The sequence below is a fragment of the Tursiops truncatus genome, chromosome 21 (assembly GCF_011762595.2).
Source record: "Tursiops truncatus isolate mTurTru1 chromosome 21, mTurTru1.mat.Y, whole genome shotgun sequence".
In the NCBI taxonomy this organism is placed as follows: Eukaryota; Metazoa; Chordata; class Mammalia; order Artiodactyla; family Delphinidae; genus Tursiops; species Tursiops truncatus.
In genome coordinates, this window is record NC_047054.1 from 7,743,475 (window position 1) to 7,887,653 (window position 144,179).

General features: G+C 38.6%; 1 long non-coding RNA gene and 1 pseudogene across 1 annotated transcript; both read left to right on the forward strand.

Moving 5' to 3' along the window:
* The first annotated feature begins 2,223 nt into the window (after positions 1 to 2,223).
* Positions 2,224 to 118,751, forward strand: LOC141277474 (uncharacterized). The gene is made up of 4 exons (XR_012328913.1): positions 2,224 to 2,350; positions 113,072 to 113,120; positions 117,442 to 117,540; positions 118,679 to 118,751. It is a non-coding gene; the product is annotated as an uncharacterized lncRNA (long non-coding RNA).
* On the forward strand, positions 53,730 to 53,851 carry LOC117310067 (U2 spliceosomal RNA; annotated as a pseudogene).
* Positions 118,752 to 144,179: the final 25,428 nt, after the last annotated feature.

The following is a 144,179-nucleotide window of genomic DNA, read 5'->3' on the forward strand; positions in this document are numbered from 1 at the left end:
TATCCAGCAATGCACCAGTCTGTAGAATATATAAATATCTCTCAAAACTCAATAGTTAAAAAAAAAATTAATCCAATTAGAAACTGGGCAAAATACATAGAGACATTTCAGTGAAGAGGATATAAAAATTGTAGATAAGCCCAGAGAATGATATTCAACAACATTAGCCATTTGGGCAATGCAAAGCACAACTTCAGTGAGATATCACCAGACACTTATCAGAATGGCTAAAATAAAAAATAGCAATAACATTTAAATGCTGACCAAGAGGCAGAGAAACCAAAGCACACATGCATTCCTGGTGGGAATGTAACATCATGCAGCCGCTCTGGGAGCTAGTTTGACAGATTCTTAAAAAGCTGAATATGCAGTTACCACATTATCCAGCCATTGCATTCATGGGCGTGTCTCCCAGAGAAATGAAAACTTATGTTCATACGCAAAAGAAACAAGAAAATTCGTGAATGTTTACAGCAGCTTTCTGAATAGACCTAACTGGAAACAACCCAGATGTCCTTCTACAGGTGAATGATTAAACAGGCTGTGGTCCAACCATCCCATGAAACGTTACTTGGCAACAGCTTGTATGAATCTCCAGAAATTATGTTGAGTGAAAAAGTCAGTATCAGGTTGTTACATGATGGATAAACCCACTTACATAGGTCTAGAAATGAAGGAATTGCAGAAATGGAGAGCAGATTAATGGTTCCTGGGGGTGAGGGGGAAGTGGGAGGGAATTGAGTGTGGCTTTAAAAGGGCAACATGGAGGACCCTTGTGGTGATGGAAATGTCTGCACCCTGAGGGCATCAATGTCAATATCCTAATTATGATATTGTGCTATAGTTGTACAAGATATTACCATTGGATACAGAGTAAATGGAATCTCTTTTTATTATTTTTAACAACTGCATGTGAGTCTACAATTAGCTCATATAAAAAGTTTAATTTAATAAAAAAAGCTTACTTTGCTTTGCTAGACAAACTTTTAACATGTTTTAACATGAGGACTTTTTTAAAGTGCTCATATTTTAGCATAACTCACGGTTAAGTCAATACTTGATTAAGATTATTTGCCAAACATTTAGATTTTTCCACTGTGTTTATTATCTTTTTAGTTTTAAACTAAACAGGGATTAAGTTTCCAACTTTACAGTTATGTTTCTGAAGCACTGTTGTATGTGCTTTTCACCTGAATGTTATACACAATTTAAAATTTCTGCTAAAATCACATGTTTCTTAAATAAAACCTAAGAAATGTCTTCTTTAATTTCACACTTTAATATTTGAGTAATATTGAAAACAAATGGACATATATGTACTTATTCTTTAAATCCCAATGGAAAATATATTTTTGAAATGCATTCAAAAATAATAAAATGGGGGGGGCAATCATGTCACGTTGATCTCCCTTTTCCAAGTAAGTAGCTTCTCTACTAAGAGAAAAATATTGATATGAAAAGATTAGTTTCTTATTCTCCTAATATTATAATGGAATGTTTGCTCCATTAATTGTATAATTTCATAAAATGGAATCCTGAAAGCTCAGACCCTATTGGAGTGAGGTTACATTATCTGCATTCACAGGACAATAGATTTATAATTTTATACCCATTTTCACACAAAAATGTTATATTCCGTCCTGGGCAGTTCTGCAAATAAACACATTTTTTGTCACTTCAACATGGTCACAGTTGTTTGTCGTTATCAGTTAAAATTCAAATAATGTGAGAGCAAATTACTTTTCAAATCATAAAAGTTTATGCTCTTGAACATATTTAGTTATACTTTCTCTGAAATCAACAACTTATGAATCTTGTGATTGAAGTTGGATTGATGTTTGGTTTTATTGTTCACAGAGTTAATTGGCCTGCATTTAGCTTCTTTGTTTTCTTTTACGAAAATTGCATCTGGTTTATCTCTCTTACCTATATCAGTTTTTCTCTGAAATAAGGGCAGGGAAGGAAATTTCTGTCCATTTGAGGGAAACCACCCACATACAGTGGTATTTACATTCTGAGGCATCTCCATAAAAAACCAAAATGGAAGAAGTGAGTCTTTGGTTGAAGAAAAAAGATCTTTAGTAAAGATTGATGGTCATCAAATACATGAGATTTGTCTTAAGAGAGTTTTATTGCTAAAGACATCAAAATCTTAGTCTCAAGACATGTTTGTGACTCTTCAGTCTGCAAAGCAAAACTGAGTCTTCCCATGTTCCATTGGCAGGAAGCAGCCTGGACCACCTGCTTGGACCCCAGGAGAGCTTCTTCTCTGTCATCTACTGCAGATGTGGCCAAGGATGAACATGGAAAAGTAAGGCGTCTCCCGAGGGCAGACCCTGGTCCCCTGAAGGTAAGCATCTGGTGTAACCAGAGAACATTCTCCACCCCAGCAGTGTCTCCCTGTGGTATTTTAGAACTGCCAGGGACTGGTGATGTTTGTGAGTCTTACATCTCTCCCCGTTCCAAAAGGGAGATGTTTATTGTGGTGATCTCGTTACTGTTCTGTTACTATGGGTTGTATGAGCGCAAGGGAGGTTTCTTTTCATTTTGGCTCGGCGTCTCTCTACCAAGAGCGGCACCCGTAGAATATCATATGAGAACAGAGCACTGGTTCAGATCCCAGACTGTGACCTTGACACACTGGCCTGATGGGAGTGATGATGACCCTTGGGGACATGATGAGTGTATCTTCCATAAAGGAACTGTTCACACACTGCTTTTTACTACTATTGCTCACAAAAAACCATTCCTCTTTCTTCTGGGTAGATGATAGAATTGCACCTCTCAACCTTCTGGGAAATTAAGTGAAATAATGTCATATTTTGGCCAGTGAAGTATGAACAAAAGTACCTGAGTGTTTTCTGGGCAGATACCTTAAAAGGCAGTGCACAATTAACCTTAATAAGCGGATGCACTGAATGAGATGGGTCCCCTGTCACCATGAGCCCTGATGACAGGGAAGAAGAGAAGGTTCCCGTCACCCTACATTAGCAGTGCAGGCTGAGTGAAGGTCAGGAAGACCTCACCTGTCATGATGAATAAACTCGGCTTACATATAAATTGCATGCAGAGAAGATGTGATGCAGTCGTTATCATCATAGATGGAAATACAGTTATAGCAAATCCGAGAGACAGAGGTTTCTATTTTGAGGAGTTGGTTCCTGTGATCGGAGGGACTCGGCCGTCCACATTCTGCAGCGCCAGCCAGCGGGCTGGGGGCAGAGGGAGAGGTGGATGTCAAAGCCCAAGTCTGGAGACAGAATTTCTTCTTCCTCTGGAGGAGCTCAGTCTGTTTCTTTGAAGGTCTTCTGCTCTTAAGGCTCACCCACAGTTTAAAGGGTAATGTGTACTCTCAAGGTCGACCGATTTAAATGTTAATCACGCCTAACAAAATACCTTCACAGCAGCATCTCCACCGGTGTCTGACCAAGTATCTGGGCACCACAGTCTAACCAAGTTGACACATACATCGATCGTCACAGGAGCAGAACAAATATGTAAACAAACAAAAAACACCTTGTTGTTTGTAAATGCATTTTCTCTCCTGGTCTAAAAAGATACGATCTTTTCCTTGCTGACCTTTTTGTTTAATGAAGGGTGATTTTCACTGGAATCTACTATAAATATGAGATTCCCTTGGTATATCATTGTGGAAAATAGTCAGAAACCATCTGAAATGTTACCAGGTAGGATTTGGGTTATGATTTTCTTAGTTTGAATCCAGGAAGTATTTGGGCTTTTCATTTTCTTAGTATGATATCCTGAATTTTTTTATTTTAAAAATAATTTTCAGAAAAGCTTATCCTACTGGTGAAAGTAAATAAATATCCTTATAACTATAATCAAGTTAATCATCACTAAATCGATATAACATTTGAAATCCAAGTGATAGATGCATGTGATGACATATATCTGTATACATGTATCTGTATACATGACATATATCTGTATACATATCTGTATACATATATCTGTATACATGTATATGTATACATATATACATATAATTCTATTCTGGATTGTGGCTATTTCTTAGCCTAGGTGTATCGATTTTGAGATAATAACGCAAGCTGTACACCTGTAATTTTTATTCTATACTTCAGTACTAAAAAGTCTAGTTTATAGGACTGATTATTGTGGAAACAACAGTCTCTCACCAAGTCACTTTTCACCCAGTTCCAACTTCGTTTATTGTCTCATTTCCTTGTTGTAGGTAGACTGTCTTGAACGCTTGTGAGCATCCTTACTAGATGTCTTTTCTCTTGTCTCTTTAACTCTCTCAGTCTGTAAGGGTTGAGTCGTCCCACTCACCTTGTCCCTTTCTGCCTTTGCTCTCTGTAACGTTACATTTTCTCATGAGACTGCACATCTCTGGTTGTTGTGCTACGCATCGTCAAGGTGGAAGGATGCTGTGGGTTTCCAGGCACAGACATAGGTTCACATCGTCTCTATGGACTGTGCAGGCATGTATATACCTTAAGTACTTATGTTGGGACGTCCACTGCAAGAATATAGTAACAAGTGATAGGCGTCCGCAAAAGAGGAGGTGGCATAAGACAGTAGGAGAGTGGGAATACTTCTTGAGATCTTGGAGTGAGGGAGCCTGGCTAGAGTGCAGAATCTGCTGTTTACTTGGGTTGGAAACTAGGCTGTGCTTAACCTCTCAGTGGCCCTGTTTCTAAACCAGGCTAAGATAATACAGGCCAACTCTCTTGGGCTGCTGTCACTAAGTTCCAGAGACTGGATGGCTTATAAACAACAGCAATCATTGCTCACAGTTCTGGGGACTGGGGCATCCAGGATCAAGGTGCTGGCACATCTGTATCTGATGAGAACCCACTTCCTTTTCATAAAGACTGTCTTCTCTCTGTGTCCTCACCTGGCAGAAGAGACACGGAAGTTCTGTGGCGTGCCTTTTGTAAGGGCACTAATCCCATTCACCATAGCCCTACCCCTCATGATCTATTCACCTCCCAAAGGCCTCACCTCCTAATAGCAGTGTGTTAAGGATTAGGTTTCAACGTATAAATTTTGGGGAAACACAAATATTCAGTCTGTGGCACTAACATTTTTGTCCTCTGTCAAGTTTTGTACTAACTTTTTTCATTAGTCCTTATTTATTTATTATTGTAAGAATATTAGGTAAGTTCTATTATTACATAGATTGGGGAACTTGTAATTAGAGAGATTAAAAAAATTTCTTCCGAGGACACGAAGAAGAGGGGTGAGAATTTCAGTTTCGATCTATGTGGCCCAAGAGTCTGTTGTTAACCACTAAGCTACACTGCCTCCGTTCATGAGGCTCTGTTATAATGGCATCAGTTCTTGTGTCTCCAGTACTCAAGAATCCAGTTCTGCTGAGGAACTAAAACTTGCCCTGACTTCAGTCCTTGAGCATTTCTCCCAAACTTTCTAATTACCCACCCCTATGACCATTCATAATCTTGGTACTTTTATATCAAAAACAAGGTCCCATTTTTCCTGAGTATTGTGAATACATGGGTATATCACAGGTAGATGCCACTTGGGACCTGGCCCCGTCTTCAAAATACTGATTCTTTAATTTACTCCATGAAAATTCCTCACCTGGTCTATGAGGGTTTTCTTAGTGTGATGTGGATATAAGGAATTTTGTATGAGAGTGAAATTGGTGTGACATATTAAATCCTGTACCTTTCATAGTCATCAGTTTTTGGATAAGTAAAATAAAACCTGACACATACAGAGATTTGAAAAGGAATGTTATGGATAACAGATTTTCTTAATGTCTCTGAAAATTTTGCAATGAAAGAATCCTGGAAGACCATTAGGTATATGTTTCTATAGATAGAGGAACTTTTCAATATGGAGTAATAAATGGTAATATACCAAGTTAGCCAATATGACATGGATGATTAAGTATTCAATTGGGTAAAAATGTACCCAAAACACATTTGGGGTTGTATTAAACGGTAATGGACAATTTTGAATTATCTTTCCCTGAGGATCAGTGGTAAAAGAGGTCCATTATATTGTGTGTGTGAGTGCAGAGGTGGAGAGATTGTTCAAAGAGCATGGTATGGACAGATAATCTGTGAAATTAGAAAAACATTAAAGGGCCTTTTAAATTAAGTAACAATCTTCAATAATATATTTTGAAAGAAATAGAAAGGAGCTAAAAGCTCAGGTATTAGCACAGCAGAAAATCGTAACAAAAGACCTAGAAGTCCCATTGAATGATTGATTAGTCATTCATCTCTTGTTCTTTGTATTGCATATATTTTATTTTCATGCTGTATTCTTTGTTCCACCTTACTGTTGTTGTACAAGGTATCAGGAACAGGTAAACAGTAGCCGATGGTGGTGGTCATATGTCTGATAGCTCCTCCTCTTCTCTTATGCAAATTCTTAATCAAGTACTTGTTTAGTGCACATGGCCAATAGTATCTAAATCACATCTGGTGTTCGTGATGGAAGGAATTCTGGTCAGTAGTAGTCACAGCATTTTAGAGTTGACACTCTAGAAAATGAATGGATTTGTGCTCAGAAAACTTAGTCACAATAGCCACATATCCTCCAAAAATATCACCTGCTGACCCCGTCTTCATTACCAGTTATCTTCTGGTGGAAGGAGACTTGATGGTGGGCCAGTTGGGGAAGGGTGGTCCTGCACATATTCTTAAAGCAGCAAAGTACCTTTGAGCAGAGCAGCCACCTCTAAGATTATGCAGGTTAATAACAGGAGCACTTCCAGAATATGTATTTCCATAAGATTAAATACTTTTTTGACAAAGAATACAAAGTTATGAGCAGAAAAGTGAATATTTACAATAAAACATATTAAAATGATAATATTAAGAGAGTAATAAGGGAGTATCACAGACAGCTTCAAGATGATAGATACAGCAACATAGATGGAGTGGAAAAGTTTCCTTAAGGACACAAACTATCAAGGCTCACACAAGACAGATAAGCTGAGCCACTCTACAACTATTAGAGAAAGGGAATTTATTGCTGAAAATCTTCCCCTGAAATACCTGTATATCCAGATGTCTTCACTGGTTAATTCTATAAAATATTTAATGAAGAAATAATATCAATGCTATATGAAAATCTTCCAGAAAACTGAAAAAGAAGGGAAAATTCACAGTTCATTCTATGATGCCAGAATTACTCTGATATAAAAACCAAAGATATTACAAGAAAAATACAGAACAATATGTCTCATAAAATAGATGCAAAAAGTTTTAACACACTTCCAACAAATCTAATACAACATTATATATGTATAATATTATATATATATTATAATATAGTTTATATTATAATACAATATATATATGGTGCTAGCATTAAGATAAACATATACATCATTGAACAAAATAGTGATTCCAGGTTAACACCTATGTGTGTACGGTCAATTGACTTTTAATAAAAGTGCAATAGCAATTCAGTGGAAAAGAAGATAGTTTTTTTAAGAATCAGAGGCAAAAACAAGCAAGCCAACAAACTTTACTCTGTATCTCGTCCCGTATACAAATATTAATTCAAAATATGGCGTAACTAATCTATGAAACCTCTAGAAGAAAAATATAGGAAAAACAACCTTTATGACTATAGGTTAGGCAAAGATCTTATAGGTACAATACCAAAAGAATTATCTATAAAAGAATAAATTGATAAATTGGAGTTTATCAAAATGAAAACATCTCTTCTTAATAAGACTCTGCTTGGAAATGAAAAGACAAGTCAAGGACTTGGAGAAAATATTTGCAAATCAGACAGCTGATAAAGGACTTTGTATCCAGAATATGCAAATAATGATCTAAACTCAGTAATAAGAAAATAGCCCTATATATAAATGGGAAAAAATTGGAACAGACACTTCACCAAAGAGGATATCCAGATAGCAATTTAGTACTTGAAAGATACTCAACTTATTAGTCATTTTAGGTAAATGCAAATGGAGCCACAATGAGAAATCACTAACCAACTGTTGGAATAACTAAAGAAGAAAGAAAAGAAAAAGACTGTCCAGACCAAGTCTTGGCAAGGATGTGTAGGAACTAGAACTCTCTCATAATGATGGTGGGAATATAAAATGATGACAATGATTTTTGGAAAACGGATCAGCAAATTCTTAAAAAGCTAAATGCACACGTACCAAATATTCATTCATTCCACTCCTTGGCGTTTGCCCAAGGGACATGAATGCATATGTCCATATAAAGACTTAGACGTGAATGTGCATATCACCTTTGTTTGTGTTACCCAAATGCTGGAAATAATCTACATGTTCATCAGAGGGTGAATGTTTAAACAAACTATGGCCAATTCACACAGTGGGGTATTTACCAAAAAATAAAGGAAAAAAGGAATAAGCCATTGCTACAACAACGTGGATAAGAGAAGCCACACAAAAATGAGCAGATAGGTCATTGAATTTACGTAAAATTCTAGAAAATGCAGACTAATCAGTAGTGATAGAAAGCAGAGCAGTGGTTGCTTCGTGAAGGGGCCGTGGGTAGGCAGGGGTGGGGGTCAGGTTCAACAAGGGTGGGAGAGTTTTTGAGATGATGGACCTATCCGTGTTCTGATTACGGTGTTGGTTTCATGGGTGTATATACGTATCAAAACATACCAAATTCTATACTTCAGACATGTGCCATTTATTTGACGGCTATCACACCTCAATAAAGCAGTTAAAGAAGAAATCTGAAAAAATAATAAATTTAAAGAATTAACATGTCCATAAATACCACACACACACAAATATATATATAAAATTTCTGATATACAGTAATAACCTTTTTTATGTATTTTACAATTTCTTTGAAGTGTTTGTATAGTACTGATTTTGCTGTATTTTCTATAGAGAAAATAGAGATTAAATTTAGTCTCTACTATCGCTGGTCAAAATTTATTGGGGATGCTTGGATTCCTAAAACGTGCAACTTGACACTTAGTACGCTTTACTTCAATTACACTGTTCTCAAACGTTTCAGTGCTGATAAATTTATGTCATTCAATCTCCAACAAAAAAGGGAGTATCACATTGAATCATTTATCTACTTCCATAACACTGCATGACCAAACTAGTGGCTTAGGTAAGAATTATTCATTCTCATGGATCTATGGGTTGCCTGGTGCTTGGCTGGCCCAGGTGCCTCAGCTAGGTGGCTGGGACAGCCTTGCTTCTCACTGAAGTTCTGTGGGTCAGCCAGGTGGCTCTACTCTTTTTCTTCTAGAACTGGGAGCTAAACAGGGCATATTTTGCTCATGGCAGTTGCAGAGGTAAGGCAGGCAAGCAGAACGATGTTTTGTCTCTGAAAGCCCAGGCCAGAATGGACACATTGATATTTCCACCTCATTCCTTTGGGCAAAGTATGTCACTTGGAAGAGTGAAGAGATGGCTGAGCAGGTGCGATTTCCCTGTAACGAGAGCATAGCGAAATGTGGATGGATGGAGACATGAAGGAATAGGGCTAGTTGTTCAATCCACCACCTGCATTTATATTGATTTATATACTGGATTACTAAGTATACTCCTTCTAGGAGGTATCTTCAGGTCTTCTGTCTATGTTTTTTACACATCTGATGATTAGAAGACTTTTGCAAGTCTAGCTGTTGGAGGCACACATTTCAAACTTTGTTTTTTCTCTACTACCCGTGTATTTACAATGCCAGACTATGTCCAAACAGTGACTCATCTCCTTTCCCTGAAAATTTGTCACAGCGCTGGTAGTTTGGCACCATGGGCTAAAGAAGTGTAACTGGAAACCATTTATATACGGGAAGAGTTGTTCACAGAAGTAGCTGCAAACCATGTAATCGGATTAAATGTGTCCTCCGCTCAACTTCCCCTTTATTGGATACTGAAAGTACCTGCATCCACTGCCATTTACCCAATAAAAGCAAAAGTGAGGCAAAGGACAAATTGCAGAGGAAGTAGAAAGGCTTTTTAATCAACTGTGATTTTACAAATTTACAAAAATGTATGATAGTGTGAAAGATGTAGTACATTCATCCAGGTCTTCAGAAATGCCTAAGCAAGCGAGGCTCTCTTAAACTCAAAACTCAAGCCTGGTTAGTTTCACAAAAACAGTCTTTGTGTTAATTCCTGTCTCGCCTGTTTAAGCTATTTGCATATTGAGCTCACTCATTAGTTCAATGAAAAGTCCGTGCAAACTGTTCCCCAATCGTTCTTCAGCTAGATATACTGAATCTAGCTGAATCTAGTCTAGGTATACTAGACTATACTATCAGTGTAGTCTCAGTATATCAAACTTAGCAGAGTCAATATGATTCCAACATTTACTAATAACTACTATATGCAAAAGCTGGGTAAATATGCAGTGGTGCATAAGTTGGGGGTTTTGTCCACGAAGAGTTCACAGTCTTGGACAGTAAAGAAGAATGGCCCACCACAATTAGAAGACTCATCAAATTGTGTGCATTAAAGAGGTCCAGGTCTTTGTATGTAAAATAAAAGAAGACAAATTTAAAAGCATGTTGTTAGGGCATAACAAAGTGTTGGTAAAAAGTAGAAAAAATAGGAAAGGGGATTTTTACTGACTGTCTAATATATGCTTTGTAGTGTCCTAGGTACTCAACATACCTTATTTTATTTATATCTTCACAGCAGTCTTATGAGCTCAAAACTTACCTTCTATCAACCTTAGAATTATCTCACCCCTTGGGAAAGATCTTACCTTATTTTATGTGATTGCAATAAGTTAGAAACCTTAGGATGGTAAGAGTCAATTACAAATAGAAGGGTGTAACTTACAAGATTCCTTATTGAATGAAATGTCCAGTATTGCTGGCCCTGTCATCAGTCTGAGGGTGGGGTTTGTCACCATAGGATAATTTGCTTTAGAGCTGGCGTGGCATGACCCCTGTGCTCGGAGAAAGACAGAAGAGGTCATTTCCCACTTACTTCATGTTTTGTCACTTTTGCAGTCATTTCTTAACTTGGTACACTAGAAGACATGCTTTTATCTAATGTTTATAGAAATACTAAAGCAAAAGTCATAGCTAAGAAAAGTATTTGAGCAGAAGATGTGGAGATGACACTTGCTTTCCTTCCTTGTCGTGTCTGTCTGTGAGGACGGGCACAGAGGTCTAAGTGTGACTCACTTAAGGACACTATGTAGTCATAGCGTGCTGGCCTCATCTGCTTTCAGCGACAAGTGGGAATCGTAACATGCTGAGGCCAGAGATCTTCAGGTATCTTGTTCGGAGTTTCCTGAGAGGCTCACTGATTTTTACATAAAGACCCAAGAATCCTGGAGATGATATAACTCATCCAAAGGCACACACAATGCGTGTGACAGACCCAGAATCCAACTTAGGCCAAACTCTCCCAAATCATTAAAAACAAGAAAAATACTGCCACTTGGGAAAATTCAGGAGGTGATTATTAGAAGATGTATTTAAGTGGGGCCTTGAAGAAAAAAATATATGATTTTAAGAGGTGGAGGTGATAGGAAGGGATGCTTTCTGAACTGGGAAGGAAGGAAATGTAGGGCCTATTTCAAGAGAGAAAAGGAGTCCAGGGTTCAAGAATAAGATTGTTTTGGGAGGATGGGATTATGCAGGAAAGAAAATAAAGGTACGTCAAAGCACAATCATGGATGGTCTCACGCACCAGCATAAAGTGTATAGATTTTATACTCCATGCGCTGAGGAGACACTGCAGACATTCTTATCAGAAATTTGACTTGAATTTACCTGGGTGAAAGGAGAGAGTCTCTGATAAAATGTGACAAGGTTATAGAGAGATTTGAAAATGTCAGAGGCAGATGCAGCAGTTAGCTGACCTTCACAAAAATTAGGCAAGAGGAAGGGGGGCAAGTGGCGGGGGGAGATGATGGTGGTGGGATGAACTGGGAGACTGGGATTGACATATATACACTCATATGTATAAAATAGATAACTACTAAGAACCTGCTGTATAAAAAATAAATAAAATAAAATTCAAAAACAAAACAAAATAAATAGTGTCAGAGCTGACGAGGGTTCTTCAGGATGAGCCAGGCCAGGCCAGGCTGACCCAAACCCTTTAAAGATCAGAAACTCAGAGTACCCATTAAAACTGCACCAAAAATACTTCATTGTTTATAAATAAAATAATTTTAAAAATTAAGCAAGAGGCAGGGAACTAGGGCAGACTGATACAGTTGAGACAGATGTAAAAGGTAAAAAAAAATCACAAACAAAATTCAACAGAAAGAAAAACTACAAACTGATCTCACCAGAGACAGACAGACAACTTTTCCAGAATGGAACAACCCATTACGTTAAACCATACTTTGTAAATTACTTGACAAGCTCTGTAATCATTCTCCCAGTTTATTCATTGAAGGCTTTGGGTTGAGAATCTGTCACCCGGAAAGGGTGGGCTCAGGTGACCAAAATGTTCACCAACACAACAGCCCTGAGGAATTCAGGACTTTTGTCAAATAGCAAAGTCCCCTTTGAGCCCAGTTCCAGAGACGAACCAGAAGGCCAGCCCGAGTCCTCCATAGCAGCTGGCCGGTCCCTTGCCTGCTCTGGTGTCCAAACTTTACAGGCTGAAACTTGGTGGCTTTTGTCTGAAATGGGATGAGTATGGCTTCCTAGACAGTGGGCTTCGCTCTGCCATTTTAGTTGGATGTTAGGCGCTGTTCTTGTCCAAACGGAAAAGTCGCACCAGTCACTCCTGGAAAAAATGTTCCTGTGAGTCATTATGTTTATGAGCAGAAACCGTGTCTGGAGAACTAATACTACTTTCTGAACCATGCACTTTAACCCTTTGCGTGACATCTTACCATTTACAGAAACTGGGGGAAAATATTTGGAGACCTGAAGGTTAGCCTGCCCCTAAGTTGACACTAATTACGGAACATGCTTCCCTTGATAAACTAGGAAAGTGAGGAAGAGGAGAAAATTACAAACACAGCCACACAACCACACATTGAGTGTAGTATCCACTTTCCCTTACTCAAGAGAGCTGTTTTGCAACATAAGGTCTCACCTTTACATTTTCCCCTTGTATCTTCATTTTTTAATATTTTTAGTAGATTGTAAAGATACTTCATTGGTCTTAATTCAGGGCTCTTTTTCAAAGGCCTCTGTTTGCCCTTAGTACTAGGACGCTAACAGAAAGTGGTAAAGACTTTCAGTTTTCGTGGAGATAAGGTAGGTGTGACACCTATGCGTGATGTTCCTTTAATTCTCCTACCTCTGCTCCTGGGCTTTTGTTACACGTCAGAGGGAACTGATGGATAAAAGGCGAATGAGCATCAGAGAGAAGATGGTACCCAGAGTTAGATGGGCTGACATTTTCCCAATGGGATAACAGAAGTGCTGAGCTCATAATATCTTTGAGAGGATTGAATGTGTTCGTGCTCATAAAGGGCTTAGGTCAGTTTGGGGTTCATGGTAAGTGTCCGGTAGGTACGTGGCCTTAACTACCAACTACTAACACCAGCACCACCACCTGGCCTCCATCTCAGCACCATCTTCATCCAGTCATGGGAGTGATTCCCACGACGGCTTTCCACAGCAGCCAACGGAGACAGAACCCGAGGGCCAGTGGTCCCATCCTGACGTTTACCGTCTCCATTGCTACAAACTGTATTGTCACTCCTGTGATGCACTTTTACACATGCAGAAAGCACAGCCCATTTTTTAGAAATATTCTGAGGTCGATCCATCCATTTTCACACAGGGAGAGATTCCCTTACAGCATAACAGATTCTCCAGGGAACAAGGCAAGCAGGTGCACTGGTGATCCCAGCAATGGGCCACCATAGGGTTCAGGAGATGCACGTATTGTGAAGATGTTTCCAGAAGAACCCTTGTAAGTTCTTTCCCAGGAATGCCTGCCAAGCACAGGGCTTGTGCCTGTCCCCTTACCGGGAGTCTGTGATTAGGCTTTAGGCCAGCTGTGATGAGTGTCTGAAACTCATCACAGAAAGTGCCATGTCACTTAAATCCCCCAGCTGACCTGCATACAAGAAAGGTGTGAAAATTGCTCCAACTTCCATCATTTTGAAAATTGAGACAACAGAGAATTTGATTTACTCTCCCCCTTTTACACTGCCAGGCTTTTTCTTAAACTGCAGGTGGATACTAAAAGCCAAAGGGGCAACACCTGAAACGCTCAAGCTGTTGTTCACACTCGATGCTCTCGCACCTACAGACAAGCCAGCAGGGCTTTGTTGGTGGTGACACAGCGACCCCGACTCAGAGCTCTGTTTTCCTCTCTTGCCCTCCTCCACACTGCTGCAAGACACATTTGCCTCTTATTCTGCAGGAACAAAATTAAAATTGTGGTAGGCTCCCATAAAAAAACAAAAACCTGAAATCTGGGGCTGCAGGGAAATGAAATTTGCATTTATTCATAGGTTATGATGAAATAAAAGTGTTTTCACAAGGCATTCATTTGAAATCCATGTATGATATATTAAAAAGATAATTTTTCAGATTCTATTATTAAAAATTCCCCACTGTTTTGAAGCCATCTTTATCATAGGCAAGCTTCCTTTGTATTTATGACTGAATGGGAACTCCTTATTTTGTATATAATCAGTTACGTTTTCTTCTTTCCGCGCTAATTTGTCACTGTTTTTAATACTATTCCTATGAATGATATCTTCTATTCAGGATGTTTTTCTAATTCATTGTTGGAGATCATCTTGTAGCTGACGAATTTGCTGAACTCTAACTTGTTTAGCATGTTTATCTGATGATTGTATTGTGTTTTCTTTAACAATGAGCGTGCTGTATACACATGATGCCGATTGTTGATTCCCTTCTCTTCTAGCCTGGGATTCCCAGGAAGCAGCAGCTAATGCAGTGGCTTATGTGCTAATAACATATTAGAGAGGACAGTTCCAGAAATAGGACTGAGGGCCAGGGAAGAGGGAAGCAGAGGACGGAGAACTCAGTCAAGCAGCTGCCCCCAATGCAACCCAAGGGTAATCCTTGGCTTTGTTTACCAAGAAGTCATTTGAATTGCATTTCAGGGCAGTGCATCCAGAGGAAGAAGGGAGAAAACTGAGCCCACTGGCTCACGCCTCTGCTTGGCTAAAGATTGACACCAATGTGCATTAACTTCCTTGAGCTTATAAATTTCACTTCCTTGGGCACCAAACAAGCTTCATGCACCATCATAACCAGTAAAGGAAGAGAGAGGACTGCAGTTTGGGCAAGCAACAAAGCCCTCCCCAGTTATGTTTGAGTGGAAATTGGTTAAATCACAGGTGAGTCCATCTCTAGCAATGGCTAGAACTGGCCGTAGGTAAGGAAGGCCAAGAAAATTTGATGTGACTCGTGGGATGTGTCTGACAGACCCCCTCCTGGGCACCACTTGTTCCTTTCATATTGTTGCAATATGGGATCTCCAGAGGGGTGAGAACAGGTGCTGTCCCTCATTTTCTGAGAAGAGATTGAAAAGTCCAGTTGGTCCCAGGGCCTCCTCCAAGATGGCAGCCAGATGTAGATGCTACAAAGATGTCAGGCAAAATGGAGAGTGCAGCAAGCTGCAGGCTGTGACTGACGCTCGTCCTCTAACCCTTCGGCATCCATGGCGGTTTTCTCTCACCACCGGCCAGTACTTTGGCGGACCTTCGTTGCTTAAATGGTGGAGTAATCCAGCCTTCATCCGCAAGAGAATTGAGTTGTTCGTTATCTTGTTTGTTTTTTTTTTTGTCCAGGTGATAGTTTTGCACATATATTCCTATTATACACTGGAAAAACAGAAGAATAACCCCAGGGTAGATCTTCAGATCCATTGGGCCTACTATGAGACAGACCTTAGCCACATAACCTCCAGATGCCCCCACTCCATCCAGAGGATCACGGTGGTAATGACTGTCTCCTGGTATCAGTGTCAGCTCAGGCCCCATTTCTGCTAACCCTCAGAATATCTGGGTATCCTTATCTCCATCTCCAGGGCACAGCTACCCAGAAAATCGTCATAGATCTCTTTGAGAAAAATTGAAGAAGTACTTGGGCATATACTTGTGGTGACACTGCAGAGAGCTTTTGGTCTGTGGACTGATTTTGACCTGGAAACTTGGTGAAGAACCATGATTTTCCATTTGTCAGCTGGTAATAGCCTTCAGTCCACCAGGCTGTGTAGGACATATCAGCACAGAAAAGTTCTATCTATCAGTCAATCGATGGATAGATAGATTGACTGAAGGATAGATCTATCCATCAGTTTATCGTCCATCTCACCCTAACTGGCTGTCCATCTCTCTTAACCATGAAAACACTATGGTCAAATATCCATTGCCGGCCCATTAGCCTTGCTCGCCGTTGCAGTAATTATGTCGCCTTGCCTCAGGATGTGTGGCATGTCGCCATGCCATTTGGAATCCTATCACCCTCAATGCTATTAGGGAACTCAGTCTATGGCAGCTCATCTTACAGCCACCTTGGCCTACCAAAAATAGCCTCCATTTCCTCAGATAGTATATGACTTCTCTCGAAAGTATATTCCTTATTTCCTTCGTAAAGGGCGTGTCCTTGGACCATCTCGAGGAACATAGTTGGCTGTAGTTTCTCAGTTCTTACATAGTAAGTCTGTTCTAACATTCTCAGTTCCCTGAGACGACTGATATGTCCCTCAATACTGTGCCAAGAAATTTCTGGCATATTTACCTTATTGACTGGACAAGGCTTTGAGTGTCAGAGCTGGTTCAAGGAGCAGCTCAGTGAACTGTTAGGATCGTACTGTGGTGTGTTTGCCAGAACGCCGAACCCTTGACCATGTGCCCCGTGACCTGCGTACCCCATTCAATAAATGCGCCCTATTTATACACCTCTAACCTTCAGTTCAATACCCTTAACATCCAGCCTCGTGATCCATATGTGCTCTCCTATTCCCATGGGTGTCGATGAGCCAGTTGCTTCCATTTCTTTGGCCATATAGCTGTTTCCTCTCAGAGCGGAAACTATAATTCCCCTGTCTCTCTGCTGTGTGTCCTGCCCCGCGGTTTCTTGCTGATGCCAAAGCTGGGACGTGATGGGACCCTACCTGGCAGGACAGTTGTGAAACTCAGAACTGTGGGTTATTTCATGTCCCATGGGCCACCCCTTGACTACTGAGATGTAGGAGCCACAAGGTAAATTCTCCTTTTTCTCCTCTAGACAGTCTCTCCAGAGACGCAGTTTATTCCACTTCTTGGAGGATGTTGCAATTAGCAGTAGCTAATTCATTGCTTCTCCATATTTCTCCTCGACATTATCCCTGTCAATTACTCCTTCTCTTTGAGATTACATTCCCTAGTGAAGGAGCAGCACGGGAGCCTTTGCCTGAGATTCTTTCCGAGAAACTAAAGCTAAGACAGAAGTTAATGTTTGGCCCTAGAACACAGTCACGTGGGGATTTTGCAGCTGTGTTATTTAACAGTCTCAACATTACACACAAACCAAATCCTGGTGCAAATGTGACAGTGATAACTGCTGGATTAAGCAGCGTTGCAATTATGAAGGCTTTTATCTGTGGTTAGTTGTGGTGAGAAACAGGTAGGAAGTGAAACATCAGTGTACAGCGGCACCTGAATAGCATGGAGAGCAAAGAAAAGAATGAGGGCTGTAGAGTGAGTTGGTTTAGCTCAACTACGTTTGGAATCTTGGACAAAAGAAAATAATAGGTTTAGGGCAGTGAACTTCCATCACAAGGTGCACCATGAAATCCATCCGAGGGACTTTTCATGACTGACTCAAAGAGCTTTTCTTGTGTGTAGGAGCAGAGCAGACTATGCTAAACTTCATGGGCAGAATTGCCTTGTAACTGTCGTGGTGAGGCTTCAAGGGAGACTCATGCATAACGCCCACGTGCACCAAAATGAGAATCAAAGCCCTGAGATGAAGACGGGGCCCCGAATGCTAAGGTAGGGGCATCTGGGTGGATGAACCCGGGTGTCTTGAATCTTGAGATACTCTTGAAACGTCTGATTGGCAGAAGCCTTCTACTGACTTTTGGCAAAGAAAAGTAGCCTCATTTTACCCAGAGACGATGCAGTGAGTTCCAGACGTAGGGGTGTGCCCCAGAGATGCAGACTTTCCTCAGGATTTGCTACCCGGCTTCTCACCGCTTCCTGGCCAAAACCAGAGGCAGGTCACAACTCATTCAGAGAGGGGACTAGCGGTCTGTGCTCGGGGAGAAGATAGCTGTATGGCCAAAGAAACTGAGGAAACTGATTAAAGGAGACCCACGGGCAAGGGGGAGGTTTCCTCAGAGAGAATTCGGTTGGAGTTCACACAAAATTCGTCACTGGGACAGTGACTGGAACACGAGCCAGAAAAGGCTGGGGAGATAGGAAGGGTGTATACTGGGTGCCGGATACACCTACTGTTTTAAACTTCACTTGTCTCTTCCTCTTGTTTTTTTCCTTCTTGCTTTTCTATTCTAGACTTATTATATTGGATGATAATGGTAACAGTATGTGCTTTGTTCTGAGTAATAAAGGAAGCACAAACAAATTGTTTCTATTGTTCGTGAGGTTTGCCGTAAGATTTTTCTCATGAATTCTTTTTCTTTTTTTTTTTTAATTGAGGTACAGTTGAATTACAATGTTGTATTAGTTTCAGGTATACAGCAAAGTGATTCAGTTATGCATATATATTTTTTTCAGATTCTTTTCCCTTATAGGTTATTACAAAATATTGAGTAGATTCCCTGTGCTGTACAGTAGGTCCTTGTCGATTATCTATTTTATATACAGTAGGGTGTATAAATTAATCCCCAACTCCTAACTTATCCTTCCCTTTCCCCTTTGGTAACCATAAGTTGTTTTCTACATCTGTGGGTCTATTGCTATTTTGTATATAAGTTCATTCGTATCTTTTTTTTTTTTTTTTAGATTCCACATATAAGCAATATCTCTCTGTCTGGCTTACTTCACCTTAGTATGAGACTCTCTAGGTCCATCCATGTCTCTGCAAATGGCATTATTTCATTCCTTTTTATGGCTGAGTAATATTCCACTGTATATATATACCGCATCTTCTGTATCCATTCATCTGTCGATAGACATTGAGGTTGCTTCCGTGTCTTGGCTACTGTAAACAGTGCTGCAGTGAACCCTAGGGTGCGTGTGTCTTTTTGAATGATGGTTTTCTCTGGGTATACGTCTAGGGGTGGGATTGCAGTAACATTTCTGTACGTGCTTTTTTTTCCATGTGAGGCCGTTTCTATTTTTTTCAAGTTATATATATCTTGTATATTAATTTCAGTTTTAAAATTTACCAACAATTGTATGCATCTATTCAGATAATTATGTGATTTTTATAGAGTTGATCGAAGTGATGGATTCAGTTGTTGGATTTTTCAGAAGTTTTATTAAAGTCTTGCATTTCTGGAATAGACTCATGTTGATTGTGAAGGTTTGTTATTTTTTAATGCACTGCTGGATTTGGTTAGATAATATTATACTTTGGATTATTCAGAGCTATGCTATGAATCTTTGCTCTTTATCTGGCTTTGTAGTCAAGGTTGTATTAAACTTACAAAATCAATTGGGTGACTTTCGTTTCAGTCTATTGTGGGGAAATAAACCTTTTATGAGTCAGAGGGTTTTCCCTTAACGGAGGTGTTTTTTGAGCATTCTCATGGAAAGCCACATAGGAGTGGAACTTTCGATGGAGTAGGGTTGTGCTTTGATCCTGCCTTCACATTTTTATCTGCAGTTGGTCCTTTGGAGGTTTTTACTTTCATTCACCAATTTTGACCTTTTTTTTCTTCTTTCAAAACCTATTTTGCTTAGTTATGACCACCTGGCCCCCAGGGTGTATGGTGGGGCTCAGCAAACATCCTCACCTGTTAGCTGTGTCCTCGCCACCCATTCTCCAATGACCCCTTGACCTCTGTTGGCCGCTCCTCTTTCCAAGGAACCCTTTCAGCGTCAATAAGAAAACAATAAACTGAATGTGTATTAAATTAAAAAAAATAATGATTTTGTTATTGAAGAAGATTCCTGACAAGCATGTAACTTGCAGAAAAGATTTGTCCACATTTACCATCTGCTCTGGTGCGCCTACTGACTGACACCATTTGTTCACCTAAAATCCAGAAGATGCAAGTCAGAAGCAGCAGATGTACTTCAACAGTGTGCAGTCATTTTTAAAAGTCTGTTGCCCAAAGAGATGGTTTAACGTGTTGAGCAGAAGAACAGATATGGAAGGACCTCTCTGTGCATCATCAGTTTTCATTTAGATCAAATGACTCTTCTTGTCAATTAATTCATCTCATTTCCATTTCAAAGTGTGTGTGTGGGCAGCGGTGCATACGTGAAAGGTCAAGAAAGAGACGTTAACGGATTGGCATCATTAGCAGTGGCAGAACTTCACAGACATTTGCAAAGGTGCCACTTGAATAGCAGTGTTTATCCAAAAAAAATTAGATTAATTGCAATAGCAGTTTATTTTTTAACACACATTTGTGGAAGAAAAGCAAAGCTCTTGAAAATTTATTCAGTAAAAAGTGAAAGAACAGAGATTATTGTGAAGGCTACCATGAATTCTGCAGTTCAAGAAGAACAGTAGTTGTTTTTGAAACATGAAAAATATACAAAGACTTTTGGGGGTGGGGAAACGTAGTACAGTCGTCTTACTAAATTAAGAAGGTTATATAACATGAATATCTTTGAGATGAATTGTGGTTAAAATAGTTCATAATGTCATCCAAAAAGCATCTAAAAGCAACTGCAAGAAACCATAGTTTTCAAACTTCATAAATAATGCTCATGTATTTTTTTCAGAATAACTAAATTAAAAAAGTATGTTTTATGATTCTGTTTTGAATAGAAAATCAGCTTATTTATGTGCATTTTTCCTCTTTGCTATTCATGATCAATTATATTTTAGAAATAACTGAGACTTTAAAACCTATGTTATAAATCAGTTCTGTATCCTGGAACAATATTAAATATTTCTATAATAAGTTCTTCTAAATTTTGGTTGCAGTTCATTAAAAATCAGTTGAAAATATGTAAACAGGAGAAACATCGAACTTCAGCTTCTGAAAGTTTTAGGAAATTCCATTTATTTAAAACAAAGCTAGCAAACAGCATGGAGGCCCAAACTACCTAGAATATTTAATTTTCAGGACCTATAATTACCCTATGGGATATCTTGGTTTGTTTGAAAATGGTTCTAATTTTAGTTATATCCATTTATATCCTGGACTGTAATAAAATGAAAATGCAAAGGTCTGTGATTCTGTAGTATCTAAATTTCGTGCAACATTTGAAAGAATTATAAACAGAGAAAACCTATTAGACATGCTTTATCTTGTAAAAAATATTTGTTCAGTGGGAGGTGTCATGACTACATATAAAAGACGAAAAAGTGATAAACTAATGTTTGTTTTTTTAAAAAATTAATTAATTTATTTATTTAAGGCTGTGTCGGGTCTTCGTTTCTGTGCGAGGGCTTTCTCTAGTTGTGGCAAGCGGAGGCCACTCTTCATTGCGGTGTGCAATCCTCTCACTATCGCGGCCTCTCTTGTTGCGGAGCACAGGCGCCAGGCGCACAGGCTCAGTAATTATGGCTCACGGGCCCAGTTGCTCCGCGGCATGTGGGATCTTCCCAGACCAGGGCTCGAACCCGTGTCCACTGCATTAGCAGGCAGATTCTCAACCACTGCTCCACCAGGGAAGCCCTGAACTAATGTTTCTTAAATATTTACAAATTACTCTATTAACCGTATGAGAACTAAGAAAATACTCCACCTAGAATAATTTGCGAAACTTAATGTGTACCTACTGCATTGTAAAGACAGTTTCTCATTTAAAAATACAAAGGTATCAATTGAAGGTGTCAATAATTTCAAGTTTGTTAACTATAAAATGCAACTTTAAAGAAGATTGAGGACAATTTTATTTAAAACTCACATATTTTAAAAAATCCTTGGGACTTCCCTCGTGGTCCAGTGGTAAAAAATCTTCCTTCTAATGCTGGGTATATGGGTTTGATCCCTGGTTGGGGAACTAAGATCCCAAATGCCATTGGGAAACTAAGCCCACACGCCACAGCTACTGAGCTCGCGCGTCTCAACCAGGGAGCCCACGTACCTGCAAACTACAGAGCCCACGTGCCCTGGAGCCCTGCACGCCACAGCTAGAGAGGAAACCCGCACTCCACAACTAGAGAGGAACCCGAGCAGACAGCCCAATATAACGAAAAGATCCCTCATGGCTCAACAAATATCCTGGCTGCCGCAACTAAGACCCAAAGCAGCCAAAAAAAAAAAAAAAAAAGAGAAGTAAATAAATAAATATTAAAAAAATAATAATCATAAAAAAAGAAATTAGAAATCCTCAAATTTAAAAAAAGTAAAATAAATAAAAAATCCTCAGAAAATACCAGTGTCAGATAGGACTGAGAAACTTACGAAATACTTAAATATGTATTACCAAGATAAATGATTCTGACTACACCCTTATAATGGTGAATAACCAGTATGAATAAATTCTTTTTATAATTTTGTTTAAATATGTGTACATATGTCCCTTTGATTCTAGTAAAGAATCTGTCTGTAATATGTTTGGTGAGCTGTTTTTTAGGTTTGCCGATGCGATTTAACAAAAAGACTATAATTTTGATTACTGTTTAGTACCTCCTTCTTTTACCTTCACAAGTTTACTAGTTAGGATAATAGAATGTATGTTTAAATAGAGATGCTGGATGTAGTGACAGCTTGGCTATGTTATCATCTGGTCAAAAACATGAGCATCAAGTGCCCAGCATTATTATTCCTTATTTTTGAATACATTTTCCGAATTTAAAAATAGTTTTAGAGTCACAGAAAAGTTGAGAATGAATTTTAGACTCTCCATATATCCCACACCCTACTCCTGCTGTTAACATCTTAATTTGGCATGGTGAACACATTGTAAATCAATTATACTTCAATAAAAAAAAATTTAAGTAAATCATAAAAAAATCCTTAACATGGTATATTTAATACAGTGAGCACATACTGACCCATTATTATTAATGGAAGTCCATAGTTGATTCAGATTTCCTTAGATTTTACCTAAAGTCATTTTTCTGTTCCAGGATCCCACCCAGGATACCAAATTATATTTAGTTGTCCCATCTCCTTGGGCTTCTTTTGGCCTTAAGTTTCTCAGACTTTCTTTGCTTTTGACGAACTTGACAGCTTTGAAAAGAGCTGGTCAGGTATTTTATAGGATGTGCCTAAATTAGGACTGTTTGATTCTTTCCTCATTGCCACCCTGGGATTGGGAGTTCAAGGCAGGAAAACTACAGAGATTCAGCACCATTTCCATCATATCACATCAAGGGTATGTAAAGTCATTTTTATGTACCTTTGTGATTATTGATGTTTACTTTGATCACCTGACCAAGTTAGTGTTTCTCAGAATTGTTCCCTGTAAAGGTCCTCGTCTGTTTCCTCTTTCCATACTGTATTCTTTGGAAGAATTCACTATGCAGAGCCCACACTTAAGGGGTAACGGGCTGTGCTCCAACAAACTGCGGGCAGATGACAGAGCATTTGGAAATTTTTTTTTAATTCATTTACATAGATTTATTTGTTTTCCACCATTTATTTATTCATTCATTTAGTTAGGACATTATGGACTCATGGATTTTTATTTTGTACTTTGTATTATAATCTGGTACTACTTTTTGTGGGGGGGAGGTCAAATGGTGCAGCTTTGGCCATTGACATCCTTTTCACTTGGCCCCTTAGTTCCTTTGATATATATGAATCCCACCCATTATGGATTTTTTTATATTACTTTTTTTTTTTTTTTTTTTTTTTTGCGATACGCGGGCCTCTCACTGTTGTGGCCTCTCCCGTTGCGGAGCACAGGCTCCGGACGCGCAGGCTCAGCGGCCATGGCTCACGGGCCCAGCCGCTCCGCGGCATGTGGGATCTTCCCGGACTGGGATACGAACCCGTGTCCCCTGCATTGGCAGGTGGACTCCCAACCACTGCGCCACCAGGGAAGCCCCCCATTGTTTTTGATGGGAAGTCAACAACCATTCATATGGTATTTTCCTGTATGAGATTTATTGGTTTTATTCTGGGAAAATTTATATGCAGTGAAATAACCAGCTGTTAAACATGGATGAACTTCTACAAACTTACACAGCCAGGTAACCACCACCTTATCAGGACCTAGAATATTTTACTCAATTGAGAAAGTTTATTTACGCTCTTCTTAACAAAGTACTCACTGCCATAAGCCACTATACTGATCTGTCACCTCTTGTTTTGATTGTTATTCTGTTGTTTTTATGCTTTATAATTCATAAGTTGTTTCTATTTCCATCATCCTGCTCACCCTGTGTTTAATTTGCTGTTTTTGTTGTTGTTGTTATTTTACATTGAAGGTTAAGTTATTGATTAAAAATCATATCCAGTAGAATGACTATCATCAAAAAAAAAAGAAATAACAAATGCTTGCAAAAATGTGGAGAAAAGGGGACCTTGGTTCACTGTTGGTGGGAATGTAAATTGGTTCATCCACTATGGAATACTGTGGAGGTTCCTCAATTGAAAATTGAACTACCATGTGATTCAGCAATTTCATGTCTGGTTATATGTCCGAAGAAGATAAAAGCATTATGTCAAAGTGATATCTGCATGTCCATGTTCATTGCAGCATTATTTACAATAGCCTATATATATATATATATATATATTATATATATATATATATATATATAATATATATAATATTAATCAGCCTTAAGAAAGAAGGAGATCCTGCCACTTATCACAACATGGATGGACTTTGAATGTATTATGCTAAGTTAGACAGAGAAATACATATACTGTATGATAGCTAGTCTGATATGTGGAATTTTAAAACACTGAACTCATATAAATAGAGGGGAGAATGGTGGTTGCCAGGGACTGAAGTGGGGGCGAAATGTGGTGAGGTTGGTCAGAGTGCAAACTTGAAGTTATAAGACGAATAAGTTCCAGGGATCCAACATACAGCATGGTGACTATAGTTAACAATACTGCACATTTGAAAGTTGCTGTGAAAGAGATTTGATGCTCTTCCTGTAATAGCAAGGACAACATAACGGTAATTACTCTTCCTGTAATAGCAAGGACAACATAACGGTAATTACGTGACATAAATAATGTATGTATTAACCGTACTGTGGTAAACATTTTGCGGTATATGTGTGTGTAGCCCACCCTGTTCTCAGTAAGTGTCTACCAACTGACACAGAAGACCATGAGGTCACTTCTGACAGGTGGCAGGTCTGGAATTCCTCAGTAACTAGATTCCTTGAAGCTGAAGAGCAATTTCTTTTTGTTGAGGAGAACCAATTAGCCTAGTTATGTGGTGGCCACATCTTGTGATCCAATGCCAAAATCTGTGTTTCTCGAACCTACAAAAGTAGGCTGTCTGGAACACAGTTCCTGGTTTCCAAGAAGGAGTACTTCTGCCCTGGGATGCAATTTGATTTTTATTGAACTCAAAGCTAAGAAATTCTGCCTGGCCATTTCGTGCACCTCTTCCAGTGGACCAGCAAGCAAATAAAGGAGTTACTCTTTTTACAGAGTTCCTGCCTTCTGGTGATTGATTCATAAGAGATTTTTACATAAGATACAAGTCCTTTGTTAGACACATCTTGGAAAGACAATCAACTACAATGTGGAGACTTGAGTTCTCCCTAGTAGTATGTCTGCAAGCAAATAAAGGGATCATGACATAGATGAGGTACTTCGGTTACATCTTTGTCTATCCTTTTAACCTATTTGTGTCTTCGTATGGAAAGTTAGTTTCTTGAAAACAGCAAATAGTTAAGATATGCTTTTTCTTGCAATCCGACAATCTCTGAATTTTGTTGAGTTGCATAGACTATTTATATTTAATGTACTTATGCATATCTTGCTATCTGTTTTCTATTTTTTCAAGTGTTTTTTTCTTTTTCTCTGCTTTTTTGGTAGATTGAGCATATTTTCAGTTTTTTTCTTTACAATTGTCTTATTAGCTATAATTGTTTCCTTGTTTCATCTTGTTGTATTTTAATAGTGGCTGCTGTAGGATTTATAATATACCCCTTTAACCAATCACAATTCATCTTCAGATAACATTATACCATTTCACATATATTGTAAGAACATTATAGAAGCATATTTATATTTCCCCGCTCCCAACCTTTATGCTATTGTTGTCAAACATTTTACTATTTTTACACATGTTTAAACCCCATAATACATTGATCTTATTTTTTCATTAAATTGTCAGTTATCTTTTAGAGATTTCAAAACTGGGGAGGAATGTATTTTATAATATTTAGCCACATTCAAAATATTTATGATGTTTTGATTAGTTACAACTTTTCATCCCTTAAGCTTTTTCTTTTGGCTTGAAGAATACCCTTTATGATATTCTTGTAGTACATGTGATGGTGATGACTTATCTCAGCTTTCCTGTGTCTAAAAATGCCCCTTTTTGACTAGTTTTTTAAATGTATTTTTACTAGATACAGACTTTTGTCTTTTAGTACTCTAAAAATTGTTGCTCCATTGTTTTGTAGCCTGTACAGTTTCTCATGAGAAGTCTGTGATAATTCTTATTTTTTTATTCTAAAAGTAAGTTATCCCCTCCACCTTTATACTGTCTGCTTTTTAGACCTTCATTTTTGTTACTGTTCTTCAGCAATTTTATTATGATACATCTTTGTGGAATTTTCTTATGTTTTTGTGGTTGGAGGTTGTTGAATTCTTGGATCTGTAGGATTATACTATTCATCAAATAAGTTTCTATCCACTATTTCTTTAAACATAGACATATTTTTTGTTTTAGCTCCTTCTCTCCTCCTAGGGCTCACATTGTCTGTATTTTTGACTGCTTTATATTTTACCATGGGTCAGTGATACTCTGTTCATTTTAATTCAGTCTTTTATTTCTGTGTGTTTAATTTTTGAGAGTTTCTATTGCTATTTCTTCAAATTCACTAATGTTTTATTCTGTGTTTTTAATCCTCTGTTCATCATACCCAGTGTACTTTTTATTTTAGATGTTAAATTTTCATCTCTAGAAGTTCAGCTTAGATTTTTACAAGTATGTTTTCCAGTGTTTTTCCTCAACATGCTCACGTTTTCTTCTACATTCTTGAGCATGTGGATTATATTTATACTGGCTTTGCTCACTACCACATCTATTAATTTTATCATCTCTGTCATTTCTCTAATTTTATTACTGATTTATCTCCTGGTTATGGATCATATATTTCTGTCTCTTCGTATGCCTGGTAATATTTTATTGGATGACAGACATTATGATTTTACACTGCTGGGTACTGAGTTTTGTTCTGTTCCTTTCATGGTGTTGAGCTTTGTTCAGAAATTCCGATAACTTAGAGTCAGTTTTACCCATGCAGAGCTTATTTTAAGCTTCCTCAGGGCCGAGTCAGAGGACGCTTCAGCCTGGAGCTAATGTTGGCTGCTACTGTCTTTGGGAGAATTCCACTAAATGCTGTGTGTATTTCAGGGTCTCTACGTTCTGTCTGGTTGGATACAGAATTTTTCCAGCTCTTTGTGGCTCTGGGGGTTTTTCTCTAGCATCATTGAATTTCAGCTCATATGTGCTGGATTAAATAGTCAGACAAAAATTCAGGAATTCTTTTGCATATCTCTAAAGTTCTCTTTCCGTCCACCTGTCTCCCCTCTGATGTTCTCATCCCCCAAAATCTAACAAGCTCTGCCTCAGTGAATTCTGATCTCTGTCTCCTAGACTCAGAGAACTTTGGGCTCTATTAGTTAGCTTTTCTGTTTTTTGGTTTTGGTCTTGTTTTTCCCCTTGTACTCTGGCTTTAAAGCTTTCTCCTAGCCTTAAGGGGCTGGCATAAGATTTATTTCATTGGTTTATTTTCTCTCGAGAATGACAACCCTGTATTTGTCTTTTGCCCAAATAATGAAAAAAATCAATTTAATATATCCTGTGTAGCTTACTAGTTGTTTACTACAAGAGAGCATTTTCTACCAAGATGATTGTTCATGAAAGCAGAAGTCCATGATTATGTATTTTGGTTTGACATATGTTGTAGACGCTAATTAGATAGTTTGTTTTTGTAATTCAATATGCATTTAGAGTTTAGAGGGGATTTTTAAAGAATTTATTTTTTAAAGTAATTGACAAAATTGAGAAACTTATGTATTTTAATGGACTTTATTTTTTAGAGTAGTTTTAGGGTCACAGCAAAAATGAGCAGAAGGTGTAAGATTTCCCATACACCCCCTGTCCCCCATTATCAACAACCCCACCAGCTGATACGTATTATTATTATTATTATTTTTTTTTTTTTGCGGTACACGGGCCTCTCACTGTTGTGGCCTCTCCCGTTGTGGAGCACAGGCTCCGGACGCGCAGGCTCAGCGGCCATGGCTCACGGGCCCAGCCGCTCCGCGGCACGTGGGATCTTCCCGGACCGGGGCACGAACCCGTATCCCCTGCATCGGCAGGTGGACTCTCAACCACTGCGCCACCAGGGAAGCCCATGATACATATTATTTTATAACCCATGAACCTATTGTGACACTTCATTATCACCCAAAGTTCATAGTTTACATCAGTTCACAGCATCTTGGTGGTGTACATTCTATGGGTTTGGTCGAGTGTATAATGACATGTATCCACCATTACAGTATCTTACATAATAGTTTCACTGCCCTGAAAAACCTTTTTTGCCCAGCCTATTCATCCTTCCTTCCCCCTCCCCCCACAAATCCTGGTAACCACTATCGTTCTTTTACTGTGTCCATAATTTTGCTTTTTATAGAATGTCACATAGTTGGAATAATACCGCATACAGCCTTTCAGTTTGGCTTCATTCACTTTGTCACGTGAACTTAAGCTTTCTCCATATTTTTTCATGGTTTGACAGGTCATTTCTTTTTATTGCTGAATAATATTCCATTGTCTGGATGTTTCATAGTTTATCCGTCACCTACTGAAGGACATCTCAGTTGCCTCCCGGTTTTGGCAGTTAGGAATGTATCTGCTATAAACATTTGTGTGCATGTTTTTGTGTGGACATAAGTTTTCAACACCTTTGAGGAGATACCAAGGAGTATGACTGATATATGATAAGAGTATGTTTCGTTTTGTAAGAAGCTGCCGAACTGTCTTCCAAAGTGGCTGCTCGGTGTTGCCTTCCCACCAGCAGAGACGAGAGTTCCCGTTGCTCCACATCTTCCCCAACTCTTTGTGTTGTCAGTGCTCTGGATTTTGACCATTGTAATAGGTGCGTAGTCGTGTCTCGTTGTTGTTTTAATTTGCACTTCCCTAATGATACGGGATGTAGAGCATCTTTTCCTGTGCTTATTTGCCATTGTCTTTGGTGAGGTGTCTGTTAAGGTTGTTAGCCCATTTTTAGTCAGTTTGTTTTCTTATTGATGAGTTGTAAGAGTTCTTTGTATATTTTGGATAACAGTCCTTTATCAGATGTGTCTTTTGCAAATATTTTCTCCCAGTCTGACTAGACTTTTCAAGAGAAACTTATTTTTTATGGAAATAAAGATACGATTGGATATTTCATGTGCTATTATGTATAATAAATGTCCTAAAACTTCATCCACGGGCAGTAGTTTATCTTCATTTTTATATATTTTGCAGATTGGTGCCCACTGAATTAGAAGGAAACATGACAGTGTCACACCTTGATAGTTTCTTAATTCTTCTTGATTGTACATGCTTAAGATGATTTAGATTTGGGCATCCTATTACAAGTAGCATTTTTACACAGAGAACATAAACTCAGAGAAGATTAATCTACAAAGGTTTTCTCAGAAAACAGTGGCATGATTGTAACTTGTGAGGCTGAATAGACATCACAAATCAGAATATAGCAGAGAGGACCACATATGGAAAATTCCCTTCCTGCTGCAGAGACCTCTGAAAAGAAAACGCACATTATACGTGAAGCCTAGGCAACTTTCCTGTACCTGTTTCTCACCCTCTCCACCATGAACCCCTCAGCACAGAAAAATATTCTCATAAATTCCATGTTTACGCTTCCCCAGAGCAAAATACTTAGAACAAACCTGGGCACGTAATGGTCAGCCAATGTTCTGGATATTTCACTATATATGTCTTCAAAATATGACTTGATATTGTATGAGAAGTATGAAAGTTTCAGTTTTCTCTGCAACTTACATATCCTTAATCCATTTTATGCATTTGAATTACCAAAACTGACAGTCATTTATAGTTTCCAGCTTGTAACTGGTGCTCATTTTTACTTTATATGTAATACCCACTTGTTTTTGCATTTTCCTGTTGAAAGACCTTGGATTGTTCCTTATTCTTGATATTAGAAACAATATTGCCAGGACCTTTCCTATGCATTTCTCGCTGGGCAGGTTTCTGAGAGTTACTCTTAATATAAAAATAATAAGTGGAATTTCCTGAGTGTGGGAGATAATCACCTTCAGCTTGACTCAGTATTCCCAAACCGATCTCCAAAATGCCGGGCCTAATTCAAGTTTGCACGAGTTGAGTATGAAAGTGCCTCTTGCTCTATGTCATTGCCAAGACATTTTCAGGTTTGTGGAAGGATACCTGGGGCACAGGAATGGAGTGATTATCTCTACAGGTGGGTGTTTCCAAGGAGACTTTGAATGCAGCCAGGAGTAACTAAGGCAGAACCTCTGGGTCTGGAGAGGAGGACTTGAGACATTAGTAAGGTTGTTACTAAATCACAAGTTGATGCTAAAAACTGAAAGAAGAAGGTAGTCACTTTAAAAGGGTGAAGATATGAGGGCAGGGGGGTGGTCGTCATCATGTGAGTAAGGCGTGTAGGTGAGTGTGTGGTCACCAGTCCTCCACACTGGGAAGGAGGTTCTGGGGCACGTGCGTCCTGTGCTCAGAGAGGAATTTGTTTGTAGAATAAATGAATATTATGCATGAAAATCTTGAGACCAAGCATGAGTCAGTGTTCTCGGTGCCGTGAGTTTCTCTTCATCCTTCACGATATAGCCTGAGTGTCCCAGGCACATCCATGCTTCTAGAGTTCATCCGTAAACTTAGATCTTTCCTCAGTTTGGCCAGGGAGACTATTTCAGAATATTCTCTGGAAACGGAAAGAAGATCATATTATGATTATTGAGATGCCATCCAATCTATACATAGCACTTGAAACTTTAAACCCACCCTTCAAGAGCTTCCTCTGTGAGGGATGTGATTCACTAGGGAAACAGAAGAGTGATCTTGCTACACTAATTGTGTGAGATCGCACTCTAATTACCATCAAATTATAAGTTACAGTAATGTCCTGTCTTCCACCTGGGAAAATGAAGTTACTTTGAATTATAATGGCAAATTAGATGGTATCATAAAAACAGGAGATGGTGTAAGTAACTTGGGTCACTGTCATGTGTGTTATGTCCCCAAATGCATCCTTTTCATTTTCTGATTAAATAAATACCATCTATTCATGCTTGTATTTAGCCTTCCTCCCACCCAACGTATGATGATGAGACTCAGGGCATCACAGAAATAGTAAAGAAGAGTTCTACCCGTTGGAAAAGGACAACTCTCATAAATGAAAAAGAGTGAGCAAGGGAGTTGAGTTTGCTCAGCCTGCAGTGTACGTGCAACTTTCATCTAACGTGTAAGCTTCAGATGCAGCTGGGGTGCATGACAAATAGCCCTGTTTCCATCCGTAGCAGCTGACATAATTCTTAAAGTCTGGTCCAGCAGTAGCATCACCGTCCGCCCCATGAAGTCTATGGAGCTGAGATCTGAGGCCTAATAGAAAGACAATAGGGCTTTTATTCGGAGAAACCTAAATTTGAATCCTGGGTATACCTGACTCCCTTGAGTTTTAAATTCTTTATTGATTAACATGGGTATATTATTCCCATTCACAAAGCTACTGGGGTAACTACGTTACAACACACCAAGTGCCGAGCAGCAAGCTTATTCTTGCATGGTGTTTTTAATAAGCATTATCACTTCTCATGGTCCCCCCAGATCTCCATCCAAAAGGGGCAGGATTGCATAGTATTTTCTCCTTAACAAAATCCCAGGCAGAATTGGGCTGATCACCACACAGTCTTTTATAAAACACTTTCTCATTAACCACTCCTACTAATGTTACGAGGAGCACGTAAAATGGTTGTGGAAACTGTCATGTGCTTTTATACCAAGAGTTATTATCAGACGTTACGTCCATCCCCCGGCCCCGTGTTAACCTCCACGTGAAGGAATTCTTTACTCAGGTGCAAACAGAGGTTCAAAATTGAATGATATGTCCACGGTGACACAACTCTTAGACTAGATTTTGAACCCTGATCTCCTAAAACCTTTGTTGTATACTACCCTTCTCGTCGACGGCTCTAGAGGAGTGCAGAATAGTTTCACCTGTGGATAGAAGGACACAGTTTTTTATTTATCACCATGAAATAGGGTTTTGGAAACTTGGGGATGATTAGCTTACCTGATCAAATGTGATGAAACATTAACACAGATAAGATAAGATCAGATGTCCAAAAAAGTAGATGCCCCCCTTTCAGAGAATAGCATTATTGCCAGAAAAGATTTGGGACTTTATGTGTCAGGCCCCTTGTATCTAGTTGTAGTTACGTGACAGACTGTCAGCAAAGGAAGGTGAGAGTGACGGTGACTTGTTTCTCTTCTGGGTCAGGGCTTGTAAGAAAGTCTTTCTCTTCTCTTCTGCTCTTTTCTTTCTCCTCCTCTTCCAGAGTCAGCAGACAGATGGCAGTGAGGACCTTGGAGATGGGGGTGGGCATCAAAATGGAAAGACCCAGGACACTAGGATGAAAGCCGCCACCCATGTTGCACTGTTGCTTCACTAAAAATAAGTTTCAAAGCTATTTCCAAGTTATAAGAGAAAACAAATTTCCAGTTATTAGACAAATAAATCCCAGGATGTAATATACAACATGATGACTGTAATTAACACTGCTGTGTGGTGAATTGGAAAGTTGCTAAGAGACTAGATCCTAAGAGTTTTCATCACTAGAAGAAAAAGTCATAGTTTTCTCTTTCTTTTTCTTTTTGTATCTATATGAGATGATGGATGTTAACTAATCTTATCGTGGTAATCATTTCACAGTATATGAAAGTCAAGTCAGTATGCTGTATACCTTAAACTTACACAGTGCTTTATGTCAATTACATCTCAGTAAAACTGGATAAACTAATGAAAAAAATGTCCATTATCTTATAAAGTTAATTTGAAGCTTTTTGGTTTTGTTTTTAAATTAGCTAGCATTTCCCTTCTATAGCGGAGTTCCATTTGGACAAAAAATCCTAAGCGGATCAATATATGTAATATGGGATGATGTCTCATTGTTTATAAATTACTGGTACTTGATGACTTATGATTTTAAAAAGATGATACGTTGTACAGGATTATTTTAGTCATAGTAAGATGGCATCTGAAGCTTAGTAACATTTTAATGTACTTTATTTTTTTAGTCGGTGGTTTGTAACAGACCTTCAGTTGTGTTCCATTTTCTTGGGAAAGGAAACATATAAAGAGCCACGTAAGAGGAACAAAAAGACCTGAGTTCATCCCTGGCTTTGAACTTTCCAACCACAGAGTCTTAAACTGTTAATTCAATTTCAACCTCATTTTCTTCATTAGTGAGAAACTATAGGAGTATATGTGTCCTTATCATGTACCAGTAGTGAGATATGTAGAAATTAGTGCCTATGCTCTAACTCACATAAACTATTCATATACTGTTAAAATATTATGACTAGGGGAACATTCTGTTTTATAGTCGTGTGACTGTTATGTAAATAGACTTTTAAAATATACACACGTTTGTGATGTTATAAAAAATACAAAATCTGCGAACTCAAATTCTAAGAACTTTGTGAAACATGTCATATCATTATATTGTGCTAATATTTTGGTTCCACATTAGTTGCTTGGTATTATTAAGGCTTGTGAAGAGTCTTCTGTTCTACCTCCTTTCTCTTCATCATTCTTCCTGAATTTGTTTATAAACAAGGGGAATTTTTCGTTTATATATTTTTTTCTTTCTTTGGAGTCATCATTAGGTTATCCTTATGCAAGTGATTATAAAATAACTGTGTAGAGTTCAAGAAAAAAAAGACCCAGTTTGTTCATAAATCAGATTGAGATCCACTCTCAAATGTTAAAATGCATGGTCACAAGTGCTAGATTACTCTCCGTGCTGAACAGCTATTCTCTGGATCCTATAATCATGGGCCAGTTATTGATAAGAGTAATACCCTCTCCTTGATGACCTCCGAATGGTTTTGCAAGGTGTTTAGTCCACGGCATAGCCATGTGCTGTCAGTTAGAATCGGGCAAAGGTAATTAACAGGACACACTTGGTCATTGCTGTGGGTTGATGCTTAAAAGATCTGAGGATCAAAATCATGCCTCCAGAGAGTTTGTCTTTAAAAACTATGAATCTGTTAACAATAAAGGCCTCAAGAATGTCACCTCATTGCCTAAGACCTTGCAGCTGTAGTGAATTAGCAATATATATTATAAATTATATATAACTATATATTTCTGCGTGAAGTTTATATATACATGTGTATCTAGACATGTCATGTACATAACCCTAGGGCCTTAAATTGACTACCACCCTGCTATACTATACATTTTCTTTCACCTGTAATGTATAATCTAGTGACCATGAAAGCTGATGAAAACCTGCCATCCTAAAGATAATGTATATATTCTGGATTACTGTAGAATATCTTAGGGGGCAGAGAAATCTGTGTTAAGAGGGTAAAGGCAATCCTGGAATTATGACTTCAGTATCTGTTTCTGTTCATTATTATTATTTTTTTTTAGGATATAGCAAACAAGGTGACTTTATTATCAGAAGTTAAATTCCTTGAGCTATTGTGGTTTTTTTAACATCTTCATTGGAGTATAACTGCTTTACAATGGTGTGTTAGTTTCTGCTTTATAACAAAGTGAATCAGCTATACATATACATATATCCCCATATCTCCTCCCTCTTGCGTCTCCCTCCCACCCTCCCTATCCCTTCCCTCTAGGTGGTCACAAAGCACCGAGCTGATCTCCCTGTGCCATTCGGCTGCTTCCCACTAGCTAGCTATTTTACATTTGGTAGTGTATATATGTCCATGTCACTCTCTCACTTAGTTCCAGCTTACCCTTTCCCATCCCCGTGTCCCCAGGTGCATTCTCTATGTCTGTGTCTTTATTCCTGTCCTGCCCCTAGTTTCATCAGGACCATTTTTTTTTTTTTTTTTAGATTCCATATATATGTGTCAGGATATGGTATTTGTTTTTCTCTTCCTGACTTACTTCACTCTGTATGACAGACTCTAGGTCCGTGCACCTCACTGCAAATAACTCAATTTTGTTTCTTTTTATGGCTGAGTAATATTCCATTGTATATATGTGCCACATCTTCTTTATCTAGTCATCTGTCAATGGACACAGGTTGCTTCCATGTCCTGGCTATTGTAAACAGAGCTGTAATGAACATTTTGGTACATGACTCTTTTTGAATTATGGTTTTCTCTGGGTATATGCCCAGCAGTGGGATTGCTGGGTCGTATGGTAGTTCTATTTTTAGTTTTTTAAGGAACCTCCATACTGTTCTCCATAATGGGTGTATCAATTTATATTCCCACCAACAGTGCAAGAGGGTTCCCTTTTTTCCACACCCTGTCCAGCATTTATTGTTTGTAGATTTTTTGATGATGGCCATTCTGACCGGTGTGAGGTGATACCTCACTGTGGTTTTGATTTGCATCTCTCTAATTATTAGTGGTGTTGAGCATCCTTTCATGTGTTTGTTGGCAATCTGTATATCTTCCTGGAGAAATGTCTATTTAGGTCTTCTACCCATTTTTGGATTGGGTTGTTTGTTTTTTTATATTGAGCTGCTTGTAAATTTTGGAGATTAATCCTTTGTCAGTTGCTTCATTTGCAAATATTTTCTCTCATTCTGAGGGTTGTCTTTTCTTCTTGTTTATGGTTTCCTGTGCAAAAGCTTTTAAGTTTCATTAGCTCCTATTTGTTTATTTTTGTTTTTATTTCCATTTCTCTAGGAGGTGGGTCAAAAAGGATCTTTCTATGATTTATGTCACAGAGTGTTCTGCCTATGTTTTCCTCTAAGAGTTTTATAGTGTCTGGCCTTACAGTTAGGTCTTTAATCCATTTTGAGTTTATTTCTGTGTATGGTGTTACGAAGTGTTCTAATTTCATTCTCTTACATGTAGCTGTCCAGTTTTCCCAGCACCACTTATTGAAGAGGCTGTCTTTTCTCCACTGTATATTCTTGCTTCCTTTATCAAAAATAAGGTGACCATATGTGCATGGGTTTATCTCTGGGCTTTCCATCCTGTTCCATTGATATATATTTCTGAGTTTGTGCCAGTACCATACTGTCTTGATTACTATAATTTTGTAGTATAGTCTGAAGTCCAGGAAACTGATTCCTCCAGCTTTGTTTTTCTTTCTCAAGATTGCTTTGGCTATTCGGGGTCTTTTGTGTTTCCATACAAATTGTGAAGTTTTTTTTTCTAGTTTTATGAAAAATACCGTAGGTAGTTTGATAGGGATTGCATTGAATCTGTAGATTGCTTTGGGTAGTATTGTCATTTTCACAATGTTGATTCTTCCAATCCAAGAACATGGTATATCCCTCCATCTGTTTGTATCATCTTTAATTTTTTTCAACAGTGTCTTCTAGTTTTCTGCATAGAGGTCTTTTGCCTCCTTAAGTAAGCTTATTCCTAGGTATTTTATTCTTTTTGTTACAGAGGAAATGGGAGTGTTTCCTTAATTTCTCTTTCAGATTTTTCATCATTAATGTATAGGAATGCAAGAGATTTCTGTGCCTTAATTTTGTATCCTGCTACTTTACCAAATTCATTGATTAGCTCTAGTAGTCTTCTGGTAGCATCTTTAGGATTCCCTATGTATAGTATCATGTCATCGGCAAACAGTGACAGCTTTATTTCTTTTCTGATTTGGATTCCTTTTATTTATTTTTCTTCTCTGATTGCTGTGGCTAAAACTTCCAAAACTATGTTGACTAATAGTGGTGAGAGTGGGCAACTTGTCTTGTTCCTGATCTTAGTGGAAATTGTTTCAGTTTTTCTCCATTGAGGATGATGTTGGCTGTGGGTTTGTCCTATATGGCCTTTATTATGTTGAGATATTTTCCCTCTATGCCTACTTTCTAGAGGTTTTTTATGATAAATGGGTGTTGAATTTTGTCGAAAGCTTCTTCTGCATCTGTTGAGACGATCGTATGGTTTTTCTCCTTCAATTTGTTAATATGCTTTATCACGTTGATTGATTTGCATATATTGAAGAATCCTTGCATTCCTGGAATAAACTGCACTTGAACATGGTGTATGATCCTTTTAATGTGCTGTTGGATTCTGTTTGCTAGTATTTTGTTGAGGATTTTTGAATCTATGTTCTTCAGTGATATTGGCCTGTAGTTTTCTTTTTTTGTGACATCTTTGTCTGGTTTTGGTAACAGGGTGATGGTGGCCTCATAGAATGAGTTTGGGAGTGTTCCTCCCTCTGCTATATTTTGGAAGAGTTTGAGAAGGATAGGTGTTAGCTCTTCTAACACCTATTTTGAATTTGATAGAATTCGCCTGTGAAGCCATCTGCTCCTGGGCTTTTGTTTGTTGGAAGATGTTTAATCATAGTCTCAATTTCAGTGCTTGTGATTGGTCTGTTTATATTTTCTGTTTCTTCGGGTTCAGTCTCGGAAGGTTGTGCTTTTCTAAGAATTTATCTATTTCTTCCAGGTTGTTCATTTTTTTGTCATATAGTTGCTTATAGTAATCTCTCATGATCCTTTGCATTTCTGCAGTGTCAGTTGTTACATCTCCCTTTTCATTTCTAATTCTATTGATTTGAGTCTTCTCCCTTTTTTTCTTGATGAGTCTGGCTACTGGTTTATCAATTTTGTCTATCTTCTCAAAGAACCAGCTTTTAGTTTTACTGATCTTTGCTATCGTTTCCTTCATTTCTTTTTCATTTATTTATGATCTTATCTTTATGATTTCTTTCCTTCTGCTAACTTTCAGGTTTTTTTGTTCTTCTTTCTCTAATTGCTGTAGGTATAAGTTTTGGTTGTTTATTTGAGATGTTTGTTGTTTCTTAAGGTAGGATTTTATTGCTATAAAATTCCCTCTTAGAACTGCTTTTGCTGCATCCCGTAGGTTTTGGGTCGTCGTGTTTTCATTGTCGTTTGTTTCTAGGTATTTTTTGATTTCCTCTTTGCTTTCTTCAGTGATCTCTTGGTTATTAAGTAGTATATTGTTTAGCCTCCATGCGTTTGTAGTTTTTACAGATTTTTTCATGTAATTGATATCTAGTCTCATAGCATTGTGGTTGGAAAAGATACTTGATATGATTTCAGCTTTCTTAAATTTACCAAGGCTTGATTTGTGCCTCAAGATATGATCTGTCCTGGAGAATGTTCCATGAGCATTTTAGAAGAAAGTGTATTCCGTTGTTTTTGGATTGTATGTCCTATAAATATCAATTCAGTCCATCTTGTTTAATGTGCTATTTAAAGCTTATGTTTCCTTATTTATTTGCATTGTGGATGATCCCTCCATTGGTGAAAGTGGGGTGTTAAAGTCCCCTACTATTACTGTGTTACTGTCCATTTCCCCTTTTGTGGCTGTTAGCATTTGCCTTATGTATTGAGGTGCTCCTATGTTGGGTGCATAAATATTTACAATTTTTATATCTTCTTGGATTGATCCCTTGATCATTATGTAGTGTCCTTCTTTGTCTCTTCTAATAGTCTTTATTTTAAAGTCTATTTTGTCTGATACGAGAATTGCTACTCCAGCTTTCTTTTGGTTTCCATTTGCATGGGATATCTTTTTCCATCCCCTCACTCTTAGTCTGTGTGTGTCCCTAGGTCTGAAGTGGGTCTCTTGTAGACAGCATATATATGGGTCTTTTTTTTTTGTATCCATTCAGCCAGTCATGTCTCTTGGTGGGAGCATTTAATCCATTTATGTTTAAGGTAATTATCGATATGCATGTTCCGATTACCATTTCCTTAATTGTTTTGGGTTTGTTATTGTAGGTCTTTTCCTTCTCTTGTGTTTCCTGCCTAGAGAAGTTCCTTTAGCATTTGCTGTAAAGCTGGTTTGGTGGTGCTGAATTCTCTTAGCTTTTGCTTGTCTGTAAAGCTTTTAATTTCTCTGTTGAATCTGAATGAGATCCTTGCTGGCTACAGTAATCTTGGTTGTAGTGTTTTCCCTTTCATCACTTAAAATATGTCCTGCCACTCCCTTCTGGCTTGCAGAATTTCTGCTGAAAGATCAACTGTTAACCTTATGGGGATACCCTTGTATGTTATTGGTATTATTTCCCATGCTGCTTTTAATATTTTTACTTTCTATTTAATTTTTGATAGTTTGATTAATGTGTCTTGGCGTGTTTCTCCTTGGATTTATCCTGTGTGGGACTCTCTGTGCTTCCTGGACTTGGCTGACTATTTCCTTTCCAACATTAAGGAAGTTTTCAACTATAATCTCTTCAAATATTTTCTCAGACCCTTTCTTTTTCTCTTGTTCCTCTGGGAATGTTCGTGCATTTAATGTTATCCCAGAGGTCTCTAAGACTGTCCTCAATTCTTATCATTATTTTTTCTTTATGCTGCTCTGCAGTAGTTATTTCCACTATTTTATCTTCCAGGTCACTTATGTGTTCTTCTGCCTCAGTTATTCTGCTATTGAGTCCTTCTAAAGAATTTTTAACTTCATTTATTGTGTTGTTCATCATTGTTTGTTTGCTCTTTAGTTCTTCTAGGTCCTTGTTAAACGTTTCTTGTATTTTCTCCATTCTATTTCCAAGATTTAGATCATCTTTACTATCGTTACTCTGAATTCTTTTTCAGGTAGGCTACCTGTTTCCTCTTCATTTGTTTGGTATGGTGGGTTTTTACCTTGCTCCTTCATCTGTTGTGTGTTTCTCTGTCTTCTCATTTTGCTTAACTTACTGTGTTGGGTCTCCTTTTCACAGGCTGCAGGTTCGTATTTCCCATCGTTTTTGGTGTCTGCCCCCAGTGGGTAAGATTGCTTTAGTGGGTTGTGTAGGCTTCCTGGTGGAGGGGACTGGTGCCTGTGTTCTGGTGGGTAAGGCTGGATCTTGTCTTTCTGGTGAGGAGGACCATGTCCGGTGGTGTGTTTTGGGGTGTCTGTGACCTTGTTATGATTTTAGGCAGCCTCTGTGCTAATGTGTGGGGTTGTGTTCCTGTCTTTCTAGTTGTTTGGCATGGGGTGTCCAACACTGTAGCTTGCTGGTTGTTGAGTGGAGCTAGGTCTTAGCTTTGAGATGGAGATCTCTGCGAGAGCTTTCACTGTATGATATTACGTGGAGCTGGGAGGTCTCTGGTGGACCAATGTCCTGAACTCAGCTCTCCCACCTCAGAGGCACAGGCCTGACACCCGGCTGGAGCACCAAGACCCTGTCAGCCATCCGGCCAGGTATGTGGGTTTCTTGCCTTTTGGAAGGTCTGAGGTCTTCTGCCAGTGTCAGTAGGTGTTCTGTAGGAGTTCTTCCACATGTAGATGTATTTTTGATATATTTGTGGGGAGGAAGGTGATCTCCACATCTTACTCCTCTGCCATCTTGAAGGTTCTGTTCATTTTTTTTTTTTTTACCCATTAAAGACAGTTAGTTAGAATCAGCCTGAAGTCCAAAGTGTACAGTAGAATATAGGATTCGAAGTCATTTCCCCCATAAAATTTCTCCCGGCTCAAATACTCTGTGTTATCAAAAGGGCTCATCAAATTTATTCAGGTACATAATTACTTAAAATTACATGGATGCATCCACATATCTACTCCTGTAGAACTGAAGATTTTGACAGTTAGTTTTTAGAACTCAAATTTTCTCTTTTACATTGAACAGATCAAAGATAAACACTGGGGTGAGTTTTCTAAGACAAACAGGATCAGATCCACCTCAGGTTTCTCATCTGTAAAATTAGGACTACAACTTTCTTGAAAGAGTGTGGATTAAGTTAGATTTTAAAAGTGAAAACATTTTTAAGAAAAACAAGGGAAGAAGTTTATATATCTATATGTGTGCAAATATAATTATAAATAATATATAATGAAATGATATGTATATTTAATTGAAAATATCTGTGATTTTAATAGCTAAGCTAAAGATTTTCATTTACAATAATAGGAAGAAAAACTTTTCTTCCCCAAAAGTAACAGGGGTTCTGCAGGTAGCATTGCAAAGTTCCAATACACATTCGAAAGTTTTTAAACTGTAGGTTATATCTTGCATTTTGAAATGACAGCTCTTCCCGTGTGGCCAAGCTCTCTCTGTGGCAATGACTTTCTTGAAGACTCATCTCAGCAAATGCTATAATTTTCTCCCAATTTGCCATTTCCCATCCCCTTTGTGTGCACTTTTCTTTGATGGAAAAGTTCCCCTCTGTGGCACAGCCTTAGAGATTGAGCAGTTCAGCTCCGGAACAATTGTTTCTCCAAAAATATTCAAAAATTCATTTTAAGATGATGGAATGTCTTTCTTCCATCTCCAGGTACTAGACAATGAGACAGACGGCCGAGGGGTTACCAAGGGTTCAGCTGCTTTCATCATCAGAGTAGCTGCTGTTGGCAGTGAATTTGGGGCTGGCCCCGTGCAGAACTGCTGCTCTGTCTGCGTGGTTACCAGATGATGTAGTTAATGAGCACCTTTAAAGTGCCTGCCTTGGGACAGAGCAAACCTGTTTGCATTTTAATTGCTCTCCTTGGTGGCTTAGATTTCCTCCTGTTGCCTTTCTTCTAACAAGATTTCAAACTTTCCCAGCCCTGCATATAAGATCCCTGTAGAAAACCATATTGAGATATAGCTCTTTCTCCGAGGTAGCCTGATGGGTAGAAAGGAGACAGTAAAGGAATAAGAAGATCTATGCTCTCCCTCTGATTCAGCCGCGTGGAAGGGGCTTATCATTGTATTAATACAAATTACTTTGCATCTGAACCTCTGTTTCCTATCAGTGACATGAAGATTTTGAATTGGGTGGTTCTGAGATCACTTTTAGCTATAAAATCCAAGTTGCTTTTTTTTTACTGCAAAGCCATTAGAAGACTAGAATCTATGCATTCTCAACCCCACCTATAAAACTTTCCCTCCTATGTAAAATTTTAAATTATAGTCTGTGACACTTCTGCAGAATTAGATAGCTCTAGGACCAAATCTGTAATATACTAAGTTTCAGGAAGTTAAAAATCTCCCTAGAATCAAACTACTGTAGTTTAAGTCCTCTTTTCTATATCAGTAGTTTTAACAAGACAGGCATCTTTTAAATGGTTGCAACAAGAAAATACAGATACTTAAAAAAAATGTGTGAAAGGAAAGACTGGCTGATCGATTCATCTAAAAGGATAAAAAGTCTAGTATCGAGTTTGAGGAACTGTGAGATTGTGCTGTTTGGGGCGCGCGGTCGCCCGCCCTGGTCGCGGTCAAAGGGGGCGGGGCTGTAGAGGAACATGCCAGACCGCGAGGATGGCTCTGAGAGACTCCTCTGCGAACCCGTTTTCAGCTACCAAGTGGCATCTACGCTCAAACAGGTGAAACATGATTTGCAAGTTGCTCGGACGGGAAAACTAGCTGGTTTGGTGGAAGCGTTGGAGGCAGATGGGGGGGCGATTGAAACGCATCGAGCGGTGCTGGGGTTCACACCCTCTTCAGGTTGCCCTTGCCTGGACGGTCACCTCTGGGGCACAGCCAGCGCGGGTCCAGTGAGGAACTTTTCTTACAGCGCACATAGCCATGCAGAGCGTTCCAGCTCCATCACGGAATCGTTAACTCACATCCGTGCTTGGTTTCTCTGTATCTATCCGCAAGCAGTAAATACTTAAATGTGTGATCTTACAAGGAAGTTTTTTTGTTTAAAAGAGTATTGAGAATCAGATTTAGGCATTTGGCATCGCAGAACCAGGAGGCTTGGGTTTAAGAGAGATTTATAAAACTTCACAAGCCAGGACACGTGCCAGAATTGGCCAATGGAATGGCATCTCTCCTTGTCAATTCATGCATTTCCTAGAATCCTCACCAGGCAGGTCCGAGGTTGGGATCTGGAGTTATAAAATACGGCATTTCTGACCTAAAACTGTTCTTTTTCCAGATGAATGTGATTTCAACTAAGGACCTGTCCAAAGTAGGAATTTTTTTTTTAACATCTTTATTGCTTTACAATGGTGTGTTAGTTTCTGCTTTATAACAAAGTGAATCAGCCATACATATACATATATCTCCATATCTCCTCCCTCTTTCATCTCCCTCCCACCCTCCCTGTCCCACCTCTAGGTGGTCACAAAGCACCGAGCTGATCTCCCTGTGCCATGCGGCTGCTTCCCACTAGCTATCTGCTTTACATTTGGTAGTGTATGTATGTCCATGCCCCTCTCTCACCTCATCCCAGCTTTCTCTTCCCCCTCCCCATGTCCTCAAGTCAAATTAGGAATTTTTTGATGTTTGGAATTTTTTTTTCCTATTTTTAGACATCTGATTCTATAGGTTCCATCTTTTTTAACCTCTTTTCGGCATGCCAAATGCTGGCAAAAAGAATTGCTTTTTGAATGTTGAATTTCTGGTAAAAATAAAGCAGTGAGCAAAATCCTTTTAAACACAGAAATCCTGAGTTCATCTTGTTGGGGCTCAGGCAATTCTGTAGCAAATAAATCCTTTGAAAGAGCTCCAAAAAAAAATTGTGCTATTTGAAGCTAAGTGAACTGTAAACTCATCGTAGCTAAAACCTGTTATTGTCACACAAAAATGATATGACTAGAACAGAAAAGACAGGCCAACAATAGACTTAGGGTAGATGAGAATTTTGTAAATGCTAAAAGCGTAATGACAAATAAGTAGGGAAAGAGTTACTCTATAATGATGCTAAGAAGAATCATAATTAATTATTTAGAGAAACAGGAAATTGGAATCTTTCCTCAGACTATCCACCGTGCTTAATTGCAAATATGTTTGCAAATGTACAAAATGAAGTCATAGAACTAGAAGTAATTAAGGGAATATTTATCAAGAGGGGTGAGAAAGGACTTCTAAGGATAAGATTGATAGATTTGTAAATTTGGAATACACTCTGTCAAAAATTACCATGAAAAAAATGAAAGGAACTACAATCCCTTGCTCTCCATCCATGTTATGATGTCATGGGTGTCAGCAGTTTACGGTTTTCTCTGCCAATTAGTATTACGTTGGATGAATATAATCAGGGTGTTCATTCCCTTATTAAGGAAGATCTGGTTTGTTTCCAGTGTTTGCCCTTATGGGTAAAGTCACTGTAAACATTTTGGAACACACTGTGTGTTCCAAACACATTGTGTGTGTGTGTCTGTGTTTCTGTATTTCCTTTCTCTTTTGTAAATACCGAGGACTTGACTTTGTGGGCCGTATGTCAGGTGTGTGATTTGTAAGAGGCTGCCAGGCCTTTCTTCTAAGTGGTGTATGTATCATTATAAACTCCCACCAATGAAGTTTGCATGTTCCATTTGCCCTGCATTCTCGCTAACACTTTGTGTTATAATAAGTTCTTTTTTAGGTATTCTAATGATGTACATTTCATAGCAGTTTTAATGTGTATTTCTCTGATTTCTGCTGATGGGCCGCAATTTTTCACATGTTTATTGGGCATTTGAATATTTTCTTTTTGCAAAGTGTCAGTTCAAATATTTTACATTTTTATTCTATTTGTGTGAGCTTCTTAAATAGTGTCATAAAAGTTCTTTTGTAAATCTGAGGTACCATTCCTTTGTCAACTGCATGTTTTATAATCATGTAATTATTTTCTCTAAGTCTGTGACTTATTTATTTTCTTAAGAGTGCCTTCTGATGGATGGAAGTTTTGCCTTTTTTATATGTGTAAAGTCTAACTTATATTGATTGCTGTGATTTGTCTAAGAAAACTTGGCCTACACCCAAGTCATGAGGTCTTTCTTCTATATTTTTCTCTAATGCTTTATGATTTTATATTTTACATTAGTTCTTTGATCTACCTTGACTTAATTTGTGTGTAAGGTGTGACTTGGGGGATAAGCTTCTTTTCTTTTTTAATGGATATTCAGGTATTACAGCATTATTCGTTAAAAAGACTTTTCTTTCTCTATTGGACTATCTTGGCACCTTTATCAAAAATTACATGTGTGGGTCTGTCTCTGAACTCTCTGTCAGCTCCACTCTGTCATAGCTACTATAGTTCTAGAGTAAATCTTGAAAGCAGATAGTGTAAGCTTTGTAAGTATGTTCTTTCTTTGGTCAAGCTTGCTTTGGTTTCTCTAAGTCTGTGTGTGTGTGTGTGTGTGTGTGTGTGTGTGTGATCTTTTAATTTCTACAATAATATCCTCCTGGATCATTAATGCATATTGATATTGCCTTTTTCAGTTTCTCCTGCCCCTCACTCCCTTGCTTTTACATCTTGCAATCACCTCAGAAAACAATTACATGCATCCAGTTCCTTGTCTCAGGCTCTGACTTGGGAGTGTGGGCAAATGATGTTCTTTGTGTCCATTTACCTTCACTGATCTTATGTCATACTTAATGTGTGCTTTCTCTATCTTAGGATTTTTAATATATTATAAACATACTTTTTAGAAATGTATTTAAATCTCTACCAAGATTACACATTAGATGAGAAGTCAGAAAGTCTTGGATGTAAAGCATTGCTACTTATGATCTGTATTTCCATGAAAAACTTATCTAATTATGATATGTTCCTACGTTTTTAAAATGAACATAATTACATATATTCTGCCCAGTCACAAATGTTTTATACAAATTGTGTTTTGAAATAAGATCATGTATATAAGATGACTTAAAAATTGCATTTTATAGAGGAAGATTGACTTAATTAACCTTTGATAATAACTCATTTTCTACATATTACCTATAAATAACAAGTTAATATTTCAATGTGAAGTTAGATTTACTAACACATGCTTGTTCATCACATGAAAAATGAGTATCCTGGAATATTGCAAGGTTTCTTTCCATTTCAGAAATATTTCCCATTTCCTTCTCCTACCAAGTATCTTCATGTGTCATGTAGATCATAGTAAGACATGTCCATGAAAGTGGGAGACATACATACTTTTTTTTTTTCTTAATTGCAACTTCAAACACTTTTGTGAAAATTCTGCGGAAGTGTAAAGTGTTGAGTGATTTGCAGTAACTCATTCTGAATCCAGGGTCTGAGATTTCCTTTCCTATACAGAACCATATTGCTGTCTGTATAGACATATAAGATGTTAGGCTGGTCAAATTTCTTGTGATCTAGCTTAAATTTCTACCTCATATCCCCTCGCTTACCCCTACCTTGCTGCATACCTGGACCAAACATCTCTGCCTTCTCCTTCTCCTTCAAAGCCTAGAGAGGATTAGAGATGAACATTATTTCACCTTTTCCTTTTTCCCAAAAACCCTATCACTTTGCTGTTTGCTTCCTTGAATGGCGGACTTCCCAAGCCAAAGGGATGCCAAGAGAAGTCTTTCTATCCTGGTCTAAGAGGGTGGAACACAGTAACATCTCAACTCTATCTTTGACCTTTAACTTATTCTTTGTAAATCTGAGTTCCTGCAAAGTGGTGGGTTGATACTATTCTCTGGTGATCCTAGGTCTAATATGATCCTGGTTTCCTGTCCAGGTAGTTCTCTGAAGAGGTCAAGCATGTGCAGTTATTGACTATCATATTTTTTACAGATGTTTTTGGGAGTTTGGACAAGCCAGGTGAAGGGGGTAATCTGTTAATAAGTAAATTGAGATGTGTGTGCTAGGGAACATTTACATAAGAAGCAAGGTTAATCATTACTCTTACTGGGGGGATAAAGGAGGGAAGAGGATCTTTCTATATAACATTCATCATCCTTTGCTGCTAAAAGCACAGCCACCTCGTTATCCAGAGGAATTACTCTCCTAGTGTCTGCTCCCCACTCTGCCACCATCAAGCAGGATGTGGATCTAAATGGCACTTAGATTTGCGAGAAGGTGAGGGTACGGTGATGATGCAGAGAGAGATTAAAGAAGCGTCTTGACTGGAGCACGGCTGAAATGCAGCTGTTCTAATGAAATTCTGCTGCTTCTGATAAGGTCATTGGCTTATGTTTAACTTATTTTTGACATGAATAGGTAGGGATATTTTATTGTTAATCTAGCAGTTAAAACAAATACAGAAAAAATAGCGTTTGATTGTTAGCCATCTTATAAGCACTGGAGGTGAAGTCATAAAGACTCCATTTCCCTGTATTCCTTTATTGTCAAAAACAGTTCAGGACACAACAGAGTTCCTTCCACTTTCCTACTACTTTTCAGGCCTGAAGAAAACCTTCTATTTAAATTATGCCGTTTAATCTCATCATAATTTTGAAGTGTTCATGGCCAAGTTCCCAAAGAAATGAGCTCCAAATCTTCGTATTTGATCAATTCTTTCTCCTCCAGAGATTGTGTTCACTTATTCTTTGTGTGGGTTAAAAATATTTTTTTTAATTTCAATTATCTATAAAATTAAAAACAGAACATATTTTAAAGGTTAACCCAAACGGCATGAATATTAATCACATCTTAAGTTGGTTTCAACATCCCACCTTTTTCTTACTTGTTTATACACCATCATTGGTGACTGCGGTAGACACCTTTCAGAACACAGCCACAAATCAAGAATTCAGAGGCTGCTGTCCGCCCTGAGTAGGTGAAGTGACGGAAGACAGATTCTTCTATCGTCTCACCAAAGCATTGCTTATTTTATTCCAAGTTATAGCGTCTGCAGGACCAGAATGCTGTCGCTCATAATGGAGCTGGTCATTATTTATCTATCAGTCCAGGCAGGAGTTGTAATCCACAGTACACTGGACAGCTGCCGTTTCTCCCTCCCAGTCAGTCATTCCCTGCTTTTCTGTTAAGTCGGCTTTCTTTTGAAACCCACCTTTTCCCACTCTCAGTCTACGTAGTTGGCTTGTGTTTGACCCCTTTCCCTTCAGTCCTAGAAGGGAACATCTGACCCAGACTTCGGACACAAGGATTGACCATACTAAGTTTACAAGGTAATTCTGAACCAGTGAGAGAGACCTATAATTTTGAGTTAATAAGAAAGAAGATCTTCCTTTCCAGGCAAGTTGCTGGCTGATAAGAGGCAGGCATGGGGATGCTGAGGGCGGTGTAGAGAGAGCCTGCCAGGAGTAAATCCACACCAAGGGAAGAAGCCAAAGATGGAGAGGAAGGGATGCCTCAAATTAGGTCTACAGATTCTATTTTATTTCATTGTTTTCCATAAACCAGGGAGAATAGGGTTTCTTGCAATGGAAAGAATTCTGATGAATAAGCAGGCAATCCTCTTGCTGATGAGACAGGAGGGGATACTAGCGACAGCAAGTAAGTGATCCAGAGAGCTGAACCTGTCAGGGATCAATTGGCTGATGCCATGGACAGCATGCATTCTTGGCATATCAGACAGACATAAATTCAGATGATCACATTTAGAGCAAACGCTGAACCATCCCCCCAGTGTCTCCTAAAATAGAGATGGGCAGTTTATTTAAAAAGCAAGGTAGGTGTGTGTTTGGCGCATTGTTTGTCAGACTGTGATGACTACTAGATAGTATTTTTCTTGCTATAAAAAGAAGAAAACCTGGGTACAGACAAGTTGCTGTGTACTCCCCAGATTATACACAAAGAATAGGGAATAGTGTCAGGATGTAAAGCCATGTCTGCCTGACCTGAAGGACATGTTCATCTCCTATCAGCTTACTAATAGCATGAGTGATCCTAGTTATTTCCTTTCTCCAGTAGCTCACTTGGGAGAGGGGGTGGGTACCAGACACGCTTGATTAAAATAGCCTCACCCACCAACCAGCCATAGTACATGAAATCTTCATATCCGGAGGTGCCTCTGAATTCAGATTCTCTTAATTGCAGTCCTCCTAGGCAGAGTACTTAAAATATGTCTAAACATATTATGCTGAACACTTTTACAAAATAAAAGGCCGGTCAATCTTGGTCAGTATTGATTTCTTTAATCTCATTGATTAAAGAGTTTGTGTTTTAGATTCTTATCGAGTCAATCTATGTTTGAGTCCTATTGACTAAATCTCTATGTTTGATGTAGAACTCTTTAGTTTACAGATGTTTTTGGATACACAGTCTAATGTGAATTTCACAAGCACACCATTTACATATAAGGTAATCGAGACTTGGAAGATCAAGGTAGCTTAACACATTATTGATTGGAGACATATTACTACATCTTTTGTTACTGACCAGAGATGTATCAGTACGTTTTTAGAGAGTGATACAATTAACATCACCATGCCAAGTTGTTAGAGCTTGAAATTGATGAAGTATTCATTATACAACTTATGATTGTCGTTATAATTAACATTTTGCTCTGTTAGGTTTTTGTTGCAACCTTGTGTATATTATAAACGTAAAATTTTCAAAAATGACGCATTGTGAAATTTTTAGTGAAGAAGAATTTTTTGGTGAATTTTATGCAGATACTTTCTCTGATCGTACAAGCGACATATATACGAGTGTCTCAGAAGATGACAGTTCTTCACAATATAGTTCTGATTCAGACGACATGGATATTAGACCAAACAAAAAGACAAAAAACCTTAGTGATTGATTCTGATCCGGAAAGTGAAAATGAAACACGGTGCTGGAGAACGCTCTTTTACTTCTACACAAGAGTGTAGAGCTTAACCCAGTTAATTTACATGATAGGGAGTTAGAAATATGCAAATCAGATTGCTTAAATTATTGTCAGTGACCTCCGAGGAAACGTGATTATTGAGTTTGTGAAAACCCAGATGAAGTAACACCACTATGCTTCATTCAATATGGATTCTCTTAGACTAAGCCATGTCACACTAATTCATTTCTTTTTAAAGAGGACCTGTGAAAGGTATCCATAAAATGGGTTGTTAAAGTTAAGCATGCATCAGAATCACCTGGTGGGTTTGATGAACAGACTGCTGGACTCCAATTCGAGAGCGTCAGGAAGTCTGGGTCGGGACTTGAGATTTTGTATGTTTCACAAATTTCCAGGTGATGCTGGTGCTGGAATCACATTTAGAACAACTGGGCCTCCCTGGTGGCGCAGTGGTTGAGAGTCCGCCTGCCGATGCAGGGGACACGGGTTCGTGCCCCGGTCTGGGAAGATCTCACGTGCCGCGGAGCGTCTGAGCCCGTGAGCCATGGCCGCTGAGCCTGCGCGTCCGGAGCCTGTGCTCCGCAACGGGAGAGGCCACAACAGTGAGAGGCCTGCGTACCACACAAAAAAAAATAGAACCACTGGAAGAGTCATGGTACACTGTGCTTGATCCCCCTCTTGGGGTAACGAGCTTTGACACCATCTGGAGAGATAAGTCCAGATGTGACGTAAGTGCCTTTTCAAGCTGCATTTTTCTTAGTCTGCAGCCCAGAATGATGTAACGTCTTTCACTAGAATTTCTGTTAACTGTGCTCTTGGTGACCATTAGAAGTCTTGGTATACACAAGCTTTATTCAAGTTGCCAGGTTGAGTCATGCGTGCACCATTTTTTCTAACTTCAAAAAAAAAAAAAAAGAATGCATTCAAAGTTGTTTAAGTAGAAAATGCATTTTTAAGAGGTTCTTACATGAATCGTAGAATTGTTGGGATGGCCAAAGAAATATACTTAAGGATAAAATTGCAGGGATGGTGCTCGAAACCATACCATTAAACCGTAGGCCTCCTGCTACCTCCTAACGTGCAAACCATTGTCAATCCCGTAACCTTACTGCTTTATTAGTCCACCTGTGAAATCTTCAGCATGTCCACAGCTGCCATCCCTTCCAGCAGAGTCAATTCTTCCCATGGAGACTTTTTCCTACAGTTGCCCACCTGTACACTGAGGCCTGTAGGCATCTCTGAATCTACATCTCAAGTCTGTATTCTAACCACAAGCAAACTAAGAAAGGTATGTTTTTGGACTCTATCTTGGAAAGGCACTACTTAGAATATGGGCACCTTATTCAAATTTAGGGAGATGTTCCAAAAATGTCAGCTGTCCCCTCAGCGGTTATTCTGGTGTGTCATAGAAAATCATGCCAAACATAATGTAAGACAGTTCACCATCTCCCGTGGTACCGTGGGTACACTGTCCTGAGCTAGGTGGTTCTTGCTTCAGGTCCCTGTAGTTGTAGTCAAGGAGTTGGGACTACTTCATCTGAAGGCTGGACAAGACTGGGTGTCCCAGTGGCTCACTCACATGGATGTCAGTCAGTGCAGAGAGTTCACTGGGGCTTCCAACCCAAGCGTCTACACTGTCTTATCTCTGAAGACATGGACCTCTTATAGCATGATGGTTGAATTTAGGAGAAAACAAGTGAAGGGTAAGTGTGAGACAGGAATAGGAAGAAACTTCCAGTTCTGTAGAGCAGGGGTCCCCAACCCCCATGCTACAGACCGATATTGGTCCGTGGTCTGTTAGGACCCAGGCTGCAGAGAAGGAGGTGAATGGCGAGCAAGTGAAGCGTCATCTGTATTTACAAACACTCCCCATTGCTTGCATTACCGCCTGAACGCCGCCTCCTGTCAATATTATGGTGAGATGTATAATTATTTCATTATATGTTACAATGTAATAATAATAGAAATAAAGTGCACAATAAATGTAATGTGCTTGAATCGTCCTAAAACCATCCCCCTCCCCAGTCCCTGGAAAAATTCTCTTCCACTAACCCGGTCCCTGGTGCCAAAATGGTTGGGGGCCACTGCTGTAGAGGACTATTCCTGTGTTGCAGGAAAATTGAGGTGTGAAAGGATGGTCACTTCCCAGGTCTTGGGAGAGTCCTTGGGACGGACATCCCTTAGTTGCAGCTCGCCAGCTCCTTAGTTATGACATGTGAACTCTTAGCTGTGGCATGCATGTGGGATCTAGTTCCCTGGCCAGAGATTGAACCCGGGCCCCCTGCATCGGGAGCATAGAGTCTGAACCACTGCGCCACCAGGGAAGTCCCATGGGCTGGTTAACTTCATAGGCTAACAAGTGGGACGATTATTCTAACTATCTTGGAGAAGGGGCAGGGGTTTCCAGGAAGTGCACCACTGCCCACTTGTATGTCATGATGCCTGTGGGTGTGTCATTTAGATGCTAGTGTATTATCATGAGTGTATACCGAGACTCAAGGTCTACTGGAAGTCAACCCTTCTGCCATCTTGGGCCTGGCTGGATCTGACTCGTTTATGCCACACCCTCAAAGGCTGGGCCCTGCCCCCTGCCCTCCTGTCTGCCCTGCATCTGGCACACGGCCACTTTGTTCATAGTCTGTGGGTCACAGGATTTGCCCAGGTCTAGAAGGCACAGGAATGGCAGTAAGACACTGTAAAGACCTTGTAGGTCAGGGGTTGTGGTGGTGAGCATCTCTGGAGTACACCGTCTGCCAGAATGTGGCTTGGAAGTAGAGACATGGATCATTTCTGCAGCTAACTCAAGAAACAGACACGTGTCTCATACCACAGACACACACACACACACATACACATCTTGGCATTCAATCAAATGTGTTCCACCGTTGGCTTCAAATACTAAGCCAATAATCTTTACTACCTACTTATCTACACATACCCAGCCAGATTTGAGGTCATTTGCTGTGCTAGAAATAGGAAGGAAACAAGTGGAGGAGTAGATGTGGGACTTCCCTCTTACTAATCACAGGTGAAGAATAAGGTTCATCAGTACAAGTTTCCATAGTGATGCTGTCTAATGACGTACAGCATTTATTCCTTTCTCTTTTGTCCTAAGATAATCTTCTGAAAAAATAGTTACACTACAAACTTGGAGTTGGACTGGACCATCTGGTTGATGCTCTACTCTTTTGAACTCAAATCACCCAAATTGGATATCTTCATGAATTAGGAGGTTCCCATAATTAGTAAGTTATATATTAGAATTGATCATTAAAAACTAAAGGATCCATTCATTTTGTATCTTTCTCAAATGTTAGGCTGTTTTCTCCCCAGAAAGACAATTGTGTACAAGGTCACCACCACATGTTCCTTCTTGACCGTCAATGAGATCAGAGACGAATGATCCTCATGACTCCACCTGCATCTGAAAAACACGGGGGAAGTGGGTACTGTCCCTGCTGTCTCTGTTGAGAAGCTTTATAAGCACAGCTTTGTTGTGGAATTGCTGTAAAGATAAAAGAATTCTAGACAACACTCACGATCTCTTCATGCTTGATCGCACGAGGCATTCCAGGGACACCCACCAAGGTTATTTACAAGTACTGAGATCACTCAGAACTCATTCCAAACCCAAGAGCTTCTCTGAGGCTTTGGAAACCGCTTCCAAATTCCAACAGTTGCAAAAACGTCATTTCACCTGAGTGCCTGTGAAATCATTTAGTGCAGATGAGTACAGTTCAATATATTGAGTTATGCCAAATGAAACCTGTCTTACATCTTGAATTAAAGAATATAAATGTCCAGACTTCCACTCTGCTTCCTGCCCCTTCACAATTTGCCATCACTTCAATGTAAATAAAAGGCACCCCTCATCTAAAACTAACAATTTGAGGCTTACATTCTAGAATTCAATTAGAGGAAGAAGGTGGCCGTCTCAAGATTCCATGTATAAACACTTACTTAATTTTGCTACTTTCAAAATGAAGGTACTAGCCTCAGTTAGGCCTGAAGTATTAAAGTCCAGGGATCCTAAGATCTGCCGTGTCCAGAAAATGATTTTCTGGTCTTCGACTGAGGTAGAGGACAGAAACTTCTTGGCCTTTTGGCTAAGCTTAAGTGTAGTATCTGTTCTTATCAGTTTAATTACAGGATTCTGCGGTATCACATTCTAAATATATCTCAACTGCGTCCTTTGTTCTTTATCTCTACTTTTAGTGCCCATGTTCAGCTTCTCATCCTCGTTATTTTATTCTACTGGAATATACTGACGGAAATGGTCAGACTCTGTGCCTCCAGGCTTGTGCTGTGTATAACCATTAGAAAGTCTACCTTAAGTATGCAACTATCTCATGGTCAAAATTAAATAAAGATAAAACAAAATGATTTTTTTTAAAAAGTATCTAAAAGCCACGTTCCTTAGCATGACGTAGCAGGAGCTGGGTGACCTGGCATCTCTTCCCCTCACCATTAACCAGTGATTTGTAGTTTTCTCCCAAGATTGAGAAGGACCCTACAACAGGGGCCACTCTTACTGGAATGCTAACCCACCTGTTTTTGGTCTGCCCATCACCTGTGTATTCTCTTTTTAAGGATTTAGCCTTGGATCATTTCTAGAAATTTTCTCCTTTTTTCTCCATTCCTCAGTCTGAATTGGGTTCTCTCTTTTTCTCTACTCCCCTTAAACCCTGAGCATCTCTCTGACAATATCCTTAGCATATTTTATCATCATCTGTTTGGTCCATCACAAAGTTTGAGGCCCTCTGCAGGCAAGGACCATATGTTACTTTTATTTTTGCACCCATAGCCCCTAGCATAAGTAAATGATAAATACTTGAAGAAACAGATGGTTTTGTTCTCTACCTGATCATTTGGAAGAAACTTCACATTCTTTAAAAGATGTTTGGTATCCTTTGTAAATGTTCCAGGAAATAATTCACAGAGAAATGTTATACCGTAGAAGTTAAAGTAACTTTGAGTTTATTTCCATCACTTTTTTTTTTTTTTCCCTTCGGTACGCAGACCTCTCACTGTTGTGGCCTCTCCCGTTGCGGAGCACAGGCTCTGGACGCGCAGGCCCAGCGGCCATGGCTCACGGGCCTAGCCGCTCCGCGGCATGTGGGATCTTCCCAGACCGGGGCACGAACCCGTGTCCCCTGCATCGGCAGGCGGACTCTCAACCACTGCGCCGCCAAGGAAGCCCGATCAATTTTTTAAATGTCAAGGTTTTGTACCCACATGCAACATGCAGAAGTAAATTACAAAGAGGCGTTGTCACATTAAAAAAAAAATTCGCAATACTTGTTAAAACAGTAGACAGACTATCTTCACAGGTGTAGGGACCAGTGCAATGGGGTTTTGTAGTAGGGAAAGGAGATTAGGTTCAATTCCAAATACAACAAGGAAAAGTGGGGATTTATAGCTAAAAAGCAGTGTGGAGTCAGTGGCTAGAAAATTACTAAAAGGAAATATTGGGGATAGGGTGGATTCTGCATAAACTGACTTAGCAAGAATCTTGCTGAACTTGGTCTCTTGAGGATGTGCCTGAGGACGCCAGCTCATCCAAAAGGGCTCAGAGGAGTCCAGGGCTAGTTTGGTTGAGGAGCGTCTCCATGGCTGTCAGTGCCAACCTGCCATTAGCACCGCTTCATTTATTACATCAGTGCCCAAAATGTCTTTGAAGCAAGAGTAGTTTATTTCCCCAAGGAAGTTGTGGTTCAGAATACGTATAAAGTTCGAATTGGTTCATCTTTCTTCAACACCATAAAAATGATTTCTACCAATAACCCTATAATAGAGACATACTATCCCAGAAGGATATTGAAAATGAAAATCACATGTGATGATCATTTGGCCAAGTCTGTGATTTCCAGTCGCCTGGGTTCTCTGCAGCCCTTGTACCCACCTCTGAGATGAATAGAATGTATTCAGGAAAACATTTTTGGTTGCTAAAGAGTTAGCAGAGCTAATTATACAAACATCAAACCTAAATTCATAAGTGAAAATAGCATGATTTGAGTACACATACCATAGACTTTTTCCCTTGTAGACGGGAATCACTGCACAATTTGTGAACAAGCCGTAAACAAACAACCATTAGCCGATCTATGAATGGAAAAGCCAACTCATAAGCAATTATTCAAACAAAATGCCCCTGTAAATTACTGGTTAAAAATAACATCTGTGAGTTTAACAGAGAACTGTCTCTCCAAGTTCTTATTAAATCGACTCATCGATTTTTCTTTTCACAATTTGTTTAAAGGTCATGTGAGTAAAGGGAGGGTTGAGGGGTCTGTTCTTTCTGGCATCAGGTGATGTGTCTTCTGTCCATCACTGACTCTCAACAGAAACCAAACAATGGAAGGGAAAGAGTTTGGTGAGATGAGCAATAACCCAACTTTAATTTTGTCCCCCTGCTTCTAAGTGCTCAGCTGGGACTCTTAGCTAGTTATGAATTCATGGAGACGTTTCACAACTGTGCGAGCACACCAAATACGATTGATGTAGACAACACAATAGCTTGAGAATGGACGGGAAGTGCTCCAAATTCAAAAAATGACAGCACACACAAAATTGAAACTCACTATTTTTGTGAGAACTAAATTTCATTCCATTTTAGCCATAAAAGTGAGCCATAAAAGGACTGTTTCCAATGGCAATTTCAGGAAAAGACTGGGATAGCATGACTCAGAAATACACATTCAGCATGTACATTCACAGTCATCTGTGACACCAATTTTATACATGCGACTTGAAAACAACTATGCCCTTATTTTAAGAATAAGAAATCCCTTTGTATCTGAAGAATTAAGGTTGTCTAATCATGTGATTATAGAGGAAAAACAACAGCTTTTCCACGTTTTATATCTCTAGGACAGCAAACTGTCTTTAGGGACTGTTTTAATAGGTGCCTTTCCGAACATTAGTGCAAATGGGCAACTTTTCTAGAGACAACGTTAAGAAAAGGTTTCCTAAGTAACAGTGATGTCTTGACTCATAAAACATAATCATCCAATGAAAGGCATAACTGGCGTTTTGGAATGTTCCAGCTGGTTGTGCCTAGTGGTTTTAATTCCAAGCAATGATTCCCTTTCTTTTCTTTTCTTTTTTTTTTTCTTTTTTTTTCTTTGGCTGTACTGCGTGGCTTGTGGGATCTTAGTTCCCCGACCAAGGACTGAACTTGCACCCTCGGCAGTGAAAGCACCGAGTCCTAACCACTGGACAGCCAGGGAATTCCCTTCTTTATTTTTTTTTTTCCTTCAGTTTTATTGAAGTATAGTTAATTTACAATGTTGTGTTAATTTCTGCTGTACAGCAAAGTGACTCAGTTATACGTGTATGTGTATGTATACACACACACACACACACACACACACACACACACACACACATTCTTTTTTGTATTCTTTTCTGTTATGGTTTGTCATAGGAAATTGAATATAGTTCCCTGTGCTGTACAGTAGGACCTTGTTGTTTATCCATCCTATATATAATAGTTTGCCTCTGCTACTCCCAAACTCCTTCCCTCTCTTTCCCCCTCCCCCTTGGCATCGCTTTTTTTTTTAATGTAGCTCAGATTCCCTCTGCCACTTTCAACAGTAGTTTCCAGAGAATTTGCGCTTAGAAGTGACAGGTTAAGCAGCTATCGAGAGGCTGTTCTTTATTGTTCTCTACTAAGGTTATTAGGCTTCATGACACATTTTGTCATTGACCTGCACATATTTAAATAAGGCAGACATAATACAGAATTTCTATAAGGAAAACCTGAGAATAACTGCTTCAGTTTTCTTTTTCTGTTATTAGCTCTTCCCACTTTCACCCCTTTTTCGTATCCTCTGTTTTCCACCTTCCATGATTAATGGTTAATAAAATACATAGAATGATTGTTGGGGGAATACCATGCAAGCTACACTTGCTACTAAATGGGCAGTTCAGACAGCCTCTGGATTTTAAGAGGGAGTTGCTTGGCTATGAACTGTATACTTTAAATAAAAATCTTTGGAACACGTAGGGGGAACACTCCATCTGTTTTGGGAGTCCCGATCCTATATACTCCCTGGAGAGTGGGAAATATTATTGAGATATGTAACTAAGAATGTCCATGAAAGGGAAATGAAAAGGTCATTTTAGCTCTTGTCTTCTCTTTCTTAAAAACCTCGTAGTAGAAAAAAAAAATTCTATTTTTGAAAGGAAACTAAATTTTACCAAACCTCCCATCACTTGTATGAAGCAAGAGGCATCCAGAAATGCTAAGAAAAAGAGTAACACTCGCGGGTCTTTCTGAAACTGCATCTACTTTTGTTTTATGTTATTCTTTTCCATATTTTATGAGTATGCTGTTAACTTTCAAATATGGGAGTCCTATTATAAGTTAAGAAATAATTCCCGGTAGTAGATTTGGCAAAGGACTTAATGATCAAATATGGCTATTCTTCATGAATGAGTAATTGTTCTTTTTCACAGCTGGTAAAGAGAGTACACGAAAGATGAATGTCCTAAATAGATCTGTATTAGCAATATACACAGAATACATGCAGAGAATGATCCTCTTTGGTCCCCCCATGAAACTTTTATACAGGATTCAGTGTGACTAGGAAATACCGTACATATAGAGGGAAACCCTACCAGTATATATTTAAGTAGTGGAAATGAGGCCAGTGTTGATTAACAGGGGTTATACACAAACGTCCTATAGGAGCATGGGGAATGTGGATGGCTGGGGAGGGCACAGTAATTTTGGCAATGATTAGCCTAATATGTAAATGTGAAATCTCTTCTTGATTATGTCAGTATGACACTGAAATCATGGAATTTTATAGTCTAGGGTTCTAATTATTGGTCACCACAAGGCAACTATTTGTCTTAATATGTGGACTCTTACATGCTTAAAATCTTTAGGACTTTTTGGGTTTGTGTAGATTTTTATTGCTTGGTTAATTTTTTAATGTTTTATATTGTGTATATTTTATTCTCTATCATAGCCCAGGATTTAGAAATGCCTAACACCTAATCGTTACTCAGTAATTATTGGCTGATTAATGAATAAGTATTGTTATTGAGAGAAGCATATCAGAGTTTGTGAAACAAGGACTTTCTGGAAAATGTAAGATACATGGGTAAAATTCACAAAGCATTACCGTTCTTCATTGGTTTGTGGGAAAGACAGAACCCTTTGCCAAGAGCAGAGAAGTCACTTTTCAGCTTTAACTTTTTAAATGGACTTTTAAAAGCTCCTAAGACAGACCACCACCATATAAAATGTCAGAGAAGTGAACTCTCAAGTCTGGTATCTAAACACCAAGAGAGAAGTTTGGTGAACTGATTGTAGAAGGTTTTACTACAATCCAGAACATTAGTAAGATGGAAAATATGAAAAAGGCCAGTTTCCTCTCACTTTTCAGGAGGTTCGTGTAAAATCCCTTCTTGATTTCAGGCTGGTGTGAGGACATATGAAAAGGTCTGAGAGAAGAAAGCTTGGGGGTATGGAGGGTGGTGTGAGACCTGGGCTCCCACAGTCACTCCTGCTTGAAAGGCCCCAGTGGGTTTCAGGAGGATGAGGAACCCCAGGTACATTTTAGGGGTTCAAAGTCAAGGGAATCTTGTTCTCCACTTTCTGCTTGGAATTCTGGGAGGAGACCATCACACAGTAGGATAGAAGTCACAATGTGAACTGGTATCCCTTGCTAATACTGTAGCAAATCATTCTTTATGTAAAGAGGGATTAAAAATGAGTGATCATGAGAAGGTAAATCCTCGTTAGCAAGGCCTATTTGGAAGCTTCTGGTGTTTAGGCTCCAGGATATATTATCTTATACTATGGACACAGTAAATATTAATTCATTTTCTTTCCCTCTCAGAGAGTTTCATGCAAGTCTGAACAAGATAGGTGCCTAGTAGGTGATCCTAGGTAAATCAGGGCCAAATTTTAGAAACTTCCAAAGTCAAGCCTAAACACTAGCTTCATGATTATACTTTATCCATAATAAAAACAGAACACTTTACATCATCTTGAACACAGCACCAACTCTTAGGAAAGAAATGCTAGCCAACTTTATATTTAAGGTAATTGGTAGAGGAATTGGACTGACCTTTTTAGTTTTTTAAAGAGCTATTTATTATTTATTTTATTTTATTTATTTTTGGCTGCATTGGGTCTTCGTTGCGGCATGTGCGCTCTTCGTTGCAGAGCATGGACGTCTCTCTAGTTGTGGCATGTGGTTTTTCTCCTTTCTAGTTGTGGCGCGCAAGCCAGGGCACGTGGGCTCCGTAGTTGTGACACGCAGGCTTAGTTGCCCCGTAGCATGTGGGATCTTAGTTCCCTGACCAGGGATCGAGCCTGCGTCCCCTGCATTTGCAGAGTGGATTCTTTACCCCTGGACCACCAAGGAAGTCCCCTGACCTTTTTAAAATAGGGATGAAACTTACCTTTTCGTGTACCTATGAAAAAAGATATACTAAGGCTATAATAATAATTAAGATATTTGAGGCAGTTCAGGGAATTGAAAGAGCTGTAAACTGTTTCACTAAAGAAAATGTATAATTACCCAAGAATATGCAAGTGAAATTTTAAACAGGAAAAATCGTGATCTGAAATCGTTAAAGTTTCCCAAGGCAAATGTTTAGATTGATTCCAATTCTGGCTCTTTGGACTCAAAGAATTTTTAGGCTGGAATCTTTGACCAACCTGTTTGTTAAATAATGCAAGATCCTGTACAATGTGTGCTTTTGTTAAGTTTTATTTTCAGCCCTGGTGCTTTTCTGTGCATTCAATAAATCTAGTACAGAATGAGTCTATTGAATTACTTCAGTTCGATTAGACCTTGTTCTACACACTAGAGATACAAATGTGATTCAAATAGACAAAATGCTGAGAGACTTTAGAACTAAAATAGTCAAAACTACTCATTCTGCAGAGAAGAAACCTAGACCTTATAAGACGGGGAATGTTCAGATGTCTCACAGCCAGTTAGTCACTGAGAAAGGACTGGAATGTGAGATCCTGACTTTTGATTCATTTTAATTATTTAATTCATTCTTTGACCAGTTGTCATCTCCCGAGGGAAGCAGATTCCTAGTAGATACCTGGAGTGTTACGTCAAAATGGACCTTCCAGCCGTAAAAACACAGCTATTGGTTTTGTTTTAATGTGAAACACTCAGTAATACATTTTTACCACATAAAATTCCTGTTGGTGATATATATATATTGCCTCTTTGAAAACTTTACCAATCCTATGTATGTTGCTTAATTGGGTAACGACTAACAGCTTATGACAACATAAATTTGGAAAATAGCAGAATGTTGTACAAGATTTATTCACAGTGTACACTGTAAGTTTATTCTCATCTCTCCTCTCTATTTAGGCAGATTTTCAGTACATTTATGAAAGAAGACATATTTATGCATTTTGAAATTTTATTAGAATTTCCTTGTAAGTGACACAGTCTAACATGGATGAAGAATTAAATATCTTTAGAATATGTTTTGGAGTGTGTATAGTACACTTCACTATGATTAGGTACAAGCTATGTGGAACTTATGAGCCACATTTTTATCTCTATTTATTGCACTGTAAAACATGCCCTGGGGCCTCCCTGATGGCGCAGTGGTTGAGAGTCCGCCTGCCGATGCAGGGGACACGGGTTCATGCCCCGGTCCGGAAGAATCCCACGTGCCGCGGAGCGGCTGGGCCCGTGAGCCATGGCCGCTGAGCCTGTGCGTCCAGAGCCTGTGCTCCTCAGCGGGAGAGGCCACAACAGTGAGAGGCCCGCATACCGGTTAAAAAAAAAAAAAACATGTCCTGAAAGTACCAACAGATACTTAGCGTACCTTAAATTATCATTGTGGAGTCTAATTAAAAACATGTTTAATAGTACACAGTAAATACACCTGAGACTAAATCAGGGTAGGGACACAGTTGTTTGTTTTGTTTTGCCTTGGCTTCTGAATGTTCTCAATCTCTGGGGACTGCTATCAGAGTGCTTTCTTAAAAAGAATGAATTTTTTTTGGCTCTTTTCCCCACAAGAGTTTACACTCTTGTGGACTGTGTCTTTCACTCACGTGTTAGTGAAATTACAGATCCAACCAGCCTTTTACTGGTGAGGAATGGAAAGATTTAGAAACAGACTCACAAAGAGAACAGACCTGTGGTTGCCAAGAGAGAAGGGGGTGGGGCAGGGATGGATTGGGAGTTTGGGATGAGAAGATGCAAACTAGTATATCTAGAATTGATACAAAACAAGGTTCTACTGCAGAGCACAGGGAACTATATTCAATACCCTGTGATAAACCGTAATGGAAAAGAATATGAAAAAGAACATATATAATATATAACTGAATCACTTTTCTGTACAGCAGAAGCTAACACAACATTGTAAATCAACTAGACTTCAATAAAATAAACTTTAAAAAGAAGGTTTTGTTTGCGATCATACCCTCAAGTTCAAAGAACTCACAGCAGAGAGAAATTCCATGATTGATGATGGTGATTTTAAGGACTTCAGTGTTTTTACACCTTTATGAACAAATCTATATATAGACTCATTGGAGACTCTGCAAAGAGGAGAAAACTTGTAACTATTTTACAGGGGAAAAAAAAATCTAAGAGAGCAACTTTTCACTGTCCGTGTGTCGAAAAGGGGAGAAACTTCATATGCACAACAGATGAATGTATGTTTTCTTTTATTCTTATTAATCATATGCTTAATTAAAGAAAAAATATCTGTTGATGTGAAAACCTAGATATGAAGAAAGATGTAACTACATGGCCTAAAGATAAACACTCATAACATTCTGACATAAAATTCCAAAAATGTCAAACATAGAGTTGTATGTTCATCTTGGTGGTATTATATTGTATAAATGATTTTGCAGAAATGTCCTTTCCTCCTACAGTAGCTTTAATAGATTTCGTATAGTATATTAAGTGAATTTACTACAAGATATTCAACACTGTTTATAATTTTCATTTCTGTATAAAATCAGAAAAAAGAATCTTTGATGAGCATTTCTATGGGCAAATATTTGCTCCCTTGTTTAACTTACATCTCACTGAGTAGTCGTTTATATATGCACTCCTATGAAAACTACTCAGAAATACAGTCAGGAAGCACGTGGGTTAATGTGCTTCTGGAGAGTCCCGTCTGATTACGGTTAGTAACTAGTAGCAAACATGTATAATATTTCTTTATTATGAACTTCTCAGTTCTCCTGTTATGTATACAATCCGGTAGGAGTGGGTGAAAAGCACGGTCTTCTAAACATTGGAGGCTCGCAATCTACGTGTTTTACCTTTACCTTCTCTACAGAAGATTGAGGACTTTCTCATTCACATATTTAAAAATCACAGTTTTTTAAAAAAGACATACATACAAACTTCAACAGACACCTATTAGATCAGATTTAAGCTAATATAGATTTTTTATACAATATGAAGAGATTGGAAATCATATTGATTCAGTTCACTTGGTTAATAAAAACAACTGCTATTCAATAGGCCACATTCCGTCAGGTGGTTTATCCCAATTTACTCATTAAATTATTAAAATGACACTAGGCAGTGCCCCTGTATTCACAAGGAGAAAGCTACGGCTCGGAGACATTAAACAAGGTACCCCAGGTATCAGAGCTAGTAACTGGCAAAGCCGATGTTGAAATTATGTTCCGCTTTACCCAAAAACCGAAACATTAGTCTGCTGAATCTGCCTGGTTTGTAAACTTGCTGACGGAACCTGTTAAACTTTTCGGATTGCTAAAGGAAATCATTTCAGTTGAGTTAATTTCCGCAAGTTGTCTCTTAAAAGGAGAAAGGTGATCGTAGATTTTTCCTTGTGCTTTCCTGAAGTTGTGAATTTTTAAAACAGAAAATACCCTTCCTCAGTGGCTCACCGAGCAATAGTCTATCACCACCGGTGAACAAAACTGTCGTAAATATTAGTGAATTACATACATGTGTGCATTCTGATAAGGACCAGACTTCACACTCACCTGCTGCCTGCGCCGACCTAAGGTGAGGACAGCAGCTGTGCGCTCTCTTTGTTCTTCCGCCTTAGCCAGTGTCCATGAAACCCACCACCACCGAGTTTCCTGTAATATTCCCAGGCATATCATGAAAGCATTTTTAATTTAATTATTTAAACTATTTTTTCAGTGCCCTCACACTTTTAATGCAGCCGTCCAGCCCCTTTACTCTGCCACTGAAATGCGTCATTCATCTTACTCTTATTTTCCTATCCCTAAAGGAGCGCACGATGTTTTCCCGCCTGTGAGCAGCACCGCCAGCCCTCAAACGCCTTGAACCTCTGCGTTTTACAGAGCTCTTGAGGGGGGTTCGTCGCCTGTAACTGCTTCACTACCTGTTGCATTTTATTGTCATCAGCAATCTTGGGTCTTCCGTTGCTGTTTTTTTCCCCCAGGGCCCACTTTTATCTTTAATGCAGCCTCCAGGGGTGAGGGGGCAGTATTACAAGCCTTCTGTCTCTCAGCAACTCATCCAATCAACGGTGGTTTCTGTTTATTTGTTTGGTTCTCCAGTGTGGACCCCGGTGTAGCCTCTTACTGTCTCTAGGGACCCAACTCTTTCCTTATCAGGTTAAGTGATGATGTGCCCCTTGTATTCTCTGGTGGAGCTGAGTGAGGTGAGATAGATTCTAAAGGAAAGCATGTTGCCTTGTGAAGCAGAGGCCTCTATGTTACCTTTCATGTGAAAAGGGGAGACCACTGGGCGGTAATAGGTAAAGGCAGGGGCAATTCTGCAGGCTCAGGAAGTGTAGGGGGACTTGGGGTTTCAAGGTTCTGTAGAGCATAGGCCCTGAAGTCTCCATCCCAGGTCTCAGGATCCCATCCCCACCCCTTTCCTGTCCAGGGCCCTGACTCTGGGGTAGCAGCATTGCCGGATAGAAATCAGCTTTCTCCAGAGCTTCCCTACCCTTGTAATTAAGTCCTGGACCGGATCTTTCTGGCTTCAGGAGACAGCGTTTCTATTTTTATGCTTACCAGCGATGTCCAAAGGACTGTCAGACTTTGCTTAAATTGGTCGTCAGTAACGCTTTCTCTCTCTCCAGTACTGCTATGGCATTCAGCTAGAGTCATCTACTGCCATCATCCTTTCTATTATGACTCCCACTTACCTCTCAGTTGCTGGAGACGTTGCTCGTGCCAGAGCATTGTCCTCCACCGTTACCCCATCCCTGTTCACCACCAGTGACATTTTAGCAATTTCATGGCCACAGCATCCTGGGGGCTACCCAAAAGCCAGTTAGTACCAGTGATAGCCAGACAATTGGCAAGAGACGTTGTCTTTGTCTGTTCCGGCTGATCTAGCAAAATACCATAGTCCTGGTACCGTAGCAGCAGCACAGACCTATTTCTTACAATTCTAGATGCTGGACGTCTGAGATCAGGTGCCAGCCTGGTTGGTTGAGGGCCCTCTTCCTGGTTCATAGCCAGTGTCTTCTCACTGGGTCCTCACACATAGAAGGAGGAAGGGAGCTTTGTGGGGTCTCTTTTATAAGGACACTAACCCCATCCAGCAGGGTCCTGCCCTCATGACTTCAGCCCCTTCTAAAGGCCCCACCTCCCAATACCATCACATTGGGGGTTAGGATTTCAAAATATGGATTTGGAGAGGGGAGACATTCGGACCATAGCAGATGTGATACAATTTTAAGATCTCATTATAAAGTCTTGTTATCAGACTACTTCTAGTACCCACTGTCTAAGGTCAAAGTCACTGAGACTCAGTCTTTGAGATAGGGATACTTAAACCCCTGAATACTGAATTTTGTTAAAGTCTTTTCTGAATTTGTTACAAGATTGCTTCCGTTTTATGTTTTGGTTTTTTGGCCATGAGGCCTGTGGGATCTCAGCTCCCCGACCAGGAATCGAACCCACACCCCCTGCATTGGAAGGCGAAGTCTTAACCACTGGACCACCAGGGAAATCCCTCAATACTGAATTTGAGGCAGGAAATTCACCGAGGAATGATCTAGTGATACATACGATGGTATGAAGGAAGTTAGAATTAGAGCTAGAAGGTCACCTGTGATGCCCTTGTAATAGTGGTATCAGCCAGTCCCAGCGGGAACTCTGGTGCTAGGATGGGTCTTGAAATTTGTCCAGGATTGACTGAGGCACATACCCTAGAGTGGGGCAAGTCACTGTCTGCAGGCTGCTCCTGGGGAAAAGCTATAACCTGAACAAAGAAATTCTCTTTGGCTAAGGACAGTTCCAAGGAGACTCAATAAATTCCACGTGAGACTCAACTGTGAGCCGTCAGCAGCCAGCACTAACCCTAGATTTGAGGATGAAGCTTTCCGTCTGGAACAGAGCATCAGGACAGTACAACGTAGCATCCGTGGCATTGAGAGTCCTGAGAGAGCTAGCAGAGAAAACTCTTCAGTTTAGGGATACATTAATGTGAGACAGAGGTCCTATCTGCTCTCTCATCCATAAAGCAGTAGTGACAGAACTTTCTTATACCAGTATAAAAAGCATTCCAAATATTTCATTCAGCCAAATTGTCCCCTCTGTCTCAATGCAGGAACAAAGAGTGTTCCCATCAGAGCATAGAGGACAGTGTTCTGTCGTGGTGTTTTCAATTTTATTACCATTAATAGTGATTAAAATTATAAAATGATTTTCTGGGCTTCTCTGATGGCGCAGTGGTTGAGAGTCCGCCTGCCGCTGCAGGGGACACGGGTTCGTGCCCCGGTCCGGGAAGATCCCACATGCCGCGGAGCGGCTGGGCCCGTGAGCCATGGCCGCTGAGCCTGCGCGTCCGGAGCCTCTGCTCCGCAGCGGGAGAGGCCACAACAGTGAGAGGCCCGCGTACCGCAAAAAAAAAAAAAAAAAAATTATAAAATGATTTTCAAATGTTGGAGCACAGAGGCAAAGCATCACTTGTAATGTTACAGCAGTGTCGTCTTCGTTTTGACTCCCTGCTTTACCCACTTCCTAACTGTGGTCGCTTGTCTTTTGCATTGTTGTTATTTTAGGTTATATTCAATTTTGTATCTTGATTTTTTTTTCATTTAACTTTGCTTTTTAAAAATTCAACTTTATTGAAATATAATTTATGCGCAGTAAGTTGCATCAATATAAAGGGTACAGTTTGATGACTTCGAGATATATCCACACTCAGGATATTATTACCATAGACAAGGCATATCCCTCACCCCCAGAAGACCTTAGCTGGTCTAGCCCTCTCTACACCTAGCCCCAGGTCACCAGCAATCTGCTTGATGTCACCATCAATTAGTTTGCATTTTCTAATATTTTATGTTAGTGGAATCATATGGTGTACACTCTTTCAATTGGCTTTTTTTTTTTTTTTTTTTTGCGGTACGCGGGCCTCTCACTGCCGTGGCCTCTCCCGTTGCGGAGCACAGGCTCCGGACGCGCAGGCTCAGAAGCCATGGCTCACGGGCCCAGCCGCTCCGCGGCACGTGGGATCCTCCCGGACCGGGGCACGAACCCGTGTCCCCTGCATCGGCAGGCGGACTCTCAACCACTGCGCCACCAGGGAAGCCCTACACCACATTTTTATATCCATTCACTGGTTGATACACATTTTGTTTCCAGTTTGGGGCTATCATAAACATTTGTTTACAAGTATTTTGTAGGTTTATGCTTTTATTTCTCTTGCATAAATACGTAAAAAGGAATTGCTGGGACAAATAATAAGGGCATATTTAACTTCTTAAAAAAGCGCCAAACAATTTTCCACAGTTGTTGTAGTAGTTTAAATTCTCATTAGTGTGTATGAGAGTTCCAGTTGCTCCACATCCTCGCAGGACTTGGTATTGTGGGTAGTTTTAATTTGATCCATTCTAATGGATGTATGGTGGCATTAATTTGAGGTTTCAATTTGCGTTTTTCCAGTAGCAAACAGTGAATGTGCTTGATATGCTTGTTAGCCATTTGTGTTTCTTCTTTTGAATATCATCTGTTCAAATGTTTGCCCATACATTTTAATTTACTCTCTTTATAATATTGAGTTTTAAGAGTTCCATATAAAAGATTTTTTAGGTCTTTTTTTTATTAGTTGTCTATTTTATACACATCAGTGTATGCATGTCAATCCCAATCACCCAGTTCATCACACCCCCACCCCCCTCAGCTTCCCCCCTTGGTGTCCATACGTTTGTTTTCTACATCTGTGTCTCTATTTCTGCCCTGAAAACCGGTTCATCTGTGCCATTTTTCTAGACTCCACATACATGCGTTAATATACAATATTTGTTTTTCTCTTTCTGACTTACTTCACTCTGTATGACAGTCTCTAGATCCATCCACATCTCTACAGATGACCCAATTCCGTTGCTTTTTATGGCTGAGCAATATTCCATTGTACATAGGTACCACATCTTCTTTATCCATTTGCCTGTCGATGGGCATTTACATTGCTTCCATGACCTGGCTATTGTAAAAAGTGCTTCAGTGAACATTGGGGTGCATGTGTCTTTTTGAATTATGGTTTTCTCTGAGTATATGCCCAGTAGTGGGATTGCTGGGCCATATGGTAATTCTGTGTTTAGGTTTTCAAGGAACCTCCATTCTGTTCTCCATAGTGACTGTATAAATTTACACTCCCACCAAAAGTGCAAGAGGATTCCCTTTTCTCCACACCCTCTCCAGCATTTGCTGTTTGTAGATTTTCTGATGTGACCCATTCTAACCAGTGTGAGGCGATACCTCATTGTAGTTTTGATTTGCATTTCTCTAATAATTAGTGATGTTGAGCAGATTTTCAAGTGCCTCTTGGCCATCTGTATGCCTTCTTTGGAGAAATGTCTGTTTAGGCCTTCTGCCCTTTTGTTGATTGGGTTGTTTGTTTTTTTAATATTGAGCTGCATGAGCTGTTTATATATTTTGGAGATTAATCGTTTGTCCATTGATTCGTTGGCAAATACTTTCTCCCATTCTGAGGGTTGTCTTTTCGTCTTGTTTATAGTTTCCTTTGCTGTGCAAAAACTTTTAGGTTTCATTAGGTCCCATTCGTTTATTTTTGTTTTTATTTCCATTACTGTAGGAGGTGGGTCAAAAAAGGTCTTGCTCTGATTTATGTCATAGAGTGTTCTTCCTATGTTTTCCTCTAAGAGTTTTATAGTGTCCGGTCTTACATGTAGGTCTTTAATCCATTTTGAGTTTACTTTTGTGTATGGTGTTAGGGAGTGTTCTAATTTCATTCTTTTACATGTAGCTGTCCAGTTTTCCCAGCACCACTTATTGAAGAGACTGTCTTTTCTCCATTGTATATCCTTGCCTCCTTTGTTATAGATTAGTTGAACATAAGTGCGTGTGTTTATCTTTGGGCTTTCTATCCCGTTCAGTTTATCTATATTTCTGTTTTTGTGCCAGCACCATATTGTCTTGATTACTGTAGCTTTGTAGTATAGTCTGAAGTCAGGGAGCCTGATTCCTCCAGCTCCGTTTTCTTCCCTCAAGATTGTTTTGGCTATTTGGTGTCTTTTGTGTCTCCATACAAATTTTAAGACTTTTTGTTGTAGTTCTGTAAAAAATGCCATTGGTAATTTGATAGTGATTGCATTGAATTCTTAGATAGTTTTGGGCAGTATAGTCATTTTCACAATATTGATTCTTCCCATCCAAGAACATGCTATATCTCTCTATCTGTTTGTGTAATCTTTGATTTCTTTCATCAGTGCCTTATAGTTTTCTGAGTACAGGTCTTTCACCTCCTCAGGTAGGTTTATTCCTAGGTATTTTATTCTTTTTGTTGCAGTGGTGAATGGGATTGTTTCCTTAATTTCTCTTTCTGATCTTTCGTCGTTAGTGTATAGGAATGCAAGAGATTTCTGTGCATTAATTTTGTATCCTGCAACTTTACCAAATTCATTAATTAGCTCTAGTAGTTTTCTGGTGGCATCTTTAGGATTCTCTATGTATAGTATCATGTCATCTGCAAACAGTGACAGTTTTATTTCTTCTTTTCCAATTTGTATTCCTTTTATTTCTTTTTCTTCTCTGATTGCCGTGGCTAGGACTTCCAAAACTATGTTGAATAATAGTGGCGAGAGTGGGCATCCTTGTCTTATTCCTGATCTTAGAGGAAATGCTTTCAGTTTTTCATCGTTGAGAATGATTTTTGCTGCGGGTTTGTTGCATATAAAAGTCTTTTATCACATATGCATATTTTGAAAATTGATACCATACTGTGGTTTGACTTTTTTTCCTTTATGGTGCTTTCACAGAACAAATAGTTTTGATTTTGATATAGTTCAGTTTATCAATGTTTCTTTAATAGTTAATGCATTTTTTTACCCATCTTCAAAATCCTTGCCAAACAGAGTTGCAAGGTTTTTCCCTTATATTTTCTTCTAAAAGATTTATAGTTTTCGATTTTTATATTCAAGTCTAGGATCCACTTTGCATGAATTTATTCTCCCACCATTTTGTTGAAAACACTTTTCTTTCCTCAATGACTTTTCTTGGCACCTTCTCCAAAATCAATTATTTAATTCTGTGGATCAATTTTTCTTCACTAAGTGATCTGCTTGATTAGTCTCTATGTCTCTACTTAAGCAATTCACCGCTTTCTGGTTTATCGAATCTTCATAAGTCTTAAAATGAGGCCATTTAAATACTCTAAATTTCTTCTCTTTAAAAATTGCTTTGACTATTCTAAGTCATTTGGATTCATATAAATGCAAGAAAGAGTAAGCTTGACAGTTTCCACAAAAGCCTGTTGGAATTATTTTTGTGATTGCCTTGAGCCCGTGTATCAATTTGTAGACGAACGACAACTAACCAATATTGAGACTTCCCAACCATGCATACCGTCTCTATTTATAAACATTCTGTTGATGTCAATGCAGAGGTCTTGCACTTCATTTGTTAAGTTTATTCTAAATGCATAATGTTTTTTGATTCTAGTTTAAAGAGGATTATTCATTATTTTCCAATTGTTTGCTTCTAGAACACACATTTTTGTATTAACCTTATAACCTTACTAAATTCACTTGTTAGTTCTAGTAGATATCTGTAGATTGCTTATGATATACTGAATAAACAGGCTTGACATCTGCAAATAATGACATTTATTTCAGTTATATCTGCCCTTAATATGAGAAAAAAGGCATATTATTTTCGAGCACATAATACATTAGAGTTTATCCAAGGTTTACAAGCCAAAGGTTCACAAACTCCATAGCATGCTTTTTTTAGTTAAGAATGATCTCTGGTCATGCAGCCTAATAAGATATTACATCCTCCTTTAAAAGTGACTGCCAGCCTAACTGGTTCAAAACTTCCTTTGATCTGTACATTCGCTCATTGTTTCTCCGAAGTATCACCCTTTTCTTGGTGGATGGAAAAATTTTACTTCCTTTTTCTGTCAGCTAGAACTTTACCATCATGCCAGTTCCAGTTTTCTGGCATATCTACACCCAGAGCACGAGACAAAGTGCCCTCTTCTTTGTACCAGGAGAATTCAGAAGGCAACAGGAGATGAGAAATAATGCATAATATTCTGTTACTCCCATGCATGAGCACACAAGTGCCATTGCAGAACCTAGCAGTATTGTACTCATGGAACACGGAATGGACCAAAATACTAATAAGAATTTTTGGATGGGGATAATGGATGACTTGTTTCCTTTATTCTTTTTTCTGTCCTATGTTCTTCAAATTAACTGTCATAAAACATGCATTGTTTTTCAACCATGAAATCAAAACTTTGTTTCCTAGAAGAAACATGAGAAAGGTTACAATCATTGGTTTTCAAACATATCATAATTATTTTATAAAGTTGATAGATGCAGGGCTTTGGGACTCTTCTTTCAACTGAACTTTTAAAAAGAGAAAACTTCTAGTTCTCCGTAATGCTAGTTGGAAGCACAGTATCTCCCTTTTATTATCCAGTTAGGGTCATCTTTCTCGTCTTCACAGTCTTATGTGCTGAAACTTTGGATTATCTATGTCAAAGACTTTTCAAGCAGTAAGTAAATTATATTATTTGGAGCTGTGTTTGCATACAAAGTTTTTGACAGAGGGTTTCTTTTTTGAAATATTAAACTGAATTATGCAAACTAATATAATGTTACATGTCAATTATACCTCAATTTTAAAAATAAAGAGACAAAGAAATATAGAAAAAAAATTATATTCCTTGCCATTTCATGAGTTGGTAATACTCTCTGATTAAAAAAAATAAAAAAGATTTTCATATGTGGTATAAGCAACATTTATGTGCTTATTTAAGTTTAAACATGGTAATACAAACTTTTACTAAAATTGCTTTCCTGAGTTTCTAAACAGCATATTTGCTATATGGTATTTATTTAAGGATATTAAATAATTTCATGGATTTCCAAAATTCAATGCATCGCAAAACTTAATTATAAAAGATAGAATTCCTATTACATTCTATCCTTATGTGAAAACATTCTAATATTTCTCAGTTTTAGAATTGCATTAATGATGATTGATGTATTCGGGGTACTAAACTAAGGGATGTGATGGGTACTTGGATAATCTGTCTCTTGAGGGGTTGCAGTTCTCTACTGTGTATAGATTAATGGTTTCTTTTCGTTTTTATTTTGTTCCATTTGATTATAAATCCTTTGAGCTGTGATTTTGGATCCCTATTTGTTTGAATAGCAGTTTTAAGGGGACACATTGACTGCCAGCCTCTGATTGTTTCTGTATTACACCATCTCATGGTGGGCGAGTAGAGACATGATAAATCTGGCTTCATGGCAGGGCATTAAAAAAAAAGAAAAAAAAGCCTCAGAGGTTTTAAGTAACTGCACTCATGAGTCAACTGCTTGAACTAAATGCCACCCAAACTTAGGTGGTGTTAATTGTCATTGGGTCTAAATGTTAAAATCAATGCAGAGGGAACAGTCAGGAAGCTGAAGATTGCATACACCAAGGTGATGATGGGTCACCAAATGGTAAAATGGACTATACATGTTGATTTTTGGAAATAGATGTCTTACAAGGGACCTAGCTACTGCCTTTGAATCATGAGTATTTGTCCAAAGGACAGGGCTGAGACCGATCCACAAAACCTGTGTAAGGAATGGACTAAATCTCAGGGAATGGGTTCTTTCCTTGACGGTGCAGAACTGGAGCCTGGGTGTCCTGTGGGGCCGTGTAAAATGGGGTCTCAGTTCATTCTCAGTTGGGGTAGATAACCAGATTTACTGTTTCTGCCTAGATTTCCATGATCTCTATAAAAGGGCAAGAGCTTGGAAGTAATCTGCCAGCCTGGAACCCACTAAGGTGAAAACCATGTTATAGTATCCAAGAGGCGTGTAAGTTCCAGATGCCATTACCATAAATGTGGGTTTCTTGTAATTCGTAACAAGCCCCTTTCCACCACAACTGTGTTTGTGTCAATGCGGTGACTTTTGGAAGGGGAACCAACCTTGAATAGAGGGTTGGAACTTTCAGACCCACCCCCGATTTCCAGGGAGGGGAGAGGGTCTAGAAGTTGAATCAATGTCCAGTGGCCAGTGAGTTAATCAGTCATGTCTGTGCAATGAAGCCTCCATAAAAACCAATAACAGTGTTGCAGGAAGGGGGACCCCTTCCAGGGCCTGAGAGTGGGCTCTTGTCTAACACTCGGAAATGAATTGTCCGAGGAGACACGCATGCTGGCAAAGCAGGAGACTTTATTGAGAAAGGGCGCCCGGGTGGAGAGCAGCAGGGTCATGGAACCCAGGAGAATGCTGTACCGCAGGGCTCGCAGTCTCGGGTTTTATGGTAACGTGGTTTGTTTTGGGGTTGTCTCTGGCCCATCACTCTGACTCAGGGTCCTTCCTGGTGGCACGCGCATCACTCAGCCAAGATGGATTCCAGTGCAAAGGACTCTGGGAGGTTGGTGGTAGCTTGTTAGTTCCACGTTCCTTACCAAGACCTCCTGTTGTAAGATAACTCATGCAAGTGGTTACCTTCGGTCCTGGCCAGGGCAGGCGGTTTCGGTCAGTGGTTCCCCTAACAAAAGGAGGATGTTCAGAGCACTTCCGGATTGGGGAAGCAGATCCACATGCTTCTGTGCCGGGCCCCAAATTCCAGGAGGACATAGGCACCTTTGTTCAGGACCTCATCCCATGTATCTGTTGATCTGGCTCTTGGTCTGCATCTTTAAACATCCTTTGTAATAAAATGGTAATCTAGCGCATAACCAGATTTCCTGAGTTCTGTAAGCTGTTAAAGCAAGTCAACAGAATCCAAGGACGTCACGGGAACCTCTGACTTATAACCGGTCAGTTAGAGGCACAGGTGACAAGGTGGGCCTATGACTGGTGTTCTAAGATGGAGGGGGGAACCCCCAGTTGGTAGCCAGTTGGTCCGAAACACAGGTGTTAGTTAACCCGGGCTTGCCTTTGGTGTCTGAAGAGGAGGGCGGTCTTGGGAGACAGGCCTTTGCCTGTGGAACCTGATGCTGTGACTCCAGGTAGATGGTGTCAGAACTGAGCTGCATTCTCAGTCACCCTGCTGATGTGTAAGAATCGTTTGTTGGTTTGGAGAAGCTTCCACACACATAGCAGTGGGGTCCAGGAACTCAAAAAACAAGGGCTGTTGACTTTCCTAACTCTGATCTTGACTCTCTCACCATGCAACTGGCCTTGAATTTCATTTGTGGTGGTATATATTTAGAACTGCCTTTGTGGTCAGAACCATTTATTCTTCCTTCTTTATGATCCAAATGCTATACCAGTTTTTCTTCTTCTTCTTGCCTTAAACCCATAGACGTTGTCAGGGAGCAGAAGTTGCCACCCCAAAATGTGTCTCTAAGCTGGTTATTTTCTAAGAAACAGCAGAAACTCTGAAAACCAAGTAGGAGTTACTTTTTTGTAAGAAACATTTACATTTGTAAGGGAAATTTCCGTTTGTAAAGGTGTCTCCCTCACTGTACCAGGAAGAGGAGGGTGACCAAATCTTCTAGAAACTTCTCAGTGGAGAAGGCAGTATCTTAAATCTGCATCACCACCTTAGCCTCATTTACTGTGTGTTTCCTGGTGACCTCCCATAACTGACTCGCCCAACCCTCAACGTCCTCCTTTGTCTTAAGCTGAGGATGGTATTTAAGGTGAGGGCTCTGGCCAGTTTGGCGAGTTACTCAGTTTTCCTGGGTCTCTTCCATGTATACATGTTATTAAACTTGTGTTTGATTTTCCCCTGTCAATCTGTCTCATGGCGACTTCATTCTTAGACCATCCAGAAGAACCTAGAAGGGTAGAGGAGAATGTCTTCATTCCCAGCGTCATCCTTTGTTCGGATCCGCTAGTGGTCTCCTGCCTGCACTTCCCTCCACACTCAGCTGTCAGGCTGTACAGTGCTTCAGGTGACACCCACACCTGCCCGCATCCTTAACTTCCCTATCACTGTCCTCTCCTACCAGGGACACGCAGAGAAATTCATCTCAGTTGAATTCAACTTCCCACTCTTTCTCCACCTACACTAGAGCTTTTCAGGAGCTACTCTTCCTTGCATCACTCTACCACTAAACCTTAAAGTCCTCAACCTCCACTGAGCATGGAAGTTACTGTGTCTTTTAGCCAACTCTCCCTAGATTCTCCACGGCAGCCATTAAAAACTCTCTGCTCCCCTGAAAACTCTAAACCCCACACTTCCCACCAATCTCAAGAGATGTTATAAATCAGAGAAAAAATGTGCATATTTAAAATGCTCTCAACTTCCTGTCAAACTTACGCTGACTTAAAAAAAAATGCACAATGTGAGCGTTGCAAGTTAAGTTTTATTTGGGGCAAACTGAGGACTACAGCCCGGGAGACAGCATTTCAGAGGGCTCTGAGAAACTGCTCCAGAGAGGTAGGGGGGAAGGTCAGTAGTATATATGTGATTCGGGGGAACATACACGCGATCAAGCACATATGTTCTTGCAGAACGTTTCTGCTCATCTCGTGAAGGTTACCGCCAGTCATGAGGAACAGTTGTCACCAAGAAGGATTTTAGCATTTTTCTAGATATGCGGAGATGCAAGAACTGGGCTCATAAAATCGGCTCCTGAAAATATCTAGCTATCCGAAGCCCCGTTTTGCCAGTTTTTCCCAGAGCACAGAGGGCCTCATTTCTGCTCTCCACCCTGCACTCCTTTCAGGGGCGTTGAAAGTCAGCAGCTGAAGCAGCACTTGATTTACTCCTTGTAGAGGTAGATGGCCAGTGCCAATGGCAAGTACCAGTTTGTAGCTGACACTTAAAAACATTATGGATTCTACATTTAATCTTTCCTTTTCCATTCTGAGAGTAATACTTTCCTGTTTTGAAACTGTGGCACAGATTTTAGAGCATAAACCATTAATTCTGGTTGAAGTCACTCTTGGGTACATCAGGTCGATTAGTCAGGAATTTTGGAACAGATTGTGGGGCATGATCCGTAACTGAAAGCTGTCCCTCCTTCTTCCTCGAGGTTCACTGAGGTGTCTGACACCTGAAGGGGTGTTCCTGGCACAGGTGAGACAGTAATTCAGTTGACTGGCGTTCACATCATTGATATTCTCACTAGATCACGTGTCTTTGCATTGAAGAAAATAAATCTTTAAGGGGAGAAATTTTAGACTCAGCACCAGTGAATGGGGAAGACGTTGGACTGCTAAAATAAGTGAAGGACTCTGGTTTCATCCAAAGAATGTCATGTAGATAATATCATATAATGAGTTTCTTGAAAATGAATGAGGTCATACTGTCAAATCTATGCCTGTAAATATAGCCATGCTGCCAGCAGCATTCCTCGAGTTTTCCTTTCATTCTTTATCAGTCTCTCTCTCAAGCTTGGAAACTAGGTTTCTATGCCTAGAATTAACACTATTGATTATCTTGAGTAGTAATGCATGGGTCACCAAGGGAGATATGGAGGGGTCAAATGGGTCTCTAGAACTCCACTCACCTGCTTTATAAAAGCTTTTATTTTCTTTATATATTAGGTTTCTATGTGTGGACTCTATGAATATTTTTTAAGTGCTTTATCTAAACAACTTCATTTTGTGCATTGTGGAATTGAAGTGTAAAGAGGCAACTTAACCTAGGTCATGAAAGTGGTTTACTATGTCTCTCTTTGTTCAAAACGGAGAGTTCAAGGCTGATCACAGAAATACCTGTGAGATATGATAGAATGTAAAATAGATAAGGTAATAGGGGTAGGGAACACTGACATGTATTTAATAGATATTTTAGGAGCTAAGAATTCTCCATTTCCCAGTGTCTCCTTTCCCACACTTCCTTCCCAGAGTATGACACTACAGCTCCCACCAAGTGATGGTTATCTGACACCACAGGGAAATAAACCAGAAACAGTCCAGGTTCTCCTTCCTGAGAACTGAGACTCCTTCCACTTAGTTTTCGAGTGGAATTATGAAATCATGAGGCTATGGATATCATTTTGGGGGGAAACTTTTGTGTTATCCTTTATTTCTTTTGTATATTAGACTTTTAAGTAAGATTATTTTTTGAAAGAGCTACCTGATGATTAAAAAAAAACTATCAAAACATAATTATTTAGGGCATTATAAAACTGATGTTAAAGAGGTGATCTAAGCTAACTGATGTAGTTGATTTACTAAGTTCCATCTTACTTAAAAATGGGAGCAGGCAAGAAAATCTAGAAAGCATAATAAAATACACGCACAGAAATGAGAAACCTTTTGGTCCCAGAGATAAATGGCAAGAATGATTGACTTGGTTCCTGATGGCTCCCAATGACAAACTCTAACCAAACATTTCTGCCCTTAGTTTTCTTCAAGTACGTGGATTCCCTATAATAAATTCTTCTAAAGCTGGACTGAAGACTTTAATTGGTTGTCTGGCAAACAGTAACTATGAAGCTTAAATTCTTGCTAGAGGCTGGATACAAGGGGATCTTATGGAGTCAAAGAGAAAAAGGAAATAGAATCAATTATGTTCGTCTTAGGAAAAAGAAAGTGTTCAAAATAAGTACAGCTATTCCTTATAATTATAATAGAGAAATAGATCCCCTGGGTCTTCACAGAATAAGCTTTGTGTAATATGACAAATATTATCTTCAGGAACATCCTTATAATAGTAAACACAACAGTGAGTTTCACAGGGTTATATGTATTAAATTTCTTAATATAAACCAATCACACAATATCAAAGGGAAAGTTAATAAAGGGAGTTCAGCGTGGGTGGTCCTGGCATACATCCTGGGTACAATTAGTAGTGATGGTGTGAGAAACCAGGTCACCTAGTTCTTGGTTTATTGCTCTTTTATCCTCCTTACATCTTCTATGAAGGGAAGCCACAGACACATACATACGTGTATTAGAGAGAGACAGGGGTAGAGAGAGACAGACTGACTTCCGTGTGATGTCTACATGTCAATGCTATGTTCTACATTGGTGAATAAGCACACACACACACACACACACGCATACACTGCACCTGATAAATGGGAAGAAGAGTCAGTCTTTTGGCAAGATCTAAAATGTATTGACAGTCATAAGGTTCTATTTTTAATTTTGTGAAGAACCACCATACTCTTTACTATAATGGCTGTGCCAATTTACATTCCCGGGCCTCCCTGGTGGCGCAGTGGTTGAGAGTCCGCCTGCCGATGCAGGGGACACGGGTTCGTACCCCGGTCCGGGAAGATCCCACATGCCGCGGAGCGGCTGGGCCCGTGAGCCATGGCCGCTGAGCCTGCGCATCCGGAGCTTGTGCGCCGCAACAGTGAGAGGCCCGCGTATCGCAAAAAAAAAAAAAAAAAAAAAAACCAAAAACAATTTACATTCCCACCCAAATCGTACAGGTGTTCTAAATTCTCCACATCCTCCTCAATATTTCTTATCCTTTGTGGGTTTTTTTTTAAACAATAGCCATCCTAACAGGTATGAGATGATGTCTCGTTGTGGTTTTGATTTGCATTTCCCGGAGGGTTAGTGACCTTGAGAAGTTTTTCATATACCTGTTGGCCATTTGTATGTCTTTGGAGAAACGTCTATTCAGATCCTTTGCCCAAATTACAATCAGGTTTTTGATCTTTCAGTCTTGCAAAGAGTAGGAATTTCTTCTACGTTTTGGAAATTAACCCCTTATCAGATATATTTTTTGCACATATTTTCTCCTGCTCTGTGGGGTGTCTTGTCACTCTCTGGATCGTTTTACTTGCTGGGCAGAAGCTTTCCAGTTTGATCCGGTCCACTTACATATTTTTGCTTTGTTGCTTGTGCTTATGGTGTCATAGCCAATAAATAATTGCGTAGATCAATGTCATGAAACTTTCCCCCTATGTTTTCTTCTAGGAGTTTTAGTTTTAGGTCTTAACAGTTAAGCCTTTAATTCATTTGAGTTGAGGTTTGTGTATGATGTAAGATAATGGTCCACTTTTATTATTTTGAATATGAATATCCAGTTTTCCAGTAAGCCCAATTCTAATTATGTATCTAAAATAATTGAAATCAGGATTTGGAAGAGAATGCCTGGGCTCCCATTATTACAGTAGCCAAGATATGAAAGCAATCTAAACATCCATCACCTGAAGAATGGATAAGAAAAACGTCTTATAGATATGAATGTTATTCATCTTTACAAAAGAAGGAAATCCTGCCATATGCAACAGCATGGAAGAACCTAAGGGACATTATTCTAAGTGAGATAGGCCAGACACAGAAGGACAAATATTGCATGATTCCACTTACATGCAGTGTCTAAAATGTTCAGACTCATAGAAGCAGAGACCGTACTGGTGGTTGCCAGGGGTTGGGAAAAGGGGGAAGGGAGAGTTCCAGTTCAATGTGTATGAAGTTTCAGTTCTGGAGAATGAGTAAGTTCTAGAAATCTGCTGTACACCACTGTGGTTAGAGTTCACAATCCTGCACTGTGCACTTGAAAGTTCACTGAGGGTAGATGTCATTGTGTTCTTACTACAACACATAAATAAGTACATTGGCAGTGGAGATAACTCTCTTGATTAGGAATACGGAAACTCTCAGAAGAGCTCTGAAAGCCATTGTGGTGTGTATTTCCCTGGGTCCTTGGTTGCTTCCTACTTTACAACTTCTCATCAACAGTGAAGTCATCTAAGCTACAGGTTCTAATCTGAGGGAATGCCTAGTCTGAAAATTCATACCTTGGCTTATTAGTTTAACTTAAGCGCTTTAAATTAAATAATAAATCTCAATGAACTTTGAGAGAGTCCTGCCACAGTACATATTTTGTAAGTGAAAGCAGCTAATAAAGGGAACCATTTTCCTGGGGTCACTATAATACCTGGGATTAAAGGAAGCATCTATCTCTCTTCACCAGCTTTGTCTTCTTTCTACTAACTCTTCCTCCCACAATTCTCTCTATAAGTAGTACAGCTCTGGTTGCACAGGATTAAATATCTGTGGTGTTGACTATACTATATTTCATAAGATGTTAAATCACAAAGAGACAAATCATCTCAATTTATTCCTTAATATTAAAGGTAAGGAAATATGGACTCAGCAAGGTGAAAGCATTGACCTCAAGCCATGTAACAAATAGATGACAGAGGAAGAGTGGAACCCAGGGATGCCCATCTTTAGATGGTTCTCGATGTCCCACTTATAGATGACATCAGTCCCCAGATGTTCACTCCTTGCCCCTCAACATTCTCTGGTAATTAAGTGAAAATCTGACAACGTCAAAAGGCACACTGGGGACTTCCCTGGCGGTCCAGTGGCTGGGACTCCACACTTCCAGTGCAGGGGGCACGGGTTCCATCCCTGGTCAGGAAACTAAGTTCCCACATGCCGCACAGAGCAGCCTAAAAAAAGAAAAAAAAAAAAGCTACCGACCTCCATCATCACCATGTTCAATTCTCTGTCTTTCTTTGTTTCTGTGTCTATTCACTAACTTTCTCAGGTGTCAGTGTCGTAGGGTTTTATAAACTGTAATTAAGTAGTAGTAACTTGTTCAGGCAGACTTGCCTTGATTCTGTGTGTCTCCAGTTTCCCGTGAGCCAGTCTCTTCTTTGTCACATCCCATGATGAGGGGTATTTCATCCGGAGATAAACTCAGAGAGTTCTCCTGCGTTGTGAATTTAAATGGTTCACTGTGCTGTCCGCTTACTGGTCCTAGTGCCCTTCTGCACTATAAAGCTGATATGAAGACTCGCATCTGAGGAACTTTCACCTCTTTGCTGCCAGAACTCCATTCCCTTTTGAGCTTACTGTTTATGCTTGTAGCATCTGCCTATACTCCTGAAAAATCCCGAAGACACATTTGTATTGGGCACTTACTCTGTCCCACGATGTGTAGGTAAAATAAACACAGTGGTGGAAGACATGACGTCTAAATGTGATGTCTGTTCCTTCACTAATCTTTTAACAAAAAGAGCAAATATTAAACAGATAACTATGCAAAAAGTTTACTAAATTTGTTATAAATTATAAAGAAATACAGAGAATTGCAAGAGAGTAAACCAGGGAGATCTAAACTAGTCCAGAGAACATTCGAGACATTTACTCTTCTCCATCTAGCCTGCATTCCAGTTTCTTTCAATTACGAGGTTAGGAGATACTTCTTCTAACCTCGTTCCCCTCTAAACAATACCCTTGGCTAGTCATTGATCTAATTTTTCGGTGTCTGCATTACCGTAAGGTTCCTAGAATACAGCACAAGTTTTCACACGATGATATTCTGAATGACAGGGAGTAAGATGTGGCTATCACAGTAGCAATTGCACATGCTCTATCCTCCCTTATGTTTGTTATTTTAGAATTATGTTTTGTGTTTAATGTTGGATGTAGCATTAAAAATATAGTGTTATTATAATACATCCTGCTAATTACATGTAAACTACTGTATCATGAAGAGACAAAAGAGGCCCTTCCAATGGGGCAGGCTCTGCTGAACAGGGAGCAGTGGAGGAGTTCTAGCGGAAGCTGCCCGATACTTCACTGGAGCTGCTGTCACTGGAGCAGCTTCAAAGGCAATGGGTATTCTCAGGGTATATGCCCAGTAGTGGGATTGCTGGGTCGTATGGTAGTTCTATTTTCAGTTTTTTAAGGAACCTCCATACTGTTCTCCATAGTGGCTGTACCAATTCACATTCCCACCAGCAGTGCAAGAGTGTTCCCTTTTCTCCACACCCTCTCCAGCATTTATTGTTTCTAGATTTTTTGATGATGGCCATTCTGACCGGTGTGAGATGATATCTCATTGTAGTTTTGATTTGCATTTCTCTAATGATCAATGATGTTGAGCATTCTTTCATGTGTTTGTTGGCAGTCTGTATATCTGCTTTGGAGAAATGTCTAATTAGGTCTTCTGCCAATTCAAAAAGAGTCATGTACCAAAATGTTCATTGCAGCTCTATTTACAATAGCCTGGAGATGGAAACAACCTAAGTGTCCATCATTGGATGAATGGATAAAGAAGATGTGGCACATATATACAATGGAATATTACTCAGCCATAAAAAGAAACGAAATTGAGCTATTTGTAATGAGGTGGATGGACCTAGAGTCTGTCATACAGAGTGAAGTAAGTCAGAAAGAGAAAGACAAATACCGTATGCTAACACATATATATGGAATTTAAGAAAAAAAAAGCGTCATGAAGAACCTAGGGGTAAGACAGGAATAAAGACATAGACCTACTAGAGAACGGACTTCAGGATATGTGGAGGGGGAAGGGTAAGCTGTGACAAAGCGAGAGAGTGGCATGGACATATATACACCACCAAACGTAAGGTAGATAGCTAGTGGGAAGCAGCCGCATAGCACAGGGAGATCAGCTCGGTGCTTTGTGACCACCTGGAGGGGTGGGATAGGGAGGGTGGGAGGGAGGGAGATGCAAGAGGGAAGAGATGTGGGAACATATGTATATGTATAACTGATTCACTTTGTTATAAAGCAGAAACTAACACACCCTTGTAAAGCAATTATACTCCAATAAAGATGTAAAAAAAAAAAAAGGCAATGGATAAACGTAGTGGGCAACTTGTGCCTGCTTCCTTAGTGGGTGGTGGTTTCCCAAGTCTTTACTGAATCTGACACATGAAAGCACTCTGTGAAGGCAGGTTGTGTGTGGATATGGAACAGACATGGGACAGACACATGTATTGGTCAGAAAGGACCAGGTGATAACAACTTTGAAATCCCAAGAGCTTAAAGAGACAGAAGGTTGTTTATTGGTCACTCTCTTCATGCCTTATGTGCTCTGTCTAGGGACTGTTCCACTCTAGGACCCAGGCTATGGAGGGACCTTCTGATGTAAGTGGCTTCCGGGTCTCTGGGGGCAGATAACAAATGAGTCTCGGGGTGTCTTGCCAGTTCCCTTATGCCTTAGGCTGGATGAGAAGCAAAGTCTGTCTGTCCTCAGCTCATGGGCCAGAACTGGTTACCTGACTGCCTATCAGGAGGCAGGGAAATCTGGGACAGCAAAGAAAATAATTGAAGAGCACAGTTGTCCCTGGCCCCAAATAGTAGTGTTTTTTGTTTGTTTGTTTTTTTGCTTTGGTTTTATAATTTCTTTATGAAGATCCTTTGTCCGAAAATGTGTCCGAATTTTTAACTTTTTATGGGTGATTTTGAAGCTTGGGGATCCTCCAGAAAGTGTAAAAATTTTATTGACTCATCAACTGTCAGTTTCTAAAGTTATAAAGGGGTGTATTGACTCATCAACTGTCAGTTTCTAGAGTTGTAAAGGGTGGAGAACATGCTTTTTGTGAAGCATTTATGGCAGTGTCTTGGGCACTGAAAACTTCATCTCGTGAAGGTTCCCCTTACCTCCCTCTGATGTCTTCTGTGAGGGCAAGCTTAACTGTCACCATTTCTTGGCTAATTCCACAGAGTTTTGCATTTTATAGCTGAACATATATATAAGTCCTGCTGTAGGGCCAACATGTTAAGAGGGTGATAAATCATTTAAGTTGCTTCTAATATGAATACGCCAGCGTTTGGGCAACCCCTTGGTGTGCATATGTAACAGTTCATTGGATGATTAACTCTGAAAACATGTAAAACTGTTTTCCTAAAATGGAATAATGTCATTAGAGGATCTATAACTTCAAACTAAAGCTGCACAGTGGCTGTGGTTTGATATTTAAGGTTTAGCTGATCATACATTATACAAACATGATCTCATGTTATATCTTTGTAGACATGAAAATAAGATTAGGGCAAGAATGACAAATTTTATGTTTACACAAAACAATTTAATTCTAAGTAACACATTTTATCCTTTGGAATGCAACCTCTACTTTTTCGTCATTAAATGGTGAGTATTGACCATTTATATAAAAATTAGGATTCAAACTAATTTTTCAATTGTCGAGCCAGTGTTTGTATAACATAGATTTGAAGAACAAAGATGAACTTGAAAGATATCTTGAAAGATATATTTTTGCAGGACATTTAAAAAAACTGAATTTTTCACAAGCTTTTAAAATAAGTAATACAGCAAATTCTGTACAATCAGATAGCACAGGAGAATTAACTGTAAAAAGTCTCTTTAGAGTCTTTATAAAACCACAATTTATGGACATCATTTTTTTCTTATTCGATATATTAATAGTATCTCAGGAAGAACAGTGAATAATTAAGGTAATTGTGCCTTAATTACCACACACACACACACACACACACACACACACACACACACACACACTCCTGTCATAACAACAACCAGATATATTCATTTGAAGCCGTTTTATCAAATGATGGATTTTATCAAATGCATTTTAGCTCCTGCGGAGATATGTTTATCCTTTGATATCTTATTCTGAATTATTTTAATAGATTTCAAATATTATTATATTGATTTTATTCTACTTCAAGCTTTAATATCTCATTTGGAATATTTGCATTATTAATCATAAGTGATATCAGTCTAGAAATTCGGTATATGTATCGTCTCTCAGATTTTGGGTCAAAGTTTTTGCACTGCGTACCAGAAAAAATATTGCTTTCCCTTTCCTGTACTCTGAAAGAGAATATCTCTTCTTTAAAGTCTGCTAAAATCGCCTATGAAATTGTCTCGAGCTTATTTATTTATTTTGTGTGGGAGGAATGTAGATTTTTAAAAAACTGTCTCTTTTTTTTCTATGGTAATATTACTTTAGACTTTTGTAACTCCTCAATAACATAAAATATTGATGTATCTTGAAAAATAATCAGTTCCATCTTGGTTTTCAATCCATAAACATCAATTGAAAAAATCATAAGCTTTTCTTTTTTTATATTTGGGTTTATTAGCCTATATTACTTCTAATTTAAGGTATGTGTACACTCTCCTCCTGCCTTTTTTTCTTGACTAAGTTAACTAATGGCTCTGGTTCTTTTTACCTAACAATTCCTTCTTCAATTCATGTCGCTTGATTCCAGGAGGAATCAAATTCCTCCTTCAACGCTTTGCTTAGAAAACTCCTCAGCTAAATATCCTCTTTCATCGCCAGCTACTTCTGACTTCCACAAAACACTAGAACACACACACATTTCAGCAAGTTATTTGCCACCTTGAAACGTTAACCACATTTTCTCCATTGTCTGATAACTTGTTCCTCATTTGCATCTGAGGCCTAGTCAGAATGGCCTCTACCATCCATACTTCTACCAACATTCTGTTCATGATTGTTAGGTATTCTCTCCAGCTCTCCTCTTTCTCTCTGAGCCCTCACTAGAACCACCATGAAAAGTCCGTTCATGGCAACAGTGTCTCCTTCTACCACGCACCTCAGAACTCTTCCACCCTCTCCCCGTTGTCTAGTTCCAAAGCCACTTCCACATATTTAGGTATTTGTTATATTTGTTACAGTGGCACCATACTTCTTGGTACCGAAATCTGTATTAGTCTGGTTTATCTAGGAAAAAAAAAATAACACACACACACACACACACGCACAAGAATTCCAAGATCTGCAGTTGGCCAGCTGGAGATTCAGGGCAGCCGATGATCCAGGTGCACTCTGAGTCCAGAGGCAGCAGCCCAGTGTCTCAGCTCAAACGTAGGCAGGCAGAGAAGCAGAATTCTTTCTCAGATTTTTATTCTATTCAGGCCTTCAACTGATTGGATGAGGCTCACACACCCTGGGAAGAGCCATCTGCTTTACTCAGTCTCCTGACTCAAATTCATCCCATACAGAGTGCCCTCACCAGGGAACCTAATAGGCGGGCTCCTTGATCTGAGATGATCAGCCTTCAGAACATTGAGAAATAAATTCCGGTTGTTTTAGCCACCTGGTCTATGGTGTTTTGATATGTCAGCCCAAGACATCAGCACAACTGAATTGTGCCTTAAAAATAGTTAATATGGGGCTTCCCTGGTGGCACAGTGGTTGAGAGTCCGCCTGCCAATGCAGGGGACGCTGGTTCGTGCCCCGGTCCAGGAAGATCCCACATGCCGCGGAGCGGCTGGGTCCGTGAGCCATGGCCACTGAGCCTGCGCGTCCAGAGCCTGTGCTCCGCAACGGGAGAGGCCACAACAGTGAGAGGCCCGCGTACCGAAAAAAAAAAAAAAAAAAAAAACAGTTACTATGGTAAATTTTACCATATGGATACTTTACCACCATAAAAAAGAAACAAATAACCAATAGAAGTGGAAGGAGAAATAGGTGATACCACTATTACAGTTGGAGACTCTAACACACCTTTATCAGTAATTGACACCATTGATTGATATACATTGCATTATTCTAAGTATACAATATTGTGGAAAAGGAGGAACACTGAAAGATGGGTGGTTGTCAGGTGTTTGGGGGCAGGGAGGGACGAATAAGAGGAACACAGAGGACTTTTAGGACAGTGAAATCATCGTAATGGTGAATACATGTCATTGTACATTTGTCGGAGCCCATATAATGTACAACACGAAGTGAGCCGTAATGTCAACTATGGAATTTAGTGAAAAATAACCTGTCGACGGTGGCGCATTAGTTGTAACAAATGTACTACACCAAGGCACGATGCTAGTGACGGCAATAGGGCAGATGAGATGATGAGGTGAGTGAATAGATGAGAACTCTCAGTAGTTTCTGCTTTTTCTGCCAGCCTAAAACTGTCCTAAAAAATAAAGTCTGTTAATAAAACAAAAATCAGGAGGGAAAGACAAAATTCATAACACATACGACTAGAAAACTGGTATTCATCCTGAAAAATTTCAACCTACTTTCTGTGGAACCCTAGTGTTTCATAAAGGGGACTAGGAGACAAAAACCATGAGCATGGAGATTCTGATGGGCGGGTGCAGTTGAGAGGAATGTAACGGTATCACCAAGCTGACTGCATACCACTTCATTTCTTACTGGTTTTATGCTTGAATTCCATCCTCGATTTCATTTAATATGAGTTTAACCACTAATATTTCTGAAAGCAAGGTGTATTTCTCAAGATAAGCTGGGCTTCTCTTCTGTAAAAACTAAACTTATAATGGTCTCCGACAGTAAGAGTTTATTTACTGACCATGAGTCAGTCTGAGGAAGGTGATGTGGGTCACCTCTAAGCTATAACTTAGGTCTTTAGGTTGCTTCTGTTTTGTTGTTTCAGTATTTTGAGGGAAGAGAAGGAGCCTGGTATTGGCTGCTGGAAATGCCATAGGTCACCTCTGCTCACTTTCCACTGGCCTTTACCAGTGCTTTGTCCCAATTTAACTGCAAGACAGGCGAAATATGCACCTGTCAGGGGCCCAGGGAAATGTCAGGTGATTGGTGACCGCCCATCTAGTCTCTGTCGCTTGACGGACAGTCTATACTTAAAATAGTTACAAACTGATGGGAATGTGTCACAGAAATAGCATCAAAATTATCATGATGGAGAAAATCCAGTTTAGGATCTTACTTATGTTTGTGAAGGTTGCAAGTTTGTATTGAGTTAAGAGCAAAACTTTTCAACATAGACTCAGCAGAATCAGAAATCAAGCTGTGTAGCAATCTGTGAAACATCGTTTTTTGTTTGTTTGCTTGTATTCTGTGTTTTTGTTGTTTCAGACTCCATGATACAGTTCTATGAATGAATTATAAAAGGTTCTGGCAGCTTCTTTGGGGGGATTCTAAATATGTTTGGTATAATATGAAGTGGTGTAAGATTGGACTGTCATTCAACTAAAATATCACCCTAACCATGCTCCTTGTGCACAATGCAGCAAAAGTTTAAAAGAAAACAACACTGGAGAAAAAGTATGACCCATTCGAGTCAATTAACAACTTTTACTTAGGAACCTGATCAGAAGTGACAGTCTTCCCGACCAGAAATAACACCAGGTTTTGTCTAATTAACATAACCCCTTCACTATGCAACACTTTAAAGTTTCTTCCTAGAGTTGGTATAAGTTCAAATTAAATGGAAAAAATAGATCTTATACACGCATGCCAGGATTTCAAGGAGAGTGAGTAGCACAGGGAAGATGGCAGGGAATCTGGCCAAATCCAAGTGTCTCCTGACGGATTTGAAAAGTTGTCAGAACCCAGTATACAAACCTCAGTCTTCAGGCTCAGAGAAAGAAACTTTCTTTTCAGGTTACCAGTTGTGGGTCTGTTTGTTGGTGAATACTGTCATAGCTTTAGTCAGGTGTAATTGGTATACAGTAAACTGGACCTATTTAACATGTCTGATTTCATAAGCTTTGAGAGATGTATATACTCTTGATACCATTACCTCAATTAAGACAAGGAACACATCCATCACTCCAAAATGTGTACTCAGGATCCTTGTAAGCTCTGCCTCCAGCCCTTCCCGCACCTCCTCCGCAGCCACTGATCTGTTCTCTGTCACTTTAAATTAGTTTACCTTCTCTAGAATTTTTGTAAATGAAGCCACCCAGCATGTAGCCTTTTTTTGTGATCCTTCTCTCACCGAACAACTCTCTTGAGATTTGTTCACATGTGTATTCATTATTCGTTCTTTTTATTGCCAAATTTGATTTCATTCCGTGGGTATACCACAGTCTGTGTATCCATGCCCTTGTTGCAAGACTGGGTTCCTTCTAGTATTTGATGACTACATATAAAACTGCTATGAGCGTTAATGCAGAAGTTATTTAATGGACATGTAATTTCATTTCTCTTGGATAATTACTAAGGTGTGGATAGCTGGATGATACAGTCTGCATGTCTAATATTTTAAGAAACTGTAAAACTATTATTCAAAGTAGTTATACCATTTTATATTTTCACTAGACTTGTATTAGAGTTCCAGTTTCTGCTCAAGTTTGCAAATGTTTGTTGCGGGCAGCTTTTTTAAAATTTTAATCATTCTAATTTGGTTAATGATGCTGAACTTGCTCTTACTATCTATTTGCTATCCATATATCTTTGATGAGGTGTCTCTTAAAATTGGCCATTTTTTATTGGGTTGTTTGATTTTGTTTTTATTAATTTGCAAGAGCACTTTGTATGTTCTGGATACAAGTCCTTTATCTGATATATAATTTGAAAATGTTTTTCTAAATATGTGTCTAATCTTTCCATTTTCTTACTGGTGTCTTTTGAAGAGTGGAAGTCTGTAATTTTAATGAAATATCTTTTATACCTGTGTTCCCATATGAATAGTGCTTTTTTGTGTAGTATCTAAGATACTTTATCTAACTCAAGGTCATAAAATATGTGGTTGTTTTTTTCTGTAGAGGTTTTACAGTTTTAGGGTTTGCATTTAGGTTTGTGATTTATTTTGCGTTAAATTTTGTAAGTGGGGAATAATACTGTATTTATATATATATTCAGTTGTGCCAGCACCATTTATGACAGAGACTATCCTTTATCTACTCAATTGCCTTTAAACTTTGTCAGAAACTAGTTGTCCATATATGTGTGGGTCAGTCTCTGGATTCAGTATTATATTTCCTTAAGCTACTGTCCATCATTGAACCAATACCACATGTCATGATTACTGAGGCTTTAAGTAAGCTTGAAATCAGACAGAATTATTACTTTATATTTCTCCTTTTTTCAAGATATTTGGTGTTTGGGGTCCTTTGAATTTTCATAATAATTTTAAAATAATTTTGTCAATTTTTAACAAAATTTTTAATTTTTCTGCTTCTCCAAAACCTTCAACTAGGACTGAATGAGTGTATAGACCAATCTGGGGAGAATTGACATGCTAACTATACTGAGTTTACAGTCTGTGAAAATAGGATATTCCTCCACTTATTTAGGTCCACCTTAGTTTCTCTCTCTCAGAAGTACTGTAGTTTTCAGTGTACAGGTCCTTCCTATCTTTTGTCAGAACCTGAGTCAGGCAGAATCTGAGGTGACCCCCATGATCTCCAGCTCCTGATATCCTTGCTTGTGTGGGATCCTTGCCTCTTGAGTGTGGTTGGGACCTGTAAGTTAATTGTAACCAGCAGAATACGGCCAAGGTGACGGGCTGTTAAGTTATGTTTGTGTGATTATGTTATATAAGGTTCGGTATCCGTCTGGCAAAGACACTCTTTCTCCCTTGCTGACACTGAGGAAGCAAGTGGCAACACTGGAAGGTCCACCTGGCAAGGGACTGAGGTTTGCCTCCAGCCAACAGCCAGGGAGACACGCAGACCCTCAGCGTCAGAGCCCTCGAGGAACTGAATAGCACCAACAACCACGTGAGCTCAGAAGCAGGTCCTTCCCCGCTTGAGTCTCACAGGAGGCCACAGCCTCGCTGACATCCTGCTGCAGCCTCGCAAGACCCTGAAGCAGAAAGCGTTGCTAAGCTATGCTCTGACATTCTTCTGTCCTTCAGTTGGATTTTATCAAATATGCTTTCTCTCTGTTTACTGAAATAACAACATGAATTTCTTTTAATTTGCTAGTATAGAAAATCTCATGGACTGATTTTCAAATTTTTACTTGACCTTGCATTCTTAGGATAAACTGCAACTGATTATTATATGTTACGGTTTTATTTATTTTTGGATTCCATTTTCCAAATCTCTTTAAATTTTTGCATGTATGCTCATGAAGGAAATTGGTCTGACCTTTTTGGTTTTTCCTCGTGTTATCATTGTCTGCTCTAGGTATTGGGGTACTGCTAACATCACTGAGTGAGTTGGAAAGTATTCCCATCTCTGTATGTTCTAGAAGAATTTGTGTAGGATCGTTTTCACTCTTAGTGAATGTTTGGTATCATTTTCAGTGAAGCAATTTAGACCTTGATTTTTCTATGTCATAAGGCTTTTAACCACAAGGTCAATTTCTTTAACAGACATAGGACATTCAGGTTATTTGTTTCTTCATAAGTAAGCCTTGGTGTTTGTGCCATTGAGGACTTTTTCTGTCTAAGTTGCTGAACTTATTTACATAGAGTATTCATATCATCTCTTCATGTTTTTATACCTGTAAAATTGAGGTGATTTCACCTCTGATATGGGTAATTGTGTCTTCTCTCTTTTTTTCCTGTTCAATCTGGCTAGAGGTTTACAAGTATTATTGATCTTCTCAAAGAATCGGTATTTGGTTTCCATGATCTCTTTCTATTGTTTTTCGATTTTCTATGTGTTGACTTCCACCATCATCTTTATTATTTTCTTTCTTTTATTTACATGGGTTCAATTAACTTTTGTATTCCTAGTTTCTTAAAGTGTGAACTGAGAATGTTGATTTGAGATCCTTCTTCTTTTCTAATATGGATGATTCCCCTTAAGCCCTGTTATAACAGCATTTCACAAATTTTCAAATGGTGCATTTTCATTATAATTCAATTCAAATGCCTTTTAATTTCCTTTTGACCCATGAATTATTTAGAAATGTTATTATTTTCCTTTTGAAAAATCAGGGACTTTCCACTGACCTGTCGTTGATTTCTAATTTAATCTCATTGTCATCAGAGAACATTCTTGAATGTATGATTTGAATTATTTCAAATATATTTGAACCTCGGTTTATAGCCCAGAAAGTGGTTTCTCTTTAAATCTGGTCTTTATGAACTTGAGAAGAGTGTATTTTCTGCTGCTAGGGGGTAGAGTATCCTGTAAATAAATGTCAGTTAGGTCAGTTATGCTTCTCAACCCTTCTATATCCTTGCTAATTTTCTATTTGTTCTAGCAATTGTTGAGAGAAGAATATTGAAATCTCCAATTGCAATTTTGGATTAGTCTATTTCTCTTGTTGTTCTGTCAGTTTTTACATCATGTGTCTTTATGCCTCATGTCTTAGTCTCTTTGGGCTGCTATAACACAATGCCACAGACTGGGTGGCTTATAAACAAAAGACGTTTATTTCTCATCATTCTGGAGGGTGGGGAGTCTAAGATCCAGGTGCCAGGTCCTGTTCTAGTGAGAGTCTTTCTTCTAGTTCATGGCTGGTGCTTTCTTGCTGTGTCCTCACATGATGGAAGGGAGAAGGGTCACTTTGCAGCCTTGTTGATAAGGCACTAATCTTATTCAGAAGGGCTCCACAGTCATGATTTAAATACCTCCCCCAAATCATCACCTTTGAAGATTAGGATTTTGACGTATGAATTTGGGGTGACACAAACATTGAGACCATGACACTCTATTATTTAGGGTTGCTTTCTCTTCTCGATGACCTGACCTCTTTATCATTATGAAATTACCTTTATCCATGCTAATATTTTTTGTTTTGAAAAATATTTTTGTTTGTAACGATATTTTACTATAGTTACTCCAGCTTTGATTTAATTCATATTTTCATAGTACATTTTTACATTCCTTTAACCTACTTGTGTTTTTACAAAGTTAGAGTTTATTGTAGGCAACCTATAGCTGGATCTTGCTATTTTTATCCAATCTGACAATCCCTGCCTTTTAACTATGGTATTTAGATCACTTAAATTTAGTGTGATTGTTGATATGGTTCAATTTAAATCTGTCATTTTATTTGTTCTATATTTGTTCCTCTTTTTCTTATTCCCCTTTTCCTCCTTTTCTGCCTTCTTTGAGATCATTTGTGTGTTTTCTTTTAATTTTTATATTTTATCTCCTTTGTTAGCTTATTAGGCATAAGCTCTTATTTTATATTTTAGTGGATGTTTGGGGGTTTAAAGAATACATTTTTAAAATACCACAGGCTAACTTCAAATCATATTATACCATGTTAGTTAGAATAAGAACTTTATAACGATACGTCAATTCCATTTCTCTCCTCCTGACATTTGTGTTCCTGTTGCCATACAATTTATGTTTACAGTTGTTATAAACCCTACACTTCATTGTCATTTTTCCTTTAAAACAGTTAGTCCTTTTTTTAAAGAGATTTAAATAGTGCCAAAAAACTTACGTATTTAATCACAAAGTCATCTTTTCATCTCTTTGTGTAGATCCATATTTCCATTTGGTATCACTTTTCTGCTGTTCGTATAATATTCCTTAACATGGCTATTACTGGAGACCTGCTCCCCGTGAATTCTTCCACCTTTTCTGTGTCTAAAGAGTCTTTATTTTACGTTCATTTGGAAGCTATTTTTGTTGAAATAGAATTTGAGACTGGCAAATGATGCGAATTTTATGCGTTGTGTTGGGAGCAGAACCTCCCCAAAGCCTCACTGTTATGTTCAAAGAGCTCTTTCCCAGCTGTTTATCATGCTGTTCACGTTCCTTTAGTTGTGTCATCTGGCATTAAACAATTTTTCTTTATCTTTTGCTTGGTCTTTCATCATGGGCTTCTATTTTCTCTCTTTCTCTCTTAATCCTGAAAGAGTTATCAAAGGGCAAGTCCCTGAAGCGACCCTGTGCCCCCGACATGCACCACTGTAGGCATCCCCTTCCTTTCCTGTCAAATGAGTTTAAGGAAGTCTTAAACCTTACTTTTACTTGGCATTCTCTTTTCCCTTGCACGGTCATAATGAACTTTCCTCAGTTTTTGATTTTTCACTTCTTATTCACTTGTATCTATTCTATGGCCTTCATGATCTGATTCTGTAGTTGGTAACAGGTATTTTGCTTTTTGAAATTAGTGAATTATTCCACATCTTCAGAGTGTTTCCCATGGTCGTTTTATTAAAACAAGATATTTTACCCAGTCAGGGTACTAATAATGAAACGAAAGTCTTTATTTCCCTTCCATGGCCATTCTAACCACTGTTGGCTACCTTGGATTTTTCACAGTTGCTTTGAAATTTTATTGTACATCTGCCTCCTTTGGCGTCTCACAGGTAGAGCTGCCTTTCCTCCAGTCATGTCTCAAGTATTTTTTATTTTTATTTATTTATTTTATTTATTATTATTATTTTTTTTTGCGGTACGCGGGCCTCTCACTGTTGTGGCCTCTCCTGTTGCAGAGGACAGGCTCCGGACGCGCAGGCTCAGCGGCCATGGCTCACGGGCCCAGCCGCTCTGCGGCATGTGGGATCCTCCCAGACGGGGGCACGAACCTGTGTCCCCTGCATCGGCAGGTGGACTCTCAACCACTGCGCCACCAGGGAAGCCCCTCAAGTATTTTTTAATTTTTCTTAAACTGTGGTAGTTTCCCTAGATTTCTTAAAAATTAAGTTTCCCATCTTAACAGTACTCTTAGCTGTGAACTGCTTTTCTGATCACATAGTGGCACAGTTTGCCCTTTATGTTTCATAAGTTTGTCTTGGTCCATCTGCTTTAAATGAAGTAACATCCCCTAAAACTATGACTTTTGAGTCATTACCAAGAACAGGCTTTATAGTCGTCATCTCACTAACTTAAACCAAGAATTTTCCCCTCTGAAGGAAAAGAAAATTGTCAACACTTATTCTGTCAAAAAGGCACCATTGATAACGGATTTAGGTGTTTTCTTTCTTAGAGATACGTATCTATCACTTAAGTCAAATCCTTGACCTAAAGCTGTTCTATAAGCATATGTCAATTTTCTCTCCAAGAATATGACTCCTAAACATCTGCTTATACCTAAAATAAAGCCCTACCCTGTGGATTGAATTATATTGCCTAAATCTTGCCTAATATCATAAGCTCTCTGTGTCCTCCCTTGTTTATTCTCACGCTTGACCTCATGGGTTCCCCTTCTCTCTACAGCAAAGCTCTCCTCTCCCTGGGAAGCCTCACCCCAACCCTCTTTGGCTCCCACCACTTGGAATCCACTCTTTCCCTCCCCTCCCCACCACGGTTCACTTCCTCCACCTCACCTGCCTGCTAGGCAGCTCTTCCCCCTCTTGACCACAGGTGGTTACCAAAGCCACTGCTTGGGCATGCTCCTCTGGTTCTCCAGCCCCCAATCTGAGCTCTGTGTCCTTTCCTTTTTCTGTGAAGCCTCTCTCTCTAGCTTGATTGAAGAGCAATATTGATCATCAATACCTCCTCTTTAATTTTTGCTGTCTTCACTCCAATCCTCTTTTTCTGTCTTTATGTCTTTTCAGTTTGCCCTGTTTCTTCCTGTTTTGCAAGACCCCCATTTTCCAGCAAAAACCAAAACTTGGAGAAAAATTTCTTCACTTGATACAATCAAACTCCTCCAGGGCTTTCTCTGCTATCATTACCTATGCAGGGTTTTTTTTTTTTTTTTTTTTTTTTTTTTTTGGTCCAATTTGCTTCTCAATATTTGGTTCCAAACTTCCCCAGTCTTCTGACCATCACACCCCCATAATTCCCTTCCTAGGATGTTCAACTCAGATTTACAGGTCCTCACACCCATCCTTTAAGTTGGATGGCGCTGGGAGTGTTAGACCATTTTCAAGAAGCAGAAACTGGGCAACACTGCATTTCACTGTTATTTGATCAATTTAAAAACTAAGCAAACATTCTGACTGTGGTGCACATAAGAAACTATTTTGTTTGCAATTCCTTTGAATACAAATCTCAAGATGATACATATTTTTTCCTTCTTTAAATTAGTGTAATGGAATTGGTAAATGAGCAGACTTGGTAGTAAATTCTATAGCCCTTGACAAACTTCTGTTTAATCCCTACAGCTATGGCATCAATTGGGTCAAGCAGTAATATTTCCAAATTAGCATTTCATTTAAAAGAGAAAACACATGCTAGAATTTTCTCTCACATCTGCTTTCCCAGCCTGATCAATTCGGCAGACTGAGATTATGATGAGGGACAGTCACATGAGAATACTTCAGGGAAGCCATTTGCTCTTTCTGAGCTGTAACTTGTAGAAATTAGTTTTAGGTGCAAGATACAAATGATAAGAAAAAAAGAATTCTGTTTTAAACATCATCACTTTTTTTTCAATAGCCATGTTATTTTCAATTCTTTATCAGTACTCAAACAGGCATTTGAAGATAAAATAGGCATATATTCAATAAGACAAAATTTCTAAAATCCCCTTATAGTTACTTTATTCCCACTCCTTTTATATTGTTTCTTCTGCCCCTTTGATGTACTTATTTTCAAGACCCCTTTTTCTTCGCACTATTGGATGACTGCTACGTCAAATTAGCTGTCTTGTGTAAAGAGGTAATTCAGAACTCTGTAAGAAAATACTTCTTAGGAATCAAATTCTTCTATCATGTCTTTTAAGGTGTATGTACAATTTTAAAGGTTGAAAGGTCAATTTATGATTATTGTTACTCCAAAATAATCCTTTTGAGCAAGCGGTCGACAAGTTCTCCTAAAACTGTGTGCTATAGTTAGTTATGGAGTTTCTGAATAGAATCTCTCCATCATCTGCCTTTCTTGTGACAAGTACGTATTAGCTCTTGTATTTTATAAGGATCATGTGTAGTATTACACTACCGGATCAGTGGATATTTCCCCATAATTTATTTTAAAAATTAGAAGCCAATTTGCCACTGCACTCAAGACTTGTCAGTGATCTCTTGAAAAAAGTGGTGATTCATTTCTGTGCTACCTGTGGGATCTGACTTCAGTCCAAAGAAATGAGTGATTATTGACCTTTTCATCTACTAGGTCGTGTTTTCTGATAATCTTCAAAGTATCAATTGATTTTCACATGCAAAATTCAGCTCTACAAATGAATATACATTAGATGTTGTGTACTTAAAAATTTGGAAAGCCCCATCCTGGAATTGAGCCTTTTCTCTGTTTCACATCCACAGAAACTATGAGTCGTCTTTAGCTCCCTGTCTGCTGTGTCCACCAGCTCTGAGGGGAGCTCATTTTCCCCAAAGCGTGCTTTAGACTGTAGTCGTTAGAAAGATGTGAGAGTCTATCCAACTCTGCCAGCTTTGAGGCTTAGTTTTAATCACTGTTAATGAAGCTAATGATTTAGTGGATGGAAAAAATGAGTGTTAGGATGGTTAGATTCTACATGAGTTTCATAAGCAATCTCCGTAGAAGCTTTTTCTATGTCTTTGCTGATCCATTTAATTCCATGTTTGGAAATTATCCCTGAGAGTAAAGAGAGATTGAAAAATCCTCAAACCCAAGATTTATTTAGGCAATTTTTTTTAAGAGCTATAGAATTTTACCTTTTTTTTTTTTCCAAATTCCAAAATAATGTTAGTCTGCCATTAAGGTTAAAAATAACTAATATTTAATGCCAGACGTAGGGCTTTCTGGATAATGATAAACTATGATTTTTCTGTTGAGACCTTCATACTTTTAGAAAAGCAATAAGAAAAACAAAACTTACAGGTAGAATGCACACACTGCAGATCTGGGAAGAATTTATTGCGGCCCAAATAAACAACTGTTTCTGTTACAGGGTGTGGGGAAATCTTCCTCCTTGCCCTGCAATGTTTCCTGCAAACCTCACTCTGCCTTGTTGATTTCTCAAGTGGTAAGAGATGTCTGAAAACACCATTATGATCAGAGTGGAAGGATGATAATAAATACTCAGAAGTCTGATTTTAATGCCAAATAACTCAGCAAACAAAACAACTTTGGAATAGCTATAAAGGGCCAATGCTTGCCTCATGGTCTCCTGCTCTTAGTATTACCTCCAGAATTATGTTTTCACGGGGAAAGAAGAGGCATCTCTCTGAGCCTGTGAGGTTGGGACAGTCTCTAAACTCCAGATGAGTGACTGTGAGCTAATGTTTCTGTTATATTAAAAGGAACTGGTGATCCAGTGTTTGCTAGAGAGCTTGACTGTCTCCGCTGGAATGGATATGGTTGGAACAGAAGAAAGAATAGACTTCTGTAGGCTGTTAAACTGGCTAAATTTGTATAGCGAATTCTTCATTAAGGAAATACATGGCTCATTCAGGAAAAAAACTTTGTCCGTCTGTAACAATTTTTTTTTTTTTTTTGTGGTACGCGGGCCTCTCACTGTTGTGGCCTCTCCCGTTTCGGAGCACAGGCTCCTGACACGCAGGCTCAGCGGCCATGGCTCATGGGCCCAGCCGCTCCGTGGCATGTGGGATCTTCCCGGACCGGGGCACGAACCCGTGTCCCCTGCATCGGCAGGCGGACTCTCAACCACTGCGCCACCAGGGAAGCCCTGTCTGTAACAATTTTAATATGTGCGTGTTTGAATACACGACTGCAAGAAGTATTTGCTTGAATATGAGAAACAATTCTTATTCTTTCAAATATTAAAGAGTAATTCATGAAATTTTAGTTAATGTTGGATAATTCATTATTATGAATGAGATGTTTTGAGAACAATGAAGTCAACTACATTCTTTGAAACAATTTTTAGAGTGTTTGGGGCGAGTGAGACGTCATTGTTTTGAGTGGTGTGTGATTGAACATAAAAAAGCCACCTTTAGGATGTTATTTAAGGAAATTATTTTAAATGCCTTTTAGGTCTAGGTCTGTGTTTTGTCTGAAGGTAGGACCAAGCTTCTCACTCTCTAGTTTCAGGAAGAAGGCTAGATTACCTTGTGTGAGGGAGACAAACGGTGGAGAGAGTGGTCCAGGAGTTTGGGGGAGGACAGATGCCCAAACATGTAGCAAGTCGTCATTTTCAAGAAGTGTCCTAAAAGTTGATTGTTCTCTGGGGTATTTCTGGAGCCCAGAATAAGGGAGAAAGTGTTAATACTGCTTTTGTCAGGATTTATTTTCTTCTAAAGATTGGATCTTATTGGGAAAAAAATCATTAACTGAAGACTGTTGCTTTTCTAGATGTGGTCAATAGAAAAGGAACTTCCTGTAGTTTGCAAAAAGTAGTAGAGAGACATCATATTGGGTTAAGGCTGCTAAGATCAAACTAATAAGCCTTACTGATTTATTTTGTTAAACTGCTAGTTGAATTTCTGAATTGGCTTTTTCATGTGTCAACCTTAAATAAAAGTACAACAGTCCATGTGGGTTTAATTGGTCATATAAACTAGCTCCAGTGAAAAAATCATAGATGATTACATTTCTACACACAGGAATTTATCATCTTATGGGTTGAGTTGAAATTAGGAAAACATTTTATTACTATATAATGTCTTTCTTCCTGGGTTTCTATGTTGTGAAAAGGTACAGTCTTATTTTATTCTTTTGGTGGTTATATAGTTGCCCAGAACACAAATTGAGAATGCATACATGGCTATTGAATCAATGCAAAATAAAGTTGTGTGTATTACAGGTACATGAATATATATATATATATATAGAGAGAGAGAGAGAGAGAGAGAGAGAGAGAGAGAGAGAGAGAGAGAGAGAGAGAGAGAGAGAGAGAGAGAGGGAGGGAGGGAGGGAGGGAGGGAGGGAGGGAGGGAGGGAGGGAGGGAGGGAGAGAGAGAGAGAGAGAGAGCGCCATTGTTTGATTGGGGAATTACTTTGAATAGTATTTCGACAGGAGAAGAGATGCAAATGTGAATAGGAAATTTTAATCAAGTATACCCCAGAGTGTAAGGCATACCAGCCTAGAGACTGTCTTCATTTTTCTGTGTGACCTGATTCATGAGGTTTTGAGTTTTACTGTAACTTTTTCGTGATGCAGTATAATTTATCCAAGTTGCACAGTACTGTGTGCAAACATTCTGTGGCATGTTTACTTCCTAATAATATTTTTGTGGGATTTTGGTAGGTTTAAATTGAAATAATAAGTAGCAATGTAAATTCAAATATCTCTGAGAAATTATACAAAATTCAGAGTTTTGTAAAGGAATAGGCAGTTTCTAAAATGGTTTCTGAGACTGGATTGTTGGTTACATCAAAAAGCAAGAGGTTTGCTGTGTAACACGCTTGTATGATCTGTATGTGTACCTCCCAGAACCTAAAGAGGGTGTGTGTGTGTGAGAGACTTTATACTGACAATCAGTGATGGCTCAGCGTCCTCAAGAAACGGAAGGATTGATACTTGTGCCCCAGTGAAAGGATGTGGCGGTAGGTGTGACCTGCCAGTTAGCTGAAGGATATAAACAGGGACCGGGTGGATGTTTCTAAGAGAGAGAAAAAATGATTCAAAGAGAAGTTGCATATGGTGAAAGGAGCAATGGCATTATGGAATTAAAGCATGCAGGAGGAGGAATTAGGCTCAGATAGAAGAGGGGACTAGTCTGTTTGTCTAAGCTCTTTCCATGGGCAGGCCTCGGTACTGAATGTCCTTTCCCCATGCGTCTTTGTTCTTCGCCCTTGACTGGCCCTCTTGCATCCTTTGCCTTCCACAGGAAGACCTTCTCTGCAGGCTCAGTCTAACCTGATCCACTCCTTAACCTCCTTTGCAAAAACACATCCAGCGACTCCCCATCATGCCTTACCACCTGCCCCTCCTCTCTTTTCTGCTTATCCTCCGCCAAGGCTGATCCAACACAGTTTCTTGGCTTTTAATGACTCTGTGTCTACTCCTCCCACACAACCGTCTCTGAGGAACTCCAGAAGCCTATATCTAGACTGCTTACTTGACACATCTACTTGGATGTGTAATGAGTATCTCAAATTCAACATGCGCTGAAACAAGCCATTCCTCGCTCCCTACCTCAGACACATTCCTCACTCAGTTTTCTCACTGACCCATTTCTCACTCACCCATTTCTCACTCTTTCCAACTTCAGTCAATGGCAGCTCCGTCCTGCACTTTGCTCAGACCAAGAGGCTTGAAGTCACCCCGGCTTCCCTCCTCTTGAATCTCACATCCTATCCACAAGGTGATACTTTCGTTTTCATTTTTAACTTCATGAAACAATGGTGGCAGGTCTTAACACTCATTTAGATTGTAAGAATAATGTACATTTTGAAAAATCTCTCTCTAATGGAAATTTGACAAGTCATATTATATACAACTCAGTTATCCCAAATGGTTGAATGTGGATAAACTGAGTAGACCAGCCCATTACTGGTTAGTGCATGAATCAGAGATAGTATTTTAAATACTTAAAATTTTCTAAATATCAGGCTTGTGTTAAATTAGATTTTGAACATTCTTGATGGAAATGAATGACATACCTGAAGACTTAAATATTGTGACAATATATGTAATCTAAAAATGACCAAACCTTCAGAAATTTGGGGCACAATAGATTTTACTATATAGTTCCCTGTGCTGTACAGTGACCCTTGTTGTTTATCTATTTTACATTTAGTAGTGTGTATCTCTTAATCCCAAACTCCTAATTTATCCTGCCACCCCTTTCCCCTTTGGTAACCATAAGTTTGTTTTCTATGACTGTGGGTCTGTTTCTGTTTTGTAAATAAGTTCATTTGTATCATTTTACAGATTCCACATATAAGTGATATCATATGTTATTTATCTTTGTCTGACTTACTTCACTTAATATGATAATCTTTATTTCCATTCATTTTGCGGCAAATGGCATTATTTCATTCTTTTTTATGGCTGAGTAGTATAAAGACTATTTTTAGATATGTATTAAGAATTTTATTTTAAGCTGTATGAACCTTGGGAATTATTTAAGCAGTGTTATGTATTAACTTTTGTCAGAATCCATCTTCCTTCTATATATACATTATGTGTGTATATACATATATATGGCATATAATATATGTATACTGTACTTATATGGTATATACTATATATTTGTGGCATATATCATCTATTGCATATGACATATATAACATACTTACATAATATGATAGATATATTCAAAATTCTCTTGTGTGAATGTTTCTAAAATTCCTTTCCCTGACTAAAACATTTTAAATATTTTTAAAAATAGACAACCTACCAATACTTGAAAAGAGATTTAAACACATCACTGACTGGAATACTATGATGTTGCCTAATATCGTTTATGGTGCTTGATTTATAAAGAAGAAAGGTATTGAAGTGGCGTCAACCCAGAGACTTGCCAGGGCAGCTGAACATATCCCACAACCTCTACTCCTGTAAAAAGGGAGGAAAAGCAGGTCTTCTGGCATCTTTTGATAAATTGCTTACAGTGAATCATGTATTGGGTTAAAGCTTTTTTTTCTTTTTTTTTGAAAGAGTAGCCATCTTAATCAATAAGCATCCCTTCAAAGCATTTAAATATTAATGAAAGTGAATTTAAAGATAGGAAGAAAGAAAATTAAAAGGCAGAAATACACAGGAACCAAGGGGATTTTTAAGTTCAAAAGTAAAATTCAGGTTGGTGAAATGAACAAAACAAATCATGGCCACAGTATGTTGATAGGAAAAGCGGGTTTGAAGTGAAAATTAAAACGGAGTTAAAAATAGACATTCCTCCAAAGAAGATATACAGATTGCCAACAAACACATGAAAGAGTGCTCAACATCATTAATCATTAGAGAAATGCAAATCAAAACTACAATGAGATATCATCTCACACCGGTCAGAATGGCCATCATCAAAAAATCTAGAAACAATAAATGCTGGAGAGGGTGTGGAGAAAAGGGAACACTCTTGCACTGCTGGTGGGAATGTAAATTGATACAGCCACTGTGGAGAACAGTATGGAGGTTCCTTAAAAAACTAAAAATAGAACTACCATACGACCCAGCAATCCCACTACTGGGCATATACCCTGAGAAAACCATAATTCAAAAAGAGTCATGTACCAAAATGTTAATTGCAGCTCTATTTACAATAGCCAGGACATGGAAGCAACCTAAGTGTCCATCATCAGATGAATGGATAAAGAAGATGTGGCACATATATACAATGGAATGTTACTCAGCCATAAAAGAAAAAGAAATTGAGTTATTTGTAGTGAGGTAGATGGACCTAGAGTCTGTCATACAGAGTGAAGTAAGTCAGAAAGAGAAAAACAAATACCATATGCTAACACATATATATATGGAATCTAAGGAGAAAAAAGGTCATGAAGAACCTAGGGGTAAGACAGGAATAAAGACACAGACCTACTAGAGAATGGACTTGAGGATATGGGGAGGGGGAAGGGTAAGCTGGGACGAAGTGAGAGAGTGGCATGGACATATATACACTACCAAACGTAAAATCGATAGTTAGTGGGAAGCAGCCGCATAGCACAGGGAGATCAGCTCAGTGGTTTGTGACCACCTAGAGGGGTGGGATAGGGAAGGTGGGAGGGAGGGAGACGCAAGAGGGAAGAGATATGGGAACATATGTATATGTATAACTGATTCACTTTGTTATAAAGCAGAAACTAACACACCGTTGTAAACCAATTATACTCCAATAAAGATGTTTAAAAAAAAAAAAACAGTTAAGAAATAATCTCATCAGTGAGATGACTGTTGCTGAGAAATGAATGAGCACAGCTGAGGATTTTAGCACCAAAGGGAAAAGTGAAAGTTGCAGTAAGTGAAATAAATTTGCTAGAAGTAAAAAAAAAAAAAAAAGCTTTTAAAAATGTTTACAGAATATACATTTAGTAATACAAGCTGTACAGATTTTTTTTCGTTAATATAGAAAAAAGCTTTAAGTGTGTGTTAGCTAATACGGAAGGGTAAAAATGTTAGGTGATCACATAACAACTGTTATCCTTTTAAATGTGATAAATCTTGCTTTCTTCAAGGAGCATATACTCAAAGCCATGGCAGATCTCAACCATCAGTGTAAAGACATTAAGTTATTCATTTTTTCTGGCAAAGGGTGAGAAAAACAGATTTCAGAAGAGAGTCATCTGACTAAACATAATTTGGTCACCTTTAAATATGGAATCAATTCCCATTCTAGACATTACAGCAATTCCATTTTCAGTGAACATGTCTCATTTCATTAAAAGTTACGTACTCTCATCGTTCCTAGAGTGGTCTTTGCTAGTGCAAGTGGCTCAGTAAGAGTTTAGTGGAGACATTACTAAATAGTAAATATTGGAGTGCCTACATAAAAATAGTCAACTACAAAGTGGATATGTTCCATCTTCATGTCTCACTGTGTGCTTTAATTCTCTTCATTCAGAATAGCAGACAGGAAACCAACAGAGGGGTTACTATGTTCCAGACATTGTTTTGAGTGCTTCAGACCCATCCTGAGTGACTTAGATAAGATCCTGTCTTGTGAAGCTAACACTCCAGCGTAGAAAAGGGCCCTCAAACATCATAAAATGAATCCAAGAAACCTGAAGAGTACGAGTCAAAGCCATTTCATACTTAAAATCAAAGATTAGAAGAATTCTAACTTTTGTTTCATTCCTATTTTATAGTTGTTAAATAATATAAAACATGTTTTTCAGAAACACCTCCCCTCAAAAGAAGGTAACAAATCAAGTTGTTTACAGTGTTTAATTACTCCCTTAATGTAGAGTGTTAAAATTTATGATAATCACATCACACTTGTACTTGGTCAAACCATGAAGAATTCAAAGGGATATGTTTTTGTAATTTACATACATATGATAGAGAATTGATACTTAACATGGTTAAAAAAAAACCTCTTTCCTAGCATTCTTAGCTTAAGTCCTAAATACAACCTAAAATGATATTAGCATAATTTACAACATTATAAATGGAATATTTGCTAAAACTGAATCAACAGGACCAATTAGTTAAAATTTGTTGACATTGTTAGATTACTTTCCTCACAAAAGCAAATGCAGGACCGGAAAGAAGAATAAGACAATTGTAAAATAACAACAGGATGAAGTATTTCTACTGAAAAAAATTTTTGTAAGGAAAATGGAAGACAAAGGATGTATTTTTTTAATCACAAGAGAAATATGTGTACCTTTCAACTACAGAAGTCTTCCGTAATTACTGTTTAAGATTAATTTATCCTAGTAATAAGCTTCTAAACAGTGATGGGATTTTATAACAACTTAAAATCTAAGTGTATGATTTAAAAACTTGAGAATCAATTTCCTTTCTAGTCCATAATTCTTTAGCTCAATATGAAAATCTATCTTCACTGTTGTTAATAAGAAGTATAAATTCTATTTCTTTTGATTTCTTTTTTTACTTTTGTAGCAAGCCTGAAAGATTGTATATAAAGTTCTATACTTCTTAAATTCTATAATACTTGATGAATTTTTTAAGCTATTTTTTTAAACATCTTTATTGGAGTATAATTGCTTTACAATGTTGTGTTACTTTCTGCTGTATAACAAAGTGAATCAGATATATGTATACATACATCCGCATATCCTCTCCCTCTTTCATCTCCCTCCCACCCTCCCTATCCCACCCCTCTAGGTGGTCACAAAGCACCGAGCTGATCTCCCTGTGGTATGCAGCTGCTTCCCACTAGGTATCTGTTTCACGTTTGGTAGTGTATATATGTCCATGCCACTCTCTCACTTCGTCCCAGCTTACCCTTCCCCCTCCCCGTGTCCTCAAGTCCATTCTCTACGTCTGCGTCTTTATTTCTGTCCTGCCCCTATGTTCATCAGAACCAGTTTTTTTTTTAAAGATTCAGTATGTATGTGTTAGCATACTGTATTTGTTTTTCTCTTTCTGACTTACTTCACTCTGTATGACAGACTCTGGGTCCATCACCTCACTACAAATAACTCAATTTTGTTTCTTTTTATGGCTGACTAATATTACATTGTATATCTGTGCCACATCATCTTTATCCATTCATCTGTCGATGGACACTTAGGTTGTTTCCATGTCCTAGCTATTGTAAATAGTGCTGCAATGAACATTGTGGTACATGACTCTTTCTGAATTATGGTTTTCTCTGGGTATATGCCCAGTAGTGGGATTTCTGGGTCATATGGTGGTTCTATTATTTAGTTTTTTAAGGAACCTCCATACTGTTCCCCATAATGGCTGTTTCAGTTTACATTCCCACTACAGTGCAAAAGGGTACCCTTTTCTCCACACGCTCTCCAGCATTTGTTGTTTGTACATTTTTTGATGATGGCCATTCTGATCAGTGTGAGGTGATACCTCATTGTAGTTTAGATTTGCATTTCTCAAATAATTAGTGATGTTGAGCATCCTTTCATGTGTTTGTTGGCAATCTGTATATCTTCTGTGAAGAAATGTCTATTTAAGCCTTCCACCCATTTGGATTGGGTTGTTTGTTTTTTTCATATTGAGCTGCATGAGCTGCTTGTATATTTTAGAGATTAATCCTTTGCTGCTTCGTTTGCAAATATTTTCTCCCATTCTGAGGGTTGTCTTTTTGTCTTGTTTATAGTTTCCTTTGCTGCGCAAAAGCTTTTAGGTTTCATTAGGTCCCATTTGTTTATTTTCGTTTTTCATTTGTTTATTTCCATTTCTCTACGGGGGTGGGTCAAAAAGGATCTTGCTGTGATTTATGTCATAGAGTGTTCTGCCTATGCTCTCCTCTAAGAGTTTTATAGTGTCTGGCCTTACATTTAGGTCTTTAATCCATTTTGAGTTAATTTTTGTGTATGGTGTTAGGAAGTGTTCTAATTTCATTCTTTTACATGTAGCTGCCCAGTTTTCCCAGCACCACTTATTGAAGAGGCTGTCTTTCCTCCATTGTGTATTCTTGCCTCCTTTATCAAAGATAAGGTGACCATAGGTGCTTGGGTTTATCTCTGGGCTTTGTATCCTTTTGCACTGATCTGTATTTCTGTTTTTGTGCCAGTACCATACTGTCTTGATTACTGTAGCTTTGTAGTATAGTCTGAAGTCAGGGAGCCTGATTCCTCCAGCTTCGTTTTTCTTTCTCAAGATTGCTTTGGCTATTCGGGGTCTTTTCTGTATCCATACAAATTGTGAAATATTTTGTTCCAGTTCTGTGAAAAATGCCACTGGTAATGTGATAGGGATTACATTAAATCTGTAGATTGCTTTGGGTAGTATAGTAATTTTCACAGTGTTGATTCTTCCAATCCAGGAACATGGTATATCTCTCCATCTGTTTGTAACATCTTTAATTTCTTTCATCAGTGTCTTATACTTCTCTGCATACAGGTCTTTTGTCTCCTTAGGTAGGTTTATGCCTAGGTATTTTATTCTTTTTGTTGCAATGGTAAATGGGAGTGTTTCCTTAATTTCTCTTTCAGATTTTTCATCATTACTGTATAAGAATGCAAGAGATTTCTGTGCATTAATTTTGTATCCTGCTACTTTACTAAATTCATTGATTAGCTCTAATACTTTTCCGGTAGCATCGTTAGGATTCTCTGTGTATAGTATCATGTCATCTGCAAGCAGTGACAGTTTTACTGCTTCTTTTCCGATTCAGATTCCTTTTATTTCTTTTTATTCTCTGACTGCCATGGCTAAAACTTCCAAAACTATGTTGAATAATTGTGGTGAGAGTGGACAACCTTGTCTTGTTCCTGATCTTATAGGAAATGGTTTCATGTTTTCACCATTGAGAATGATGTTGCTGTGGGTTTGTCATATATGGCCTTTATTATGTTGAGGGAGGTTCCCTCTATGCCCACTTTCTGGAGAGTTTTTATCATAAATGGGTGTGGAATTTTCTTAAAAGCTTTTTCTGCATCTATTGAGGTTATCATATGGTTTTTATCTTTCAGTTTGTTAATATGGTGTATCACATTGATTGATTTGTGTGTATTGAAGAATCCTTGGATTCCTGGGATAAACCCCACTTGATCATGGTGTATGATCATTTTATTGTGTTGTTGGATTCTGTTTGCTAGTATTTTGTTGAGGATTTTTGCATTTATGTTCATCAGTGATATTGGCCTGTAGTTTTCTTTTCTTGTGACATCTTTGGTTTTGATATCAGGGTGATGGTGGCCTCATAGAATGACTTTGGGAGTGTTCCTCCCTTTGCTGTATTTTGGAAGAGTTTGAGAAGGATAGGTGTTAGCTCTTCTCTAAATGTTTGATAGAATTCACCTGTGAAACCATCTGGTCCTGGGCTTTTGTTTGCTGGAAGATTTTTAATCACAGTTTCAATTTCAGTGCTTGTGATTGGTCTGTTCATACTTTCTGCTTCTTCCTGGTTCAGTCTTGGAAGGTTGTACTTTTCTAAGAATTTGTCCATTTCTTCCAGGTTGTCCATTTTATTGGCATAGAGTTGCTTGTAGTAGTCTCTCAGGATCCTTTGTATTTCTGCAGTGTCAGTTGTTACTTCTTTTTTATTTCTAATTTGAGTCTTCTCCCTTTTTTTCTTGATGAATCTGGCTAATGGTTTATCAATTTTATTTGTCTTCTCAAAGAACCAGATTTTAGTTTTATTGATCTTTGCTATCGTTTCCTTCATTTCTTTTTCATTTATTTCTGCTCTGATCTTTATGATTTCTTTCCTTCTGCTAATGTCAGGGTTTTTTAAATTATTATTCTTTCTCTAATTGCTTTAGGTATAAGGTTAGGTTGTTTATTTGAGATTTTTCTTGTTTCTTGAGGTAGGATTGAATTGCTCTAAACTTCCCTCTTAGAACTGCTTTTGCTGCATCCCATAGGTTTGGGGGCATTGTGTTTTCATTGTCATTTGTTTTTAGGTATTTTTTGATTTCCTCTTTGATTTCTTCAGTGATCTTGTAGTTATTTTGTAGTGTATTGTTTAGCTTCATGTGTTTTTATTTTTTACTCTGTAGTTGATATCTAATCTCATAGTGTTGTGGTCAGAAAAGATACTTGATACAATTTTAATTTTCTTAAATTTTCCAAGGTTTGATCTGTGACCCAGGATATGATGTATAGTGGAGAATGTTCCATGTGCACTTGAGAAGTGTATTCTGTTGTTTTTAGATGGAATGTCCTATAAATATCAATTAAGTCCATCTGGTCTAATGTGTCATTTAAAGCTGTGTTTCCATATTTAATTGCATTTTGGTTGATCTGTCCATTGGTGAAAGTGGGGTTTTAAAGTCCCGTACTATTATTGTGTTACTGTCAATTTCCCCTTTTATGGCTGTGAGCATCTGCTTTATGTATGCTCCTATGTTGGGTACATAAATATTTACAGTTGTTATATCTTCTTGGATTGATCCCTTGATCATTATGTAGTGTCCTTCTTTGCCTCTTGTAATAGTCTTTATTTTTAAGTCTATTTTGTCTGATATGAGAATTGCTACTCCAGCTTTCTTTTGATTTCCATTTGTATGGAATATCTTTTTCCATCCCCTCACTTTTGGTCTGTATGTGTCTCTAGGTCTGAAGTGGGTCTCTTGTAGACAGCATATATACGGGTCTTGTTATTGTCTCCATTCAGCCAGTCTGTGTCTTTTGGTTGGAGCATTTAATCCATTTACATTTAAGGTAATTATTGATATGTATGTTCCTATTACCATTTTTTAATTGTTTTGGGATTGTTTTTGTAGGTCTTTTACTTCTCTTGTGTTTTCCACCTAGAGAAGTTCCTTTACCATTTGTTGTAAAGCTGGTTTGGTGGTGCTGAATTCTGTTAACTTTTGTTTGTCTGTAAGGTTTTAATTTCTCTGTCCAATCTGAATTAGATCCTTGCTGGGTAGATTAATCTTGGTTGTAGGTTTTTCTCTTTCATCACTTTAAATATGTCCTGCCACTCCCTTCTGGCTTGCAAAGTTTCTGGTGAAAGATCAGCTGTTAACCTTATGGGGATTCCTTTGTATTATATTTGTTGCTTTTCCTTTACTGCCTTTAATATTTTGTCTTTGTATTTAATTTTTGATAGTTTGATTAATATGTGTCTTGGCGTGTTTCTCCTTGGATTTATCCTGTATGGGACTCTGTACTTCCTGGACTTGGTTGACTATTTCCTTTTCCACTTTAGTTAAGTTTTCAACTGTAATCTCTTCAAATATTTTCTCAGTCCCTTTCTTTTTCTCTTCTTCTTCTGGGACCCCTATAATTCGAATGTTGGTGAGTTTAATGTTGTCCCAGTTGTCTCTGAGACTGTCCTCATTTCTTTTCTTTCTTTTCCCTTTATTCTGCTCTGTGGCAGTTATTTCCGCTATTCTCTCTTCCTGCTCACTTGTCTGTTCTTCTGCCTCAGTTATTCTGCTATTGATTCCTTCCAGAGATTTTAAATTTTCACTTATTGTGGTGTTCATCATTGTTTGTTTGCTCTTTACCTCTTCTAGGTCCTTGTTAAATGTTTCTTGTATTTTCTCCGTCCTATTTCTGAGATTTTGGGTCATCTTTACTATCATTACTCTGAATTCTTTTTCAGGTAGACTGCCTATTTCCTCTTCATTTGTTTGGTCTGGTGGGTTTTTACCTTGCTCCTTCATCTGCTGCATATTTCTCTGTCTTCTCATTTTGTTTAACTTACTGTTTTGGGCGGTGTCCTTTTCTCAGGCTGCAGTTTTGTCATTCCTGTTATTTCTGGTGTCTGCCCACAGTGGGTGCAGTTGGTTCAGTGGCTTGTGTAGGCTTCCTGGTGGGGTGTCCTTGTGCCTGTGTTCTCGTGGGTAGGGCTGGATCTTGTCCTTCTGGTGGGCAGGGTCACGTCCGGTGGTGTGTTTTGGGTTGTCTGTGAACTTATTATGACTTTAGGCAGTCTCTCTGCTAATGGATGCGGTTGTGTTCCTGTCTTGCTAGTTGTTTGGCATGGGGCATCCAGCACTGGACCTTGCTGACCATTGGGTGGAGCTGAGTTATAGTGTTGAGACAGAGATCTCTGGGAAAGCTCTTGCCGATTAATATTACGTGGAGCCAGGAGATCTCTGGTCGTCCAATGTCCTGGACTTGGCTCTCCCACCTCGGTGGCTCAGGCCTGACATCCGGCTGCAGCACGAAGACCCTACCAGCTGCACTGCTCAGAAGAAAAAAAAAAAGAACAGATAGAACCCCAAAACAAACTGTAAAAACAAACTAAACAGACAAAAATCACACAAAGAAACATATACACACACACTCACAAAAAGAGAAAAAAAGGAAAAAAAAAAAAAAGGAAGAGAGCAACCAGACCAATAAACACATCAACCAATGATAACAAGCACTAAAAACTAAAATAAGATAAACATAAAACCAAAAACAAATCAGACACAGAAAGCAAACCCCAAGTCTACAGTTGCTCCCAAAGTCCACTGCCTCAGTTTTGGGAACATTCGTTGTCTATTCAGGTATTCCAGAGATGCAGGTACCTCAACTTGATTGTGGAGATTTAATCTGCTGCTCCTGAGGCTGCTGGGAGAGATTTCCCTTTCTCTTCTTTGTTCGCACAGCCCTTGGGGTTCAGCTTTGGATTTGGCCCTGCCTCTGCAGGTAGGCCACCCCTAGGCATCTGTTCTTCCCCCCAGACAGGACGGGATTAAAGCAGCGGCTGATTAGGGCTCTTTTGTTCACTCAGGCCAGGGAGAGGGAGGTTACAGTAGTCATAATTGGAATGCGGCGCAAGCCCGTGGTGGCCGAGGCTGGTGTGACATTGCAACAGCCTGAGGCACGCTGTGTTCTCCCAGGGAAGTTGTCCCTGGATCACGGCACCCTGGCAGTGGTGGGCTGCACAGGCTCCTGGCGGGGGGGCGGGGGTGTGGGTAGTGACCTGTGCTTGCACACAGGATTCTTGGTGGCAATGACGGCAGTGTTAGCGGTCCATGCCCATTTTGGGGGTCTGAGCTGATAGCCATGGCTCGCGCCCGTCTCTGGAACTCGCTTAGGCAGTGCTCTGCCCCCTGCGGGCACGCAGAGCAGGAAGCCCCTCTCCTCGTGCACCACAAAACAATGGTCTCTTGCCTCTTCAGCAGTTCCAGATTTTTTCCTCGACCCTCTCCCGGCTAGCTGTGGCTCACTAGCCCACTTGAGTCTGTGTTCACACAGCCAACCCCAGTCCTCTCCCTGGGATCCACCTCCAAAGCCCAAGCCTCAGCTCTCAGCCCCTGCCCCTCCCGGCAGGTGAGCAGATAAGCCTCTCGGGCTGGTGAGTGCTGATCGGCAGCGATCCTCCGTGCGGGAATCTCTCCGCTTTGCCTCCGCACCCCTGTTGCTGTGCTCTCCTCTGCGGCTCCGAAGGTTTCCCCCTCCGCCACCCGCAGTCTCCGCCCGCGAAGGGGCTTCCTAGTGTGTGGAAACATTTCCTCCTTCATGGCTCCCTCCCACTGGTGCAGGTACCATCCCTATTCTTTTGTCTCTGTTTTTTCTTTTTTCTTGTGCCCTACCCAGGTACGTGGGCAGTTTCTTGCCTTTTGGGAAGTCTGAGGTCTTCTGCCAGCGTTCAGTAGGTGTTCTGTAGGAGTTGTTCCACGTGTAGATGTATTTTTGATGCATTTGTGAGGAGGAAGGTGATCTCCACGTCTTACTCCTCCACCATTTTGAAGGTCTCCCTGACTTGATGAATTTTTAACACACTATACTCCTTCTAATTTTTTAGTTAGAATTACATCTAGGCCAGAAATTGTTGTCTTTCTTATTTTTCAGGAGAGCCAAACAGAAAGATCTAAGCAATGGGTTGGAAATATCTTTCAGCATTGTGAAACGTCTGTCTTATGTAATTTCTAATTATATCTAATTATAGACTGACTGTATATATTTATATATAATTATATAGGTATATACATTTGTTTAATAACTTTTATTTGGAGAAGAAAGGGATGCTAAATTTTACTTAAAGGTTAGTGAAAATAAATATGTAATTATATCCGCCCCTTGAGTTCCCCGGCCTGGTAAATTCTATTCATGCAAACTTCAGTTAAGTAATCCTGATGGAGAGGATGTAATGATCCTTCTTAGCATAGCTTACCTAAATAAAACACCACAATCTTGATTCAGTCTTTTGATTGTTATCATAGACATGGCACTGGGGTATTCTTAGTAGTTTTATTCATGTTTATCTTTATACTCAGAAGATCAGTATCAAATGTAGAGATCCAGTACCTCATGCCACTGAAATCCTACATAAAACACTTTTTTTTCCTAGACAATTTCTAGAAACTTAGTTTCCAAGATTATCACATTGTAAGAGAGACTTCCAGATCATATTGTATTTCAAAGTAGGTACAGCCAATTGAAACAGTATCTTAAGTTTCAAAAACAGTATAAGACATAAAGTCCTCTTTAAGATAAATCATGTTTTAATCTCAAAGACAGTTATGTTATTTTAACCACGTGACATGGAACTTTAAAAACTTGAAGATATTTATTATTAGAATAGCATTTATTGAGATTTTATGAAATACTGAGTAGGATGCTAGAAATTTTAAACCTCACAGAATCCTGCAGGGTCAAATGAATGAGACTGATTTTACAGATGTGGAGACTAAGGCTCAAGGTTTTCTGGCTCCAATGGGGAGATTCTGACTCTTAGTGTGAAAGTGCTTTATAGAAGCCACGCCTCAGCGCTTGCAATTAATTTTATTGTGGTAAAGAACCAAGTGGGCAATAGCATGTGGCAGGACACACAAAACCCCTTCTCCTCTTGGAGTATATTTTGCAAGCAAAGGCTTCCTGAGGAAGACTCATTTCAGGTCCCTAAAATTAACATCAAGCACAGAGCATCAGGAGTACTTGACATCAGTACTTCTTTGTTGATGATACATTTACATTTATTTTTACTGAGCTGAAGGTCTTTATGGAGAGCCCCTCATCTGACTTGTCACTTTCTGTTTTGTCTCCTAGATGCTGGGCTCGATGTGGAGAACACTTAAGGTGGCCCCAGATGTTGAAGGTAGGTCTGGAATTTCTCCTGGCTGTTACTCCGGTTTCCTTTTCTCTGTTTGGCTACATCAAGCTCTCAGGAGGGAGAGGCCTCTCTTTTTCTCTCCATATTCACCCTTTTTCTTAAGAGATTCCATCAGTCCTTTTGGACTGAACATTCTATCTGTAGGCATCACACTCTCAAGTTTATGATGTCAATCAAAACCTTTCCTCTGGACCCCAGATGGGCTTATATTACTTCATAATTATCTTCTGCTTGGGATGTCACTTTTCCTTTTAACCAGACATATTAACTTCTACCGCAAACGGTACTCCTTTTCTGCAAATGTGCCTTTCAACCTGGTCAGAAAAATCCTGTGTTAGGAATCTTCTTTAACTCCTCTTCATTTGTCTTCTCCTCCAAATATCCACCAATAATCCTGGCAGTTCTGCCTCCAAAAGATATCTCAACACGCTTGAATTCTCCATCTCAAGGACTAGCAACCTATTCATGGACCCCCAAATTCATTCATTTCAAGAAATGTTTCTACAACATCTACTTAATAGATACCAGATACTGTTCTAGCCACAAGGGATTCAACACGGAACAAAAGCAAACCTGGACTCTCATGGACCTTGTAATAAACATTTATTGATCCCCTTCTGTTTGCATAATGCATAGCAATAACTCTCTTGGAAGAAAGAGTATATTTCAGTGATACTTTGTTCTCTATGTAAAGTTCTATTACTAATTATTCTCATGTGTTTGAACATAACAAGGTAGAGTCAAAATCCCTTCGAGTCATTTAGCTAACTGGGTTTCACGTAGGTTGTAATGAATTATTAGCAAGTGAATCATAACCCAAAACACAGATATTCACAGCTTTTAAAATGTTCTTTAGAGTTACAGAACTTGATGTGAATAATATTAGTGCTTGTTCCACCCTGATTATTTAAATTATAAGTCGTTTTTGAGAACTGTCTTGGTATAATACTCTTTCCTCTGTTGGTTACAACATGATTGTTTCAAAACTGCTTGCGTTGTTGCCTATTCTCACAATGTCTTGTTTACAAAAAGGTTTAGTATTCCAAATATCAGTCAACTTAGAAAATATGCCAAGTTTCACTGTTTGAGATCAGAAAAACAACAAAAAAATTAAATCAACTTTTGAAAAACTCTTAGAAACGTAGACAAATATCTTAGCAGAATTGTTTCTTATTTGGCAACAATGTGATTTAACAACCATTAAACCATTAGGGTTTTGATAAACATGATTTTTTTGCTTTTCACGAGAAGCACAGAAGCTAGTAATTTGATAAGGCAAAAACAGTATTCACATTTAAAACTATAATCTCTAAATATTTTTTCTACTAACTTTTAAAATACTTTTATTAGTTCTGGCAATGATTGATCAAACAATAAATTAATCCCTAATAGATGATCAAAGAGAATTCAAATTCTGAAAGTAACTGATAATTTTGAAATAAGGAAAATACCAGAAATTTAATTTTTACCTATACATCTCTATATGAGGTATAATTTTAATTAATAACATTATGCTTACAGAGTCCTGATGAAGATTATATTTCCCAATATGCGTGGGATACTGTCATGCGTATGATCCTTAAAGATTCTTAATATAATACACATTTTTCATTTTATTTGAATATTTATTTTAATAAGATCTTCGCGTGTTAATATTTGCATTGACCAAATTGTTAAACTTTATAAGGTATTGTTTCAGGATGATTTGCTATTTTTACAAAAAGCATGTACATTCTAACCACATCAATTTCCATGAAAATACAAATTTCCCAATTTTATGAAAGAGAAGATGTAGCAGAAGTTTGGCAACCAATGGCCTAGCATAGCAATATCAAAAAGTAAAATAATTCCTCTCCCTATTTCAAATACTAAGTGTTATTAATGTTGGAAAATGATCTTATTTATGTCTTAGTTTCCTCAGAATGCCTCACCCAGTGTCTCGCAGCTATTCAGAGCTTCATAATTATCTATTGAATAAAGGAAAACAAACAGAGTTAATTTAATTGTTGCCACGCATTATTTACACTTTCAAAGGACATTCTTTTACTTTGTCAAATATACAGAACACAACTATGAGTGATAAGAGGGGCGTGCATGTTACTTTATAACTTTTAAACATAATTGCCAAAGCATAACATGGTTGATGATAGATCATTTGATTGGACATTCTGTTTTCAACTTTGTTTTGGCTTCATTTCTACATGAAGTCTTTGCATAACGCCTAACAAATTTAGTAGGCCCAAATATGAACAATTTTCTTGAGAGTCAGTATCCATTTCTGCTTATTTTCTGATTTTATTCTCGTTTGATTTTGTTTTGTTTTGTTTTGTTTTTAAAATTTTAACCAACAGGAATTATGGCATAAAAAGTTCTAGAGAGCTTTATCTCCAATGGATATTTTATCTCCCTCCTCAAATTTAGTGAATACCACCCTAGTAGAAATAGTGGAAAGAAAGCTCTTTGGTGCTTACTCCCCCTCCTGGCTGAGTTCCATATTACAGTCTGAGGTCTTTCTATTATAAATCCACATAATTTACAAAAAGCTTCTACCCATATGGGTATCCCTAACTTTCTACTAATACCTGTTTATGTTCAAGTTCATTTTCCATATAAAAATGCTTTAGTATTGTGATATATTTGTTTGCATACAGATTCAAAGAAACCCACGTTAAAAGAGCATAATATTAGATATCTCAGACAATGTGATTATGGAATGGGCAACAAGGGATTATTGTTAATTTTATTAATTTAATAATTATTTATTAATTTAATAACAATTTTATTAATTTAATAATAGTTATCTTTATTAATTTAATAATTAATATTGTTTTATTAATTTAATAATTAATTTGATGTTAATTTAATAATTATTATAATGATAAAAGTAATAATTATTAATTTAATAATTGTAAGAAAATTTTTAGATTTTAGAGGTGTATGTTGAGGTATGTAGGGGTAGAAGAACGTGATGTCAACGATTTGCTTTAAAATACGTTATCAACAAATCAATAAAAGAAAAATTATATACTTGAATCAAACATAACCAAATTTTTAAAGAAATTGATTCAGAGTAATAGGCATGTGGGACTCATTCACTCTAATTTGAGGCCTATCTAGTTTATTCTTCAAATTAAAGTTTGAAACATGTACTTCAATGCGATCATTAGAAAACTTCGACAACTATCCCCAGGTAGATATAAAATTCATGCACATTTGGGACTAGAGAAAGGAATCTAACTAGAACTGAAGGGGGAACATAAAAAATACAAACAACAGAAAAGGTGTCTGAGATTTGAGGGTAATTTGAATCATTCAAATGGATTTAAAATGCCCAGGCAACCAAGCATTTCCTTAATATCAGTTCACAGCTACATTGTAAAACCCAATCAGAGTGAAACGAGCCTTGCTTATGAGGAAAAAATGGATACATATATGAGAAAAGGGTGCTGCCTGGTCCGGGGGAGGATGGGAAGCCCAGGGCTAAGTGATGCTACCAAAACCCTGGGCTTTCAGCCCCTGTACCTGCTTCCTCGTCGTCGCACTGGCTCTAAATTTATAATTCATTTTCCTGTTAGACGTAATGGAATTTAAACATACATATTGTTTCATGGCATTCATTTAAGCAAAGCCACAGCAACCCAAATCCTCTCAGGGTGAGTTTCAAGAGGATTTCGAGACCAGGATCTAGATTAGAAGTAGCACTTGCTTTAAAAGATGTCCAGAATCATGACGATAACGGCCGCAGTTACAAGGGGCTTATTCTATGTCAGGAATTACACTGAATACCTATTTTTCACTGAACCACTACATGCTCACAACAGACCTAAGCAGAGGTTCTTTTTTAAGAATTGTTTTATGGAGAATGATTGATGAAAGGCTGTTCATATTTAGTCCATACAACGTGATGAGTTTGGAGATAAGTTTACACCCATGAAACTAAGTGGTAATAAATATCAGCTCCCATTTTCCAGATGAGGGCACTAAAATGTAGAGAAGTTAAATGACTGTCCCAAGTTCACACCACTAGTAAACAGAGAAGGTGAGTTCAAGCCAGGCCTGCCCACCATCAGAGCCCGAGTTCATAGTCAGCAAACTGCAACCCTTGTGGACCAGGATGTCTCCTTAGCCATCACTAGTTATAGTTCTTGTTTCTTTCTTTTCCTTTTTTTTTTTTTAGCAAATCTACAAATTAACCACATTGTTTAATTACATCTTCTGTGGTAAATGTTAGTTGTTTCTTCGGTTGCAGCTGTGCATAATTACTCTCCGTCTTATTTTGGTCTACTTTGGTTTTTTTGTTTTAAAGCATCGCCCTCGACTATTCTGTTTTGAATAGAGTCAATCACACAAAAAGCCTTTCTCAAGCCACAGCCAAGTACGAACAGCTTCTCTGCTTCAGTAACAAGTAAGTACATTGATGTAGAAACTACTTTTCAAAATAAAAAAAGGTACACTTTTTAAAGTGTCCTGTACATCTAAAAACCTTGGGTATGTACAACCTGAAAAGCTTAATTAGGGTTATATTTGGAAGAACTGGAGGATATATTTTAATTAGGTAGTTTTAAAAATATTCCTCATTACAACATTGTATTCACACATAAGTCCTCAGGTACTGTATTTATAACTTGCATCAAACTCAGAAAACGAGGAACACATTTCTAGAGCACTAAAATGATGGATAATATGAAATGCTACATTCTGCTTCTTTCGTTAGCATCGGCAGAAGCTGAGTGAAGAGAACACGAGTCTCTGTGTACTATTTTTTGTACCTTGCTCTCAGTTTATAATGATTTCAACATTTAAAAGAAAAGTTTTGAAGTTTGATTCTTTTTAAAAATATTATAAATGTAAAGATAAAGAGAGTCAGATCAGGTCAAGACAGTGAATATTTCAGTTTTACTTAACTAAAAAATAGCTGAAAAATAAAACAATAAATAACAAAAAAAATAAAACAAATAACTGAAAACCACTTAAATAACTGAAGAAATGTAGCATGCCTAAACCAGCTTATGTTAGAAATTGACAATATTTATGATGAAACCAAGAGACTTTACTTCCAGTCAATTGAAAATACAGTTTTCAAAAAAGTTCCGTGCATGTTTTGTGTGTGTGTGTGTGTGTGTGTGTGTGTGTGTGTGTGTGTATTTTGTGTCTGGGTCAGAGAAGCAAACAATAGAATAACTGCTTCTGACTACCAGACCAAATTTGCAAATAAAAGATTTTGAACGCGAGGCAGTTTCTCCACAAAGGAGATAAAATCAGAAGTCCCTGGTGATGGCAGCTTTATCTCTATTTCTAAGGTTCAGACAAGTTTAATACTAGCCTCTGTTTTGAAAGTATTTGAAAAAAATAACAAGGCAAACAAAAAGAAAACACTTTGTTTATTCCAAGAGGTACTTCTTTTTTTCTTTAAAAAAAAAAGTAAAGCAGGCTCACTAACTGAAGTTCAGTGTTGTGTTAAGAGAACGGTAAAGTCTTCTGCAACTTTTCCCTTTGATGTTTCCCAATTAAACACTTATACCTGCTTAATCTTTTAATGTCAGGAAGATCAAGATTTGTCTGATCAACACGGGAATGCAACCTTGAGGATGGAGAAACTTCTAGTGTTAAATCCCAACTCACAATCCTTTGAGGATGGAAATGTCTCATAGGTAAGTAATTGGGATGATTTTGTGATAACTCAAACACTAAAGAAGCAGCTGATGAATTTACTTAAAGGTCTCTTTTTGTCAGTGGATCAACTAAGAGGAAGGCTTTTCCGTTATAAGAATGTCAGGAGAAAATGCATAGAAAAATCAGAAACAAAAAACTCCGCTTATGTGGTTCTAGTTAGGAGTTTGCTTTGGAGTGGATTTCGCGGTGAAGACCGTTTTTACACCTCAGTAGCTGTTTGTCTTGGGCAGATCATTTCACTCCTTCATGCCTCAGTGCTCTCCGCTATAAAAAGAGAACAATGGTAGTGCCTCTCCTCCTGGGTATTGTGAGCATTCAACAGATGGATATTTGTAAAATACTTAGCAGAGGGTCTGGCACATAGTAAGTACTCAATAAGTGTAAACTCCTCTTTTTTAGTGATGCATTTCCAATAGCTGGTACTAAGTTATCTGCTGATAGGCTATGCATATGTTGGGATGTTAGACCTTTTCTGTTCTAAATACAATTCTTCAGTTGCCTGTTGCCCTGGCTATTCACTTAGGGAAAGTCTCTCTCTCTCTCTCTCTCTCTCTTTTAATTTTTTCTCTTCAGCCTAAGGTTTACATGGAAAATTAGGAGACTATCAGCTCTGTCCCACCTGCTAGTGAAAACCTATTGTAACTTTTCTTGCCTTTTACCCCCTATATTATTCATCTAATAGTCAGTAGATTCGATTTGAAGGGAAGGTACTTAACATCAGAAATGTTTGTCCATTTTGCTTATGCATGTCCAGGACCATGGCAGCCATTCAACAAACCCTTGTTAAATGGATGCTGTTGTGTGAAAGAATGATTCTTCGGGCTGGTTAGTTTTTGAACAATTTGTGTTATCAATCTAAAGAGGATGTACTTCTAAGAATCATCTGAGAGGTATCTTACCCATTTTCTCCTACCTTCCCCTTCTTTCTTAAATTCAGGCCGTAATACACCAAATTCCCCACCTAACCAATGATTATCACAAAGGCTGGTCCTGAAATACACAAGTGTTCTGAAAGAGTATTAGGCAACAAGAGAAGCTCTAACCCTCAAAAAAGTCAAGAAGTCTCAGAAACAGAAGACTGTGTTGTCATTTCCTTCCATTAATTCAATTTCTAGTCAAAGTTTACTTGTACCTATTTGTACGCTGGTCATACAAACATTGACCAATATTTATGGACTACCCCCATGATGTGATCGAATCTATAAGTAGGTTAAAGTTGACTCTTTCTCAGCTCAGTTTTCATTAATTTGTTTCATGAAAGTTTTCAATGTGTTCTGCACATTGCCAGTTATGGCTATATACAACCAAAATTACACCTCTTTGCCTGCCCGACAGGAGCAGGAAGTGGTGGTACCTCTGTGAGATCAGGATCACAGGGGATGGAGGATCACAGGGGAGGGACTCCACATCCATCAGGGAGGATGCCTTGCTTCAGTGGGGAGCATGGAAAAAACAGGGTTCGCGATGCTGATGTCTGGGTTTGCATCCTGAATCTGCCTAAAGGCAATCACTTAATCTGTCTGTAACTCAGCTTCGTCATCTGTAATATGGTGCTAATGCAAATTTTGTGAACAACAAATTGATAGTACATTTTATAAAAACCTATGTACTAAGGAGCCGTACAAAGGTGGTTGTTACCTCTGTAAACATTTTCTCATTCTCAGTTTCTGCCGAGTCTCAACTAAAATATGACTTTTGATCATAAAGCCTGGTTTATTAAATCTGGCAAGTTGGTCTGTGTCTATATACACATCAACCGTATAAAAACATGGGAGAGTCTGCTGAATTGAATTTCAGGAGAAATAGAAAGTTTTCTCTGGGCGGCAAGATAATTCCAAGGCCTGCTGGTGATGCCTGCTATCTTTCAACATGAGAGCAAGGTGTCTTTTTGTTTGTTTTTCTTTCTGTAATGAAAGATACAGTTAAAATTGCAAATATTTCCGGGGAAAGGTAGCACGGTATCTGAAGTTCTCAAAAAAGATAAAAGTCTTAAATCTTCTGAAGAGAGCAGATTGAGGGAAAGACAAAATTAAAGAGATCACAGGTCTGTCTAAAGGAACAGGGAGAACTCAAGAGGAGAGAGGCAGGGCAGAAAGGTGGAGGGTGTAAAGTCAGGGTTGTATCAAGGAGAAGTGTTGTATGAGCCATCTCTTGGGGTGGTGACTGTCACGACCTCTGACGTCCTTCAGGTCATGTGCTATTCCCACTCCTCCCCAACACGCTGCTCCTTTCCTGCGCTGCCCCTCAATTTCTGAGCTTCCCACTCGGTTAGCAGGAGAAAACCATTGTATTCAAAGCCCCGAGTTCCATTTGTGCTTTCCTTCAGGCTGGTCTTGAATGTCTGCTAAATGTCAAGTGCTGGGCCGGGCGCTGGGAACTCTGAGATGAAATAAACAGACATAATTCCTGCTCTTCTGGAACATAAATTCTAGCAGGAGAAATAGACACTCATATTTCCAGCTAATACTTATCAGACACATACTGTGTGTCAGATGCCTTTCCAAGCACTTATCTGTGTTAACTCTTTTTCTTGTCACAGTAGCCTTATAGAACGTGTTATTTTACCACGATCATCATCCCCATTTTACAGGCGAGGAAACTGAGCCGCAGAGGGATTGTACACCTCCCAAGTGTCTCTTTCTAGTAAGCAGAAGAACACAAGCCATCTATGCTATCAATCTGTCCTAGATTGCTCCTGTTTTAAAGAAACATTCATCAAATAATCTCACACATGTATATATAAGTATATCATGACATGTTTCCCATTGCGGGAAAATGCCTATGTACTTTACTGGGGATGAATATTTATAATATAACTTGATTTGAATATCATTTTAATATGCAAAGTAATGTTATATGCCATCAGATCTCTGCAAGCAACTTGTATGTAGAAAAGGCTGATTTATGAATTACAACACAGGTGGTAAAACTTGAAATGCGGTCTTTTGACTTTAAACCTGCTGTCCTTCCTCTGTGGATTTCACTTAGTCTTGCCTTTAATGTCCAAATAGTACTTATGTTACACCAGTGCCGAATGAATTCAGTACAAAAGAAGTCTTGGCGATACCTGAGGATTAATCTTCATGAGAAAAGCAGTGGCACTGCACAGAGAGAATATGCATTAAACCTTGAAAAGGACCTACCTAGAGACTCTAGCTAGTGTTCATTACATTTGCAAACCTTGTCATGAGCTTCTATTCTAGATAAAAAGGTGGCAAACTATAAAATATCCTTAATAACTACTTTATAAAGGTAGATCATTGATAACCAAGAAAAGAGAAAAAGTGAAAAGAAAGGAAGGGGAGAAAAGATAAGAAAATTACCCTGCCCAGCCTCCAATCACTGACCTTACAACCCAAGCATACAAAACACTTCACTTCAAAAGTACACAAATCAGGTAAAGTGGCAAGAAATCCCATAAAAATACCTGCTTTGCATAAATATCCAAGAACTACTCAGGTAACTGTCCTGCTTTATCAAGTACAGAAAACGCTTTTATTTCCCTCATTTTTCCCTACATACTTATGAAAGGAGATGTTAAATTTTACTCTTTCAACTCATTCAGGATTATCCTTTTAGATACAAATTGATAGCTTTCAGGAATTGCTTTTTTTTTTTTCTTTAATAATTAAACGGATGCCCCAAACTAGTCCTGTATAATATAGTCCAACAAAAATAAGAAGCAAATTTTACGTGCCAGATCCTAAGGATAAAAAGAAAAATCTCATCCTTACCCACCAGGCGTTCACAGTTAGAAGAAGAAATAAGCATGAGTGTGCTGCAGTCTGATGAGTGCCAGGGCACAAAGGAAATGCATTTTACAGGTGCCTTGCCTGTCAAAGTGGAAGGGTCACAGGAGGTGACAGTGAGAGGAGAAGATGGCATTGAAAACCCTACAGAGAAAGTCAGGCTGAGACATGAAGGATGAATCAGTACAATTAGCTGAATCAGGAAGAGGATGGATTTTGAGGGGAGTGTTTGAGATGGTCCACAGTCCAGGCTGTGGCAACTCCAAGCACACGGCAGATAAGGAAGGTGTTTGTGTGGGGAGATCAAAAACATAGTAGGGGTCGGTAAGGGAAGATGGCGGAAGAGTAAGACGCGGAGATCACCTTCCTCTCCACAGATACACCAGAAATACATCTACACGTGGAACAACTCCTGCAGAACACCTACTGAAGGCTGGCAGAAGACCTCAGACCTCCCAAAAGGCAAGAAACTCCCCACGTACCTGGGTAGGGCAAAAGGAAAAAAGAATAAACAGAGACAAAAGAATAGGGACGGCACCTGCACCAGTGAGAGGGAGCTGTGAAGGAGGAAAAGTTTCCACACACTAGGAAGCCCCTTCGCGGGCGGAGACTGCGGGAGGCGGAGGGGGGAGCTTCGAAGCCGCGGAGGAGTGCACAGCAACGGGTGCAGAGGGCAAAGCGGGGAGATTCCCGCACAGAGGATCGGTGCCGACCGGCACTCACCAGCCCGAGAGGCTTGTCTGCTCACCCGCCGGGACGGGCGGGGCTGCGAGCTGAGGCTCTGAGGCTAGGGTTTCGGTTTCGGACGGAGCGCAGGGAGAGGACTGGGGTTGGCGGCTTGAACATAGCCTGAAGGGGTTAGTGCACCACAGCTAGCCGGGAGGGAGTCCGGGGAAAAGCCTGCACCTGCCGAAGAGGCAAGAGACTTTTTCTTCCCTCTTTGTTTCCTGGTGCGTGAGGAGAGGGGTTTAAGAACGCTGCTTAAAGGAACTCCAGAGACGGGCGCGAGCCGCGGCTAAAAGCGCGAACCCCAGAGACGGGCGCGAGCCGCGGCTGAAAGCGCGGACCCCAGAGACGGGCGCGAGCCGCGGCTGAAAGCGCGGACCCCAGAGACGGGCGCGAGCCGCGGCTGAAAGCGCGGACCCCAGAGACGGGCGCGAGCCGCGGCTGAAAGCGCGGACCCCAGAGACGGGCGCGAGCCGCGGCTGAGGGCGCGGACCCCAGAGACGGGCGCGAGCCGCGGCTGAGGGCGCGGACTCCAGAGACAGGCGCAAGCCGCGGCTGGAGGCGCGGACCCCAAGGCGGGCGGGAGACGTTGGGGCTGCTGCTGCCGCCACCAAGGGGCCTGTGTGCGAGCGCAGGTCGCTCTCCACTCCCCTCTTCCGCGGAGCCTGTGCAGCCCGCCACGGCCGGGTTCCCGGGATCCGGGGACGACTTCCCCGGGAGAGCGCACGGCGGGCCTCGGGCTGGTGCAGAGTCACGCCGGACTTTGCCGCCGCAGGCCCGCCCCGCATTCCGTGCCCCTCCCTCCCCGCCGCCGGCCTCCGCACGCCAGAACCCCCGAATCAGCGGCTCCTTTAACCCCGTCCTGTCTGAGCAAAAAACAAACGCCCTCCAGCGACCTACACGCAGAGGCAGGGCCAAATCCAAAGCTGAGCCCCTGTGAGCTGTGAGAACAAAGAAGAGAAAGGGAAATCTCTCCCAGCAGCCTCAGAAGCAGCGGATTAAAGCTCCACAATCAACTTGATGTACCCTGCATCTGTGGAATACATGAATAGACAGCCAATCATCCCAAATTAAGGAGGTGGACTTTGGGAGCAAGATCTATGATTTTTCTCCCTATTCCTCTTTTTGTGAATGTGTATGTGTATGCTTCTGTGTGAGATCTTGTCTGTATAGTCTTGCTTCCACCATTTGTCCTAGGTTCTATCCGTCCATGGTTTTTTCTTAAAATTTTTTTTCTTAATAATCAATTTTAATTTTAAGAACGTTATTATACTTTACCTTCGTCCTTTCTTTCTTTCTTTCTTTCCTTCCTTCCTTCCCTCCTTTAGACAACGAATCATCCCAAATTGAGGAGGTGGTCTCTGACAGCAAGATTTATGATTTTTCCCCCTTTACCTCTCTTTGTGAGGGTGTATGTGTACGCTTCTGTGTAAGACTTTGTCTGTATAGCTTTGCTTCCAACATTTGTCCTAAGGTTCTATCCGTCCCTTTTTTTTTTTTTTTCCTAATTAAGAATTTTTTAATTCAATAACTTTATTATACTCTATTTTATTTTTACTGTATCTTCTTTCTGTTTTCCCTTCTTTCCCTCCTTCCTTCCTTCCTCCCTCCCTCCTTTCGTTCCTTCTTGCCTTCTTTCCTTCCTTGCTTCTTTCTTTCTTCCTTCCTTCCTTCCTTCCCTCCTTCCGACAACGAATCATCCCAAATTGAGGAGGTGGTCTCTGACAACAAGATTTATGATTTTTCCCCCTTTACCTCTTTTTGTGAGGGTGTATGTGTACGCTTCTGTGTAAGACTTTGTCTGTACAGCTTTGCTTCCAACATTTGTCCTAAGGTTCTATCCGTCCTTTTTTTTTTTTTTTTTTTTTTTTTTTTTCTAATTAAGAATTTTTTAATTCAATAACTTTATTATACTTTATTTTATTTTTACTGTATCTTCTTTCTTTTTGTTTTTCCTTCTTTCCCTCCTTCCTTCCTCCCTCCCTCCCTCCCTCCTTTCGTTCCTTCTTGCCTTCTTTCCTTCTTTGCTTCTTTCTTTCTTTCTTCTTTCCTTCCTTCCTTCCTTCCCTCCTTCCTTCCCTCCTTTCCTTCTTTCTTTCCTCATACGTCTACTAATTCCCTCTACTTTTTCTCCCTTTTATTCTGAGCCGTGTGGATGAAAGGCTCTTGGTGCTCCAGCCAGGAGGCAGGGCTCTCCCTCTGAGGTAGGAGAGCCAACTTCAAGACACTGGTTCACAAGAGACCTCCCAGCTCCAGATAATATCAAACGGTGAAAATCTCCCAGAGACCTCCATCTTAACACCAGCACCCAGCTTCACTCAACGACCAGCAAGCCACAGTGCTGGACAACCTGTGCCAAACAACTAGCAAAACAGGAACACAACCCCACCCATTAGCAGAGAGGCTGCCTAAAATCATAATAAGGCCACAGACACCCCAAAACACACCACCAGACGTGAACCTGCCCACTAGAGAGACAAGATCCAGCCTCTTCCACCACAACACAGGCACTAGTCCCCTCCACCAGGAAGCCTACACAACCCACTGAACCAACCTTAGCCACTGGAGACAGACATCAAAAACAGGAGGAACTACGAACCTGCAGCCTGCAAAAAGGAGACCCCAAACACAGTAAGATAAGCAAAATGAGAAAACAGAAAAACACACAGCAGATAAAGGAGCAAGATAAAAATGCACCAGACCTAACAAATGAAGAGGAAATAGGCAGTCTACCTGAAAAAGAATTCAGAATAATGATAGTAAGGTTGATCCGAAATCTTGGAGATAGAATGGACAATAGAATGGACAAAATGCAAGAATCAGTTAACAAGGACCTAGAAGAACTAAAGATGAAACAAGCAATGATGAACAACACAATAAATGAAATTAAAAATACTCTAGATGGGATCAATAGCAGAATAACTGAGGCAGAAGAACGGATAAGTGACCTGGAAGATAAAATAGTGGAAATAACTACTGCAGAGCAGAATAAAGAAAAAAGAATGAAAAGAACTGAGGACAGTCTCAGAGACCTCTGGGACAACATTAAACGCACCAACATTCGAATTATAGGGGTTCCAGAAGAAGAAGAGAAAAAGAAAGGGACTGAGAAAATATTTGAAGAGATTATAGTTGAAAACTTCCCTAATATGGGAAAGGAAATAGTTAATCAAGTCCAGGAAGCACAGAGAGTCCCATACAGGATAAATACAAGGAGAAATACGCCAAGACACATATTAATCAAACTGTCAAAAATTAAATACAAAGAAAGCATATTAAAAGCAGCAAGGGAAAAACAACAAATAACACATAAGGGAATCCCCATAAGGTTAACAGCTGATCTTTCAGCAGAAACCCTACAAGCCAGAAGGGAGTGGCAGGACATACTGAAAGTGATGAAGGAGAAAAACCTGCAACCAAGACTACTCTACCCAGCAAGGATCTCATTCAGATTTGATGGAGAAATTAAAACCTTTACAGACAAGCAAAAGCTGAGAGAGTTCAGCACCACCAAACCAGCTTTACAACAAATGCTAAAGGATCTTCTCTAGGCAAGAAACACAAGAGAAGGAAAAGACCTATAATAACGAACCCAAAACAATATAGAAAATGGGAATAGGAACATACATATCGATAATTACCTTAAATGTAAATGGACTAAATGCTCCCACCAAAAGACACAGATTAGCTGAATGGATACAAAAACAAGACCCTTACATATGCTGTCTACAAGAGACCCACTTCAGACCTAGAGACACATACAGACTAAAAGTAAGGGGATGGAAAAAGATATTCCATGCAAATGGAAACCAAAAGAAAGCTGGAGTAGCAATTCTCATATCAGACAAAATAGACTTTAAAATAAGGACTATTAAAAGAGACAAAGAAGGACACTACATAATGATCAAGGGATCGATCCAAGAAGAAGATATAACAATTGTAAATATTTATGCACCCAACATAGGAGCACCTCAATACATAAGGCAAATACTAACAGCCATAAAAGGGGAAATCGACAGTAACACATTCATAGTAGGGGACTTAAACACCCCACTTTCACCCATGGACAGATCATCCAAAATGAAAATAAATAAGGAAACACAAGCGTTAAATGATACATTAAACAAGATGGACCTAATTGATATTTATAGGACACTCCATCCAAAAACAACAGAATACACATTTTTCTCAAGTGCTCACGGAACATTCTCCAGGATAGATCATATCTTGGGTCACAAATCAAGCCTTGGCAAATTTAAGAAAATTGAAATTGTATCAAGTATCTTTTCTGACCACAACGCCATGAGACTAGATATCAATTACAGGAAAAGATCTGTAAAAAATACAAACACATGGAGGCTAAACAATACACTACTTAATAATGAAGTGATCACTGAAGAAATCAAAGAGGAAATCAAAAAATACCTAGAAACAAATGACAATGGAGACACAACGACCCAAAACCTGTGGGATGCAGCAAAAGCAGTTCTAAGGGGGAAGTTTATAGCAATACAAGCCCACCTTAAGAAGCAGGAAACATCTAGAATAAACAACCTAACCTTGCACCTCAAGCAATTAGAGAAAGAAGAACAAAAAAACCCCAAAGCTAGCAGAAGGAAAGAAATCATAAAAATCAGATCAGAAATAAATGAAAAAGAAATGAAGGAAACAATAGCAAAGATCAATGAAACTAAAAGCTGGTTCTTTGAGAAGATAAACAAAATAGATAAACCACTAGCCAGACTTATCAAGAAAAAAAGGGAGAAGACTCAAATCAATAGAATTAGAAATGAAAAAGGAGAGGTAACAACTGACACTGCAGAAATAAAAGAGATCATGAGAGATTACTACAAGCAACTCTATGCCAATAAAATGGACAATCTGGAAGAAATGGACAAATTCTTAGAAATGCACAACCTGCCAAGACTGAATCAGGAAGAAATAGAAAATATGAACAGACCAATCACAAGCACTGAAGTTGAAACTGTGATTAAAAATCTTCCAACAAAGAAAAGCCCAGGACCAGATGGCTTCACAGGCGAATTCTATCAAACATTTAGAGAAGAGCTAACACCTATCCTTCTCAAACTCTTCCAAAATATAGCAGAGGAAGGAACACTCCCAAACTCATTCTACGAGGCCACCATCACCTTGATACCAAAACCAGGCAAGGATGTCACAAAGAAAGAAAACTACAGACCAATATCACTGATGAACATAGATGCAAAAATCCTCAACAAAATACTAGCAAACAGAATCCAACAGCACATTAAAAGGATCATACACCATGATCAGGTGGGGTTTGTTCCAGGAATGCAAGGATTCTTCAATATACGCAAATCTATCAATGTGATAAACCATATTAACAAACTGAAGGAGAAAAACCATATGATCATCTCAATAGATGCAGAGAAAGCTTTTGACAAAATTCAACACCCATTTATGATAAAAACCCTGCAGAAAGTAGGCATAGAGGGAACTTTCCTCAACATAATAAAGGCCATATACGACAAGCCCACAGCAAACATCATCCTCAATGGTGAAAAACTGAAAGCATTTCCACTAAGATCAGGAACAAGACAAGGGTGCCCACTCTCACCACTCTTATTCAACATAGTTTTGGAAGTTTTAGCCACAGCAATCAGAGAAGAGAAGGAAATAAAAGGAATCCAAATCGGAAAAGAAGAAGTAAAGCTGTCACTGTTTGCAGATGACATGATCCTATACATAGAGAATCCTAAAGATGCTACCAGAAAACTACTAGAGCTAATCAATGAATTTGGTAAAGTAGCAGGATACAAAATTAATGCACAGAAATCTCTGGCATTCCTATATACTAATGATGAAAAATCTGAAAGTGAAATCAAGAAAACACTCCCATTTACCATTGCAACAAAAAGAATAAAATATCTAGGAATAAACCTACCTAAGGAGACAAAAGACCTGTATGCAGAAAACTATAAGACACTGATGAAAGAAATTAAAGATGATACAAATAGATGGAGACATATACCATGTTCTTGGATTGGAAGAATCAACATTGTGAAAATGACTCTACTACCCAAAGCAATCTATAGATTCAATGCAATCCCTATCAAACTACCATTGGCATTTTTCACAGAACTAGAACAAAAAATTTCGCAATTTGTATGGAAACACAAAAGACCCCGAATAGCCAAAGCAATCTTGAGAACAAAAAAAGGAACTGGAGGAATCAGGCTCCCTGACTTCAGACTATACTACAAAGCTACAGTTATCAAGACAGTATGGTACTGGCACAAAAACAGAAAGATAGATCAATGGAACAGGATAGAAAGCCCAGAGATAAACCCATGCACATATGGACACCTTATCTTTGATAAAGGTGGCAGGAATGTACAGTGGAAAAAGGACAGCCTCTTCAATAAATGGTGCTGGGAAAACTGGACAGGTACATGTAAAAGAATGAAATTAGAACACTCCCTAACACCATACACAAAAATAAGCTCAAAATGGATTAAAGACCTAAATATAAGGCCAGAAACTATCAAACTATTAGAGGAAAACATAGGCAGAACACTCTATGACATAAATCAGAGCAAGATTCTTTCTGACCCACCCCCTAGAGTAATGGAAATAAAAACAAAAATAAACAAATGGGACCTAATGAAACTTCAAAGCTTTTGCACAGCAAAGGAAACCATAAACAAGACCAAAAGACAACCCTCAGAATGGGAGAAAATATTTGCAAATGAAGCAACTGACAAAGGATTAATCTCCAAAATTTACAAGCAGCTCATGCAGCTCAACAACAAAAAAACAAACAACCCAATCCAAAAATGGGCAGAAGACCTAAATAGACATTTCTCCAAAGAAGATATACAGACTGCCAACAAACACATGAAAGAATGCTCAACATCATTAATCATTAGAGAAATGCAAATCAAAACTACAATGAGATATCATCTCACACCAGTCAGAATGGCCATCATCAATAAATCTAGAAACAATAAATGCTGGAGAGGGTGTGGAGAAAAGGGAACCCTCTTGCACTGCTGGTGGGAATGTGAATTGGTTCAGCCACTATGGAGAACAGTATGGAGGTTCCTTAAAAAACTACAAATAGAACTACCATATGACCCAGCAATCCCACTACTGGGCATATACCCTGAGAAAACCGAAATTCAAAAAGAGTCATGTACCAAAATGTTCATCGCAGCTCTATTTACAATAGCCCGGAGATGGAAACAACCTAAGTGCCCATCATCGGATGAATGGATAAAGAAGATGTGGCACATATATACAATGGAATATTACTCAGCCATAAAAAGAAACGAAATTGAGCTATTTGTAATGAGGTGGATAGACCTAGAGTCTGTCATACACAGTGAAGTAAGTCAGAAAGAAAAAGACAAATACAGTATGCTAACACATATATATGGAATTTAAGAAAAAAAAATGTCATGAAGAACCTAGGGGTAAGGCAGGAATAAAGACGCAGACCTCCTAGAGAACGGACTTGAGGTTATGGGGAGGGGGAAGGGTGAGCTGTGACGGGGCAAGAGAGAGTCATGGACATATACACACTAACAAACGTAGTAAGGTAGATAGCTAGTGGGAAGCAGCCGCATGGCACAGGGATATTGGCTCGGTGCTCTGTGACAGCCTGGAGGGGTGGGATAGGGAGGGTGGGAGGGAGGGAGACGCAAGAGGGAAGAGATATGGGAACATATGTATATGTATAACTGATTCACTTTGTTATAAAGCAGAAACTAACACACCATTGTAAAGTAATTATACCCCAATAAAGATTTAAAAAAAAAAAAAAAAAAAAAAAACAAAAACATAGTAGGAACCATGCTAAAAATTCTTAATCCTTTTCCCATAGGAAATTGAGTGATGAATAATTTTAAACATCAAAGTAAATGGCAAGGGCTTCCCTGGTGGCGCAGTGGTTGAGAGTCCGCCTGCCGATGCAGGAGATGCGGGTTTGTACCCCGGTCCGGGAAGATCCCACATGCCATGGAGCGGCTGGGCCCGTGAGCCATGGCCACTGAGCCTGCGCGTCCGGAGCCTGTGCTCCGCAACGGGAGAGGCCACAACAGTGAGAGGCCCGCGTACCGCAAAAAAAGAAAAAAGTAAATGGCAAGATGTTTATTTTGAAAGATCACACTCTGAAAGTCTAAAAGACAATGTTTGAAAGATAGGAGGACAGCTATGTAGGTAAGAAATAGGTACCAGTAAAGAGGCTTCCAGTCACACCTAACCAGAAACCTGCCTCACATCAGAGTACACGAAAAGAAAATCATTTTGTTAAGTAGGCCTACAGTGGGTGCCTGATCAAGGCCCCATAGCTACCCACAAACCTTGTCTTCTGAGCACATCCATTCATAGCCTGCATTAAGACTAATAACGGTTTTCTGTCGAGAGCTCTGGGCTGACCATCTTATGGTTGGATCCCGAGGCTGACCGTGGTAAAAGGAATGGGATTAGCATCCCTGGCTCGGACAAACTGGCATTTACCTCTGCATCTAGGGATGAGGATGGTTCTGTAGCTGCATGGCGTCCACAGGCCATAGAACTAAGTCAGGATTTTGTCCTAAAGGGAGAAGATGTATGATGAGTAGGATCAAAGATTGCCCGATGAAGTCTGTAATTAACTAGCTAACGTAGTCCGGGTGTGTGTGTATGCGTGTGTGTGTGTGTGTGTGCGTACACATATGTATACATGCAGCCCACAGTTATTAGTTAGTGCAATGTATTTAGTCACATACATATATATAATATATATATATAGTGTATATATGTATCCACACTGAGTTTGTATGGTTAGTTCCTTATGGTTGGTATATAGCAATCAATCTGATGGTATAGCATAAGAATAGAGCCCTTCAAATAATTTTCAGGAGCAAAAATCTGGTACAAAAGAAGGTTCACTCCCTCCTTCATGTTTGTAATCCCCCCTCATCCAGCTCAGTTCCCTTTCTTCTGCGGCGCCACTGTAGGTCACAGGAGCATTAATTCAAGCGAATGTCCTCATCAGTACTGATTGCCATGAGTTCTGAAGACAACAATAATAATTTAAAAAACTGCAGTGAGAGGAGAATATATGAAATCTCTTTAAACAAACTTGCACCTGGTTTTCCTAAGTCTCGTTGCATGATCTCAGTGATGCTGAGACAGCACAGACAGTTTTCATTCTCGTTATTGAAATGCAGACTTCTGATAACATTTTATTTTGGTTTCTCAGTGGGATCCTAAGATTCTGGTCAGTGCAGAGCTCAAGTTAGGAAAAGTTTACATGATTACAACTGAGCTTGGAAAGCAGTGGGAGGAGGTGGAAAGTTGGGACAGGAGAATACAGACGAGGTCTGGAAAAATGACAGGTACCAGAGGCTTGGAGGTCCCGTGGGGACCACGGAGAGGCAGAGAAGGAAGAAGCACCTGGGTCCCAGCAGCCCGGGACACAGCCTGAGGTGTTAGGACCAGGGAGAAACCTGCAAAGAGTTGAGAGAAGCCAGGTGCAAATCTTCAGCCCAACCGGAGATTAGACTGAGGATGAAATCTAGACAATGAGCCTGATATCTGAGTATCAAGTAAGAATTTTATTTTGAGTGAGCTGCCTTCCTGGGCCAGAGGCAGGTTCACTGGGATGTTGGTAAAAGTGTGAGCATGCCAGACCCTGGTAATTCCTGTTCCATAGATGACTGGAATGTTTGCTGAATCTTTTTCTCTTTCTGAAAGTGATTTGTTTCAAGATCACTTGACTAAAAGCTAGTTTGCTCTTTTCCAGTATATCCACAGAGGGTCATTTCTACAGATTTCAATATTTACATAATGAGATGGGCACAAAAAGATTAGGCTGTATTTGACCATAAATGGCAAATGAACCACTGGTGTCAAGCAATGAAATTAGCCAAATTAGAAACCATGCCAAGCTGACATTCCTCCCCTGGGGCAAAAAGTTGGCTTGTAAGTGTTACATTTGTTCCCCCATAGACAGAATAAACATATTTCTAGATTTATTTAGTTGAGGATGGGTTCATGGGGAGAAGAGAAAAAAAAAAGCCAAAAACATTCTTTGTGACACCCCCCAGAAGACCCAGTGAGCACATTCTTTGAATTTGATAAGGAAGATAGCATTTTAATTAACCTCAAGGTAAACCTACTATATCTAAAAGTGACCCCAAAAGCTGCAGGTTTGCAAGTGTCGAGTTTTGGGAATCTGTTAGCATTTTATAAATTCTTTAAGAGATATAAAATTTATTTGGCTGTGCATACATACTCAGAAACATTGAAATAATACGTCTAGAAAATTCATTTAGATGTAAGGATTTTTCATATGGAGCAAACTCACCCCCGTTGAGAATAACGGAGGGGATCCGTCTACACCAAGGTTTGAATCCCGCTGAGGAGAGAAAGAATTTTATCTTGTAAATTAGCAGTTAACCATATGTGTAGATGAAAATTTTAAAGTAATAGAGTTTAAGACTCCATGCCTCTACCTTTAGGTAGGAGCGTGTATTGTTTGTTCAAAGCAAAAATCTCCAAGGGGCTGTGGAGGATAGTCAGTTACAGGTGAAGTAATTTATTCCCAAGCTAAATCTAAGTCACAAGATGTCTCATATACGAAGCCCAAATCCCTCACTTGGGAGCATGAGCTACTTTTCCCTTTACTACTGCGATCTATTTCTACAGAACAGTTCATCCTTATCTGTTTCGTTTGTTTGTTTGTTTTTTACACAACACATTCCTGACATCAAATGTGTGGGGTTTTCCTCACACCAACAAACAGTTCTCCAACCCTCCAGACATCAGCTGGATGTCCTACAATTTAATTCCATCTGGACACCAACTATTGAAGTTCACATCAGATCCCACAAGTTAAGGGCTCAGTCCTATAATCTTTTGGTCATTCAAAAAAAAAAAAAAACATCCAAACATGTCTATTGCAGTTTATTTATTCTTTTATAATAGGAAAAGAAAAAAGAAACACAACCTAAATGTCCATGAATACAGCAATTAATAAATAAAATTTGGTATGTTAATATAGATGTATTATATAGCAGATCAAATTAATTAACTAAATCAACAATTATAAATCTTGAAAATAATGTTGAATAAAAGCAAGTGGTAGAAGCATTTACACAGTATCATGCAATCTGTGTATATTTTAAAGCATAAAGTACAAGACTATATTTTAGATATGGATATCTGAATATAGCCTTTTGTATCTGGCTTCATTCACTCAGCATAATGTTTTCAGTGTCCATCCATGTTGCAGCTAGTAATAGCACGTCATTCCTTTTTTATGACTGAATAATATACTGTTGTTTGGATATACCACATTTATCCATTCATCAGTTGATGGACATTTGAATTGTCCACACGTTTTGGCTGCCATGAATAATTTTGAGATGATCATTCTTATACAAGTGATATTTGGATACATTTTTTTCCATTGCTCTTGTGTATATACCTGGGAGTGGAATTTTGGGGTTGGTAATTCTATTTGCGATTCTTTGAATTGCTAAAATATGTTCCACAGTGTCTGTGGCATTTTGCCTTCCCACCTACAGTGTTACTGAACTTCAGTTTCTCTACATCCTTGCCAACAACTTTTATTTATTTATTTTTATTATTATAGTTATCCTAGTGAGTGAGAAATGGTATCTCATTGGGTTTTTATTTGTATTTAGCTAACGACTTATGATTTTGAGCATCTTTGCATATTATTGGCCACATATATCTTCTTTGGAGAAATATATAGTCACATAGGCTGCTAATTTTTCATTTGGGTTATTTGTCTGTTTATTGTTGAGTTGTCAGCCATCCCAATATATTCTGGAGACAAGTGCCTTATCGGGTATATGATATGCAGATATATGCTCCAAATCTGCAATTGTATTTTCACTGTTGATAATGTCTTTTAAAACAGAAAAAAAAAATTAATAACGATGGTCTAGTTTATTTTTTTGTTTTCACTGTTCCTGTGTTTTCATAAATAAGAAATTATTGCCAAACACAAAATTGAGAAAATTGGCTCCTATGTTCTCTTTTCTGAGTTTAAAAAATACCTCTTGCATTTAAGCATTTTTATCTATTTTGAGTTAATTTTTGTATAAAGAGCGAGATAGAAGTCCAACTTTGTTTTTTGCATTTGTGTATACAATTGTCCCAGCATAATTTGCTGAAAAAACTGTTCTTTTTCTGTTGAAGTGTCTCTGTAGGTACCCTTGTCAAAAATAAATATCTATAAATATTGTATTTCTGAACTCTCAGTTATATCCCATTGACCTATGTGTCTGTACTTATGCCAGTACCACACCATTTTTATTAATATATAGTTTTATAGTAATTTTTATAATAAGGAAGTAGTTTTCCTCCAACTTGTTCTTTATTTACAAGACTGTTTGGCTCTTTTGTGTCCTTGCGTTTCCATATGAGCTTTAGGATGAGCTTGTCAATTTCTGCTGAAATAGAAGCTGGGGTTTTTATAGAGACTGCATTAAACCTTCAGTTAAATGTGGGGTGTATTGCCATTTTAACAATTTTAAGTCTTGCATACCATGAACATGGGATGTCTGTCCATTTATTTAGGTCTTCTTTAATTTATTTCAACCATGTTTTGTAGTTTTCAATATACAAGTCTTGACCTTTCTTGTTAGGTGTGTTGCTAAGCATTTTAGTCTTTTCGATGCTATCTTGAATTGAATTTTTCTTAATTTCATTTTCAGATTGATATTGCTTGTGTATAGAAATGTAACTATTTTTTCATATTTATATTCCATCCGGAAACCTTCCTGAACTTGTTAAGTATTTCTAATAGGATTTTGTAATTTTTAAGGATGTTCTATATCCAAGATCATGTCTTTCCTAACAGAGACAGTATTACTCTTTCCTTTCCAAACTGGGTGTCTTTTATTTCTTTCTCATGCCTAATTGCCCTGGCTAGAAATTCCATAAAATGTTTAAAAGAAGTGACAAGAATGGAGATCTTTGTCTTTTTTCTGATTTTAGGGGGAAAGCATTGAGTGTTCTCCATTCAGAATGAAGTTACCTTTGACTATTTCATAAATGCCCTTTATCAGGTTGAGGAAGTTTCCTTCTAAACTCTGTTGAGTGATTTTATCATTGAAGGGTGTTGGACTTTGTCAAATGCTTTTTTCTTTTTTAAAAAAATTTGTATTGGAGGGCTTCCCTGGTGGCGCAGTGGTTGAGAGTCCGCCTGCTGATGCAGGGGATACGGGTTCGTGCCCCAATCTGGGAAGATCCCACATGCCGCGGAGCGGCTGGGCCCGTGAGCCATGGCCGCTGAGCCTGCGCGTCTGGAGCCTGTGCTCCGCAACGGGAGAGGCCACAGCAGTGAGGGGCCCGCGTACCGCACAAAAAAAAAAAAAAAAATTGTATTGGAGTATAGTTGATTTACAATGTTGTCTTAGTTTCTGTTGTACAGTGAAAGTGAATCCGTTATACATATATGTATATATACTCTTTTTTATATTGTTTTCCATATAGGTCATTACAGAGTTCAAATGCTTTGTTCTGAGTCTAGTGAGATAATTATGTGATCTGTGTCCATTATTCTCTTAATATAGTGTATTACGTTGATTTTCATGTTAACCAACATTGTATTCTTGCATGAAATTCCCTGATTGTGGTATATGTTCCTTCATACATGCTGTTGGATTCAGTTTGCTAGTATTTTGTTGAATTCTTTTCATCTATCTTCATAAGAGAGAATGGTCTATAGTTTTCTTGTGATACCTTTGCCTGGTTTTCTTATCAGGGTAATATTGTCCTCATAGAATAAGTTGGGAAATTTTATATCCTCTTCTATTTTATGAGAATATTTTTGAAGAATTTGTGTGAATCCTTCTTAAATCAATTTGTAGAATTTACTAGCAAAGCTCTCTGGGCCTGAGCTTTTCTTTGTGGGAAGATTTTTAATGAATAATTGAATCTTATTCCTTACTGAATGTCCATTCTGATTTTCTACTTTATTCATTTTTTTATTAAGTCAGTTTCAGAAGTGTCTTAGTCTGCTCAGGCTGCTATAATAAATTACCATAGACTATGTGGCTTAAATAAGAAACATTTATTCCTCATACTTCTGGAGGCTGGGAAGTCCAAAATCAAGTCACTGGCAGATCCACTGTGTGTTGTGGACCTGCTTCCTGGCTTGTGGGTGGCTGTCTTCTCATGGTCTATTCACATGGCAGAGAGCAGAGAGGAAGAAGCTTTTGTGCCTTCTTTTATAAAGACACTAATCTCATTCCTGAGGACTCCACCCTCATGACCTAATTCCTTCCCAAAGCTCCCACCTCTTAATGCCATCACGATGAAGTTTAGGATTTTAACCTGAGAATGCTGGGAGGACACAAACATTCAGTCCATAACAAGTCACTTGTGTCTTTTTGGGAATCTGTACGTTTGATCAGAAATATCACATTTATTGTTATACAGTTGTTTCTTCTTTTTATTTCTGAAAGACTGTTAATAATATCCCCTTTTCATTCCTGATTTTTGTAATACATATACATCTTTTTTTGTTTAGTTTCTTGGTCAGTGTAGGTAAACATTTGTTGGTTTTTTAATCATTTAAAATTTTTTTAATCATTTAAAAAATTAAAATTAAATGATTTAAAAAAATTTTATCATTTAAAAAATTCACCTTTTGATTTTTTTGATTTTTCCTATTCTTTCTCTATTCCCTATTTCATTATTTTAACTCTAATCTTATTACTTTACTTTATTTTTCTTTCTTTGGTTTAGTTTTCTTTTCTTTTTCTAACTTCTTAAGGTGGAATATTTAGTTCTTCATTTTAAATACCTCTCCCTTTAAAATATAGATATTTAATAGCTATAAATTTCCCTCTAAGCATAGTTTCAACTATATATCTTAAGTTTTAGTATTTTTTTAATTCACTTCAGTTTTTTTCTATTTTCCTTTATGATTTCGTCTTTAACCTGTATTTATCTACTACATAAGGAATAAGTTTTGTAATGTTTAAATTGCTGTAAATTTCAAAAACTTTTTTGGTTTTTAATTTCTGCATTCATTCCATTTTGGTCAGAGAAAAGGTAGGAGAAAATGTGACTGTTTTAATTCTTAATATATCTTGGAATTAAATGATATCATCCAAGTTTGAATACCAAGGAATGAAAGACTACATATAGCAATTTGAATAATTGAAAATAATTATAATTTGAAAACAAATCAGAGATGGAGGGAAAGGAGTCTTGCAGGTGTGTTAGTAACAAGCACTCTCCTCTTCCATAGTGTGAAATCATGCCTGTTTTCTAAGATGTTGGGTAAAATGTACAAATCCCTAAAGCTCATTATTGTGAAAATTAGGCTATACACTTTTCAAAATGCCAGTAGGAAACTGTGTGCCCCTGAACGTACGCATTAAAACAAAGAACAGAAAGTATCATCTTTATAGGAAATGTGATCAAATAAACATTCAAATCATATAAGGTGGCAAAATTAAAATCAAGCAGGAAAGAATACATCAAATTCTGGTAAACATAATGAAAAAATATATTTAAAAATCATAATCATACTTTAAGGTAAAAAAGTAGAAACATTTCTGTTTATTGGAAGAAAATTATCTCCATTTATCACTATTATGAATTAATATCTGGGGGATAAACATTTGAGAAACGTGGCAGAATGGCACATTTATGTGTATTTAATACCATTATATGCCACAAGAAACAACTATTTAATTTAAAAACTATTAAAGTATATAAGAAAATTCAGAAAAGTTCTGAAGAAAGGCTTCTAAAATTATACAAAAACTAATAGCTTATAAGATGTGAACAATGCCTAGTAAGAAAATATAACACAAGAAACTATGACATTCACACTGGAAATCAGTGAATATAATTTAATAAGAATTGTGTGGGAACTATGTGAGAAAAATATTTAAACATAACTGAGGGACTTAAATAAAAAAAAAATTAAGGTAATATAAACATACACTGTTTTAAAAAAATAGAGTAGATATATGTATATGTATAACTGACTCCCTTTGCTATACATCTGAAACTAAGACAACATTGTAAGTCAACTATACGCCAATAAAAATTTTTCAAAAGTTAAGAAAATTTAAAAAATAAGAAACATAAAAATACATTGTTTTATTTGCTAGAAACACTGATATTGTAAAGTTGGAAATTTTCCCAAGTTAGTTTTTAAATTGAATGTGATTAAATTGAATATACCCAAAGAATATTATTTAAATTCTCTAAAGAGAATTTTGTTTAATTTTACAAATTAACATCATAGCCCATCTAAAAAAAAATAGGTTAAAAAAAAGAAAGCAAAATGAATTTAAAATATAAAATATAGGTTTTGGTGGAAATTAGCCCCATCATATATTAAAAATATGCTATGAAACTTCAAAGAATTAACATTGTTATTTCATATACATCAATGGGATCATTATTCAGGAACAAACCCAAACATATATGAGGATTTAGATCACTCTAAGGTTTGCATCAATGAAGGTATGAGAATTTGTCAAAAAATGCTATTGTGATTATTTGCTCACAGTTAAAACCCTAGCATTATGATCCAAGTCGGTCAAAACTTAATATAAAAAGGAAAGCATATAAGATATAGAAGAAAGTACAAATATATATATTCTTGGGATGAAAGTTCTTGTTATTAATATTAAGAATAGTAATATGTAAATTATGTTTAGTACATACTGTCAGTCATAAATTATTCTAATTATTCTAAAGACAAATATTTTAAAAATACTCAATTTTTTCCAGATTGATAATATTGCTAAAATGTCTGCTGGGGAAAATACTCATGAACAATTTGAATTGCATGATATATATTATAGTTAACTCCCTTTAATAACAGAAGAAATTCATGCAAATTTGTAAAAGAAGGAACACCCAAACAGAAAAATGAGAAATTTACGTGGACTGAAATTTCACAAAGACACAAATACCCAATAAAGACACGGAAAGGTGCTACTCTTTGGGAAAACATGCATCTCTAGACAATAAGTTAATACTAATCTCTTATCAGTAGACAGTCCTTGAGAATTATGGGGAAAACACCACACCCCTGCACTTCAGACAAGAAGGAAAATTGGCACAAACATTTCAGAGGACAGTTGCCAGTAAATATCTACATTTAAAACACACATTAAATTTTGATGAGCAATTCCAGAGTTAGGCATTTGAATTATGAATATACTTTAAAAAAATCGGAAGACATGTAAACAAGGGTGTCAGCAGAGCATTATAGTTCTAAAAAGATAAAAGCAACATAAATTCTCATCAAGAATGAAATGGACTAAAAAAAATCATTCATACTCATGATAGCATAACATGGAATAGCATACATATGTTTAAAAGAATGAGAGAATTTTGTGGAAAAATTTTGAAACTTCATGAGTAGGAAATAAAGCCAAGGCAAAGGAGTGGTGTGTTTTGCATGAGGTATTCTGAGCATGATAATGATCCCATAGTTGTGTGTGTGTGTGTGTGTGTGTGTGTGTGTGTGTGTGTGTGTGTGTGTGGTGGTGATGTCAGGGGATACACTGTGAGTAGGAAAATTTTATTGTTTGCACTTCTTAACCTCGTACATGTACGACTTCTACTTACCAGCTCTCATCATCTGGACTATAAAATTACTGAACATATTTTACTGCACCCATACATGTTGCTATGAAAAAAGTAAAAATGAATGCTATTTTTCTAAAGTGGGAGGAAAAAAAATATGCGGAGTAACCCATCAGTAGCAGGAGAACACAACTGAAAGCAATTGGGCAGAAAGTCAGGTCCCCAGTCAGCAAGCTGGAATTGAAACAAAGATCATGATCAGTTTAGGCCACAGAGTTGCTTTGTAAGCCTCATATCATGAATATTAAAAAATATATATGTTTTCAGAAAAAATTAGATTAACAGAGAAAGTTGTATCTTTGGATGTTCTGGAAAGATCCACCATTCATCCCCATGGGTTTGCATAACCTCAGGACTGTGGCAGAATAATGACTGACTTTGTTAGCCTGGGAGTGTGCCTTCATTCTCGGCTCACATCTAACTAACCATGCAAGGTATTGCACGTACCACGGAGCCCTCCTGTACCTCATGCATAGTATTGAAATTCTATTTTAATTTTCATTCATATATTTCCACCTCCATCTAGCTTACCTTTCAAATTTGTGCCTGAGAAATCAGTCATTATTCAAATTAATAAATAATCAAAAAAGCCACGTTAGCCAAAACTTTCAGGTATTTTCAAAGAAGCTCACAGGTGACGAAATGATTTATTTCTCGCCATCCTTGCCTGTTTCCTGGTGGAGCTGCTGTAAGCAATGGGCTCCTTTGAAGATGGACTTCAAAGGAGAAAAAGATGGAAAAGGACCCCACAAACTGGGAAATCAGCAAATCCTGCCAACAAATTCAGCTGTAGGTGGATCGGTGATTATTTGCAAACATCTGGAGAGAAATAGAATCATATATGTTTGAAAATCCAATATCAGAATTGTACCGAGCCCATGACCGCTTTACCGATTTGCACAATTACCAAGCAAAACGAATGCTGCAGATGTGGATACTTCGGGAAATCACTCTCACCTGAGAAATGAACACCTCAGATGTTTTTCTACATTCATTCAGGTTACTTCATATATTAGCTCACCAGCTTATGAGATGAAAGCTCAGTGAGAGACTGATGTCAAAAGTGATGATAAACGATACTGAATTACAGCGAGACTTAGAAGTCTAGTCCTTGGCTCTGTGGCTGATTTGCATGTGATGATCTACATGAACATGTAAATTTGTTTTGATCTCGCTGAATCCTAGAATGTTTTCTTCAATACTCACATAAACACGTAAGAAGAATAGCAATTCGCAGGTTATTTTTAGTTCGCTAAATTTTGACAGCTAAGAATCCACTATAATGACTTAAAAGACCTTTAATAACTTTATAAAAGCATATTTAACAGGACTTCAGAATACTGTGGTTATTTTATAAGCCTTTGAGTAGGATTAACTTTCTGAGAGGTTGGGACGATGATTATCTTTAGCACTTTTCAAGTTACAATCCAATTTCATTCATATGCTATCTGAGATGATCCATGTTGCTGTGATGTTACTGCCTTTATTTTACCTGGGGAAACCTGGCTTGGCTGAGTTAAGGGCATAGCCCAAGGGGAACCACAGAAATTCAGCTGGAAGTCAAGGTCCCTCTTTTTAATCAAATGCCCGCTCTTTTCACAATACCCACTCTCTCCCACCAGGCATAGTCAACAAAGATTCTTTGGTATGATTTGAGGGTCAATTATAAAAAGCCCTGGTCACAAAAATCTCCCAAGTGTGGCCTTGTATGGAGTCTTATTCTTATTTTTTTTCTTGCTGAATTTTATTTTATTTTATTTCATTTTTATTGAAGTATAGTTGATTTACAGTGTTGTGTTAATTTCTACTGTATAGCAAAGTGATTCAGTTATACATATATATGCATTCCTTTTTTAATATTGTTTTCCATTATGGTTTATCACAGGATATTGAATATAGTTCCCTGTGCTATACAGTAGGAACATGTTGTTATCCATTATATATATAATAGTTTGCATCTGCTAATGCCAAACTCCCAATCCATCCCTCCCCCACCTACCTCCCCCTTGGCAACAAGAAGTCTGTTCTCTGTTTCTGTGAGTCTGTTTCTGTTTTGTAGATAAGCTCATTTGGGTCATATTTTCGATTCCACGTATAAGTGATATCATATGGTACTTACCTTTCTCTTTCTGACTCACTTCACATAGTATGATAATCTGTAGGTCCATCCATGTTGCTGTAAATGGCATCATTTCATTCTTTTTGATGGCTGACTAGTATTCCGTTGTATACATGTACCACATCTTCTTTATCCATTCAGCTGTCGATAGACGTTTAGGTTGTTTCCAGGACTTGGCTATCGTGAATAGTGATGCTGTGAACATAGGGGTGCATGTATCTTTTTGAATTAGTTTTGTCTGGATATATGCCCAGCAGTGGGATTGCTGGATCATATGGCAACTCTATTTTTAGCTTTTTGAGGAACCTCCATACTGTTTTCCATAGTGGCTGCACCAACTTACTCATTCCCACCAGGAAGGTTCCCTTTTCTTATGGAGTCTTATTCTTCAAACAGTCCTGGGGGCCCATTGTAACTTGACTTCTCCCCTCTTCTACAGGTAAAGCCAAACATAAGAACCCCAGCTGTGTGCAAAACAGTAACATAATAAAGGGAAAAATAAACCTTACATCACTAGAATACTGTCTAGTTTACCAAGTACACTCACACGCACCACTGCATTTTATATGCACACCAATACTGTGTGGAAAAGAAGGGCAGGGGTTATTATCCTGTGTAGAGAATTTTACAGTCTAGCGGAGGAGATAACACCTTCGCTCGGCCCAGATGTGATCTGCTCAAAGTTTTATTTTGCCCTAAGTGGCAGTGTTGCTTTCTTTTCATCCATTTCTTTACTCTTGATTGATCAGACCCTAATTACTAAACACTGAGTTAGAATCAACCTTGCATCAAAACCGTATCATAGTTTTGAGACTCGCAGAAGAGTGGGAAATGGGCATTTTGGACACAGAATGCTTCCTGGAGAGTTTACCTGACGCCTTCCAAGCCCACTGTAAACCATACATAATTTCTGTTATTTCACAGAATTTCCGTATTTCGCTTATCTTGAATGATCTGTCAAGGTGATGTGCTTAATTGAATGACTTCACCCCAGCGTCTACTGTTCACTCAGCAACAAGCTTGCCGCCAAAGGTGTTATTAAAAAGAACTCTGTCATTCAGAAAAACACTTCAGTTTCAATGTCGTCCATGTTTCCCTATTTTTGTATGTTAGGTTTTATGTGAATAAAATTTGTTTTATTGACAGGAC